Source organism: Adiantum capillus-veneris, chromosome 2, assembly GCF_014529385.1.
Source record: "Adiantum capillus-veneris isolate H3 chromosome 2, ASM1452938v2, whole genome shotgun sequence".
Classification (NCBI taxonomy): Eukaryota; Viridiplantae; Streptophyta; class Polypodiopsida; order Polypodiales; family Pteridaceae; genus Adiantum; species Adiantum capillus-veneris.
The window spans coordinates 81711605-81843519 of record NC_140932.1 but is presented as its reverse complement, the minus strand read 5'-3'; the positions used below and the strand labels follow the sequence as shown (position 1 = coordinate 81843519).

Genomic DNA, 131915 nt, shown 5'->3' with positions numbered 1-131915 from the left:
GTCCTTACCTGCATCCATCCAAACAAGACAATAGATATGTTAGCCTTGGATGTGTTTTACAGGTATCAATGGACTATACCAATTGTTATCCATGTCCATCTTACAACTTTTTTAACTTAAAACCACTGTCCAAAGTGCTCATGTATTCCAAATTTTATGTTAAAACGTTTTATTATCCCAAAGATTATATTTCTAATTATCCTCATCATCATAATAGCATACATATTATTCTGATCCGAAGGCCATTACCCTTTCTGATCCAAGCGTCTTAACCCCTATAACAATTCATCAGTCATTTGTATTACTTTGCCAGATTAGTCAAGCTCCACTTCCTCTTGCTTTTTAAGTATATGAAGCCAGAAAGTAGCCCAAAAAAAACTATAGATATCTAAAAAATTCCATTAATAGTTAAAGAGTATCAAACTCGTCTCTATTATTAGGACAAATTTTGAATAATATATGCCCATTAGGGTTTATGGAATCCAACCTACCTTAGCTTGTATGCCAAATGGGAAGAAAAAATACACTAATTTCATTCCTCTTAGTTTCAAAAAATTATTGTGCCTTATTGATTAGCATACAAAGTGGCAACCCCCTTAATATAAACACGGTATCAGCCAGATCGACAGTCGAACCATGAAGTATAAAGAACAGTCGCCCTTTGGGGCTAGTCTCATAGACTATACCCTAACTTGTGAATGCCAAAAGGTGTAGTGTAACACCCCATCAAAACAACGTATACAGGCAGTGTAGATATTTATTGGCAAAGTCCTATCAGAAACATAGTAATAACAAGCATCATAATGCGCCATAGTTGCCGACATAAAGCAGGGTTTATCAAAAAATTGTTAACGCATGGGTCCTTAATATATTACACCAAGGAGTAATACATTTTTACCACCATGACTTATTAGCCATAAAAACTTCGTGATATGGCACTCAATTTTGGGAGACCAAGTTTAACACGCCTCTACGCGACATGTACCATGTCAGAGGAAACAACACTATGTAGACAACTAGTGCCATCAAAAAAATCCAAAACAGTATGCTTTCGGGGCAAAACACCCCATCCCCCATTTTTTTTAATGAACAGTATACGTTTGCGGCAGGACATCTCATCACTTTATGAATCCCCAGAGAAATGTTTTAACAAGCCAGGCGGCATCCTTTGTAAAGCAAACCATTCAACAAATATCCTATACCCCCAATACCTAAGGTGCCACCTCATTTTTAAAAAAAACTGTGAACTATTTAAGCAAATCTCTCATAACTAAAAATAGTAGCGGGATCAATAAACCATAGCCTAACCATACCAAGTGTTATACCATTCAACCATTTAATGGCACACGTTGTCAAGCTTAGCCACACACACAATGGGCCTTACCAGGCTAAGCCACAAGGTATACCTACCTGTAAGCACGGGTGCTTATATCACCTTTAGACCAATATGTACAAAGAAGAGAAACCAAAGTATCAAGCCCAGTAAACAGTAGCCGACATGTGTAGGAGGTTGTGTTGCAAGCTCCATAATCGGCACAACAGAGAGTGAATACACACAGTCCACACTTTTAGGTTTACGCAAATAAAGCACGCACAAGGCGAAGTGAGAGGCGGATGCACCCTCACCTCTTTAAATAGAAGAAGGTAAATCACGATCACCCATGGCGTGTAGCGAGCAGTATCCACATCATACCAAGCATTGATCAGGCAAGGTTCCATTCCTACTCGAGAAACAAAACGCAGCCACCTCTGATGAGGTTCGATTTCGTAGAGCAGAGCAGCCCGCGTGCCATTAGTATGGCGGGGTAAGTCAGGCACAGGTGTAGAGTAAAAGTTAAGCCAAGTTAATAGCTGCCATCTAAAAAACTGCCCACGTTTGTGGTTTTGCCATCATAACGCATTAGGAGTTCTATCCCACCCATTGTAGCCCCAAAATAGGGATTATTTTTAAGATATAGCTTAAGTAGAAATAAATAGCAAAGCAGTAAGGGGTAGTATACTTGTTTTAGGAAGTAAACAGAAAGATAAGTACTAGAGTGTGTGTGTGTGTGTGTGTGTGTGTGTGTGTGTGTGTGTGTGTGTGTGAGAGAGAGAGAGAGAGAGAGAGAGAGAGAGAGAGAGAGAGAGAGAGAGAGAGAGAGAGAGAAGCAAAGGTGGAGGAGAATGTACTACAAGGGGGCTCGATGTTGAAGGGAAGTTGGTAGGGAACAGTACGGCAATTGATAAACATGACTGTGTGGGGATAGAGATAGATAGATAGATAGATAGTTCTATTATCATCCTCGGATGTCAAATATGACCTATGGGGCCAAATGAACATGTCACATAGTGTGAGTGGAGGTCATAAGTGACTCTCGATGCTCAAAAATGGCTGAAATGAGAGTCGCAATAGAGATTCCACATAGTGGTTGGGAGAGGAAGGTATGTAGGGAGAGTTCATGGCTGAATATATGGGGAAAAGAGGACCTAATGTGGTCAAAAGCTGAGCACTCAAGTAGTTTGTGGTATTCACTCTCTCGCACTTGAGGGCATAACGTGCAAAGTCAATGAGACTCCTCGCCAGTGCCCCAACATCCTGTATTGTAGCGTAGAGAATGGGAGCTAAGACGAATGGAGGCAACGATGCGGATCCCACTCAATGGGATGGGCTCAATGGTGCGGATCCCACTCAATGGGATGGGCTTAAGGATGTAGGGATGGGTTCGGTTACCTCGTTTGAAGAAGAAGAGATATTTGTAGTTTGGGGCAACGTTTGTGGTGTAATGGCTGAAGCGAGAACCTCCAGATTTCTCTCAAGTCGTGATACATTGGCGTTGTAAGAATGCCTCATTAACTTGGGAGTCGATTGACGCATCCTTGACCAAGTGACATGCATCCCATCTTCCAAACCATTTCTTGATGTCAAGCATCCACCCCGAACTTAATATTTTGCTCTTGCATGTCTTTTGGACCTTTTGACTTGCTTCATAAGCAATTCTAGGAAGTCGATACAAAGGGCTATGTTGTGTCTTAAGCATGTCCTCCACAACCCTTTGCATGCTCAAGACCTCAATGGGAAGTGATTCGGACTCAAGAAGTAAGAGCATGTAGGGTGTTTGTGTCTTGACTTGGAGAAAGTTGGTGAGAATACGCTTTTGGACATTCTCAAACTCTTTCCAAGTAGACTTTTCGATGCTACCACCCCACACCTCCACTCCATAAAGAAGCATTGGTGTCACCAATGTGTCAAAGAGGTACTTTTTGAGAGACCCAACACTTGATCTCTCCAGAATTTCAGCTGTTCTCAAATGCATAATAAGCCCTCTGTCCGGCTTCCAAGTGACGCATTGTGCAATCCTTCCATTTATGATTGGATGGAACCTCGAGGCCGAGAGAGAGAGAGAGAGAGAGAGAGAGAGAGAGAGAGAGAGAGAGAGAGAGAGAGAGAGAGAGAGAGAGGGATGGTGGAGTGAGCAACAACAATGGTGGAGTGAGCAGCAATGTTGACCACGTCGAGTTGCAATGACCACGCCAAGATGCATTTTGTGTGGGCACGTGGCGGTTAGGGGACACGCAATAGGCAGTTTACTGGCGGGGGTTAACCCGTGCGAAATGTCATAATATTTTGGCGGGGGTAGGGACCTTGGGACAATGGGGGTCAATAAATAATAAACTGCAACCTCAACCCTTTAGGTCATCTAGTTTGAAAGAGCTTATGGCTATGGAGGTTAGCAAGAATAGCAGATAATTAAAGTCTCAAGTGTTGGAAATACAGTTGTAAGAATGCACGAGAAGATGGAGCAGATGAAGAAAACGACAAAGAGCACACAACACAAATTGTGAATACAAATAGAGCCCACCAAATTATGATGCAATGGAATTGTCCCAGTTTATTTTTATGTAATTGTATATTATCCACAAGAATTATTTAGTATTCGTGTGTATAACACAGTTCTATGAACTCTTTGTACATGCACTGAAGTGGGCAGGGATATTTTGTAATCTCGTAATCCAAATCAACATTCGTCAAGTGCATTGAGTTTGTCTTCTTTTCCTCCATGTCTTGAGTAAAGGATCATGACTATATTGTGCAAATCTTAATCTGTTGTTTGGTGATATATTCAAAGTTAAGCTAATCTTTTGATAAGAGGCTTGTCCTTATCCTTATGGGAAGGTTTAACTATTTTGGTGCATCTTTTAATGACCTGTAGAATGAAGGATCACAATTTGTGGTACCTTCAAATTAGGTTTTTTTGCTCAAAGTTTGTTTTGACAATCTTAGCCTATCATTTCCATGAGTTTTGAAGCATTCACAGCTCATATGATTAGTTGGTGTGACGGTTGACTATATGCTTAACGATTGATTGTTGATTTGTGATTTCTCTTGTGTGTCTTCCTGTGTAAGTTCACTCCACTGTGATTAACACTCTAAAGCTTTTTCATGCCCTAATTGGGTCAACTCGCTTAGTATTGACGTTGTATGTGTTAGTGCTGCCTGATTCCTATATTATAGAAGTTCTCTAACATTGATATCATTGTCGGGGATTCGATCTTGTGATGGTTGAGTGGCCTTATAACCGTACTTGTATTGATCTACACTTTTGAAAACCATTCCATTTTACTAGTAGTGCTCCACTAACAGTGGCACCGTTGTCGGGGATTTGATTATACGATGGTCGATTGACCTAATAGTCATACTTGTGTTGATCTACACTTTTAAAACCATTCCATTTCACTAGCAACATAGTAGCAAAACAGGGTTTTGTCACTTCATAGAGTTTAAGAGTCAAGAATTGGCTAGATCTCTCATTTGGTAGCGAAGGGTGCTTGTGATAGCTGAAGGTGAATTCAAAGCATTTCAATTATCAAGTTGCTCATTGCTTTCCAAGTGTTGTTTGATTCCACCATCATTAATTGTAAATTCCATTTTTGCTCATTTTAATGTAATATTTTTGTCATAATATCTAATATCTAACCAACCCAAATGATTTTCTCATATTAAAGTGATCATTCAATGTGGGAGAATAAACGGAACAAGGGTTAGAATATAGACATGTGCTTATGGATATGTCTCAACACGGGGCCAAGGTTAAAGGGGTCCAAATGAGAGATGGTTTGTTAAAGAGAAATTCTACCTAATGGAGCTTAACGACCTTAGTGTTAGCTTCATTGAAGACCTCCAAAAGTTAGTGTTAAAAAGTCATTTGACCTTAGGCAAGCTAGGGTTGACCTTGAGGTGGGAATCCTACCTAAGCATGAGGTGCTTGTCGTGCTTGCTAACTAAGGTGCTTAAGGTGTTTGTAAAAACCTTGCTCAAGCTTGAGGTGCTTCTCATGTTTAAATGACTTAGGTTCTTGAAGTGTTCAATTCAAACATGATCTCTCAAGAGGCATAGACAATTTTCATGCTTAAATGACTAAGGTGCTTGAAGTGTTCAATTCAAACATGATATCTTAAGAAGCATAAAAAACACATGCCAAGAACCTCCCCATTTGGCCCTCACACTACAACATAACCCAAAGTTATCGACGCCCTATATATCGACGCCCGTACCTTTCCACGTCCATAGCGATGTTCTTACACTCCGTCGATATGCGCATCGATAAGTGCGTCAATATGGAGGTGGAAATACGCGTAGAAAGGTAAAATTTTCCGTGCGTATATCGACGCGCTTCTCGACGCTAAAAATTGGGGGGGGGGGGAAGGCGAACCCGCGTGCAGGGGCCATTTTCGCCCTCAACGCGCGCGCTCAGATCTTGGCCGAAACCTGCGCAGCAGGTATTATGGCACTCTCCCCCCCCCCCCCCAACCCCTCTCTCTCTCTCTCTCTCTCTCTCTCCACATCGTGTGTGTGTGTGTGTGTGTAGGAAAGAGATAGAGAGAGAGAGAGAGAGCGGTGTGTGTGTATATGTGTATGTAGGAGAGAGAGAGAGAGAGAGAGAGAGAGAGAGAGAGAGAGAGAGAGCGGTGTGTGTGTGTGTGTGTATGTAGGAAAAAGAGAGAGAGAGAGAGAGAGCGGTGTGTGTGTGTGTGTAGGAAAGAGAGAGAGAGAGAGAGAGAGAGAGAGAGAGAGAGAAGTGTGTGTGTGTGTGTGTGTAGGAAAGAGAGAGAGAGAGAGAGAGAGAGAGAAAGAGAGAAGTGTGTGTGCGTGTAGGAAATTAAAGAGAGAGATAGAGAGAGAAAAATGTGCGTAGGAAATTAAAACTAGAGAGAGAGAGAATTATGGTTTGCGTAAAAGATTAAAATTAAAAAAAGAAATGAAATGAAATGTTAAATTAACTCTTCAAAAGGCCAAAGTGATCTATGAGACCAGAAAGTTACAATGTGGTAGATCTGATACAAAGTCAGAATAACAAGATGACAAAATGACAAAATAAATTTCTTTAATGGAATCCTAAACTGTTGGGTGTGGACTAAGCAGCTAAAACAGCTAGCTGGGATAGGTAGATCATAGGAGATACAGCATCTGTCTCGCTGGCGGACCTCATCAATCTCCTCCATGGTCAGTAGTCTGACCGGGCGTTGTGCATGTCGAGCCAACGTGACCTGGATCGTCTGATGCAGCCTTTGTCGATGTTGTGTAGTCTGGCCTCCGCAGTCGTGGGCGTCTGGATCTCCCTAGCTCAGTCGCTCATTCGATCAGTACGTAGAGAGATAGGGAAGTAGAGAGAGAGAGAGAGAGAGAGAGAGAGAGAGAGAGAGAGAGAGCGAGAAATGAAATGTTATATTAACGTCTTCAAAAGGCCATAATGACCTATGAGACCCGAAAGTTACAAAGTGGTGGATTTGATACAAAGTCAGAATAACAAAATAACCTAACAACAGTACAAAACAAGGATATATACTATGGGGTCCTAAGTTGATCGATGTGAACGAAGCAAAAGACCAAGCAAAAAATGGGTGGCTTGTTGGGATAGCTGAATCACAAGAGATCTAGCATCGGTCGTTGGCGAATCTCATCAATTTCCTCCATGGTTAGTAGTCTGACCGGGCGTCGTGCATGTCTGGCCAGCGTGCTCCGAATTTTCTATCGTAGCCTCCGTCGATGTTGTGTAGTTCTTCGCAGTCGTGGGCGCCTGGATTTCCCCAGTTCAATCGCTCGGTCAATAAGTGTGCCTCTGGTATGAGACGAGGGGGAGCTCTGCTGTGGGAGTGGCTCTTGCGGCTGTCCCGTGTCTACTCTGAAGAAGTCTGTGATCCGTCTTTGAGACTGGCTAGCCTCGCCATTCATCAGGCTATCTCTGTGTCTGCACAGCTCGAGCAAGAACAAACCCAGACATCTCTGATCTTCGTATCCCATGAATCTTGAGAGTGGTCCAAAACCTTCTCTCAACAAGCAATGGAAGCGGCCTCGTATCTCGTAGTAGACGGGGCAGCGACATGTACAGTGTAGCTCTCTCTCAAGTTCCATGTTACACAAGGGACATGTCCTGTCCTCTACTGGTACTCCGGTGTATCTCCCCGTCTCAATCCGCAACTGGTGAGAAGATGTGCGTAACTGGCCAATAGCACATCGTATCCCATGAGACAAGTGGGTATCCATGTATCTGGCTCTAGTAAGTCTGGTTTCTGCTGCTCTTCTGAGTGAAAATGTAGGTCCGCTAAAAACCATTCCAAGGTAAGTGTAAGCGTCTGTGTACTCCACAGTCTCCTGGCCGTATGTGAGAGTGGGTGCTGACCTCCTAATCCTTTGTGGGGTGGTATTAAACACCATAACCTTGGTTTTACCCAGGTTGACAGACAAACCACTTTCGTGGGCAAACGTATGCAGAGCATCCAATTGACGTTACATTCCCTCTCGGGATTCGGAGATCAACACTATGTCATCAGCATATAACAAAAGTGGAATCCATGTCCCAGCCAACTGAGCACCTTTATCCCCATCGCTGTCAATGTAGTCAGAAATCTCATCCACATACGTACCGAAAAGAGTGGGAGAGAGCGGGCAGCCCTGCTTCACCCCAATAGTGGAGTGAACCGGTGTAGAAAGTCCCTCACGGGTGCGTGCATGCCCTACTACTGATCTGTACAATGCCATGATCCTCCAAATGAGTTCTCTGGGTACTTCCATTTCCCTTAATGTGCGCATCAGTCTAGCTTTGGGTACCGTTTCGAAAGCTTTGCGGAAGTCCACAAAGCTACAATAGATCCGTCTCCCATGAGATTTGCCTTCCTCGATGATGGCCCTGAGTGTTAGGATATGGTCAAGAGTAGAGAAGACTCTCCTGAATCTTGCCTGCCCAGTTGCACGTATTCCTTCCCTCTTTGCCCATCTACTCAGTTGTTGCTCAAGAATGGATGCATACAACCGTGCCAGTGTGTGCCCAATCATAATAGTGCGATAATTCCCAGGCTCCATGGGGTCTCCTGATTTGAAGATAGGTACGATTGTAGATAGGCTCCAAGTGTCCGACAGGCCCTCACACATGGCACGGTTAAACATAACTGCTAGAAGCTCTGCTAGTAGGTCTTTGGCATGCATGAAATGCTCAGCTACTAGGCCCTCATGATCATATGCTCTCCCAGTCTTCATCCTGTCAATGGATTTCTTCACCATCTTAGCAGTGAAAAAGACACATGTATGTGGGCATAGGTCGGGGGGGTTGGGGAGGGGCAGCTGTCCAAGTACTGTGTACAAAGATGATGCGTACTGACCCCAGGTCTTTGTGGAGGAAATAGCAGGGGGGGGGGGGGGGGGGGGGGGGGGACTGCTCATGAAAGAGCCACCACGCCTCACGCGAGTCTTGACTCAAGAATAGCTGATATAGATCCTGCTCGAGTCTAGCCAAAAAAGCCCTCTTCTTCCGCCGCACCAGGCGTCGGAAGTCCATCTGTGACTGTCTGTGAGTGACATCCCCCAACAGCACCTCCCTCTGAAGTCGGGCTCTAGTCTGAGGGCACTCCTCATCGTACCAGCTTTTCTGAGGCATGCTCCCGAATCGACGGCTCTACTCAGGCTAGGTGTGTGGGTATGCTTTAGCTGCTTCCTCATGTAATGTCTGTGTCAGTATAGTAGTTAGCTCCTCCAGAGGTCGCCGCGGGTCCTCAGTGCATACGCGTCTCTAGATTCCATCCATGTATACAGAGTCCGTCTCCCTTGTGAATGTGTAGCGAGTAGGGACTGCTACTCGTGGCCTGTGTGCTGCGCTGAAATGGAAGGAGATGGTCATATACACCAGAGCATGATCCACTGCCACTCCGACCAGTCTGGCCCAACTGTGAGATCCTCGATACTAGAGATGAGATTCGGTTGTGCCATGACATAGTCCACCGTGCTGGCTCCATGTCTGTGTGGGAAGCATGTAAAGCCTCTCGCAGCAGGAAATCTCTGTAGGCCGTTCAAGATGGCAATCCATGTGCAGTGCCCATGTCTATCAGGTGTCGCCCATACTCAATATATTCCATATCGTGTGATAGTCTGGAAAGGCCCGTCTCTGCCACATCTATCTTTCTTAGCATCTCCTGTGAAGTATCATAAAACAGTGCCTGGTGATGGGCAGTCCTAGCATTGAATTCCCCGAGGATGATAATGTCACCGTCCCTAGAGGACTCCCATATGTCATCATCCAAAATAGAGAAAGGGGACTGTCCTTTAGGTGGTGCATACACTGATGTACTCGGGGGAAAGTAACAAATAGCTAGATAGAGGTATCTGCCTGTCTCTGCTTTCAGTCTCACCCACATGTACCTAGCCTGCTCGTCCCTGCGGGCTATATGTATCAGTGGCTGCAGATCCTCTCTAAATAACATTGCCACTCCTCCCGATCCCCGCCCTCTGTGCTCTGAGCGTGTCTCTTGTCTGTAGGCTGTCTCCCACCTATATCCACTGGTGTGAGGCATGGATTGCCCAGGGGCCTGGTGTGTCTCAAAGTAGAGAGAGAGAGAGAGAGAGAGTGATATATATATATATATATATATATATATATATATATATATATATATATATATATATATATATATATATATATATATATATATAGAGAGAGAGAGAGAGAGAGAGAGAGAGAGAGAGAAAGAGAGATTGCGAGAGTGAGATCAAGAGAGAGAGAGAGAAAGGGAGATAGCGAGAGCGAGATCGAGAGAGAAAGAATGAGAGATAGGGTACGTAGAGAGAGAGAGAGAGAGAGAGAGAGAGAGAGAGAGAGAGAGAGATAAAGAGATAGAGAGTGATATATATATATATATATATATATAGAGAGAGAGAGAGAGAGAGAGAGAGAGAGAGAGAGAGAGAGAGAGAGAGAGAGAATTAACTAGAGATAGCTACAAAGATAGAGAGAAAGAGAGATAGATAGTAGATAGAGAAAGAGAGAGAGAAAGAGTTAGGTTGGCTGACCAATTGCATGTGTGAAAAGGACAGAAACTCTCTCTATCTCTCTATCTCTCTCCCTATAGAAGAAACTATGGAACTAAAAGAGGCAAAGGGGTTTTTCCCGCTACATGCATTGCCATGTACACCTGGGAGTGCACGTATGTGTCTACCCATATAGGATTGATCAATACAGACGAGATTTTGACCCGGTGGTCCTGATCTCTGTACACCTCTGGACCGAGGTGTATGGAGATTGGGCAAGACTAGAGAATGCGAGGTAGTTTACATTGTGAGGAGTATATATATTAAAACAACATTCATAATCATTGTAGATGGCAACATCATCAACTAACATGGAGGAAAAGATTGCATGCTCGTGCACGCTCTGCAAGTATCAAATCCTACGCAAGCGTAAGATATGTAATGAGCATGTGCACAAGTACGGAGAGTTTGCTAAAGAAACCGTACAGAATCTACGATACGACTCCTATTGAGAGAGAGAGAGAGAGAGAGAGAGAGAGAGAGAGAGAGAGAGAGAGAGAGAGAGAGAGAGAGAGGGGGGGGGTGAACCAAGCATCAGAGGGGGTATACTCTCCCACACACTCACACACACACTCTCTCTCATTGTGGGAACTGCACTCCTTCTCCAAGCTTATTGAGAAGTTAAGAGCCTACACCAACACTCTTGGCTATGGAATGCAAATCCAACCAAGAGCCATGCTTCGATGCTTAAGCTTGCCATCTTCTTCATCTTCATTACTCTGCTATTTTGCTATGCTAAGCAAGAAGAGTGATGATAGTGAGGAACTATTTCTTTCTCCTATGAATGATTCTTCTTCCTCTTCCACACCCTCATTCCTTGCTAGCTCTCTCCACCTTCGAAGGTGTTTGAGGCCTTGGGACTGAGGCTTGGGATAGTTAACGCTTTTTGCAAAGTTTATGTTATGTTCGTGATGCATGAAGCTTTCCATCTTCATTGCATCACCTAGGTCACAAGGAACACAAAGATTGTATTGTACCAATTCTCTCTTGATAGGAGAATCTATAATACAAACGTCTTTTGGAGGGGGGACCGGCTCCAAGTAAATCCATTCCTCAACTATTGTCATGTTCTCTAATACTCTCTTCTACAAAAGTATTGTTCATGCCAAGTTAATTAAGTACTATGTTTATGTTGCTACCATCAATTAAGTTCACCCTCTATGTTCTCAAAGTAAACTCAAAACAATGCTCACTTTAGTTCTCTTAATTCTTCTATTCTCAAAGTTCATAGGCCATTTCCATTTCAATTTCATAGAAGTAGAGTCAATAGGCCCAAACACCATCCAATTTAGCTACAAAAGTCATAGAAAATCGGGTTTTAAAAATTATAAACTTTGAAATTGACAAAAAGTGATGGAAAACAAGAAAATTTGAAACCAAATCACACAAAATGAGGGGAACAGTGTCCACATATCCAGTAGAGCAACTCTCACAAGTTTGACAACAAACTTGCAAAAATGACGGATCTTGAATACACAACACTTACAAAGTATAATTTTCCTCAATTAGAGTGCAAAAAGAGTTGTGAAACCACACCAAAATAAAAAGTGTAATTTTCCTCAATTAGAGTGCAAAAAGAGTTGTGAAACCACACCAAAATAAAAAATATGGTAAAATCCTCAAATTCAAATCTATCGAACCAAACTACAAGGGAATCTTGAGGTTTTGAACTCCAAAAAAAAGAATGGCAATGATGGATTCCAATCCATCATCCTTGGAATGATTTTTGGTCAGAAAATTACTCATCACATAGGACCGGCAGTAAGAAATATAACAAAAAATTTGGGTCATGCTCCATTGGCATGCATTTCAATTCCACTTTTTTGCACTCACTAATTTATGGAATCAACCTCTGATTAGTCCAATTTTGGCTAATTAACACTTACATGACCATCTTTTCCACTAGTTTTGTGCAATCTTGACTTGATTCTTTGCAAAATTCAAAAACCCTATTTTTTGTATCAAAATGTGTACACAAATCTCTCTATTTATGACTTTCATTTGATTCCTCAATCACCTAATTTGGAGAAGATTAGGGCCACCAAATACCACATTAACCATGTGTGTGTGTGTGTGTGTTTTCACAACAAGGAGTGGAAGCCACCTCTTAAAGGGGAGAAAAGAAGCCAACCAACCTCTACAATTAGTTCACCCTCGGTCACAAAAGGGAGAAACCATCGGACTTCAAAGTCCTTAAAAATCAAGCTCGTTCAAATTTCGAGTCCCCTGATTGGACTTGACTAGCCAGCAGTTGCGATCGGCCATCAATGCTTTCACCCCCTATCTCCATCTGATTTGCCTCCCGACCACTTGATGCCCATTGCCCACCCATCTGCCCTGGCTTTCTCAAAAACCTTCCCGACCTGACCCTTTTCAACCTAATCTCATTTAAAAAGGCCCCATTGCCTCCCATTGGTCACATTAGACACAAAGCCATGTTCTCATCGATAGCAGCAGATCATCAAGCATACAAAAGTCGATCATCAAACCCATCAAGCATTTGAATAACCATGTTCAAAGGCTTTTTAAAACTTGGTATCAAGGGTAAAGTACATTCAAAGCCTCAAGGTTGCATTGTTATTAATTTGTCTCCTTGGTTGTAGCCAAAAACCCCAATTTGTATGCCCTATTTGAGCTAGTAAGCTCCGCCATTTCACACTCCAAAGTTGTGAAAGACTTCAGACACTACCAAAATCATTTGGCAAGACCGCCCTACATACAATGTCCACCAAAAAAGTTGCCAAGTTCAATGACATTGGGTTTCACACCTAGCAAACAAAAGTGAAGGGAGTACTCATGAAAAATAATATTTAAAGCATTGTAAAACCGTAATCTTGTTTGGGGGAAGTCTCGACACAAACCTTGAATATTCAACAACAAGCCAAAGATGAGCAAGCACTTGGAATCATCATCATGACATTCTAGAACATCTGTTTGGTGCTTGAGGTAAGCACTCCATGAAGAGCCTCAAAATTCAACTTTATGGTCTCACTATGCAAGATGATTTTGCTATCCTTGTCAACAAATTTAAGAGCATCTCAACCAAAACTTGTTTATGCCAAGGTACAAGTTTCAGTCGAGGATAAAATAGTCATCCTTCTTAAAGCCCTACCGAGTAGCTTTGATAACATAGTAACCGTGCTCAAGGAGAAAGATCCCATCTTTGCACTGGAAGGTGTAATCAATTCAATTCTAGAGAAAGAGAAAAGAATTGGCACTTACACTTACACAAGGTTTCAAAATAATGCAACGGTTGTAAAAGGTAAAGGTTGGTCACATCATGATAAAAGCGACTATAAATCACAAGATTGCTTCCATATTAAGGTGTATCCTCATTGCAACAAGAAGAAACATGCACAATATGTGTTTCTTCTAAGAGATTGATACTAAAAACCAAAAAGGCATAGAGATTCCTAAGCAAATTACATGTAGAAGATGAAGAAGAAGAAAGGGACATCAACATTGTCATTATGAGGATGTACTGTTATGGGTTTAAACATTGTTCCCAACCCAAGGTTTGGTGGTGAGACCTACTCTCTTGCATTAGATTCATCTTATGAGCCATATGTAATTACCCAATGTAACCCATATTAAACTCCTTGATTAGAATCCATGCTTTCTCATATAAGCTTCAGCTTGTGGGGGTGTCTCTTGGAGTAAGTCTTTCACTTACACTATGTATGACAAGCAATTCAAACTAGGTGGAACACCATCGTCAATGTTATGGAGCAAACAATGGAGGCTCAAGCCACCATTCAAAGCTTTGATATGGCTCATCTCCAACAATAGTTAAAACAGTAGAGAATCAATGCAAACAATTATAAAAATGTTCTCAAACTCAAAGAAATTCTAATTGAAGAGGAATTTGAAAGAGAATAGGTAGTTCATAGCTCATCTCCAAACACTTGAAGCAGTTTCACCTCAAGATGATCATGGTAGTTCATAGCCTTCCAATGCTATGCCATCCTTAGCTTCCACTGTTTGTTGTTACCAAGAGGATGGCATAGCACTGGAAGGCTATGAACTACCATGATCATCAAGTATGTCAATTGTCTCCATATCCCATTGTAGTCCAAGCACTCCAATACCTGAGTATATACTCACACAAGATGACACTACAATGAATCCTCAAACATAGAAGCTTATAACGACAAATGTAAAAAGTTTGAGAATTCAATTGGAAGTGTTACTGAGCAATAAACCAGCCTACAAATGCATGTAGGACATTAGGAATGAGGTCAAAGGGGTGCTCCTAAAGTTACAAACTATTAGAAGAATCTAGACCACCGAGTAGATGCACACTTGTGGAGGCGGCTTACCAGAATGACCACCAAAGTATAAGAGCAAGCTTTGAGTATTTTATTCCATTTAATCAAATTTCTCAAAAAAATGATGCAACGAGAGAATTAGATAGTACTAGTCTATATTGAATCTATGTCAAACCCCCAATCCTTATGTATACACTACAAAAGAAAGAGGATGAACTACCCAAATTCTATCCAACTTTATACCTGGTCTACAACAAACCCACAGATCGAGATACATCCGGATACTAGACCAGATCAAAGAATGGTAGAAACACAACAAGGCATTATGGATGCCATGAAAGTCTGTACTCATTGACTATGAACAAAAAAGTACAAATGTAGAGCTCAATTTAGAGGAATGATGGGTCATCTTGCTTGGTAAACCTCCGAGATGGGGGACACCAATCTATCTTGCTGAAGCACTCTACATTTTCTATGTATTGCAACATTTTCTTTGCACAACCTTCCTATCTCACCTTTCTTTCATTTCGAATGGTAAATCAAAGCTTGACTGTAAAATATTGAGAAAGGTAGTGGCAAAGTCCCTTACCATAGAGTTACGATTATGTACACTTTAAAGTGAAAGAGGGTGCACTATTACCCCTCCAAGGTCATTTCCAACCCCTCAAATTGAGTAGGAAAATGATAAATGTTCTTTGATCTTACTACTAGTTTGAAGGTTGCTCGCTGGTCTTATTGATCCCTAGATCAAGTTATTTCTTCGGCCATTTGTAAACATCCATAGCTATACCTTCCTTGAGTGCTCATTATTTGCTTTACTACCAAGGGACAGATACATTTCTTCTTTCAAAAAAGAAATTAATTTCACCTATTTTGCCCCTTGATTTGCTATTCAGCCACCGTTCTTTAACCTATTGGATTTTGCCCATAATTTACTACTGTTGTCAGATGAATTAGTTAATGACCCACAAATGTGCCTAAATAGAATATGTGAAAATTGCTCGACATAATGTTTAAAAAATGCTTGGAAAATTTCAAAGAAAAAATCACCCTTCAGGCTTGTGTGAATCCGATCCACATGCACATGCATAAATATTTTTCAAAATGCTCAAAACTTGGCGAAAAAGATAGTCTTTCAAATCAGCTCATTGATACCGCACATAAAAAAAAATTTACAGAATAGATAAATAGTTAGTACGATACTTACATGTTACTGAAACACACATTAATTAACAAGTAATTATGGTAAAGATTACTCAAAATTCTACATAATCAAGCACAAGCTACAACCATAAAATCTACATAGAGGGGACAGAAGTGCAAGACGAGCACATTTAGTATTTACATGGTCACTTTGTCAAAAACAGAGCAATTAGCCCATCTCCGAATACCTGCAGACATTTCTCCTTAGAGCCTTGCTTGTTACTATGAATACAAGACCTTGTTGTAGTACTAGTATGAACATACAGTGTTGAAGCTGAACACAAAATGAGAACCAAATAACCCATGCTGAAGGTTAGACACTTCGAAAGAATCGCGAGGGTATATCATCTTCTCTCTGCTCCTTGACCGACCATCACTTAATGTTAATGCCAGGTAAACAGATGTAAAATTCAAACAGCACACCCCAAACAAAATTCAAAAGCAATTAAAAGAGGCATAACGATGTTAATGCCAGGTAAACAGATGTAAAAGAACCAGAAGAGAAACAGAAAGACATGGATTCTTGTCCATACGCCTGCATGTGATGCATAAATGCCCCATGTCATATCTGATGGTATACCAAGGGACGGTATGCATTGGGAAATCCTGTCCCAAAGCATTGTACATCCACAAAGCAGCAATCATGCTTTTGTCTCTACATCAGTGAGGTCTCCATGGACACTAAGTTACAAATGAATCCAATAATCATCCTCTTGCTGAGGACAAGGAACAATCAATGCTGTCCCGCTAAGCAACAATGTATATGAAGTCGTTCATAACAAATGGCAGAGGAGGGCGGCTGATCAAGAGGACTGATGAAAGGGATTGCTCTCGGCACAGACAGGGTTCTCATCAAAATTGGTGATGGCATAAGAGGCAGAGGCGGGACCAACCTTGAAGACTAGGTTTTCATCACTCACAGTAATGGAGGAGATGCTCCACCAGATGAAGAAGACCTTGACGGTGATACCGCTGAGGCTAGAGATTTTACCAGAGGTGATGGATCCGGCGATGGTGGACTTGTACTTGATGGGGTACAAATTGGGTATGTTGACAGTGCAGGCAGATTCGAGATAGAGCGTGAAAGCGCCGTCGTCCTCGTCGAGTTCGTAGCTCGACACCGTTGAGGGAAGCAGGCCTGCAGGAAACCCATTCTCTTCCAGGATCTCGTATGCCGTGGTGCTGTTGCTGTCTCTCACATGCAGACGCTTGGAATGGAATGGTAAAATCAGCAAGCAAGAGATGGCAACTAGCGACAAGAGCAGAGAATGCGCAGAAAACGTAGAGAACATCATCCCCCCCCCGGCCGTCTCTCTCTCTTTCTCTCTCACAGATCAGAACACGGCTTCCGTGTTGCTTTCGTGCTCTAAGTTAGCGCAGTGACATGCAACCCACGCCCTCCGGCATTTATTATTTTTTCCTCGAAGGATGAAACTCAGCCAACTGATGGACATCCCACCCTCGTGATTAATTGACACCCCCTCTGTCAGGTGAGATCTACGGTCCCTACTGATTGGGGGCGGAGGGGATCAGTTTTGCACTGTCTGATGGCAAAAATTGGAATAATCTCCAAGTGATCGCTATGTGATCACAATTAAAGTGAACTCCACCTAGACTTGATGTGAACATCAAGTGATCGTCAAGTGATTCCCGTGTGAATCCCAATCAAGATGTGATCACCTTGTGAACCCACTTATTTCAAAGTGTGACCTAAAGCATCCCAAAGTGATCTACGAGTGAACACCATGTGTTCTTCACTCCTTCATTTTTGTTATATGACCGAACGTTCTCACCTTCATTTCAAGTAGCAGGTGATAGCTTAGTGGAAGAGCATTGGAATCTGGCGTGGTAAGTGGTGGGTTCAAGTCGTGGGAGCTCAACCGATTGAAATCATTTTATTCCTAAGAATAAAAGGACGATCAAGATCGTTCGAAGATCTTGGACCGTTGATCCCACCCGACGAGGGGGTATCAAATAGTCCTTAGAACACCCCACCTCAGCTTTAAGTGCCACGGGGTCCCAACTATGGGATCAATGGCTCTTGTGCAAAATCAAGGGCGCTCGTAGATCACAATCGTTGATGCGTCAAAACTAAATTCGGCATCCCGAGTTTAGTTTTTATGTCGAGATCTATTGTTTTAACTTTAAGTTTATGGAAAAACACATCTATTTCAAAAAAGCGCACACGGGCATGATGGTTAAGGCTCCGGACTCTCAAGCTAGTGGTGAGGGTTTAAATCCCGACTGGGGAAGGCAAGGCATGCCGAGATTAGGGCCCCCCGTAGGCGATAAAAACTAAACTAAGGATCCCGAGTTTAGTTTCAGTAGATCGATGGTCCATATCAATCTTTCACTTGGGACCATTGATCCCATGGTTGGGACCCCATGGCACTTAAAGAGGGGACACCCCATGGGTGGTCAAGTAGCTTTAGGTCTCGACTCTCAACATTATTTGCCACGTGGAATCAATGGTCCCCAATGAAGATACTCCCGAGTCTCGGCGCTCCATCGGCATTGTCGATCAAGGTCCCTGGTGAAGGGTCTCAAAGTCACATTGGCATCATAAAATGATAACACAAAAACTAGCGGTGCCAAATAGGACACGTCGGGTCCTCACCGAAGGCGATAAATAGTCAATATAGTCGACAAATAGTCCTCACAAGGAAATCAAGGTGAAAGTTCGCTATGGCCTACATATAATGTTATTCAGAGGAATTCAATAATAAGAGGGTTTTTTGTGAGAGGAAAAAGTGAGAAAGTGACACTGACATTTAATTTATTTATTTTTTAAATAGAGTATTGCACTTTTTGAAAACAAGTTTAGCAATTATTTATTTAGATTACAATATATTCAAAAGCATAAAAAATAATGATTAAACAAATATTCAATGGCCTTCTTTAAAGAGAGAGGTACAAAAATGTCAACACCCCTCACAAAGACCTAAAAGAAAAATGATAAAAGAAAGTTTTTTGCAATGTGGCACTAATATGTAAGCTTTATTCAATGGTCTACAATTGCACCAAAAATTAAACGCTTTACTAAGGACTCCTTATATACTCCAAAAAGTGGACTCATCCTTACGATACAAGTCTCATCATTTTCCCAAGCTCCATATTAAAATAGTAGAAAAGAAGTCAAAAATATTTAAGGCTCTAAACTACTACTTAAGGGACCATTTGAAAAATTAAAGTCAAGGTGAATGTTCACATTGGCATTCTAAAAGAATAATATGAGAAAGAAATAAAGTCATCCAAAGCACTGAAAGATTAAAAAACCCATTGACAAACTAAACAAAAGAAGAATTAAAATTGTTCACATAAAAAGCATGTCCAACAATATTAATAATAAACATTCAAATGTACTCCTAACTCTCCTCTTCAAAGGCTTCTTTTAAGATGCCATTAAATGAAGATTTCAATGCTTTGTATATAAGGCGTGTAGAAGTTAACTTGATAGTACAACAATGCCCACCATTTTGCAACCATTTCAGCATAGTTGCAATCATAACCGGCTTGAGCATTAAATAGAGAGAGCAAAGCCAAAATCCACATGTGTTGCAAAAGCTATGTGGCTCACATAAATAGGGTCATTCAATAGCATCATGGGCACCCCTCTATTTGCAAACTGTAGAGCTTGCTCGAAGTGGGTCCCTATTGTGATCGCAAGTGTTATCTCCCTTCCACAATTAGCAACGATTCGAGCGATAATGCACTCGCATAACCACTCGTACACCTCAATTACATGCATTAAATTATGAACGGCTCAGTTGGGCTTATTAGAACAGATACCTATGCTACATGTGATTACATCCTTATTCTTTTCAATGAAACTATTGAGTAAAGATCAATCAAAGACTTCGGATGGAGAATTCGTCAATCCACACAAGCATACATTTCCACACTCGTCTACATCTTCCAAAATTTCATCCATGTAACATTGCACTGCTGAAAAGAGAGTGACTGTAAAAAACAAGAGCATATTTGTGTTTCCAAATGGCATCCCACGAAACAAATCTAAAGTCCGAAAAGCTTCGAGCAACTAAGAATGACTACTCCAAATGTCAACGGAAAGCACCATAAATTTCCATTTTTTGCCACAAAAATGAGCGAAAGACTATCGTAATATTTGTTTCTAAAAAGAAACTAACTCGCAATAAAAGAAGAAGAAAAATGTGGAAGTGTCTCTATTCCTAACTTACATCTGTCCCAGATACCATAAGTAATATTTTTGAGGAACAACGTCTGACCAAACAAAAGAGCACCTGCAAAGCATCTTCACACAAACACATTTGCATAAAAAGGTAATTCTTTAGCCCAAATCAAACAAGCAACCACATTCCAAGATTCTTGTGACCACTGACAATTCCATAGCTTATTGAACCAATTAGCATTGGTGGGCTAGCCCCAAGGAGAGGCACGAAGGAAAAGAGTGTACATTTTCTATCATGGTGTCTCCTTGAACATATGCAAGCATGTGTTAATGCACATAGGCCAAAGACCATATCAAAAATCATACATTAATTGTGGTTGCTTCAAGGATCTTTCCTCCTTCTAAGAAAAATACTCAAGTTTTTTTATAAGGGAGAAAAGTCCACCTTGGATTCTAAGGGCAAGAACCAAAACAAAAATAACACTAAGGCGAAGGAGAAAGGAGCCTACAAAGGTAACAACTAGCTCTCTCCCATGAAACTTGAGAGACACAGAAAAGAGCAGTTTGACAGTTAGAAAGTAGTCTCTATTATCGGAATATCTCTCAGGTTCTAGTGGTGGATGTCAAATGCACATGGATATGATCTTGGTGATGCAAGTAGCTACATTCCCAATGGTGTTAGTTTGCAAGTCTTTTCTTAACAATTTTTTTATAATTTTAGTTCATGGTCTCATATGTATGAGAAAGACATCCCAAATGATTTTATTATTACTATTATTTAAACTTATGTACATGTCTTAATTTGACGTTATGATTCATATAGATTGGTATAAATGTTAGTGCATATATTACCAAAGATAAATTATTTTGTAAAAATTATACAAGTCTAAAAAGATAAATGAAAAAGTGCTCACATATGTTTATGGTTTTGTTCTTGAGATCTAATAGATGCGAGTTTTTACATAGGTGGTCATTGCTTCATATAACGATATTTGCATCTTGGCCTGAATCTTAAACTCTCTTGTATTCATACTATAAGCTTAACATTGATGATGATATCATACTTTACTATTGTTTTAAAGAATTACTATATGAGGTCGAAATTTTGATATATTCAAAGCTTGTAGTGATCATTTTGCAAAGTTGTACTGATGTTCAAATAAGTTGATATTGATGTTTTGACTAATGACTCTAAGTTCATGCATGAGGTTTCATTAATTTTTTTTTTTCTGTAAGAAAAGGTACTTTGTGGAAGCTTCATAGCTAGTTTTCAAGAAAATAGACCTCACGTAGGTTTAAGAATGCTAGTGATGATGCTTTCAAAAGGACTTGATGTATCATATCGATTGGCATGTTGTCCCCCCCCCCCCCCCCCCCCCCCCCCCCTTTTGCTATATCTTTTAAGAATGTAAAGGTAAAGCTACATATATAATCAGGGTAATTTCAAGAAATGGACCGCAATTGTAAGTCTTTAAATTTTAAAGTTTAAAATGTTTTGTACCTAATGCCTTGCTTAGTTCATTGGTCACATTTTACACCAGTTTGTATATGTAGGCAATGTAGAAATTTTCAAAAAAAGTACAATAAAATTGTGAGTCTTTAAATTGTAAAGTCTATTTAGTAGGAATTGTGTTGTACCTTATGCCTTGCCTAGTCCATTGGTCACATGTACAAATTTGCTTGTTAGATAGTGCACATTTGTATCTTGGTATCAATTCATCGATTTAAGCAACTCCAACTAACATTAAAAATTTATTAGTTTAAGCATTACTAGTGTATATTTGTCAATTTAAACAACACAATATCAATGCAAATTTGTCGATTTAGGAAACACACTCATTTGATGTTGAATCTCCAATTTAAGCAACATGTCCATTTAATGCTGTTTCGTTAGATTAGACAACACTAATTACACAATCATATTGCATGAGATTGGCCACCGCTATTACTAGTCAATTTAGAAAACACAACATCAATGCAGATTCGTCAGTTTAGGCAACACACCCATTTGGTATTGACTTGCCAGTTTAAGAGACATGCCCATTCAGTGTTGTTTCGTCATTTTAGGCAACATGAATTACAAAAGCATATTGCATGAGGTTGGCCACCACTACTATTAGTGTGATTTTGTTAACCCCAATATGTTTATGGAAATGATTTGTATTGGAGTTGGTTATGCTACAATGTATGCTTTGAAAAAGTGGAGATGTTATTTGTATGGAGCTTGTTGGTAATCCATTGCTCAATGCGTGAACCATCCCTAAAGCTCAACAATGCATGCTATGATGCACCGAGTAATGTAAGCACCTTCGTACGTGCTTGTATAAGAGGCCATCTCTTGTACATTCTATAAGCTTTTCTATTCCAATGTGAGTCTATTTCTTTTTCATATTTATTTCCCATTTGTGTCCACACTTTCTCTATTATGAGTGCGTCTAACTTTTACCCACCATGACTCCAACAAGTGGTAACAGAGCCATTAGGACCCTAGGCCTCGGTCACTTTTTTTTTTTTAAAGGATGATCCGTTGAATTCTCTTTCAAAAAAATTATATCTATTGCATAAGGAGCCTTCTTTAGCCCTTAGCTTGTACCTATCTCCTAATTATAATTTTCTAATAAACCCGTAAAGGCTTGTACCTATCTTTTTTCTAATATATCCATGAAGGTTGCTAGACTGTTAGGTGAAAGTCAACAAGTTTGAAAGGATTCTTAGCCAAGCTCTCTCAACCTCTCTCTGCACTTTGAGTTCTTGCACATGGGTTTCTCTTTTCTTGTTGACTTCAACATACAAACTTCAATTCCTGTCGACTTCAAATCTCTTGACAACTTCTTTGCACACACAAACGAGAGTTCTTAGCCTAGGGTGACTTTGTTCACCTTCTTCTTCAAGAGACACCTAGACTTCACTCAAAAACTCTTAAAGTTTATCTCCGTAGGCTCATACGCCCAAACTTCAATTCCTGTCGACTTCAAATCTCTTGACAACTTCTTTGCACACACAAACGAGAGTTCTTAGCCTAGGGTGAATTTGTTCACCTTCTTCTTCAAGAGACACCTAGACTTCACTCAAAAACTCTTAAAGTTTATCTCCGTAGGCTCATACGCCCAAGGGCTTATGTAATTTTCCTCCTTCACCACCATAACTTTGAAAGCCATGTCTCTCTCCCTCTCTTGCTACCTTAGCAGTTCCTCTTTGATATGAAGTTGGTAGCTTCTTTCATATCACCCACTTGCAATTGAAGCGAGCAACCTTGTTCATCCATTGATTGAAATCCAAGATATCCTAAAAGCTCTTCATCCCATAAAACTCATTAGACTCTTAACAAACTCCCTAATCTCAAAAGGTTCTTACCTCCACCATAACCTTCTATGCCATCAATAACGCATCTCTTGGTAGTCCATCTCTTGGCAGCCCTCACTTCCCTTGGTAGACTCATCAGGATGTCTTACATCCTTCTTTTGGCTACCTTGCAAAAGTCAAAAACTTCTTGACGTTTGTAGGAATCAAAGGCATATCTTCAAAACCTCATTGTGAACACAAATTATCACGAGTCTTCTTTGTGCGAGGTTTTTTAGACACTACCCTCAGCTAAAAAATGCTCGAGGAGTAAGACCACCTTGAGCACATTATCAAGCTCTATTGCTTGACATTTCAATCAGGCTCTTTTTCACCTTACAACCATCATCACATTGATTTCACTATACCTTTGCCTCGGTGAAAACACTTTATTGTTGTGTACTTCAAGGGGAAGCTCTCTAAGTAGGACTCTTGTGACATTACCAAGCTCTATTTATCTTGCAACACTCTCAGTCGGCTCTCTTACCTTGCAATTTTTATTCAGCTCTTTTTAGTTGACAACCCTATCACCAAGATCTTCTCTCCTAGTAACACCAAGGTCTCTTTCCTTGGCATTTTAACTAGGATCTCTTTCGTAGTACTTAACTTTCTCATCACTCTCATAAGCTCGCCCTTGCCTACCCACTCACTCACACTTTAACCCCCTTTACAATGGCCTTGCTCGCGTGCCCTCTCTATCGCTTTGGCTATCTATTGATGCAAGTGAAGAGGAAGGGGTGTAAATCACACATGCCATGTACAAAGTGTTGGAGTAAAGCCCCATGTGGCCGGTTAGGCCAGGTGCCCGCCCACTATACTTATTCATTATGTACATAATAGAATAAGGGGGCTCACATGTAGAGAGTGAGTTTTAGCCCTTGCAAACACAAGGTCTCCTCTTCTCTTCTTCTTCTCTCTTCTCTATTGCTGCACACACAACTTAGGGATTGGGAGCACCATTGGAGCTCAACGAGGAAGCAGGTGGAGAAGCAGCAAAAACTGCAGCTCATTTTTGCAGATCTGTTTTGGCCTGCCAAAACGTCTTCATTCAAGCCAATTCCCTCGATGCCTGACCGGTTCTTTGTCCTTTGTAGAAGAAAAAATCTTCACCAATTTTGAGACACGTCACTCAGACTGCCTGCACGTCTAGGATACACAGCTACAAATTTTTATAGATCTGTTTTGACCTATAAAAACTGCACATTTCAGGTCCATTCCTGTGTTTCCCAATGGTTTTTGCGTGGTCTACACTTTGTAGAAGGAAGTTTCTGCAAATTATGAGCGGTTTGGGAGATATGGGCTGACCGGCTGTAGGGTATTCGGAAAGTTGAAGATTATGTATGCATATTGTGGTGATTTGCTACATTCGGAGAGCTCGGATTGAGCTTTGTCATTCTCTTGTTTTGCACATTGATGTTTTTGCTCTCAGTGAAGAGAGTGTGGGTTGAGATTTTCAACACATTCATGTGCATACGTTGAGAACACTTTGTGGATGTATGCATTCTTGTGGACTCTCCAGATTTGAAAGTGGATTCATCACAGGTTATGTGCATTGACTTGTGCGATTGAGCAGATTTCGAAGAGTGTGGTGCATGGATTTGCAGAGAGATTTGCAAGCATTTTTAGCATAAATGTGAGCTGAATTTCCAGCTGATTTGAATGCTCATTTGCTATACATTTGGTACATGCTTGATGCTCGTTTATATTCCCATGTGGATGCACATGATGTGCGCTTTTCGGCGGATGGTATTCTTCGCCTTGGAATGGCATATGTGGGCTGATTTTCAGCTGTTTTGAGCATCAATTTGTGTCATATTTTGATTGGTTTGCATCCAATTTTATGCTAGTATATGCCTCGCTTATAGAGTGCGGTTGATGCACTTTGTGTTTCGGATTACATGATTTTTTTCCAAGTTCAGGGAGTTGAGACTTTGGGAAAATATATGCTTTGCTTGAGTGCGGATTTTGCGTATGATTTGCTCATGGTTTTGCGCATGTTTATGGCATGTATGGTTAATTTATGGTTAGATAGCCAAATACTCACGAAACTCTGCCGGATTTTTCTTGCGAGTTTATTTGTTTATACGCATGGTTTGCAATTGTTTTGATTGCATGTGGCACTCAGTGGTTGCTTTGCCATAGTGTTTTGGCATTGCATTGTGAGAGTGTTTGGTCACCAAATTACGTCATTTGACATATGTGTGGTAATCTCTTCACGAGGGAGATTGTTGATGATAGTTTTATCGATTACCACATAGTGCGCTTGGATTAGAGCAGTTTTTTTTGGCATCATTTGAGCGGTTTGCTCATTTTGTTTCGTTACATTGATCGCCATATTTGTTGACACTTCTCTCAAACAGCTTATGCCATCTTATGTTGTATTTTGACAGTATTTGGTGTATGAGTTAGCCAAGCTTTGGCTATTGTCAGTTGATCAATTTGTGCTTGGTCTCGTACACATTATCGCCATGGATTTGGCATGTACATCATTGTTAGGATTTGTGCTTTTCCATACAAAGTTTGATGGTTCAAACTTTGAGCATTGGAAAGCAGGTATGCATGATGCATTGACTCAGTTGGACCAAGTGTTGCCACTACAGGGCATGGATGCTAGGCCAAAGTCTATGACTGACAATGAGTGGGAGGACTTGGATTAGCTTGCACGTTCAACGATCATGTTACACCTTGGTGAGTCTGTCTATCGCATTGGTTTAGATGCATGTACATCTAGAGATTTATGGCAAAGATTATGTAATGCTTTTGGCACAAATGAGTCTAGAGAGATGCCTATAGTTAAACGACAATCTTGCAGACATAGAGATGTTGTGTGTTGGCATTGTGGTCATACAAGGCATGTAAGTAGGCATTGTTTTTTATGGATGAGGTAGCGCAGGAGACAGCACAAGAGGGATGCTATCCCTTTGGATGATGTGGGAGCAGATGTAGCGTATGTGGCTACACATGACAGAGATGTCACCTTTGCTTCCATGTTTACTCTTGACTTTCTTATGTTCGTATTTTACGACACATTACCTTCGCATTGGATACTAAATGTGAGTGCTAGATTTCATGTCACGCCGAGTCGTGAGTGGTTTAGCACATATGCTAGTGGTATGCTTGGACATGTGTGTCTAGCTGATGGTTCAGTGCATGACATAGTTGGTGCAGGAGATGTCAGGCTATTGTTGGCGAGTGGTGCATCATACGTGTTGCGAGATGTATGCCATGTGCCAGGTTTGATGCAGAGCTTGATCTTTGTGAGTTAGTTACGAGATAGTGGATGCCAGATAGTGCTGGATGAGCACAGTTGTAGATTGCATCGTGGATAGCTAGTCATAGCTAGAGGTGCTAGTGTTGGCTCGATTCATGTGATGCAAGTACTCATGTGCGAGACGGCACAGTCTTCGTGAGTACATAGCCATGCAGAGAGACGAGGCATATCTCCTTTGCGGATAGGTTGTATGATGCTCCGGTTTGTGAGCATGTTGAGCCAATTTTGCAGACAGTTGTGCAGCACGGCATGTCATTCGTGGATATGATGACGGATATGGATGGCTTGTGTGTTGAGGATTCAGCCGTGATTCAGCCATTCATGGATATGCTTAGGACAGAGGTTGATGCATGTGAGTTAGAGCTAGGCATTGCTCTTACCACACAGGGTTCAAAACAGATAGATGCTCTTGGTGCGCATGTGACATGCGATGGACACAAGGATGGATTCCAAGGATCGGAGTTCAGATGTCAAGGTGATTTCCATGAGTGGAGTTTTGAGCCAGATTTGACTGAGATGGTCAGATTGGCAGATATTGCTAGGATTGCATCAGCATTTGGGAGTCTCATGTATGAGATACTAATCTTGAGACCTGAGATTGCATTTGGAGTAGGTGCATTTGCAGTGGGAGCAGTTAGTTGTGCAGTGAACTGACGTTGGCCTTGAGCATAGGGGCACTTTGTAGCATATGGTGAGATACCTCAAGGATGTGTGCGGCTTTGGTGAGGAGTATGGTGTCGATCGCTCTATACTTTCTCTACAATTAGAGTTGGATGCACACAGATTCAAGGAGCTAGTGGGGGCGTTGGCTGAGGTCATTTGGCTGAGGTCATACTTGTGATGGACTTGTACATGTTTTGTACGGTTTTCTTTTCTCTCTCACGGCCACATTGGCCTTTACGTGGGAGGTTGTTGGGGTAAAGCCCCATATAGCCGGTTAGGCCAGGTGCCCTCTCACCACTATATGTATTCATTATGTACATAATAGAATAAGGGGGATCACATGTAGAGAGTGAGTTTTAGCCCCTGCAAACACAAGGTCTCCTCTTCTTCTCTCTTTTCTATTGTTGCACACACTCACACACACTCCCGCTCGTGCACTTCACAAAGCAATCACATCATATCAAAGGGGGGGGGGGGGGGGGGGGGGGGGGGGCTCTCAGAGAGCCAAAGACAACTATATGGATGTCATGTCTATCCATGAGGGATCTCATTTAGAAAAATGAATCATATAAGCATCCTTGTATGGTTGGAAACTCACCTATTTTCACTCAATGAAGTTCTAAACTTTGGTTCCATCCCTAATGCCTTGATAAACATCTTGTCATAAAATCTAATATTTACATATCCCCAATGATTTTCTCATATCAAACTCATCCTTTAATGTGAGAAAATGAATGGGAACAAGAGTTAGGATATAGATATGTGCTTTTAGACCTATCTCAGAACGGGACCAAAGGGAGAGAAGGCTACATCTCATTGAGGGTGCAAAAAGGAGATGGTCTACCAAAGAGCAATGAGTAGATAATGGAGCTTAAAAGACCTTTAGGGCTAGCTTCATTAAAGACCTTCAGAGGTTAGTGCTAAAAGTCCTTAGACCTAGGACCTTTAGGTACTTTAGACCTTAGGGTACTTGAGGTGCTTGAGTTGACTAAGGTGCTTGAGGTACTAATGACTAAGGTGCTTGAGGTGGTTGATGACCAAGGTGCTTGAGGTGTTCAAGTCAAACATGAGCCCTACATAGGTGGGGGCAAGCCCCAAAGGTAGGGGATGAATGAGAACACACACACACACACACACTCAAGGCATGCCCAAGACACAAGAGGCATAAGGGACACATGTCAAGCCCCGAACCATGTTTCCCTCATAGTGTGCCTGAATCCTATTGGATGGTCTTTAGGGAGGTCCAATGAGAATTTAGATCCAATTAAATAATTAACTAAGCTCTTTCTATCTCTCTCAAAGCGGGAAAGAGGGACACTTGTACAAATGCTACCTTTATGGTTAGTTATGACCAAAGCCTGTGATTGGCAAGGCCTTGGCATGGGACAATGGGGTGCAAGCTAGTGCTAGGAGAGAGGGGGTCGACCAAGGCAAGGGAAAGCTCTCACTGTTGGAAATACTCTCACACATTCTCTCATGTGTTGAGCAAGAACTCCATCTCCTTCTCCAAGCTTGAGAAGTAGGGAGCCAACACCAACGCCTCTTGGCTATGGAATGCATATCCGACCAAGAGTCAAGCTTCAAAGCAATTCTTATCATCTTCTTCATCTCCATTACTATGCTATGCTATGCTCTAAGAGTAGTGATATGTGAGGAGACTACTTCTTTCTCATAAGAATACATCTTCTTCTCTTCCCTTTCTCTCACTCCCTGCTAACTCTCTCCACCTTTGAAGGTACTCGAGGCCTTGGGATTGAGGCCGGGGACAAGTTCATGATATTGCAAGTTAATTACGCGCATAATATTGGTGCATGAAGCTTACCATCTTCATAGCATCAACAAGGTATCAAGAAACACAAAGAAGGTATTGTACCAAGTCTCTCTGTATGGGAGAATCTATAATACAAAAGCCTTTTGGAGGGGGGGACCGGATCCAAGTAAATCCGGTCCTCAATTGTTGTCAATTTCTCTAATTCTCTCTCTCTTTTCCAAGTATTTGTTCATGCCAAGCTAACTAGGTAAAATGTTTATTTTGCCTTCTCTTAAGGAAATGCTCACTACTGTCACTTTAATTTCGATACAATAAATGTTATTAGCCATATTCCATTACAAATCTTTAACACCTTATCTCAACATTGTACTCACATCGTGCTTCATAAAAACCTAGATTATACTAGATCCAAGGAACTGTTAGACTTATGGAGTTCTTATCTTAATAGGACGTTTCCTTTTGTTGTCTCAAGTCTTTGTAAGTTTGTTGGAGATTCCATGTTTAAAGAAAAAACTTACCTAAATTTCTTTGGAGGTTTTTGCCTTCAATAGAGCCTCTGTTGTACTCGCAATGACTCTTAGAGAGCCAAAGAAACTATATCCATGACATGTCTCTCCTTGAGGGATCTCATGTAGAAATGTGAATCATATAAGCATTGTTGTATGGTTGTAAACTCACCTTTTGTCATTCGATGAAGTTTTCAAATTTTGTTCCTATCTGAATGCCTTGATATAAATTTGTAGCACCTCAGCTCTACTTCGTGCTCTATAAAAATCTAGAATATATACACTCACTATTGTGAGTTTGGAAAAAAATAAAATCTAGAATAGACTAGATACAAGAAACTATTAGACTTGTGGAGTTCTTTTCCTTATAGGAATTTCTCTTCTATTGTCTCGTGGGGATTCCAAATCTTTGTAAACCCTTGGGGATTCTATATTTAAAAACATTATTAAACAAACATTCTATATACGAGACGTTTAGTTATATCTCTAATTGCTCATAAAATGGGTAGAACCTACTGGTAACTTCTAACTTTTATTCAATAATCACTAAGATTCCTTAGCTCCCAACCTTTCCTCTTCGCAGATTCCCCACATCAATCACCTCCAGTTAAGCAAAAGCGAATTTGAACTTTGGTGGCTGGGTGGGGAGAGGAGATGCGGCTCTAACCATCGAGTCAGGCCACCGTCGGTGCTGGAACTTACACCATATCAATAATAAAAAAAACAACAACCATGTCTCTTCTTGTGAAAACAAGCAGGGCATGTCCGCAATAGAGGCATGTGCACTCTACAACTGTGGTGCCTCTCCTCCTAGCCTTGCACTTGCTATCTGCCCATGCATGTGCACTCCCTAGATGCCACGTCCTCACTCTTGCCACCTGCACCCATCCTGCTATTCAATCGCATCTTTCGTGATTCGGCTTAATAACTCTTTTTTAAAATGTGTGCAACATACTTGCTCATAGAGAAACATAGATGATGAAGACTTTTGGTCTAGCTTATTTGAATCATCTACCAAGGTGACACCACTTTTTTCAACAACATGATGGCTAATGTTAAAGCCATAAGGAGCCTTTTAAATGGTGCAATCATGGAATCTCTTCCATTACGTTAGTATATCCCTTCTGGTGACATGTCTGCTATAAATCTACATGCCCTTGCTCAAGGGCAGAGCCATGATCCTCAATTGGAAGGACTACTATGCCACACCACAGAAATACAATCCTTATGGGGATAATAAACTCACTATACGATTGTTCTCAATTTAGATTTAACAGCCCCTTTACTAATGTCTTCTCACACTTAGCCCACCAATATATATATATATATATATATATATAAATTGTTTCTCAACAAAATTTATATGGGTAAAAAGTCTAGTAGAGCATTAAATACAGATGAATCATAATTAAAATAACCAAAAACCCATTTCAAATACCTTGAAGCAACTCTTTGAGTTGACAACTTCAATTGTCATAGTTCTTATCACCAGCTTTAACAATGAATGGTATAGCCACTAAATTTCTTAGTCTTGATCAATCCATCACCCCCATCGTGCTCCAAAAGGACTCTATGGGGGATGAAGCTAATAGCTTACCTTCATCCCCATTACTCTCATAAAATCTAATATCTAGCTATACCCAAAATGATTTTCTCATATTAAACTAATCATTTAATATGGGAACGTAAAAGGGGAAACAAGAGCTAGAACATGGATATGTGTTGTTAGACCTAACTTAGCACATGGTGCCAAAAAGGAGATTGCTACATCTTGACAGGGCTCAAAAGGAGATGGTCTACTGAAGAACAATGTGCAAATAATGGAGCTTAAAAGACCTTAGGGTTAGCTTCATTAAAGTCCTCCAAAGGCTAGTGTTAAAAGTCCTTAGACCTTAGGGTTAGCTTCATTAAAGTCCTCCAAAGGTTAGTGTTAAAAGTCCTTAGACCTTAGGGTAAGCTAAGCCTATGCTTGAGGTGCTTGTCGTGCTTGAGCTGAGTAACACACACACACACACACTCATGCAAGCCCCTTTACACAAAGGGCATAGTGAACACATGTCAGCTCCCTAGCCCAATTGCCCAAAAGGTGCATTAATCTAGTTTAATTAATTTAAAAACACTTAATAAAAGAACAAATAAGAATTAAGGTCTCTAAAAGACTATTGGACAGTCTCCCAAGGGGTCCAGCAGCCCAATGGCTTGCCTGCTTTCTATTGGCCAGAAGACAAAGGGGTCCAATGAGAGTTTAATTGCATTATTTAATTACCTAAAGCTCTCACAAAAGGGGAAAGGGGGACACATGTCACAATGCTATCACTTATGCTTCTCAATTATAATTGGCTAAGCTTTGCAGGGTCCAATGGGGTGCCAACATGAGTAAATTGCAAGAGGGGTCGACCAAGAGAGAGAAAGGGCTGATGTTGGCAAGGCATTATCACACACACACACTCACATAATCTCATGTGTGAAGCATGAGTAAATTGCAAGAGGGGTCGACCAAGAGAGAGAAAGAGCTGATTTTGGCAAGGCATTATCACACACACACTCACACAATCTCATGTGTGAAGCAAGAAGACTCTCTCTCTCCTTCTCAAGCTTTAATGTAAAGCTCATCATCTACTCCAAGCTTGTGAGAAGGGAAGCCTACACCAACAACTCTTGGCTTTGTGATGCAAATCCAACCAAGAGCCAAGCTTCAATGCATGCTCATCTCCTCTACCATGCTAATTACTAATGTAAGGACATGGGTCCTATGGGCAAGGCCACCGGCATGGCCGGACGGTGTGTACGCTAGGGGGAGGCTATAAGATAGCACGGTTGGGTGGAGACTAGCACACGCATTACCACTGCCCTTTCACTGGTATCCGAGCTATTTTGGGAGGAGGCTAAAAGCAGCTTGCATGTGGGGGCGACGCTCTGCTTCTCTCTCACGTTCCGCAGACAACGATGTCTCTACTGACAACCGACCTCGACCGCCCCACGACTAAGGCGAGCGAACAAGGCAAACTCGACCTGCAACTAACGGCACCGAGGCTCCGAAGGCTTCCGTTGGCACCGTTGGCTGCGCGCGTAGGAAGGCCTGCTTAACCCTTGCATGAAGGAGGATTGAACCCACCCCACGAGGGTAAGAGGCCAACACTTTACCATCAAGCTATTGACCCTTGTTGTGTATAACAAGGAAAGATAGGCTACTTTTGTTGAAAGGAAAACTAGAAGGAAAGAGAAAGCTTCAAACTTCAAGGAAGTAGCTTCACCCTTCTTTTCACTTCTCGGAGGAAGGCAAGTTTTCCTCCAAAAATTCTTTTTTTCTCAAGGAGGTAGCTTCAAAGTGAACAAAAGCCTTCACAAAAATGACGGGTTTTTGTGAAGAATCAACAAAGGTGTTCTTACAACGAACGACAAGTGAAGCGCTCAAATTCCCGCAAGGCGAGGTTCGCATGCAACGCAAATCGCGGAGCATACAAAACACAAAGACTTCAATTTCTCAAGGTACAAGTTGTCGTTTTTTTCTCTCTCTTTGCATTATTGTGTGTTTACCATGGCCAGTGAGATATCCCATCTACACACACGTTTGATTTTGAGCACGTAGATCAAAATCAGGGCACCACGGGTGCTGCTGACACTAATATGCATGATGATGATGATCTAGGATCATGGGCTTGTGGATGTGGCTTCTTTCAAGAGTTTGGAACATCACCAGAGCATACTTGAAAGCAACCTCTCTGCACTCAATGCAAATGTTACCAATCTTACGGAGTTACTTAAGGGAACCAAGCTCGCACGACTCAAGGATTCCAGGAGACAAGTGTTGCAGAAGATGCAGAAGGTAGCAATGCATTACTTAAGAATATCACCATTCCTGAGTTTCACGGGGAAGAGTGTGATCACAACAAGGATACGGTCGATACATTCTTACACAAATGGAGTGATATTCATCGATTGAGACACACCGCGGATATAAGACGGTTGTGGAAACAAGTCTATCTCTTGAGGGTAAGGCCTATAAGTGGTGGATGACATTTCCAATAGATGCTCGTCCTCCGTCTTGGGCTCCGTTTCAAGCTTCTTTCTCCAAAGAGTTTTTGGACTCCAATGAAGAAGATAAGAATTGGTTAGCATGGGATGCATGGCACATGTTTGGCCTCTCCCTCACACAGTACCTTTCGAAGTATCGGAAAATCATATTAAAACAAAAAGGTCTAGATGAAATCCAAAAGATACAGGGTTTTAATAGGGTTCTTTACAAAGACTATTGTCTTCATGTCAAGACCCAACATCCAAAAACTTTGGAAGAAGCCATCAGTCATGCGCAAAGATATGATGATGAACAAGAGAGGAAAGAAAATGTTCCCTACTCTAAGAATACTTTTGCTAAGAGCAATGTGGCTAAGAGCCAATGGCGAGGTAGATCTCCTACACGTTCCAAGAGGAATAAGAGACAATCTACCTCTCCACGCCCACAAGAGGCTAAGAAGCCTAAGCACTCACGAGATACTCCACGTGGGTCTCTCAGCATGGCCGATTTTCAGCGTGCGAAGAAACACAATTTGTGTTTTAGATGTCTTTCGGACCAACATAACAACAAAGATTGTCCTCTATTGCAAGGCAAAGAAAAGGCCATGCACATGGTGCAACGCCCCACATTAGATTCATCTCCTAAATATTGTGCTGTAGAGGTTCTTCATATGGAAGAAAAGCACGTGTTGTGTGCCTGCTTCAATGTGGCAACCCACCTTTGCCCCCATGATTTGATTCGCATGCATGGCACTATTAACGGACAACGTGTTCATATTTTAGTGGATGATGGTTCAAATCATAACTTCTTGAACTATAAGCTAGTCAAGAAATTGAAGCTTACACAGACTCCCTGGTCTCACAAGTATGTGGTGGAGCAGATGTATGGGAATGATAAAGAAGTATGGGACACGGTAGTTCAAGGGGTTGAACGTATTGTTCAAGATCATACGATGACCCTTGACTTCCAAGTTATGAACATGGACCGTGCTGATGTATGTTTAGGACGGGAGTGGCTGAATGGTTTAGGAAACACATTGCACACTGGTTATGACCACAACTCCTTATCCTTTATGGCCAATGGTAAACATGTGCTTTTGCTTGGTGAGAAAAATATACCATCTACACCTCTTATATGTACAGCCGAGCTTTCTATTTCGAAGAAAGCAGATTTAATAGATGAAGTCTTTTTGTGTTACTGCTTGTCTCCAAGTTTTGTGAATTCTCAAGAGCAAAGTGCAATGAATTCTATTGATAAACAAAGTGTTAACAAATCTAATGAGAAAAGTGCTCTTAATTTTAATTCTATAGAGCAACGTGCAACTGTTGTAAAACAAACATTACAGGAATTACAAGATTCTCCATCCCAGCATAACTCTAGTTTACTTTCTCCTTTTGCACGGAAAAAGCTAACTCACTTACTCACGGAGTATAGTGATGTGTTCTCAAGTGATTTACCATCGGGTTTACCCCATACACGTGATGTGTAGCATGGCATAGATGTCTTGCCAGGCACTAAACCGATGAGTAAACCACCTTATTGTATGAGTGCTAAAGAAGCCAAGGAGGTTGAGAGATAGTTGCCTGACTACCTCTCGTGGTTTCATTAGACCTAGCACTTAGCCTTGGGCATCACCAATTCTATTGGTAAAAAAGAAAGATGGTACTATGCGCATGTGCATAGATTATCACGGATTAAATGCGATAACCATCAAGAACAGGTGTCCTCTGCCTCGAGTGGATGAGTTGTTTGATCAACTCCATGCGGCAAGATACTATACAAAGATAGATCTTTGTTCAGGATACCACCATGTACGTATCCTACTACAAGATATCTCCAAAACTGCCTTTAGAACACGGTTCAGGCATTTTGAATTTTTGGTTATGCCTTTGGGTCTAACCAATGCTCGAACTACATTTATGACACTCATGGATAGTGTCTTACATTCCTATCTTGGATTTTTTTTGTGGTTTTCCTTGATGACATTCTCATTTATAGTAAGACTGAAGATGAACACATAGAACACTTACGATTAGTGTTCGAACAGCTACGAGCTCACGCGTTGTATGCTAAGCAAAGCAAGTGTAATTTCTTTAAAATAGAGATACATTACCTCGGTCATGTGATCTCTTATTCTGGCATCAAGATGGACACTGACAAGGTCGCTGCCGTTCTTCGATGGCCACATCCCAACACGGTTGAGGAGCTTCAAATATTTTTAGGCATGGCTGGATTTCATCGACAGTATATCCGTGACTATGCCAAAATCAATGTTCCTATGACGGATCAATTTAAAGCAAAAGGTAAGACCTTTTCTTGTGAAGAAGCCCAAAAATGCAGTTTCGAACAGCTCAAGGCAGCTATAGCCGCTGCTCTCATCCTAGCAATCGTCGACCCACTTAAGCCGTTTGTGGTAGAGACTGATGCTAGTGATAAAGCCATTGGTGTGGTACTTCTCCAGGAGGGAAGACCTATAGCTTTTGAAAGTAAAAAGTTAGATAGAGCTCAACATAATTATTATGTTTATGAGCAAGAGCTCTATGCCATAATTCACGCTTTACGAAAGTGGCGACACTATTTATATGGTGCCGAATTTGAAGTAGTTTTTGACCATGAGAGTATCAAATGGTTTACTACTCAAACAGGCTTGAAGGGCTGTAAAGCTAAATGGGCAGAAATCCTTCAAGATTATGATTGTAAGCTACGATATCGCAAGGGGCGATATAATGTAGTAGCGGATGCACTAAGTCGGATGCCTCAGATTAATTCGCTTGCTTTCACGGAACTAAAGAGTGGATTTTTGGAGTCATTATGTGGCAAGTGTGTTGGGGTTAAGGCCTATGTGCCTTGACCGGTCGCCCAGGTCATGGGCGCCCGCCCACTGTTACCCTATACTTATAGTGAGTATACTGTATAGGGGGAGCTGCCACTCTTTGAGTCTCCCCACCCACATCGTGTGTGTGTGTCTCCTTCTCTCTTTGTCACTCTCCGTCTGTGGTGCTCCCCGATCCCCTTCAATTGGTATCAGAGCTATGGTGACCACGGAGAGCACGACGGCTTTGAGAGCTTCGAGGCGATAGCTCGCTCGCTCTCGACGGTAGAGAGATTAAGAAAGCTTGAAAGCTTTGTGAGAATGCAATGGGAGCTTGTGAGCTCAGTTGAGAGTGATGTATGCTCTTGTGGAAGCTCATAAAGAAGTGTGGAAGACTGTGTGTAAGTGAAGGTGCTGCCCTAAAAATTGTGTGCGTAGCAGCACTGCTTTCAGATTCGTTTTTCTCCTTGTAGAATGCAGATATGAGAATCGTGTCTAGGTGCTCATCCGTTTCGACGTGGTCTACAACTTTGCAGAAGAAACTTTTTGCAAACTCCTCACCGTTTTGCTAATATTTAGCTCAGACTGACTGTATACAGAAATTCCAGATTTTCTGTTTGTCGCATTGTGTGCGAGTTTGATGCACTTTTGGAAGCACGGGAGATGCTTGATGTTGAGTGCATAAATTCTGAGCTGAAGATGCAATTGGAGCTTGTGTTAATCTTGTGGTTTGAGGGTTTTTTGGTAGACTTGGGCAACGAAGTACGGAGGCGTTTACACACCACCGAGGCGGTCTCTTGAGAGACGCAGTTTTTTGGAGCACACGGGTGGAGCTTCTTTCACTCTTTTTCACACGATACTTTGGCAATGATTTTGTGCTTGGATTCATGGTCTTTGCGGATGGTTTGCATATGGTTATGGCGCATGGTTGATGCCCATTATACATGCATTTTGGCGAGCACTTTCAAGTGCCGGTGAGCTCTCTTGAGAGCATTGTTTTCGCATTGATCAAGTTTCTGGATTGCAAATCTTTTGGTGCTGCTTATGCGATGTCACTCCGTTGATGTACGTTGAGTGCGGATTTCCATTGTATGTGAAAATGTGGAGCCATTTTGGCATTTCTACTCATTGCCATTGAGTAGTGTTATGGTTTATGGTAGAGATTGTACTTGAGTTTTTTGCTCAATTTTCAGGGGAAATTCTGTCGGATTTTTCCCAGATTCTCGCCATAGTTTGTGATCGAGTGTTTACTCTCACTTTGACAGGTTTTGTCCGTTTGGACACAGTTTTGTGTTTTTGTATCCACTCTTGCAAGAGTGAGGAGTTGTGTATCTTTCTTTGCTTGAGACAGTGGTTTGCTCTTGGGTGGGAGAGTCTTGTGATCTAGAGCATTGTTTGCCATAGTTTTGCAGAGCTTATGCATGTATGTTGAGTGTAGTTTGATGCGCATTGATTGCTCATTGTATTGAGCTTGCAGGACAATGGTTATTTTGTGTTGATAGCCATTGTGCATCGAAACTCTGGCGAAATTTTCCCAGGAGTTTTATGCGTATCATTTATGCAATCTAGGTACAGATTGCGGGTTGCACTCAGCATTTGCGTGCGGTGTTCTCTGCAGGTGGGAGATTTGTGCATGTGTATGCATCGATACCGCATAGTGTGGGCTTGGTGATTAGCTCACAGATTGCAGTGTGATACTAGAGCAGGCGAGGCTTGTATTGACATTGCGGGAGCTCTATTTTGGAGTGTGTCTCACAAGTTTTACATTGTGTTTCTGGCCATATTTGTAGACAATTTCTAGGTGTTATTGGTGAGGTGGTTTTGCTATCTAGCTTGCTACTTGTGCTCATGGAAAAGACAGGTGATCGCTCAGATTATGATCTCTCCGAAATGTGCATGTTTGATGGGTCAGACTTTGCGGCATGGAGAGATTGTATGCTTGATGCACTGACACAGCGAGGGTTGCATCGACCATTGAGTGGTGATGCAGGTAGACCTTCAAACATGTCTGACGATCAGTGGCAGGAGCTAGAGGAGATGGCACTATCTACACTCTCTTTGCACCTTGAAGAATCTGTATATGCTCTTGTTATGTATGAGACTACTTCGAGAGCACTTTGGCGCAGATTACATGATATGTATGATAGATCTGAGTCATCATGGACTCATGTGAGACATGTACATTCAAGAGCACGCCGACAGGTGACATGTTGGTATTGTGGTCATTCTGGACACGTTAGACGGCACTGTTTTCGTCGTATGCGACATCGTAGGAGACATGGCAGTCTTAGAGATGTATGTAGTGATGCCATGGACTCAGTTGCTTTGATAGTTGAGGCACATGTAGTGTCAGAGTATACTAGTGACAGGGATGTCACTTTTACCTCAAGCTATGCACGAGATGCTATACATGTGGATAGTGCACTCCCTTCGCAGTGGTTGCTAGACGCAGATGCTATGTTTCATGTCACGCCGCATCCTGAATGGTTTTGTAGCTATTCTAGCGGGATGCTTGGCACTGTACGTTTGATCGATGGATCGGTGCATGCGATAGCAGGTGCAGGAGATGTGAGACTGTCATTACCGAGTGGTGCATCTTACTTGTTACGACATGTGCGCTATGTACCAGATTTGACAGTGAGTTTGATCTCGATTGGTCAGCTTAGAGATTGTGGATGTTTGATTTCGCTACGAGAGCGAGATTTTGTGATGCATTTGGGTTCGCTAGTGATTGCGAGAGGTGCCAAGAGTGGTACAGGTTACCCATTGCATGTGGATCATGGGAGAGACGGTGTTGTCTCTTTGATCATGCAGCCAGGTAGAGAGTGAGAGAGCAGGCGAGTCTCTTTTGCTTGTGGGTTGCAGGATGCTTTGCATGGAGTGCAGAGCAGTGACCTTGTTGTGCAGCTTGCATCTATAGATGCACAGGTAGAGCGGGACAGCTCTAGTGAGTCATAGCAGGATGAGTCATCAGAGGTGATGACAGAGATGACTCACATGGATGCTGAGATGTCGGCTATTGTGGAGTCATTTCTTGATATGCTTATGCCAGAGCTTGATGCAGATTCAGGACAGATGGATACTCTTGGTACACATGTGATATGTGGTGGGCATGAGAAGTCACTCCAGAGCTCGGAGTCAGAGTGCCATGGTCTCTATGATAGGGGACAGGATTGCCATGAGTTGAGTTCTGAGTTGGAGGTGGCAGAGGTTGCAAGGGTTGCATCAACGTTCGGTGTCCTCATGTACGAGATGCTGATCTCGAGGCCCGACATAGAAGCTGCAATGGGAGCATTTGCAGCAGGGTTGATTAGTTGTTCGATGACTGATTTCGGCATAGAGCATAGGGGAGGTTTGCGGGTATTGGACCGATACTTGCAGGAGTGCATGAGCTCTTGTAGACTCTTTGCAAAGCTTGGAGCTAGCTCTGCGTGGCTTCCGCAGAGCGGGATGTTTGTCTATCAGTAGAGCCGAATGCACTAGCTCATTAAGAGTCAGTGGGCATAGGTTGAGAGAATATCTCACCTTCTATTAGTTGTACACTAGTAGATCTTGCTTAAAGGCACATTGGCCTTTACGTGGGAGGTTGTTGGGGTTAAGGCCTATGTGCCTTGACCGGTCGCCCAAGTCATGGGCGCCTGCCCACTGTTACCCTATACTTATAGTGAGTATACTGTATAGGGGGAGCTGCCACTCTTTGAGTCTCCCCACCCACGTCGTGTGTGTGTGTGTGTGTCTCCTTCTCTCTCTCTCACTCTTCGTATGTGGTGCTCCCTGATCCCCTTCAAAGTGTGCACAAGATCAATCATATGCTAAAGTGTGGAGTGCAGTTTTAAAAAGGGATCCCTCACACTCACATGTCTCTGAACAGCCAAATCAACATGTCTTTGCACGCGCAGATAGAAACTCCAACAAACAGAGCTCCACCCTACTCAAGAAGAGCTTAAGCGATGGAAGAATTTTTCCATTGATGATGGCTACTTACTCCACAAAGGTAGAGTATGTGTGCCAAAGGACACAGACACTAGACGCCAAATCTTATTTGAGTGTCACGATAGTCCAAGTGCTGGTCATCCAGGTATTCGTAAGACGTATGCCTTAGTTCGACGACAATTTTATTGGCCGGGCTTACATCACAATGTTCAAGAGTACATACTAAACTGCCAACAATGCCAAGTTAATTAGGCAGACCGCCTCAAGGTAGGTGGCCTTTTACATCCTTTAGAGATTCCACAAGGTAAGTGGGAGAGTATCTCTATGGATTTTGTAGTAGGACTACCTACTACAAATCGTGGCCATGATGCCATTTGGGTAATTGTAGACTGTCTCACAAAGATGGGTCGATTCATTCCCACTAAGACTACGGTTAAGACACCGAAATTAGCAAGGCTATTTGTAGAGCATATATATGAACTCTACGGTCTTCCAGCTAGTATCATTAGTGACAGAGATAGACAGTTCGATAATCACTTCTGGAGAGCTGTGTTCCAAAAGTTGGAAACTAAACTTAATATAAGTACGACCGATCATCTAGAAATGGATGGTCAAACAGAAAGAGTTAATCAAGTGCTAGAGGATATACTACGAGCGTACGTTAGCAAGAAGCAAACCAACTGGGAAGACTACTTACATATATTGGAATTTGCTTATAATAGTTCAAAGCATGTCCATTTATGCTTTTGTATAGATTTCAACCTAGATCAACCGTTACGGTGGGGTTGGCTAAGGAGAAGATACAACAAGCGAAGGATTTTCTCCAAGGTCATTTTGACATGCTTAAAGTTGCTTGACAGAATGTTAAGCAAGCTCAAGATCGATATAAGAAGTACGCAGATGAGCATCGTCGTCTTGCTACTTTCGAAGAAGGAGACAAGGTTTTCCTCAAAGTTTTGGAGCATTCAGAAAGTCTAAAGACGGAAAAAGTTGCTAAACTTTCACCATGCTATTGTGGACCGTTTACCATTCTCAAACGTATAGGTCAAGTGGCCTATAAGTTAGCTCTTCCAGAGCACTCACGAGTTCATCCTGTTTTTCATGTTAGCCGTTTACGAAAACAGCTAGGATAGAATGATAACGTGATTCACACATGTGTGCTAGTTGACCTTATCGAACCGCCAAGCATTCCTCATGAGCCTGAAAAGATTTTGGATTCTCATGAGCTTCGCACCAGACATCATGTCAGAGGACAGGTGTTGGTCAAATGGCTAGATAGACCTGAAGAAGGTTCTACATGGGAGAATGTCTCCACACTTAAGAAACGTTTTCCTACGTTCGTTTTCGAGGACGAAAATGATTCTCCAAGGGGGGGGGTAATGTAAGGACATGGGTCCTATGGGCAAGGCCACCGGCACGACCGGACAGTGTGTACGCTAGGGGGGCTATAGGATAGCATGGTTGGGTGGAGACTACCACACATAGTACCACTGCCCTTTCAACTAAGCTATGCTAAGCTATTATGAGTGATTATGTGAGGAGATATACTTCTTTCTCGTAAGACTACTCCTTCTTCCTCTCAATCTACTTTCATACACTGCTAGCTCTCACCATCTTCAAAGGTGTGTGAGGTCTTGGGTCTGAGACCGTGAGGGAATTGATGTTGTGTTTTATAAGTGTGTGCATGGTGCTTGAAGCTTCCATCTTGATTGCACCGGTAAGTTATTGAAGGAACACAAAGTATTGTATTGTAAAATGTCTCCCTTGATAAGGGAAACCTATAATACAAAGCCTTTTGGAGGGGGGACCGGCTCCATGTAAATTGTTGTCAATAGCTTAATTTCTCTCTCTTTTGAAGTATTGTTCATGCCTATCTAACTAGGAGTTATGCTTTTTGTTGCTCTCTCCATCCAAGCACTCTTGCTATGCTCATTAGGAATCTATTCTAATGAAATGCTCACTATGTTCATGTTATTTTCCGCTACACACAAGTTACTAGGCCATTAAATGTTACAGATTGGGTGCCAGTCTTTGCAGGACGACAAGACCAACTTGCCAAGTGGTGATGGTGCACGGTGGTCGCAAGATGACAATATGATGACTTCAGTAATTTGACCCACTCGGAGAGCAATAGGCAATGCGGGACCTTGCTTGTAGAGGGGGGTGCGGAGTTGTAGAAAATAAGCAGTTCAATGGCAAGCCGGCAAGGGTGGGCACTAGGCACGCAAGAGAGGCATGCGAAGATGGAATGGTACCGAGCTGGAGCTCATGGGTTACCAGTTGCGAGGCTCGGAATCGCTTGTGCTACTTGGCAAGAGCATCATAAAAAAAATTTCGAGCTCGAGATGCGTAGGAGCCGATGTCAAAGGTGAGGCAAGAAGGTGCACTAGCGCAAGGGGTAGGTAGTCGAGGTGCATGGTGATGAGCACGCACAACAGCAGCACCGCATGTAGCGGCCCAGGGGCTTTGAAGGCCGTTGTCCAGTTTGTCGACGTGAGCAAGGACCGTGTGCTGAGTCACGAGTAGGAGGCGGGGCAACCCGAGCGTGCGCCTTTAGGAGTTGACCTTTTGTTTTATAAGAATGTGGTTCCCACGAATAAAGTACACACACATATAGAGACTCTATTTCTCTTACACATACCTAGAAATAGGGGGACAATTTAATGGTCTTGATTTCCAGAATTGAGCAGTCTGTAGAAGGCTGAAAACAAAGGAAGTTTGAGAGCCTAATAGGATAGCCAAACGTGGTGTGATTGAAGCATGCGAGAGCTCTATGTGGCGGTGTCGACGATGAGCACTTTCCACACATAAATTCCAATCACTGATGGCTCTAATGAGAGAAATTTTGCAATGAAGTAAGCTAAAAACAAGCACAAAAAAAAGAAAAAAGATATTAATCCTCTCCCTAATCAAGCCTATCTAGCCATGGAGGGTAGTGGCCTCTTGGGTGTGCCAAGGACATGCCCACACATAGCTAGATTAGGTCTTAATTAGTGAGAGATGCAGCTAGTTATGGAGAATGCCAATGGACCGTAACAATAATTTAGAAATGCTAATCCCTCTAATGGATATTCTAATCACTAACATACAAATGCATGATAACAAACCTAGCTAGTAAACCATGGTGCTCTGATACCACTTGATGGGAATGGGATTGTGCTAGCTAGGGTGGATGAAAGAGAAACATCGTGCACAAAAGTGAGTGTGTGTTGGCTAGATTATCACTCAAGCGAATTAGGTTCCAAGATCAATTAACTTGGATTCATAAACACGATCTTGAGTATTTGTTAAGCCATTACAAGCTCACCATAAACAAGGGAGATGTAATGCAAAATAGACTTGTGTTTATTCATTCATGAAATGAACTTTAAGTAGCTCTACAATCTTGCACCACTGCATGTGGGATAAATTCACCTTTCCTCTCCTTGACTCATACTCTAGGACACTAGGACAAAGCTCACACTTTACATCTCTCTCTCTCTCTCTCTCTCTCTCTCTCTCTCTCTCTCTCTCTCTCTCTCTCTTGTGTGGTAGATTGGTGATCCCAAGTTGCTGCTTGAGTAATAGGTCTTGAGTGTAAGACTCATTGGATAGAACTTTGAGGTGCATTGGATTGTTCCTACGATTTTAAAAGTTCTCTTGTCTTGAGTGTGTGTGTGTGTGTCGTTCTATCGCTCTTGTCTGAATAGGTCTTTAAGGTCTATGGGGATCTCTTCGCTCTCTTTTTGTTTTTATAGAGAGTAAACGATCTTTCTACCCCGAATTAGGCTCAGTTAATAAAACCACTTGGTGTAGTACTATCTGGTTCATTGGTCTCCCCCCCCCCCCCCCCCCACCCACACACACACACACACACACACATGCACACACTCATACACACTCCTCCTCCTAGTTAAATCATTGGATGGCTTTCAAATTTGTTGTATTCCTCCTTACACTCTCACTATGACTCACTTTTGTTTTGCAAAAACAATCCATTATTATCGATTGATGTCATGAGGCTTGACTTGGTCCCTTGTGGCCTCATGGTTACAATGCTCCTCCATTTTCCCTCCCTCCATGCCCATGCTTACTATGCAAGAAAGCCTCATAACTTTTTTTTTCCTACTGCAAACATTGGCATTTTTTATTGTTTTTACCTATTTGCAAGAAAGATTCAAGGTGATAATCGTTAAGCAATTATAAGTTATGACATCCATATATAGTGCTTTGGCTCTAAATCACACAAAGTGAGGCCTTATAAGGGGTTTTGTCGCAACCACACAAATGACTAGAAAAGTATAGCTGGGTATTGAAAGGTCTCTCTCTCTCTCTCTCTCTCATCTCAGGTCTTGAGTTCAAGATTTGTTGGATAAATATTTGAGGTCCCTTGAGATTGTTCCTACAATGTTAAAATCTCTATTCTTCTTCTGTCACTCTCTTTCAAGTGTGATAGATTGGTAAATCGAGTTCATTCTCACGCAATAGGACTTGAGTTGAGGACTCATTGGATATCTATTTGAGTTTTCTCTCGAGTAACAAGTCTTGAGTTGAGATATACCTTTGAGGCCTCTTGGGATTCTTCTTACCATGTTAAAGGTTCTCTTCCCTTCTTCTTCTCTCTCTCTCTCTCTTCTTGATAGATCTTTGAGCCTTGAGGTCTATTGGAATCTCTATCTCTCTCTCTTCTTCTTCTCCCTCCCCACATGCACGCGCTCATATACAGTAAGCGTTAGGAAGGTCACTCCATCTCGTTTTTGACACGTGGCACACATGTCGACTCTTCACAAAAGCGAAATGTGATTTTAATCCAGGGTTAGAGGTTTGGGGTCGTGTGCTGCTGCAGCGTCTTTTTATATGTCGTTTTGCTGAGTTGTGCTGCATGCTTCACCGTTGTCATCCTCCTCCTCATAATTTGTGTCATCTTCTTCTTGTTCTGGCTTCCTGATCGTTCAATTCGCCATAGCGCACGGAAGGTCAAGCGACGCAATCACAATCAAGGTTCCCATCGGATACAGTTCAGTAGAATTTGGAGTTTGCAATTCGTTAGCTTCGATCAAAGGTACAACGTAGCCCTCCTTTCCGTCTAGTTGAACTATGTCGCTGAAAATTCTGTTAGCTGATCTTCCTTCATCTGCTACTTTACGTCTCGGGAAGCTCCTGTTCTAACCGGTAATTTTTACTCGATGAGCTAAGTAGTCCACGATGCAATCGTTTCACATTTTTACAAACATTTGGAACTGTTTGACACATTTGCAAAGCAATCTTAGTAGTGTTCTATACCAGGCTGGAGAGTCAATTCAAACTGTCAGCTAGATTACTGTGTTCCTGTATTTAGGGTTTTACATTCTAAAATTACAGTAATTTTTGTTAGAGCTTTGAAATTGAATATACATTTTCTGATGCATTTTGCCTTGCTTGTTGTAAGAAAAGCTTACTATAGCTTCAAATTTACCACAATCAAAACATGTATTTTGTAAGTTGCCATGGTATTTATGTGTGTTTGATAGACGTAGACACAGATAGATATGTAGTATTTGTAAACTGTGGTAAACTTAATCGAAGATTTGTTGAGGTCCTTGTAGGTTAGATTGCATAATACTTTTGGATTGAGAAGCAAAATTTCAAATTTCGCGAGCATGAAAATTACAGTGATATTGGATGAAAATCTGGAAGCCCAAGAAAAGTTGGTTATCTTTGGTCTGTAGTAAAGCACTCTTTTCTTCTTATGCGAATGGAGCTGTGGGTTCCATGTAGTTACTACAAATTGCTTTAATCTTCTTTTTGATTCCCTAGTAGATCTCTAGGCTCTCAACATAGTCTTCTATTTTCTTGTCCTCTTAAGGTCATAGAGAAAGGCATCACTACTTTTATTGCAAATATCGAGGAGTCTTCATGCATGTTTTCGCATTGGAAGTTTGAAGTTCTTTAGGAGGATTCCCTTACATCAGCTTCTTGCTCTTTCTCGTGGAAGTAAAACCTTATTTTCACATTCTTCAAAAATTACATGGCGACTCTGTTATATCTTATAAGCTGTCAATGAGGAAGGTGATCAGCCCTTTCCTATTTGGACAAGCTGTGAAGTTAAGGTTGCATGTTGTCAAGCTTTCAAGGTTGTGTTCTGATTAGGGTTGCAAGTTTTTATGTTGAATTCATTTTAGTCTATAGTTTATATGAGGATCGAAAAATTTGGTGCTGTACAAGTTTGAAGTTTAGAAATTGAGCCTTTGCTCTGCCATGTCCTTGATGTGAATGGCTTAAAAGTGTTGTTTTTGTTCAGCTTTCATTTGCTAATTTTCTCTCATTATTTTTCCATTTCTGGGGTCGAGTGATTTTTGAGTTAATTGTTTTTTTGGTTTAACATATAAACGAGTAAAAAAGGTATATGCAGTTATTCTTACTTTATTATATTCAGTTATAAACGAGTAAAAAGGTGTATGCAGTTATTCTTACTTTATTATATTCAGTTTGCATAATTTTTTGTGTATCTGAACTGTTTTGTGCAAGTGCTTTAGTCCGCTATCTTCATGGTGCATAGGTTTTTCAACTTTTTGTGTATCTCGACTGTTTTGTGCAAGTGTGTTAGTCCGCTAATAATTGTAAGTTCATAATTTTCTGTAATATGAAGGAGGTAAAATATATTTATTGGTGCGTTTGGCTGAGACATCGCTGCATACATAGGTTGTGTGTCTCATCCTGCTCCTTTCAGCTAAGGCTTACAGTTATTTTTATTGTTATTCACTGTTCAGATGATAATTGCCAAGATGCAGATCGGCAGTGAAGTGGTTAACAACATAGGTTGCTAGAATTTCATTTAGACTTGTGCAACGGATGCTACGATTCTATCACACCAGTTAGAGCTTGAATAAGCATAGTGTTAACCTAAAGGCAATTGACCAACCATTGATAATTAAGAGGATATTGCAAGTCATTATAAGTGTGGAAAACAAGTTAAACTTTTCGCACAGCTGACTTATGGGCTTCGTTTGAAATCTGTTACTTGAATGTGTTACTTTCAGGATTTATTTGTAGTCAAAGGAGCATCATGCTTGCTTCTGATTTTAGTAGATGGAAGCTGAAGCTGTTGCATTTTGCCATGTAGTGGAGGTGGGTCCATGGAGCTTTAACAAGGATTCATCTTGTTCCTTGTTCAAGGATTCTTGGATGCAAGAAGACAGCTTCTCTGTTTGTTATATATGCGGGTCTCAATTCAACATATTCAATTGTTGTTGTCATTGTCACATCTGTGGGGACATTGAAATCTCTCAGAGTAAAATTTCCACTACAAATGGACGTTCCAGGTTGCAAACAGTCAATCACATCAGTGTACACAGAGCTTTTTTCAACCAAGGATGCAAAGATTTTGCGGGTAGACAAATATTACAGCAGAGCCTTTTATCTCCTTCATTCTACAGTGATTTAACGGTTGCCACATTCGACACCTGTCTGAAGGGATCGCTTGAGAATTTTGAGCCAGGCAGTTTTGAATTACTTTTAGAAGGAAATGTTATGGATTTTAAATCAGCGCAGAAAATTTCTCGGAAGTTGACCCCTGTCAGGACAGATTTTAGGATATTTTCTTCAGAGGGTGGGGAAGATTCTCCAAGTCCTTACGATTTTTGCAATGATAGCAGGTGAGACTTCCTTCAAATAATCATTGACTTTAATGATTTTGTTTGAGAACTCTGTTGTAAACAGTAGTGATAAGCTGGTGTCATTTTGTGTGCGTGTAGAAGTGATGATGTTGACGAGGAGGGCTCCAGAGGCTTGGTGTTGCACAGTCAGACGTTTAAAAAAGACTTTCAGGAGGATGCAACGGGAGGAAATACCAGTGAATCTGTAAATATTTTCAGATTGGATGGCAGTAAAGTTAGCCCCGAGAAAAATGAACTGGGCTCACAATGTTTTGAACAAGAATCTGAACTGTCAGCTGGTTATGCTGAAGAGCCAGAGGAAGCCTTCGCTGAAAACAGTTTCTATGCTTCCTTGTATAAGGAACCGAATGACAAAGACTTGCTGCTTGACATTGAAAACAATGCCGCATTGTGGGTTGCCCCACCTGCTGAAGATGATGAGGATGAGTTTGGTAGCAGTGACGAGGATCATGACAATGAATTGGACTCTTGGGGTTTGTCGAATTCACTGGGGACCTTAGCTAGCACCAAGTTCAGGAGCAAAGATACCCCGGCATTTGAGCAGCGGAAAGCTGTGGTTGGGCACTTTAGGCTGGTGGTTGGTCAGCTCTTAAGTAGGGAGGGTATTCAGGTTGATGACAGTGGTCCAGGAAGTTGGCTAGAGGTTGTGACCTCTCTTTCATTACAAGCTGCGGGTGTTGTGAAGCCAGATACAAGTTTGGATGGAGGGATGGATCCTGGTCGCTATGTCAAAGTCAAGTGTGTGGCCACCGGGCGGCCAGCTGAAAGGTCAGTTACTTGAAGTTCTATTATTCTCAATGTTTTGAGAGAATTCACATGAGCTCCCATAGAATCTTTTATGGTGTGCATGAAAGTTTCGTTATGTTTGTGGCAGTCAAGTAGTGAGGGGAGTCGTTTGCAAGAAGAATATAGCACACCGGCGAATGATAGCCAGATTCAAAGCTCCAAGGTTACTTCTTCTAGCCGGGTCTCTCGAGTTTCAAATGGTTTCCAATCACCTGTCTTCTTTGCAGACTCTCTTAAAGCAGGTGAGATATACAATTGAACATGCCCAACCTCTCATTTTACTAGTGTTTTTATAATGTGTAGGTTTTTACTTGCTTACTGGATGATTTTTAAAATCTTAATGGTTGTTGATCGTCGTTTCTGAACTATCTTTGTATGTGGTCATGTGAGGGGCACAAAACGATAAGTCTGCGCATGGTGGTGGTTAGAGCATTTACTGTGGTGAAGGATGTGTATCTACTAAATGGCTAGCAACATGCTGCGAAGTTCATTATGCCATATGAGAATTTTGTAATCTGAGAAGGGTCATCAACGAGCCTGTAGTATGTGTGTAGTCCCAATTAGTTGTTGCTGTTGCAATCTAATAACCCTTTGTCGGCAACTTTCATGAAATTGAGTGGTTTAGTTGCAAATCTTTCAGCAGCAAGGCTTATTGAAATAAGTGCCTTTCAAACACATAAATTAGAGAGGGGTCTTCTGAAAGAGATTCGGCGGAATTGCTTCAAGCAAAAGTCTCATACCGTGTTGTGGTTGATTATTGGGCAAGGAAGGCAACTTGAAGAATGAGAAAGAGAGAGCAATCATCCTCAATGTATAATTAGAGGGTGAATTTATCCCACTTGTATTGGCTTCGGCCATTTCTAAATGAATGAAATCCAATCTTTTTTGTTACTTGATCTTTTTGAGAGATTTGGACGAACGTAACAAGTCAAATTTATGAGAGTTAGAACAAGAATGACAAGAATTTTTGCAAGCTGAAGTGTGAAAAGAATTTTTGTGAGCTCAAGCCGATTGTTTCTTTGAGGGTTTGCTTGCTAATCTCTTGAGAGATGTGAAGATCATATGATTGATTTGATACCCGGTAGTATGCCACTGAACCTATAGAGTGAGCAAAGCCTAGGAGGAGAACCAAGTAAAGAACTTTTTGAAAAGGGTCTAATTCAACCTAGTACATTGCCTTTTTTTCACCAATGCTTCTAGTTTTGAAGAAAGAAAGATCTTTTGAGAGATTTGGACGAACATAAGAAGTCAAATTTGTGAGAGTTAGAACAAGAATGAGAAGAATTTTTGCGTGCTCAAGTGGATTGTTTCTCTTGAGGGTTTGCTTGGCAGCTAACCTCATGAGAGACCTGAAGATCATACGATTGATTTGATACCCGACAACAAAGCGGCCACCTTACAGAGTGAGCAAAGCCCAGAAGGAGGAAATAATGAACCAAGTAAAGAACTTCTTGAAAAGGGTTTAATTCAACCTAGTACATTGCCGTTTTGTTCACTACTGCTTCTAGTTTTGAAGAAAGATAGATCTTGAAGAATGTGCATTGACTATAGAGCTCTCAACAAAATCGCTATCAAGAACAGGTTCCAATACCCAGGATCGATGATATACATGACAAACTTCAAAAATCTTGGAATCGATATGAAAAGCGACTATCATTAGATCCGGATGGCTCTTGAAGATGTATACAAGACCGCATTCAGAACATCCTTCGGATTGTACGAGTATTTGGTGATGCCCTTCGGTCTCCTGCAACGAATGAAGAGGATTACAGGAAACATCTCTTACAAGTTTTGAGGCATTGTGGTGACACAAAATGGTGATCAACGGGAAAAAGCGCGAGTTTTTCTTGCTAGAGAGACACTTTTTGGGACACATCGTTTAAGCAAGTGTACAAACAGACCCGGCCAAGATAGAGACCATTCGGAATTGGCTAGAACTAAAGAATGTGCATGAAGGTCAAAGCTTTTGGGGTTTGTGCTCGTATTTTAGGCAAGTCATTAGAAAGTTTGCGGAGATTGGTTCGCCATTGCATATAGGGACCCTCAAAAATTGCAGCATTCAATAGATAGACTCAAGGACAAGTTGACAACTAATCCTGTTTTGATTTATTAAATCTAAAGAAACAGTGTGAGGTTTATTGTGATGCTTGTGGTAGTAATTTGGGTGCGGTCATAGCTTACAAGAGTGGAGTGTTCTCTAGACCTGAGAGGATCTACGAGGAACTGTTAACAATGACACGCTCTGTCTCACTGGGAACATCACTTGCTTGGAGCAAATCTCACATTTGTGTACAGATCATCAGAGATTGCGCTACTTCTTGTCCTAGAAGCAGCTTGTAGACAAGTAAAAGAGATGGGCTAACCTTTTGTCCTAGTTCCATTTCCAGGTTGTTCACATTACGGGAAAGAACTCTCAGAAGCCACATGTATTGGCCATCTCAATGATACATCAACAATAGTTTGAAGATATGCTTGATCAATGACATGCCTTTTCCGATAGTACAAGCCATGTATTTGCAAACCAGATAGGCTTGCATGAGGCAAGGGGTCTTGCCGCAAGACCTCTGTCCTTAGGGTTTCCCGGGGTTAGAGTCTCGGTTACTGCAGTTTCCCTTGGTTATGTTCGGATGGGGACTGTATTTGGTTCTCTAGACTAGTTTATTACCATTTTTAGATGATGTGGCATTTTTCCAAGGCACCCCCTTTTTGCAGGGTCGAGAAGTATTTTTGTGAGTCGGGCAAGTAACTCTTATAAGGTCCTATAAAAGCAAACCCACACTCCCTCTCAGTCACCCATATGTGCCAACGCTAGTAGCAAGAGTCCACCGCGGGAATCTGCAAGTGATTGAGAGGCCGATACTCGGAATTTGCTTTCACGTACTCGGAGCGACAGGTACTAATTGTGACTCGTTGTTTCTTGTTTGTGCTTTTGCAAGTACTCCATCATGGAGAAGGAGCAAGGAGGCCTCAACCTATGGTTAGAGCTTCCGGGAGCGGTCTGTAGAGCTTTACGCTTTGGGAATAGACGGAAACCAAACTGAGAGCTGGCCTCTCGGGAGTTTCGCGCAAGGGAAGGAATTAATCATAGTCTGACGAGCTAGAACGAAGGGGTCACTCCGTTTCTTGTGCTTGTAAAAAGATTCTCCCTAATAAAGATTCTCTTTAAGGGGGGGGGGGGGAAACCAACCCATCTTTTGGTTTCAAATACTGTGTCGATCTTCTCCCTCATCTCTCTTGAGTTGAAAGATTATTTATTTCAGCTTGTTGATTATTCGTGTGCGCTTCCGTTTGTGAGCGTAGGTTGAATCTGCGGACTGCACAAGAGAGGAGTTACTCCGCTTCTTTGTCACACATGCTACCCCGATGGAATAAAGTCACTGATTTCTTTTGAGATTTCAAGGATACTGATGGGTTGACAGTATTGTGTTGAATGACTTTATGTAATGAAATGGGAATTCCTAAAATGAATCTGTTACATGTGTGCAGTGTCCGAGTGCATGTTTGAAAGACGAACTGAATGCAACATTTCTGTATTGTTGACCTGAGGGGTGATGTGGATATGATAGCAACGAGATTTAATAGATCAAGGCATCCGTAAAAGATCAATGTAGTGTGGATGTGATTGCTAAATAAGTTACAATGACCATGATTCTCAGCTAAGATCTCGATGGGGAATGTGATTGTGAATGTTTAGTGACTGTGATCTTCGTGCAAGTGTAGGATATATGTGGTCTACTACGCCAATACTCAAGAGTTTGTGTCTGCTCAACTAGTTTTTCTCCTATGTCTGTTTTACACGATCACAATTCTTTCAAGAGGGGGGTATGTCACAAAGTGATGACGTGGCATGGCCTAAAGGATAGAGCCCGGACAAAAGAGGGCCTGAACCTTGCGGGAAAATTTAGAAGAAATCTTTTTGGCACGTACTCAAAAATACACACATGAGAGAGCACATTAACAAGTTCATTTTGGGAATTCCCATTGCAATGTGCGTCTGCCCATAGTGTCATTCGGCAGAATACTGTCAGCCTATTAGTATCCCTAAAATCTCATGGAGAATTTAGCGACTTTATTCCATTCTAGGCAACAACCTGTGACAAGGGAGTGGAGTGGCTCCCCTCTTGTGCAATCCTCACGGCTTCAACTTTCTGACTCAAAAGACCACATCTCGGCTCCCCACAATCTCCTTCCTCTTTGGATCATAAAGTCGATATCCCTTGGAAAGAGTATTTGTTGCCGACAAAAATCATCCTTTTGGTCTTGGAATCAAACTTCCCGTTGATGTCGAGGGTGCTGATGACGATGTCAGAAATGGGCCGAAATTTGAAAACGATGGCTGATCTGAAATGCTTGGGCTGAAAATTGCTGACGCTAGTGTTCTAGGCTAAATCTGCAACTTTTGGCGATGAGGGCTGAAATCTGCTACTTTTGAGGTGCTTCTAAACGCTAGGGTATTTGCTACATGGGGCTGACGTGCTGATGGAGAAACTCCAGGCTGGATTTGTGATGCTGATGAAAAACGCTATGATGCTGGTACTAATGGGCTGGCTGCCCATCGGGTACTGATTTCTGATGATCTAAATGCTAACCCTGGGGTCACTTATATAGCAAGCTAGGCTGGGTCTAGCAGTGCTGATAAAAACCCCACGACTTGATATTATGCTGGCTAGATGTCACTATTATTAGTGTAAGGCATCATTAATAAAGGTGCGTCATTTGCAGTTACTACCCAGGCTTGGTACTAATGATACTATATGGGAACACTCCCCATTGGTTACACCTAGCAGATACTGGCTGTGCTTATGTGCAATGAGAGGATATGCAACCATGCTAAAGTCCCTGGGCATGCAGGTCCTGCGTACAAGGGTGCCAAAACACTTTCTAGGTTGTCCTAAACCCTAGAAGTAGGAGATAGCTTGTCCACATGCACATAGGGTTAGATGTGCACATGAGATTGCTTCTTCCCCCCATTGAACCGACTCTTGATGGTCCAATGCCATTGGGACTATCTCCTCTTCAGTTATGTTGTTCAATTGGCCACTCGTAATCAAAAAAAATTTAAATTTTGGTATAACGAGGAGGCAACTTAGCCAAAGCTGAATATCCATGTTCCGAACCGATTCGCTTGCCCATATGACGTATCTCATGTTGGCATCCAAGGTCCATAATTGTACCTCCAAAGCAATTCATTTTATCGGAGACACTCGATCATATAAAGAGGCAAGTCAATCCTACATCATCTTTGCGTCCATCATCGATCGGATGTGACTGACGACAAATGGTGTACTGTTGACGATTATAAATGAATGAATCTGAGCACTGACATGCTCCCAAAGTTTTGTTCCGACTGAATCCTTTGGCTTTTGAAAGTAGCTATTGACGAAAGCCTTCAAGCTCATATGCTTTTTGGTGTCTCCCAAGATTTTTCTCTTTGAGTGTTCAAGAGATTACCCATTTCCTCATCAAAGTCCATGCCAAGTGATTTCCACATGTCATCGTGTTCTTGGATCTCTGACAAATCCATTGAGCTCAATGTTATATCTTTTTTGGAGTCTTGGTTGAACTTCTTCCTGATTTCCTTTTGAAATCTTTCTTCTTCAGCTTCCTTACTGCCCTCTGCCTGACTTGTGGAAATCAATGAAGTTTTGCTTGGTTCTTGGTTGTGCATCTCTGGTTTGAAATTTGGGGTTGTTGCTTTAGGAGTACTCATCTCCATGGCATGATATTGAAGAGCAGTCAAAGAAGCTGAAAAATCTTGGTTGTCTTGCCTTTTCGTTTCTTCTTCTGGTTGATTCCAGTATACATTCTCTGAAACAAAAAAATAGTCCATCCAATCTTCAAGCTTGAATGAGTCGAAGACCCTTGCCATAGTCCCTCTCCAAATGGCATAGTTCTTGCCATTCAGTTGCCCATCAGTAGTAAGGGTGGGAAGGGTAGGGATTTTGATTGGTTGATCACTGCGCTGGAGTAGAACTGTGACCATTCTCCCCACTCCTCGAGCATTCGTTGCTCCTTCATAAGCAACCTCTTCTTGTACTTCTTCATCATGGACCGAGCTTATATCAAACTCACACAGATCACCGACCCCACTCAAGAGCACACCTTGGCTGTGATACCATGTCGAAGGTGTGCGGAAAAGGTGAATCGGATGAGGATCAAGTCTGCAGCTGCAAGCAAGCCTCCTCTCAAACACAAGCAGCCATCAGATCTCAGATCTACTGTGACAAAACTCCAAGGTATAAGCCTTTGAACAAGGGCAGTCCACCGTTCAGGCAATGGGCAACACACACCTACAATACCTCTGCACAAAGCACTTGCAATAGGAGGCTAGAGTGATTTCAATGTGTAAAGAGAGAGAGATCCTGTTAGGAATTTCTAGAGAGAGAGAGCACTAGGTGATGGAAATCGCTAAAGAGAGGGAGAGTAGGAGAAAAATACTAGAGAGTGGAATCCCCAAAACATTGGCTAATTTGCAAGCATTGAACAGTATGTGTACAAGGATGGGGAGCATGGGTCCCTTGATAGGGACCTCGGGGACCTTATAAAAGTTACTTGCCGAACCCACAAGAATACCCCATGACCTTGACAAAAGGGGGGCACCTTGGAAAAATGCTACGCCACCTAAAAATGGTAATAAACTGGTCTAGGGGACCAAATCTGGTCCCCAGACGTACATAACCAAGGGAAATTGCAGAAACTGAGACGTTGACTCCGGAAAACCCTAGGAACGAAGAACCTGCCTCATGCTAGTCTATCGGGGTGGGCAAATACATGGCTTGTATCGCCGGAAAAAGTACGTCTACCTCAAACACGGCCAGGCATAGCCATAAAACTTCCCTCTCTCCCTAACTTGTTCCTGGAATATACTGGAACCACCATGTGACAGAAGATGAAACTCTTTTAACACTTTTGGTCTCCAATACTGCTTCAATGTGTTCATCCTTATGCACACTACATGTTTTTGTCCTAAAAAGTATTGTAATGCTCGTGTTCTGTGACAGTAAGAGGCAATGCTTCAATGGGCACTTGGTTGGGGAATGATGGGCTTTAGGGATTCCATTGATTGTATTGACCTATTGAGTACAGTTGCATGTGGTTATAAAAAGAGCAGATGATAGGGTAACTTGATGCTGACTGTGTATTGCACTCTATTATTCATTAGATATATGCTGAGAAATGGAAAAGAGCATGGCTTGAGGATTTTGCTTATGATATTCACTCTTGAGATTGTCGAAGCTTGATCATTGTTATGAAATATATTGGAGTTTCTGCTTACCATTTTGGATTTTTTTTTTTTTTGGCCCCGACTCTCTTGTAATCTTCAAACAGTAAACTGGTGACAAAAGAGAGATTAGGAGTTGATGTCTATAGTCGCTGTATCTGTGTGTTTCCAATAAACGCTTTCGCAGCTAGTAATGCTCTGGACTTCCTTAGTTACAGTGATAATTTGAATTAGAACTAGATAAACCAACAGCTGTACATCTGAAAGCCTTTTTCCTATTGAGCTGAGCTCAACTTCAAGGGAAACTTTGTGGTGAGGTTGTAAATTCACATTTAATTTCTTAGTGTTTGATTTCAGGAAACAGACCACATAAGCATGGCTATATCAAGGATAGAGGCACACCATCCAAGCGTGCTGGTGGTGGAAAGAGCCGTCTCTCGACAGGCACAAGAGCGGCTCCTAGAGAAAGGAATCTCTTTGGTTCTAAATGTCAAGAAGTCTCTGTTGGAGCGGATAGGTAGATGCACTGGAGCAACTATTGCATCCAATGTTGAGAATTTGAGTTCCGCCAGAGTTGGTCATTGTGAGCAATTTTATGTGGAAAAGTATCGTGAGGAACATGGTGATGCAGCTCAAGGCACCAAGGCCTTGACAAAGACACTGATGTTCTTTGAAGATTGCCCAAAGCCTTTTGGATGCTCGGTTAGTATTCTTTTACGTTCAGTCATGCAGTTTGTGATCTCATGTTTTGATATTCTTGAAGTCATGCTGCTATGGATGATTGTATTTCATTTACTATTCTTTCAAAATTTTTTCAATTTTGTGATGCATATGATTGTACTTAGTTATGTGTGTGCTAAAAACCCACAAAACAAAAAACCGAGGTTTCACCTCTTCTGTTCAGATCATTCCCCTCCCTTCTCCCTCATGTTTCCTGCTTCAGGCTCTACTTCAGCACCTGCAATGCTTGCCTACCATGCTTGATGACCTTTGTTGCCTGTACTCACACCCACCTATTGCCCTTTGTTGCCTGTACATATATTTGATACCCTTCGTTCCCTGTACTCACACCCATGCCCTATTGTCACTGAGCATTGCCCAGTGTTGATTCTGTGCATGGTAAATGTAATTACTGACTAGGATGCTCGCGAATATTCCTCCCTCCTTTCCACGTCAGAAACTAACGTAAGAGAGAGAGAGAGAGAGAGAGAGAGAGAGAGAGAGAGAGAGAGAGAGAGAGAGAGAGAGAGAGAGAGAGAGAGAGAGAGAGAGAGAGAGAGATGAAAATGAAATGTTATATTAACGTCTTCAAAAGGCCATAGTGACCTATGAGACCAGAAAGTTACAAGGTGGTGGATCTGATACAAAGTCAGAGTAACAAAATAACCTAATCAACAGTACAAAACAAAGATATATATTATGGGATTCTAGATAGGTCGATGTGAGCTAAGCCGAAAAACTAAGCAAGAATGGGCGGCTAGTTGGGATAGCTGAATCACAAAAGATCTAGCATCGGTCGTTGGCGGATCTCATCAATTTCCTCCATGGTTAGTAGTCTGACCGGGAGTTGTGCATGCCTGGCCAGCGTGCTCTGAATCTTTTGACGTAGCCTCCGTCGATGCTGTGTAGTCCTGCGCAGTCGTGGGCGCCTGGATTTCCCCAGTTCAATCGCTCGGTCAATCAATGTGCCTCTGGTGTGAGATGGGGGGGGGGGGAGCTCTGCTGTGGGAGTGGCTCTTGCGGCTGTCCCGTGTCTGCTCTGAAGAAGTCTGTAACCCGTCTTTGAGACTGGTTAGCCTCGCCATTCATCAGGCTCTCTCTGTGTCTGCGTAGCGCGAGCAAGAACAAACCCAGGCATCTTTGATCTTCGTATCCCATTACTCTTGAGAGTGGTCCAAAACCCTCTCTGAACAAGCAATGGAAGCGGCCTCGTATTTCGTAGTAGACGGGGCAGCGGCATGTATAATGCAGCTCTGTCTCAGGTTCCATGTCACACAAGGGGCATGTCTTGGCCTCTGCTGGTACTCCGCTATATCTCCCGGTTTCAATCCGCAGCTGGTGAGACGATGTGCGTAACTGGCCAATAGCACACCGCATCCCATGAGACAGGTGGGTATCCATGTATCTGGCTCTCATCACAAAACCATCTTCCGTAAGCTGGAGAAGGTGGTCTCTGTAGAAAGCCATCTTCGTGCCCAGTTCTTGTGCTGGCTGTATCCATGTCCTCCTGGTGTCTAGCTGGGTCAGGTCTTGGCGAATGAGCTTGGTGATCTCAGACTGTGTAAGAATGAGAGATGGTGCATCCAATGCATACTGGAATGGTGGCAGCCTGTCTATGCTGAACCCATGCGCCTGAAACCATGATGTCATCTCCCCATACTAGCATGTTGTATCTCCTTGTATGGCTAACTGTCGGGAGGACTCAAGTGCCATGTGAGCATATCCGTCTCTGGGAAGTTCCCATGTGCGGTTTATGAAGGAGACTGATCTGGTGAGCGCCTCTACCACTAGTGGGGGGGCCGCCAGCTCTGCACGAATAATGGCCCGTGGTACTGATGCCTTGGCTCTAATGAGCCGCGAGATCATAGAGACGAGAGGCTTCTCCATGTTCCCCCATCCGTCTGTGCGACCCGTCCTCCCGTGGTGATCCAATGAAGGTCCCCATATCTCAGCCCCATAGAGCAATGCTGAGGCCACCAAGGTGTCAAAGAGCCAGAGCTTCGTCCGGGGTTCTTGAAACTGAACCTGCGAACACATCCTCTCCAATCTACCCAATGCTGCGTGGGCTCTAGTCAGTCTGGTCTCTGCTACTCTTCTGAGTGAGAATGTGGGTCCAATAAAAACCACTCCAAGGTAAGTGTAAGCGTCTGTGTACTCCACAGTCTCCTGGCCGTATGTGAATGTAGGTGCTAGTCTCCTGATCCATTGTGGGGTGGTATTAAACACCATAACCTTGGTTTTACCAAGGTTGACAGTCAAACCACTTTCGTGGGCAAACGTATGCAGAGCATCCAGTTGGCGTTGCATTCCCTCTGGGGATTCAGAGATCAGCACAATATCGTCCGCATATAACAAAAGTGGAATCCATGTCCCTGCCAACTGTGCACCTTTATCCCCGTCCTTGTCAATGTAGTCAGAAACCTCATCCACATACATACCGAAAAGAGTAGGAGAGAGTGGGCAACCCTGCTTCACCCCAATAGTGGAGTGAACCTGTATTGAGAGTCCCTCCGGGGTGCGTACATGCCCTACTACTGATCTGTATAATGCCATGATTCCCCAAATGAGCTCTGTGGGTACTCCCATTTCCTGTAATCTGTGCATCAGTCTAGCTCTGGGTACCGTGTCGAAAGCTTTGCGGAAGTCCACAAAGCTACAATAGATCCGTCTCCCATGAGATCTGCCTTCCTCGATGATGGCCCTGAGTGTTAGGATATGGTCAAGAGTAGAGAAGCCTCTCTTGAATCCTGCCTGCCCAGTTGCACGCATTCCTTCCCTCTCTGCCCATCTACTCAGCTGTTGCTCAAGAATGGATGCATACAAACGTGCCAGTGTGTGCCCGATCATAATAGTGCGATAATTCCGAGGCTCCATGGGGTCTCCTGATTTGAAGATAGGTACTATCGTAGATAGGCTCCAGGTGTCCGGTAGGCCCTCACACATGGCACGGTTAAACATAACTGCTAGAAGCTCTGCTAGTAGGTCTTTGGCATGTATGAAATGCTCAGCTAATAGGCCCTCATGATCATATGCTCTCCCAGTCTTCATCCTGTCAATAGCTTTCTTCACCATCTCAATGGTGAAAAAGACACATGTATGTGGGCATGGGTCGGGGGGGTTGGGGAGGGACAGCTGTTCAGGTACTGTGTACAAAGATGATGTGTACTGACCCCAGGTCTCTGTGGAGGAAATAGCAGAGGGGGGGGGGGGGATTGCTCATGAAAGAGCCGCCACGCCTCACGCGAGTCTTGACTCATGAATAGCTGATATAGATCCTGCTCGAGTCGGGCCAAAAAAGCCCTCTTCTTCCACCACACCAGGCGTGGAAAGTCCATTTGTGACTGTCTGTGAGTGACGTCCCCCAACAGCACCTCCCTCTGAAGTCTGGCTCTAGTCTGGCGGCACTCCTCATTGTACCAGCTGTTCTGAGGCATGCTCCCAGATCGGCGGCTCTGCTCAGGCTGGGTGTGTGGGTATGCTTCTGCTGCTGCCTCATGTAATGTCTGTGTCAGTATAGTAGTTAGCTCCTCTAGAGGTCGCCGCGAGTCCTCAGTGCATAGGCGTCTGTAGATTCCGTCCATGTATACAGAGTCCGTCTCCCTTGTGAATGTGTAGCGAGTAGGGGCTGCTACTCGTGGCCTGTGTGCTACACTGAACTGGAAGGAGATGGTCATCGACACCAAAGCATGATCCACTGCCACCCCGATCGGTCTGGGCTCAATTGTGAGATCCTGGATTCTGGAGATGAGATTCGGCTGTGCCATGACATAGTCCACTGTGCTGGCTCCATGTCTGTGTGGGAAGCATGTAAAACCTCCCGAAGTAGGAAATCTCTGTAGGCCGTTCAAGATGGCCAATCCATGTGCAGTGCCCATGTCTATCAGGTGTCGCCCATACTCAGTACATTCTACATCATGTGATAGTCTGGAAAGGCCCGTCTCTACAACATCTAGTTCTCTTAGCATCTCCTCTGAAGTATCATAAAACACTGCCTGGTGATGGGCAGTCCTAGCATTGAAGTCCCCTAGGATGATGATGTCACCGTCCCTAGAGAACTCCCATATGTCATCATCCAGAATAGAGAAAGGGGACTGTCCTTTGGGTAATGCATAAACGGATGTACTCGGGGGAAAGTAGCAAATAGCTAGATAGAGGTATCTGCTTGTCTCTGCTTTCAGTCTCACCCACATGTACCTAGCCTGCTCGTCCCTGCGGGCTATATGTATCAGTGGCTGCAGATCCTCTCTAAATAACATTGCCACTCCCCCCGAGCCCTGCCCTCTGTGCTCTGAGCGTGTCTCCTGTCTGTAGGCCGTCTCCCACCTGTATCCACTGATGTGAGGCATGGATTGCCCTGGGGCCTGGTGTGTCTCAGAGTAAAAGATGATGTCTCTTCCAGTAAAGCTATCGTCAAAGGCACCCACATCAAGACGCATAGATCCATTGCAGTTCCAGGCAGCTACTTTGAGTGTGGTCCCATAAGTCTCGCACCGTCATGTGGAGCGTCGTTCTAGTATTACCACTTTTCCGTCTCGGTAAAAAGCGATCTTGCCTTTGTCCCTTGCCGCTCTAATCTCCAGCATTTCTTCCTGCATATGAGCGATCTGCGAGAGGGTGAGATCATCCCCGAGAAAGATGCCAGTCTCTTTAAGAGTTGGTCTTTTCTTCAAGAATGTTTTCTTTGCTTCCATGGATGGAAAAAGGATGATGAGTGCTCTTTCTTTTGAGGTTTCTCCACTGCTTCCATTTTTCTTTATGTTGCCCACTCTCCATGCCCTTGTGTGCGTCGGCTCATGAATTCCCATCAAGGCTGTGAGTTCTTTTACTTCTTCGTCCACATTGCCTTTGTCTTTAAGACCGCAAATTCTTACACGTAAAGCGCGCACCCTTCTCCTTTGCTACTCCTCTAGTGTCTGATTAATGATGTTGTTGGGTGTGGGCGTGGGCGTTATCTCTTTGCCTTTTCCTTTCTTGGCCACCTTGATCCATTTCTCGGCTTCGTCCGCCTTCTGTTGAGTTTTGGTAAGAACATCCACCCAAGAAGTCGTCATTTCTTTATGCTGCTCCTCTCCTTCTTTGATGGCCCGTACTTGCTCCTTGATCGTGTTGATTTCTTCGATTACTGAGGGTTGCAGTTCGTCCTCTTCTAGTGTGTTTCTTGATCGTGCTTCGACGAGCTCTTTCTTGAGTGACGCGATCTCTTCCTCTTGGGTCGTCACTCGGTCTTCTAGCGTGCTTATCTTGCTCTCTTGGATCAACACGCGTCCTTCGAGTATGTTTATTGTGCCCCAGAGGTTGCGGTTCAGCTTGGTCATGATCTCCGTCATCTCCTCTTTGCATTTTTGAATGGCATCCTCTAGGGGGTCGGCTTTATCGTTCATCTTCCTCATGTTTGATTGCTGTCCGCAAGGGAGGCAAGGGAGTTAGGTGTACATCCACCCTAGCAACGGACGCGGCGGCTGGGAGTCACTGGATGTACACCCACTGGCGGCGATCGCGACGAGTGGTGGAGCGCGAGGCGGTGTGGCCAGGTGCCCTCAATATGCTCAGCTCTGTGTGTGTGTGTCTCGAAAACAAAAGTGAAGGAGGGGAGGGAGGGAGTGGGGAGGGGGGGTAATGTATGTTAGAGATGAAATGAAATGTTATATTAAAGTCTTCAAAAGGGGCATAATGACCTATGAGGCCCGGAAGCTGCAAAGTGGTGGGGGCGGGGCCAAACGGGAAAAAAAAAATAAAGAAAAAAAATAAAATTAATTAATTAATTTTTTTTTTTAAAAAAAAAACCTCCTACGCGTAGAAGAAGGGACGCGTTTAACGAAAAGAACTTTTACCTCCTACGCGTAGGAAACCTTGGGGGACATGCTACGCGTAGGGAAACTTGGGAGACATGAAACGCGTAGAAGATAGGCAGTCGAGGGGGGGGAGGCGGCAGCGCAAGAGCAGTGTGCGGGCGTGCGCGGGTTTGCTAAGGTGCAACAGCGCGTGGGAGGTGCCGGGGGCAGCAGCGTAGGGGAAGCACGAGAGAAGCAGGGGAGCGTGGGAGTAGCAGGGCGGCAGGGGGGAGCGGGGGTGCGACAGAGAGAGAGAGAGAGCGCAGGGGCGACAGAGAGAGAGAGAGCGCAGGGGCAGGGGGGGGTGCAGGTGCGCAGGGACAGCAGCGCAGGGGCAGAGAGAGAGAGAGAGAGAGAGAGAGAGAGAGAGAGAGAGAGAGAGAGAGAGAGAGAGAGAGAGAGAGAGAGAGAGAGATACACTAAGCTTTGGGGGCCGAAGAGGGGACTGGAAGGAGAGGGGGCGGAAGAGGGGGCCGAAGATAAGTATAAATGCTACTTATGGCTGAAAATCGGCCCACCAAATGGTCAAGTCATGTTTATGGCTGGTTGCTACATTCCTCACTATGACTCCAACTTTTATGCTCGCTTGGATATGGATAGAGATCAGCCCTTTGCTGAACTAGAGGAAGACATTGCTCATTACAAGGATCAAAGTGAAGTCATTGTTTTTGGAGACACGAATGCTTGCACAAATACGTTACAACACGACACACAACAAGTCGACATGCCGCATGTCTCAAGAAGAATGGATGACTCATACATGTATAATCGAAGTTCTAATGATGCAAAAGAACTGGATCACTATGGAAAGTCACTTCTACATATGTGCAATAGTACCGGAATGCTCATTGCAAATGGTGTATCTCTATGGCAAGGCACCAATGACTTCACATGTAGAAAGCACAATGGTGATAGCGTGATTGACTATATGTTGTTCTCGGAAGCCACTCTAGAATGCATACAAAGCTTTACACTTGGTGAATGGAATCCGGAATCGGATCATAGGATGTTATGTATTGATCTCAAGTGTGATAAACGGCCCGAGCATGTAGCCGCCAATCATGATGTGAATCATTTGTACCTACATCTAGATCTCAAACGAGAACTTATATATGCTCATATGGTGGACCAAATGTTAAGCATTATAGAGCATCAAGAGAGCCCAACATTAGAATGCAAGTGGAAAGTTTTCAAAGAAGTAATTTTCCCTTGTGCGAAGGAATGTTTTTTGGTGAAACACATGTCTTGCAAAAGGTCTAAGAAGGGTAGCACCAAGAAGAAATGGTTTGACATGGAATGTAGTCAAGCCTGAAAACACTTGCTAAGATTGGATGCAAGCAAAAACAAGGAAGTTACTTGGAATGTTCACACACATACAAAGCACTTCTTCAAAAGAAGAGGAGAAGGTGGGAAGTCAAAAAACAACTTCTTTTGACGTAAGAGAAAGCACATGCATGTGGCAAGTTTTGGCAAAATCTAAAAGGCAAGCGCGTTGAAAGCTTTGGTGACTTGGCTCGCGCGCTTGAGAAACTTGCTACTCGCAAGGCAAGGGACCCTCAAGGTGTCAAGGCTGAAATGATTAAATGGACAAGCAAGAAAACACGATATTGGATATGCGACATGTTTAACCTTGCACTTCAGCATGGCATGCCTCATGATTGGAGTGCAAATTGGATCAAACCTTTGCACAAAGGAGGAGATGTAAACAATGTGAACAACTATTGCACTATAATGGTTGGTTCTTTGATGGCAAAGTTATTTGGATGTATCATGGAGATGAAGATAAGTGAATGGGTTGAAAAGAATGGCAAACGTGTTCTTAGCCAAGCAGGTTTTTGAAAGCATCATAGCACTATTGATCACCTTGTCACTCTTCGAGTTCTTATGGAAGCATCTCGATTGAAAGGATTTGTATTGTTGCTTTGTGGATTTTAAGAAAGCTTTTGACATGGTACTGCGAGGAAATCTTTGGAGACGTATGCAAAGCCTTCAAGTGCTGAGAGAATTTATGCATGCAGTCTTTCGCATCTACCAAAAAGTGATATGTCGATTACGTATGAAAGATGAAATTTCAGAATTTTTTGCAAGCGTCATTGGTGTCAAACAAGGATGCCCACTTTCCTCAACCCTCTTTGGGCTACTCGTTGATGAATTGGAATGCATGGTTCTTGATTTATGCAGCAAGAAGGCATAGAAGAGGTTAAGATCGGAAATGCGGTGATCATGCTTTTGCTTTATGCCGATGATCTAGTGCTCTTGGCACATACCTTAGAAGATGCACTAAAGCTTATGAGTGTCTTGGAACGCTTTTGCCTACATAGCGGGCTGATCGTGAATGGATCCAAAACGAAGGTTATGCTTGTAAAGACCCTCAATGACGAAAATCCATGCATTGTATACAACAATGAGCAACTTGAAGTGGTAGGTCACTTCAAGTACCTTGGCCTTGAGGTTCCATCCAATCATAAATGGAAGGATTGTGCAATGCGTCGCTTGGAAGCTGGAAAGAGGGCTTATTATGCATTTGAGAACATGTACAATGCTGGAGAGATCAAGAGTTGGGCTCTCAAAAAGTACCTCTTTGACACATTGGTGACACCGATGCTTCTTTATGGAGTGGAGGTGTGGGGTGGAAGCATTGGGAAGTCCGGATCACTTCCCATTGAGGTCTTGGGCATGCAAAGGGTTGTGGAGTACATGCTTAAGACACAACGTAGCCATTTGCATCGACTTCCTAGAATCGCATATGAAGCAAGTCAAAAGGTTCAAAAGACATGCAAGAGCAAAATACTAAGTTCGGGTAAATGCTTGACATCAAGAAATGGTTTGGAAGATGGGATGCATGTCACTTGGTCAAGGATGCGTCGATCGACTCCCAAGTTAATGAGGCCTTCTTACAATGCCAATGTATCACGGCTTGGGAGAAATCTTGAGGTTCTCGCTTCAGCCATTACACCACACGTGTTGCCCCAAACTACAAATCTCTCTTCTTCTCTGAACGAGGTAACCGAACCCATCCCTACATCCTTGAGCCCATCCCGTTGAGTGCGATCCGCACCATTGCCTCCATTCGTCTTAGCTCCCATTCTCTACGCTGCGAGACAGGACGTTGGGGCACTGGCGAGGAGTCTCATCGACTTTGCACCTTATGCCCTCGTCAAGTGCGAGAGAGTGAGTACCACACACTACTTGAGTGCTCAGATTTTGACCACATTAGGTCCTCTTTTCCCCGTATATTCACCCATGAGCTCTCCCTACATACCTTCCTCTCCCAACCATGATGGAGACTCTCTATTGCGACGCTCGTTTCAGCCATTTTTGAGCATCGAGTCACTTATGACCTCCACTCACACTACATGACATGTTCATTTGGTCCCATAGGTCATATTTGACCTCCGAGGATGATAATAGAACTCTCTCTCTCTCTCTCTTTCCCCCCCCTACACTAGCGCTTCTGCCCTACCCTAGCCTGCACTAGCAAATCCACTTCTGCTTCTCCTCGCCAGGCTGCAGGGGCAGCGCCTGGATGGGGAGTTAAACCAAGCCCTACCTCTCCCATTAAGACTCAGACGTCTTACAACCCTCCCGAGCTCAAGACCCCACCCCTCAACCCACCCACTGTGTCACAAAGTGATGACGTGGCTACCGACAACAGAAACCCTAATTTTTGCCAAAAACCCTAAAAACCCTACAAACCCTAATTTCTGCCGAAAACCCTAATTTTGCAAAAAACACTAATTTTTGCCAAAAACCCTAATTTTGCAAAAACCCTAATTTCTAGAAACCCTAACCCTAACCGCTGGCTGAAACCCTAAGTGGCTGGAAATCCTAAAGTTTGGCGCCAGTGCCACGTGGCAGCAGTTACGGAAATCCCGAAAATTATGGAAGCTGAAAAAAAAAGCAACAGGCGACGTAAATTGAAGCTTTTGGACTTTTTTTAGCTACGCTTTGAGAGAAAGAGAGAGAAAGAGAACTTGCTTTATTTTTGCTCTCATGGAGAGAGAGACAGAAACTGCTTTTTGATTTTAAGCTTTTGGGGCTTTGCTTTGGGCATCCCTTGTAATCTTTACATGCACGGTTTAGGGCTCACTTCTCAGAGCATTTGGAAGCAGAGTCTGAGAGTGAAACCCTAATCGCTGTTTGTACTTTGACAATTGATTTAATACATAAAGAAATACCGAAAGGGGCGCTAGTCTTTGGGGCCAATATCTCTAGGCACTGAACTCCGCCGGGCCAGTGCAAATCTATTGTGATGTGTGAATTGTTTTGAAGTGGTTATTTGGTGTTGTCGCGATTGATTCTTGACTTGGAGTGTCCAAGTCTGTTACAGTGGTATCAGAGCACGGCCGATTTCTCTTCTACGGGAAATCCGATCCCTTGGGAAATCTGATCCCCAATTTTTTTTTCCACGGCACCTATGGCTTCACGCAAGAATCAGTCGACTCCCTCTGCATCTGGAGATGCGGGCAGGGATCACAACGAAGCTTTCGGCAGAGAGTATGGCCCGCCTCGGCCATACTTAGGCGGAGTAAAGAGAGATGAAGCGTCGTCAATTGATCGGCGATGCAACAAAGATGATGCTGAGTTTTGCGAAGGATCCGAAATCGGCAAAGTATATGAGCGAGACTTCTTTTCAGGAAGTGCATGCGCAGTGGCAGAAAACCACTACACCACCCTTGAAACCCGCTCTCAAGAAACCTTCTGATCACAAACAGAATTCAGAGAAGGAATTACAAGAGGTGGTTGATGCACGGATTGCTAAGCTTTTTGACGCGCAAAAGAAAGCCAAAAAGCACGGCAAAGAGCAAAAGAAAAGCATTGACTTCTCGGGATATTTGGGTCGTCAGTGTACTTTTGACAAGGCAAAGAAACAGAAGAAGCGTGCTCGATTTGAAGGAGTACCCAGTTCTTCTTCTTTTTCTTCTTCTTCTTCTGACAGTTCTTCTAGTTCTTTAGATTCGAGCGAAGAAGACAGAAAAGGTAAAAAGCGAAGCAAGAAACAAAGCTTCGGAAAGGGCAAAGAAGGCTAAATCTCGCCCCGAGACTGACAATTCTACTGAGGACTCGTCTACAGACAACTCAGATTCCGATGACGGAAACTTTTATGCGAACAAGAAGAATTTTTACAAAGCCAACCAGTATGACTTTCTCGAAGATAAAAGCAAGAAAGTCCGAGAGTTTAAGGAAGGTGGCCCCTCGATCAAGTTTGATACTTTTTCAGGATACTCAGATGCTTCGAAGGCTTTGTCTTTTATACAGCAGTTTGACATCGCTTTCGCGGGAGGACCCTATTCAGAGCACTCCAAGATTCGGAGAGCTGCCTCTTACTCTAAGGGGAATGCTCGTACTAGGTGGTCCACACTTCTTTTAAACAAGACTGTGCCAGTTAAATGGCTAAAATGAAAAAAGCGTTTTATTTCTTCTTGGTTGACGCAAGAATATGAACGAGATATACGAGCTGCTTGGAACCATCTTCGGATGACCAAGAAAGATACAATCAATGCTTATTGTGAGAGATTCTGGAGCTCTTTTCTACCCGCCCCTTCATTCAAGAAGATCTCGTTCAAAGAACAGATTGAGCGGTTCACCTTGGGTCTACCTACAGAGATCCGAGATCACTACTTGGAGTAGAAGTCAGCTTCTGTGCAGGAGTTTATGAGTCATGCAAAGCGGGGCTTTGCCATTCACTCTGGTAGTCTGACTTGCCCCATAGATGAGAACATGACACAACGAGCCGAACAGACTTCTGGGAGTGAAAGTAGAAAGAAAAAGAGCAACTGAGAGAAAAAGGATGTACGACCCAAGCTTACTCCTCCGGAGCGAGCTCGATTCATCAAGGAGGGGAAGTGCTTTGGATGCGGGGAACATGGACACATCTCCGCCAAGTGCCCTAAAAAGGCACAGAAAGTACAGAATGATAAGGACGACGACAGGCCTGAGAGTTCGAGAGCAGTTGAGGAACGTGGACGAAAAGGCAAGATGAAAACAAGACTGGTTCTAGATTGTGTGGGTACCGATCCCGACACCATGGATGAGAGTACAGAACTTTGTCGAGCTTTGGGTAAAGTGAAAGATCAAGAGGCCCTTATTTTCTTTGATGGAGGAGCCAAGGCCAACTTCATTTCACCGGAATTGGCGGCGGAGCTCGAGATTACTCCCGAACGGATGGGACCACTTGCGGAGGCAGTTCTAGTGGCACCTGGCAGGGACGTAGCCATTACACCTGTCATTGGCAAACTTCGGTTGCATTGTCAGGGGTATTTGGGGCATGAGGACATCTTCATAATGCCTTTGGAGGGTTGTGATGTTCTCTTAGGTATTCCCTGGTACCACAAGAACAATGCCGTGGTCGATTATCGGGCGAGAAAAGCGACTTTGACTATAGAGAAGGGCAGAACAATTGTACTTGATATTAAATTGAAGGGCGAGTCTGTCCCTATTGTATCGGCTTCGGTCATTTCTAAATTAATGAAATCTAGTCTGTTTGTTTACTCAATCTTTATGAAATAATTGAGCGATAAGGATAGGACAAATATGTCTAAACTTGATAAAGAACGCCAAGATTTTCTCCACTCTCACGTCGATTGCTTCTCAGAGGGCCTACCAGGAGAGTTACCACCTCCTCGTCCTGAAGATCATACCATTGATCTGATACCTGGAAGCACACCACCGAACCGGCCACCTTATCGTGTGAGCCGAGCTCAGAATGAAGAGATTATGAACCAAGTGAAAGACCTCTTGGAAAAGGGTCTTGTCTAGCTTAGTACTTCACTGTATTGCTCTCCAGTGTTGTTGGTTTTGAAGAAAGACGGATCTTGGAGGATGTGCATCGATTCTAGAGCTCTCAACAAAATCACCATCAAGAACAAATTGCCGATTCCTAGGATCGATGATATACTCGACAGGCTAGAGGGATCCTCGTGCTTTGGTAGGATTGACTTGAAGAGTGGATATCCTCAGATCCGAATCGCGTCGGGAGACGTCTACAAGACAGCCTTTCGGACTACTTTTGGGTTATTTTAGTTTTTGCTAATGCCTTTTGGCTTAACTAATGCTCCTGCGACATTTAACCGGATGATGGATAGGATTTTTTGAGAGTACGGGCTATTTGTTGGCACTTTCTTTGACGATATCATTGTTTTCTCCAAGAATGAGGCAGAACACAGAGATCATCTGCTTTAGGTCTTTCAGGCATTACGAGATCACAAGTTAGTGATTAATGCAAAGAAAAGTGAGTTTTTCCTACCAGAGAAACACTTTTTGGGACACATTGTCTCAGCAGCTGGAGTGCAAATGGACCCGGCCAAGATAGAGACTATCCGTGATTGACCCGATTTGAAGAATGTCCATGAAGTGAGAAGCTTCTTGGGACTGTGTTTGTACTACAGGCGGTTCATACGAAAGTTTGCAGAGGTTGCTTCCCCTTTGCATGTCTTGACACAGAAAGGAGTCCCTTTCTCGTGGGGATCCACAGAGGTGACTGCCTTTCGGACATTGAAAGAGAAATTTACTACGGGACCAATGTTGACTTTGCCGGACTTGCAGAAGTCATTTGAAGTATATTGTGATGCTTGCGGTCATAGTCTGGGTGCGGTCTTGATGCAAGAAGGCCATGTCATTGCTTATGAGAGCCGATTGTTCTCTAGGCCGGAGATGACAACACAGATATATGAGAAAGAGCTTTTGGCGGTTATCCATGCTCTTACTCAGTGGCGGCATTACCTACTCGGAGCGGATTTTACTGTCTTTACTGACAGTATTCTGCTGTATGATTTCAATAGTCCTGATTATGATACTGATTTGTTCTTGAATTCTTTTAAGTGCAGGAACTGATAGACGAAATGACTGCAGCATTTTGGTTTGATTGATCTCAAATAGATATGGTTGCAATAGGGGTTAGTCAATCGGACATCGATGATGTCCCGATTGGACCTAGATGCCGAAATGACTGCAGCATTTTGGTTTGATTGATCTCGAATAGACATGGTTGCAATAGGGGTTAGTCAATCGGACATCGATGAGGTCCCGATTGGACCTAGATGCGATTGCTAGCTACATTGCCAATAAATCATGGTCTAAGATTGGAATGAATGTTGAATGTCATGTGATGTCTAGTGATGTCCTGTGATGTCATGTGATGTGACTGTCGACTTGGTACATGTGCTAGATGTGTGTTCCTAGTACGTAGGTACTAATAGTCAGTGTCTGCTAAGATGGTTTATGGATTCTGTCGGTTTTGCATGCATAATCGCGGTGGATTACAATGCTTTCAAGAGGGGGGTATGTCACAAAGTGATGCCGTGGCTACCGACAGCAGAAACCCTAATTTCTTCCAAAAACCCTAAAAATCCTGCAAAGCCTAATTTCTGCCAAAAACCCCAATTTCTGCCAGAAACCCTAATTTTGCAGAAACCCTAATTTTTGGAAGCCCTAACCGTAAGTGCTGGCTGAAACCCTAAGTGGTTGAAAACCCTAAAGTCTGGCGCCAGTGCGACGTGGTAGCAGATACGGAAATCTCGGAAATTACGGAAGCTGAAAAAAGAAGCGACAGGCGACGCAAATTGAAGCTTTTGGGCTTTTTTTTGGCTACGCCTTGAGAGAAAGAGAGAGAAAGAGAGAAGTTGCTTTATTTTTGCTCTCATGGAGAGAGAGAGAGAAACTGCTTTTTGATTTTAAGCTTTTGGGGCTCTGCTTTGGGCATCCCTTGTAATCTTCATATGCACGGTTTAGGGCTCACTTCTTAGAGCATCTGGACGCAGAGTCTGAGAGTGAAACCCTAATCGCTGTTTGTTCTTTGACGATTGATTTAATACATAAAGAAATACCGAAAGGGGCGCCAGTCTTTGGGGCCAATATCTCTAGGCACGGAACTCCGCCGGGCCAGTGCAAATCTATTGTGATGTGTGAATTGTTTTGAAGTGGTTATTTGGTGGTGTCGCGATTGATTCTTGACTTGGAGTGTCCAAGTCTGTTACACGCTGTGTCTGATATCATGTTTGAATACGGAAATTACAAAGAACTAACACTGAAATACTAAGGAAAAAGGAAATGAATCTGAAGCTGATTCGGAATGGAGACGAGATATGGGGGGGGGGGGGGGTGTTTGGTGGGTTCAAATGAAATCTCTCATCGGTCGCTGTCGAATCTCATCAACCTCCTCCATGGTCAATACTCTGGTTGGGCGTCTTCCATGTCGAGCTAGAGTGATCTGTATCTTCTGTTGCAGCCTTCGTCGATGGTGGGAGACCCCCCAAGGTCGCGGGTGTCTGGATCTGCCTAGCTCAGTGGCTTGTGATCTGCTGTGATGCATGACTGCTCCTCTGGCTGGTGTAAAGAAATCTGTGATTTGTCTCTAAGGCTGTCTTTCCCCTGATGTCCTCAGCAAGCTCTCCCTAAGTCTGCGTAGCTCTAGCAAGAACAATCCAAGACATCTTTGATCCTCGTATCTCATGACTCTAGAAAATGGTCCGAAACCTTCTCTGAACAGGCAGTGGAAGCGGCCGCGTATCTCATAGTACGCCGGGCAATGACATGTGTAGTGCAGCCCTGTCTCTAGCTCTAAGTTACATAGGTGACATATCTTGGCCCCTGCTGGCACCCCCTCGAAATCGGCCAGTCTCGATCTGGAGCTGATGTGAGGATGTGCGTATCTGCCCAATAGCGCATTGTATCCCATGAGATAAATGTGTATCCATGTATGCAAGCCTAGTCACAAAACCGTCCTCCGTGGACCATGTCAAACATTCCCTCAGTAGTGCGTACCGCCCCATCATTGTCCTGTATAAAGCAAGAATACCCCATATCCTGGCACACCTGACAAATCCTGGACTCAGCGGGTACTCTAAATCTGCCTGTCTCGATCTCTAGCTGATGTGAGGATGTGCGTATCTGACCAATAGCACATCGTATCCCGTGGGATAGATGAGTATCATGTATCCTGGTTTGATCACAAAACCATCCTCCGTGAGTTGGAGAAGATGCTCTCTATAGAAAGTCATCTTCGTACCTAGCTCATGTGTAGGTTGTATCCATGTCCTCTTTGTATCCAACTGAATCAAGTCCTGTCTGATGAGCTTGGTAATCTCTGCCCTTGTGAGGGGGATGGAGGGTGCATCCAAAGGGAACTGAAATGGGGATAGCCGGTCCATACTAAAGCCATGTAATTGAAACCAAGATGCCATCTATGCATACCAACATGATCTATCTCCCTGTGTAAGGTGCAGCGGAAGTGAATGTTGAACTTTGCTCAAGATGAGTGCTCCGAACTGTGCTCAAGGTTCCTTTTACTTACGGAAGGGAGAGCCTTCCGTTCCTTTAGTGAGAGAGTGCAATGGACACAAACAAAGTGGATGAACACTGCTAATGAAGGTACTGAGATTGAGAGAAGAGAATACAACACTGGAATGTTGTCAAACCCTCCTCCAAGGGCCCCACTCTCTATGGCGAGAGCGGTCTACTTATGATTGCACAAATCTCTACAATGCTTGGACTTGCCAACTATGTCGACGAGGATGAGGACGACCACGAGACGGGCTGAAATCTGAGAATGCTAATGGCTGAAATCTGCAAATCTTTATTTGCTGAATTCTGACTCTATGTCGGTGACGATGTCGATGACGATGATGCGACGACGACGTGCTGAAAATGCAGATGCTGAAATCTGTGTTTTCCGGGCTGAAACTGTAAACCTTGCGGAAACTGACCGTGCGGCGAGGAACTGCTGCAGCCAGGTGAGATCTGCGAGGTTCGGGGGTTCTTCTGCGAGTGCCAAGGGCTGAAAACTGAAAACGCTGGTACTTAAAGAGGTTCCGTCGTGAAGATCTGCAAAAACGTTGGCTTGTCTGGCAGATCCAAAAGTGCTAGGGCTGATCTTTGTGCTGATGCAAAAACGGTGGGGTTCTGCGGTGGGAATCTGCTAACGCTAGGGCTGATCTTGGTCTTGATGTCGCCGGTGGTTCTGCAAATGCAAAACGCTAGGCGGATCTGCTGTGTTGTGATGACGTCAGGGCTGATCTGCTGTGCACAAAACGCCAAGGCTGATCTGATGCAAAAACGCTAGGTCCTCAGATGGCTAAAAACGCTAGGGCTACTGCGGGTGTTGGTCTTGCTGAGAAGTTGCCTGTTGAGCAAGGTGCTCCTGTTGCCTCTTCTGCCAGAAAGTGCTAGCGCTAGGTTTTTATTTATACAAACTTAGCAAAATTGCCCTACCTACTTTCCAACAAAAGTCTTTGAAAAATAATAAGTGAAAAATGTCAAAAATAGGGAAAATAGGCTAAATGCACTGGAAATTTCCCATGAAGGATCTTGATGGATTCTGATGGGAATGCTTATGATCATGCTGTGTGCAACCAAAGGATATGTATGTACACTAAGTGCCTGGGTATGCACGGTTTGCGAACAGACTCACAAAAGTGCCAGAACACTTGCTAATCTAGACTGATTGACTGACGGAACCCTTGTTATGAAGTAGCTTGTCCACGGACTCATAGGGTTGGATGTGTCACGTGACACCCTGCAATGCCAACTGTCGCGAAGACTCTAGTGCTAATCGAGCATATCTGTCTCTAGGGAGAGCCCAAGTGCTATGCATAAATAAAACTGATCAAGTGAGTGCCTCCACTACCAATGGAGGAGCAGCGAGCTCCGCCCTAACAATGTCATGTGATACTGAGGCCTTGGCCCTAATCATCCGAGAAAACATAGACACCAATGGCTTCTCCATACATCTCCATCCATTAGTATTGCTAGCTTTGCTATGATGATCAACTGAGGGCCCCCATATCGCCACTCCGTACAGCATGGCCGAAGTGACCAAAGTGTCAAAGAGCCAAAGCTTTGCTGGAACCGAACTTGCGAACATATCCTCTCAAGTCTCCCCAATGCTGCATAGGCTCCGGTCAATCGCGTATCTGCTGCATGCCTTAGGGAAAATACTGGACCATTGAAAACCGCCCCAAGATAAGTGTATGTATCTGCATACTCCACAGTCTCTCGACTATATGTAAAAGTGGGGGCGGGGACCTCCTTACCCACTGCGCCGTGGTGCTAAACACCATTACCTTGGTCTTACCAAGGTTCATAGACAATCCACTGTCATGTGCAAATACATGCAATGCATCCAAATGACGCTGCATCCCTTCTGGAGAATCGGAGATCAACACAATATGGTCAGCATAAATAGCAACGGAATCCATGTCCTAGCAAGCTGAGCACCTCTATCACCCTTTGTATGTACATAATCTGGAAACTCATCTACATATATCCCTAAGAGAGTCGGAGATAGGTGACAACCCTGCTTTACCCCAATGGTGGAGTGAACCATGTCAGACATGCCCCGAGTAGTGCGTACCTGTCCTACCACTGTCCTGTATAAAGCTAAGATCCCCCAGATCAGCTCTGTGGGCACCCCCATGTCTTGCAATCTGCGTATGAGTCTGGCTCATGGCACTGTATCAAAGGCTTTGCGGAAATCGTCAAAGCTACAATATATCCTCCTGCCATGGTGTCTACCCTCCTCAATAATGGCTATGAGTGTCAAAATCTGGTCAAGTGTGGAGAAACCTCTCCTGAACCCTGCCTGTCCTGTTGCCCGTATGCCATCTCTCTCTGCCCATCCACTTAACTCACGCTCAAGAATTGATGCATATAGCCTAGCCAGAGTGTGACCAACCATGATGGTTCGGCAATTCCCGGGAAGCATAGCCTATAGGATCTCCCGACTTGAAGATAGGCACAATAGTGGACATACTCCAAATCTTAGGGAAACCCTCATACATGGCTTTATTAAACATCATAGCAAGAGGCTCTGCAAGCATATCTCTCGCATGGATAAAGTGCTTTGCTACCAGACCATCATGATTCTGTGCTCTTCTTGTCTTCATCTTGTCAATGGCTTTCCTTACCCTCTCAGCAGTAAAGAAAGTACATGTTTCCGGGCATGCCTCTGGAGGGTCAGGCAAAGGTGGCTGCCCCGATGCTGTATAGAGAGATGTAGCATATTCCTCCCATGTCTCTGTGGAAGTGAGGCTGGCAGTGGAGAGTGCTCATTGAAAAGCCTCCACGTCTCACTAGAGTCCTGACTTATAAACAGCTGATAGAGATCACGCTCTACCTCTCTCACACTCTAATTGAGATAGGTAAGCCCTCTTCTTTCGTCGCACTAGGCGGCAGAAGATAATACGTGACTGTCTATGATGAGCACCTCTCTCTGTAATCTGATCCTCGTCTCTCTACACTCCTCATCATACCAACTGTTCTGAGGCATGCTCCCAGATCGTTTGCGTGTAGGCTGGCTGTGGGGATATGCCTTTGATGCTGCATGATGCAGCATCTCTGTCAGAATTTGGGTGAGCTCATCCAGTGGTCGTCCTGGCTCCTAAGTGCATAGCTGCCTGTATATCCCATCAGTGTGTAGGTGATCCGTCTCCCTCGTGAAGGTAAACCGAGTATGTGTGGAGACCTCTCCCAATGGAGCTGTGTTGAACTGGAACGATAGAGTGAAAGACAAGATAGCATGATCGACTGCTACCCCAACCGGTCTAGTTCCCACCACGAAATCCTGAAAGGAAGGAATGAGTCCTGGCGAGCCATAACTTAATCCACTGTACTAGCGCCATGCCGATGTGGAAAGCATGTAAAGCCACCAGCTGTGCAGGGAATCTCTGTAGGCCATTCAAAATGGCCAATCCATATGCAGTCCCCATATCAATCAAGTATCTGCCATACTAAGTGTGCTCCTCATCCCGTGATAATCTAGACAGGCCCATTTCTGTAATATCAAGCTCCGGTATCAACTCCTTTGAGGTATCATAGAATACTGTCTGGTGGTGGGCAGTCATAGCATTGAAATCCCCCAAGATAATAATGTCACCGTCTCTGGAAAACTCCCATATATCATCATCTAAAATAGAGAAGGGGGACTATCCTCTAGGTGATGCATATACTGACGTACTAGGAGGAAAATAGCAAATAGCGATGCAGAGATATCTGCCTGTCTCTGCCTTCAGTCTCACCCACATGTACCGCGCATGCTTATCCCTTCGAGCTACATGTATTAGAGACTGTAGCTCCTTCTTGAATAAGACTGCCACTCCTCCTGAACCTTGTCCTCTTGCGCTCTGATCGAGTCTCCTGTTTGCAACTTGTCTCCCATCTGTATCCGCTCACATGGGGCATGGACTGCCCCGGGGCTTGATGTGTCTAAGAGTAGAAAATGATGTCTCTCCCTGTGAAACTATCCTCAAAGGCCCCTACATCAAGGCGCAAAGATCCATTACAATTCCATGTAGCCACTCTGAGTGTGGTCCCATAGGTCTCGCGCTGTCATGCGGGGCGCTTCTCCAGAATAACCACTTGTCCATCTTTAGAAGGCCACTTTCCCCTTCTCTCGAGCTGTCATTATCTCGGGCATAACTTCTTTCACATGAGCAAGCTGTGTGAGTGTGAGGTCATCTCCGAGGAATATGCCCGTTTTCTTTAGTGTAGGATGCTTCTTGAAGAAGTCCTTCTTTGCCTCCATGGATGGGAAGCGCATGATTAGAGCTCTTTCTTTTGATTTCCTTGTGTCTTCTTCCCTACCCTCCATGCCTTTGTATGAGTAGCCGCACTACCCATCATGCGGAGAAGTTCTTTGACTTCCCCTTCCACATCATCTCGGTCTTTTAGACCGGTTATTCGTATGTGCAAAGCTCTAGTCTTCCTTCATTGCTCTTCTTCTAAAGTAATATTGATGATTGTAGGAGAGAGAGAGAGAGAGAGAGAGAGAGAGAGAGAGAGAGAGAGAGAGAGAGAGAGAGAGAGAGAGAGAGAGAGAGAGAGAGAGAGAGAGAATGAAATGAAATGTAATATTAACGTCTTCATAAGTACAAAGAGAGAGATCCAAGCATCTCGGAGAGATTCTTCTCCTCCCAAGTTTTTCAAAATTGACCAGACATACTTGCATAATGCAGACTGTAAAAATGCTAACTGAGCATATACCAAACCATTACAGACATGTATGAGACACTGAGCATTCAAGATCATCTCAGTACATGAATACAACCTTGAAGAAGATGACTTAAGATAAGAAGTGTGATGGCCGTAAATTTGTTGACTAAGAGGAGTCGTGCTTCTTTAGGAGATTGCAGAGGTTGTGCAGGTTATGTGTCCACAAGACAATGAAAGCTGTAGAAGGGAAGGAATGTGAGGAATTTCTTTCGGATATGGTAGACCCATGGCCATGAAAAAACGTGTAAAGGAGATAGCAAGGACAATCAAGGTGGAGGTAGTTTAGGGTTAGAGGGGATGAGGCAACAAAGAGGGTCTGGGTGAGGAGGAAGAGGAAGGGGTAATGATCAGTGATAAGCCCAACTTCACCTTTAAAGGGAAGTGTAAGGTATAGACTCATGGTATATATAAGTTGACATCACGAATGCCACCATCACTACCAAGGAGATGTGGATATAAACACAAGGCAGTCCTTTAGAAATCTTGACAAACGTCCAAGAAACTCTTTAAACAAATGTATCTCTTGAATCAAATTGCAGGACTATGTGTTGATCAAACATAAGTTAGCACTCTGATGTTTTTTTGTGAGTGGTCCTTTTATCTGAGTGTTAGGCTTGGAATAATGGACGAGGTTCTTTCCCAGTATGATTAGTTGAACAAAGTGCGATGGGATGGGTTGGGAAAGGCATCTGTGCCCAAAGGTCTCTCTCTACTTACGCCTGTTCACAGAGGAGCCGTGCCGACCTCTAGAGGAGCTCACTTATATATTGACAGAGACATTGCAGGATGCAGCAACATAGGCATACCCACATACTACGCCTGGGTAGAGACGACTTACAGGGATCCTCGTTCTTAAGCAGGATTGATTTGAAGAGTGGATATCACAGATCAGAATCGCGTCGGGAGACGTCTACAAGAAGCATTTCGGACGACTTTTGGCTTATTTGAGTTTTTGGTGATACCTTTTGGCTTAACCAATGCTCCTGCGACATTTAACCGGATGATGGACAGGATTTTTCGAGAGTACAAGCTGTTTGTTGGCACTTTCTTTGATGATATCTGTAAGGATTCTAGGTACTAATCCTTTATTAAGTGCTTAAACTCATGATTAAGACTTAAGAAACTTGAACTGAACTCCAAAACAAGAGTCATAATACTTTGTGTTGATTGATTGAATGTGTGATACAAGGGCTCCTTATGTAGGAGACGAAGAGACACAAATGGAAAGACACATCTCTTGGTGAAGAGACATGACTTTAGATGTAAAGAGATCCTTTCGGCGAAGAGCTGCAACCATTGGGTGAAGAGTCGCACGCGTAGAGCGAAGGGGTGTCACCAGTCGTCGAAGGAGTGTGGCTTTTGGCGAAGAGGCACGTCTCTTGAGCGAAGGGTCGTGAACATCCAAGCGTAGGGGTCCTCCTTGGCATGGCACTTCGCGTATCTGCAACTAGGAGTAGATGTATTGCTGTTAACATAGTCACAATCGTGACATTCCCTCCCCTTAAAATAAAACCCAGGGTAGTTGTAGAAACTCCGGAAGAAGCAAATGTATTGTTGTTGTGCTTCTGCATCCAAAGCTCTTTCTGTTAAGTCCCATGTCATGGCACTGTTATTGACATTTTTGCCAAACTGAAAACTGATCATATCTGCAACTTGATAAGTGCCTTTGTCAAAGTCATTTTTAACTTCGAGCTTTGTTCAATAAAAGATTGAATCTGTATCTGCTTCGAGTGAAATTATTGGTAAATTGACTTGAGTTTTCTGTTGAGTGATGACCACTGGTTGGAAATCTGTAAGGTATTCCATTGGTTTATCCGGAACAGTAAAATCCTCCTGAAGGGATGTCGTAGTCTGAGACAGAGTAGTGTTTGAAGGTATATCCATTTGTAAAGGTTTATCTGTGGAACAAGTTATGTCCAAAGATTCAATTGGAGCGATTGAAGTCGTGCTACAAGAGTGTGTATCTGCTTTATCCTTTGCACCGTTGAAGGCAAGAATTGGAATCTTCAAGTTTGAAAAATTATCATTCACCATTGCATTTGGTATTTGTTAAAAAACAAAGACTGTATTCTGCAAAGGCGATGACGAGGCGAATTTTCCTGCCTGGATCACGACCAAAGAAGGGGTTATGTGCTTGTCCGTTGTCACATAAGAATTGAAATCTTCTGAACCTTCAGCTTTCTCAGCGTGTATTAAGGCTTCCAATTGAGAAGGGGGAGGTCGAGGGAGCTGTTGCCCTTAGACCTCTGAAGGATCCTCTTGCACAAGGAAAGGATCAATAAATCTTCAACTTTACCACCATCAGACAAGAAAGACTTAAATGTAGGGCATGGCTAGCGAGGGAGAACTTGTCTAGCATCGCGGCATTGACGACCGAGTACTCGACTATGGTCGGATATATGTGCCACTAAATAAGCCCATCTTGATATGGTTGATTTCTTTTTAAGATGAGATCCGTTGGAAGCTTCATGTTGCTGCTTTTGCTGATGATAATTCCAAGTAGTAGTTGTTTTAAAATGTTGCCCAAACGAAGGTAATTTATGTTTGGTTATCTCTGTAGAACCATCCTTTGGGTGAGTTAACGTCTTTTGGAGAGACTTTCTGAAGCTTGTCGATATCAATGGTCGACAAAGACTCTCTGGTTGTTGAGAAGTAGCATCACATACAAGACGAGGATGACTACGTGTTGCAGGGGTCTTGATCAACAGGATCGACAACACTCAGGTCATTGGAAATGTCTCGGGTGTCTAAGGTGCATATTCACTATAGGTTGTCATCCAGGTTCAAAAGGGCAAGCTCTATTTGCAGCCAAGGTCCATGTGTTGGCTCTTGTTTTATTCCCTACGTTGGTTGGAAAAACAGCAGGGTAACCTGTGGCAACACCAAATTTGGGTTCTAGTGTCTCCAACAATGGACAATGGCTGCAGTTTTTTTGTATGCTGGCTGTTTTAATTATTGTTCGTAGAGCATATGCTGAGGTGGCAACATTTTCGCTGATGTCGCATTCAATATCACAAGGCTGCCCAATTCTCAGCGTAAAATAACCTCAGTAGCGTAAGTTTCTTTTAAGCGATTAACACCAGCGAAGAGACTCAGCGAAAGGACTCTTATAGGGATGTGGCTCTTCGAGGCACCTCTGGCGTGAAGGGGCTGGATGCGTAAAGGGTTACCAGCAATGTGGTTCTCCCCATTGTACCTCTTGCATGAAGGGTCTGCTATGAAGGATTAGGCTGTGAGGGTGTGACCTTTAGCAAACAGTCACATGGAAGAGCTGTTTGATGAGCACAGAAAGGCATGAATGGGCATGGCGAGTGAGCCACGTGATAAATCAGACCTTGTTTGCACATACACTCTTTTAGAGCCCTCCAATCACACAAATACACGCACACAACCACTTTATTGTCCTCTTACTTAATACGCTAGAGAACACATCTTGCAAAGTGTAATTGAATTCGGAACATGTTTACAAAAAGGAGAGAGAACGAATGCACCTAAGACCATCAAGCTGATTGGATAAAGGCGACGCCAACGCTCTCTCTGCATGTCTGAATGTGGGTGGCTTGGTTGGGATGAGAAAGAGGTCACATTAACCGCTTACGAACTGGCTGTTTCGACCATCTCTCCGCAGCTTCCATACAATTCCAGGAAGGGAAGAGGGTGAAGAAGGTAGCGGCAAGGGTGAGAGGCTCACAACGTTTGGGTCTCGGGAAAAATTTTACTCCGATACCACTGTGAGGATTCTAGGTACTAATCCTTTAGCAAGTACTTAAAACTCATGATTAAGACTTAAGAAACTTGAACTGAACTCGGAAACAAGACTCAAAATACTCTGTGTTGCTTGATTGAATGTGTGATACAAGGGCTCCTTATATAGGAGACGAAGAGACACAAATGGAAAGACACATCTCTTGGTGAAGAGACATGACTTTAGATGTAAAGACACATCCTTTCGGCGAAGAGCTGCAACCATTGGGCGAAGAGTCGCACTTGTAGAGCGAAGGGGTGTCACCAGTCGTCGAAAAAGTGTGGCTTTTGGCGAAGAGGCATGTCTCTTGAGCGAAGGGTCGTGACCATCCAAGCGTAGGGGTCCTCCTTGGCATGGCACTTGGCGTATCTGCAACTAGGAGTAGATGTACTGCTGTTAACATAGTCACAATCGTGACAATATCATTGTTTTCTCCAAGAATGAGGCAGAACATAGAGATCGTGTACTTCAGGCCTTTCAGGCATTACGAGATCACGAGTTAGTGATTAATGCAAAGAAAAGTGAATTTTTCCTACCAAAGAGACATTTTTTGGGACACATTGTGTCAACAGCAGGAGTGCAAATGGATCCGGCCAAGATAGAGACTATCCGTGATTGGCCGATTTGACGAATGTCCATGAAGTCAGAAGCTTCTTGAGACTGTGTTCGTACTACAGGCGGTTCATTCGAAAGTTTGCAGAGGTGTCTTCCCCTTTGCATATCTTGACACAGAAAGGAGTCCCTTTCTTGTGGGGACCCACAGAGGTGACTGCGTTTTAGACATTGAAAGAGAAATTGACTACGGGACCAATTTTGACTTTGCCGGACTTGCAAAAGTCATTTGACGTATATTGTGATGCTTGTGGTCGTAGTCTCGGTGCGGTCTTAATGCAAGAAGGCCATGTCATTGCTTACGAGAGCCGATTGTTCTCAAGGCCGGAAATGAGAGCACAGATTTATGAGAAAGAGCTTTTGGCAGTTATTCATACTCTTACTCAGTGGCGGCATTGCCTACTTGGAGCGGATTTTACTGTCTTTACAGACCATCAGAGTGTACGCTACTTCTTGTCACAGAAGCAGCTATCGGAACGGTGGGCAAACATCTTGTCACAATTTCACTTCCAGATTGTCCATGTTCAGGGACAGAAGAATGTGGTGGTAGATGCTTTGTCTCGAAAGCCGTTGGTTCTCGCTATTTCCGCGATACATCATAGGAGCTTCGAGGATATGGTCGACCAATATGCCACAGACACAGATTTTGCAGATGTTTTCACACGGATACGGGATGGGGAGACAGTAGCGGGATATTCCATTCGGGATGGCTACTTGATGCGAAAAACCATACTGTGCGTTACACAGCCGTTGAGGGAAAAGGTTATGACTGAATGCCACTGTCCACCTTTTACGGGTCACCCTGGCATCGCTACCACCATGAATGGGGTAGAGAGATACTTCTTTTGGCAGAGACTCAAGAAGGATGTGGAAGAGTTTGTGCGCAGTTGCTTAGTATGCCAGAAGGTCAAGTTTGACAGGCATACCCACCCGCCCCTGGGAAAGTATTGCAATGGATTTCATTTTTGATCTCCCGAGAACACAGAGTGGTCACGATGGTATCTGGACTGTTATTGACAGATTTAGCAAGCAGACTCATTTCATCCCAGTGAAGAAAACAGTCAAGCCGGATCACTTAGCGAGACTGTTTGTGGCCCAGATCTTCAGATTACATGGCATGCTTGAGACGATTGTCTCCAACAGGGACCCGTGATTTACGAGTTTGTTTTGGAAGGCAATTTGGGAGAACATTGGCACGCGGTTGTAGTTCTCGTCATTGTTCCATCCGCAGACTGACGGGCAATCTGAGATTGCCAATTCAGTGGTTTTAGATTTATTCTCAGATTGCCAATTCAGTGGTTTTAGATTTAGTGAAGTCTTATATCTCGGATTAGAAGACTCAATGGGAAAAGTATCTACCTTTGGTGGAATTTGCCTACAATAACACGATACACTCTTCGACGGGGAAGGCGCCATTTGAGATTGTTGAAGGTGCTGCAAAGGTTCCACCCTTCCTAAGCACGGAAGATAAGATTTTTGAACTGGATGAGTATACGCGCGACTTAGACACGGCTTTTGCCAAGGTCCACGAGGCTTTGCAGAAATCTCAAGAACGACAGAAAAAGGCAGCGGATCGCCATCGTCGCGATTTGAAATTGAAGGAGGATCTGACGTTTTGAAAAGGCACGCCTGAGAAAGAAGAAGGGAAAGGAGAGGCTTTTTCCAAAGCTTAGTATGCGATACTACGGCCCTTTCCATATCTCTGAAAAGATCAATGATGTCTCCTTCCGACTGAAACTGCATGACACTTTGAGGATTCACAATGCATTCCATGTGAGTCTCTTGAAACCTTTTAAAGGTGATGTGCCTGATGGGGAGCCTGATGAGCAACCCGAAGTGGAAGAAAACGAGGAGATCCTTGTTTCTGAACAGATTTTGGCACATAAGGACACAAAGAATAAAGGTAAAGTCCGAAGGCGGTTCTTGGTTAAATTCAAGAACTATCCTGCATTGGATGCGAAGTGGATGGAGGAGGAGGACCTAGCAGATACTCCTCAGATTGTGAAACTTTACCTCGAAGCTTTTGGTTTAGCATAGTCTATTCCAAATGGAACCCAGAATTCAGCTTGGCCGGAGATCTCGTGCAGTGGGATGCACAAGAGGGGAGTTACTCCACTCCTTTGTCAACAGATGCCTCGGTTTTGATACTAGAGTCACAGATGTCTCTTTGAGCTTCAAGGATACTGAGAGTTGACAGTATTCTACTGCATGACTTTATGAAATGGAATTCCTGAATATGAAACTGATTTGTACTTGACTTGTTTTTAAGTGCGGGAACTGATAGACAAAATGACTGCAACATTTTGGTTTGATTGATCTCGAATAAACATGGTTGCAATAGGGGTTAGTCAATCGGGAATCGATGAGGTCCCCGATTGGATCTAGATGTGATTGCTAGCTGCATTGCCGATAAATCCTGGTCTAAGATCTGAATGAATGTTGAATGTCATGTGATGTCCTGTGGTGTCGAGTGATGTCCTTTGATGTTGTGTGATGTGATTGTCGATTGGTACATGTGCTAGATGTGTGTTGCTAGTGCGTAGCTACTAATAGTCAATGTCTGCTAAGACAGTTTATGGCCTCTGTCTGTTTTGCAGGCGTAATCGAGGGCGATTACAATGCTTTCAAGAGGGGGGTATGTCACAAAGTGATGACGTGGCTGCCCGAAACTCTAATTGCTGAAACCCTAATTCTACTGCCAGAAATCCTAATTGCTGAAACCCTAATTCTGTCAGAAATCCTAACCCTAATTTTGGCATGACACGTGGCACCATTAGGGACGTCCGGAATCTGCACTGGAATTTGCGGCGGCTGTTTAAGGCAGCTTTTTGACATGCTTTTTCTACGCTAATTGAAAGAGAGAGAATGAGAACCTTTTTGCTTTATGTTTACAAGCAAGAGAAAGAAAAGCTTTTTTTGCTTTATTTGCCTCTCAAGAGAGAGAGATCATCAGAGACAGAGAAAGCTTTTGCTTTATCTTTCGATTTTCAGTTTTTGGAAAGCTTTTGGCAACCCTTGTACTTTAAATAAGCGGGCAGTCCTCTCATAACTCAGAGCATCTGGACGCAGAGTCTGAGTGTGAGCGCTTGCCCGCACTCTTGTACTTTGAACTCAGATTAATACAAAAAGAAATACTGAAAGGGGCGCCAGTCTTTGGGGCCAATATCTCTAGGCACGGAACTCCGCCAGGCCAGTGTTGAATCAATTGTGAACTGTGGACGGTTTTGAAGTGGTTATTTGGTGCTGTCGCGGTAGATTCTTGACTCGGAGTGTCTAAGTTTGTTACACCAGCATCTAGCACCCCTTGCGTTTTGGCTTGACTTCCGCTGCACCTGACAGCGTAAGAAAGAAGGTCCGAAAAAAACCCTGGGGGACTACTCTGACCCAACCAGCTGTGGGAGAGTTGCACCTCTAGACCTCCATAGGCACCAAAGATAGGCGGAGCAGTGACGGTAGTAGCAACAAGCCTTGTATTGGACAGCGACTGCAAGAGCAGAGGTATATTAGTTGTCGGCTATGTCGACCATGGTAGCGGGCCACTCATCTAGCGACACCAACGAATGATGGGCTGGTCGTAACAAGTAATAGACGATGGGAAAGGGCTACTAGAGGGCACCGACTGGCAGTGAATGGGGCAGACTGTTGCGTATTAGCAGAAGGTTGACATGAATGAGCAGTGTCCCCCGCCCCCCGCCGCCCCCCTTCATTTCTTTATTTTTGTAGCAGTTTATATTCAGCATTTTTGTCCTTTTTTTTTCGGAGATCCAGAGATCCAAAGGACGTACACATATACATGGTTCCAAAAGGTCGTTTTCAGAGGCACTTGGTGGAGGCTAGTCAAGTTGGGGAGCCGACTCAACGGACAGAGAACTATGGTGAACAAAAGGGCCCATTCCACCCTCAAGTTTAATTGGTCACATCAGTGAGCCGGGAATGTGGATCCACATGTTGCCATTTCCCCAGTCATGCAGTGCTTTAGTAGCCGAGGACTACCAATGAGCAAGGGAAACCCTCCCTCCACTTCTGGCTGGTCTATTGCACAGGCAGGAATGGACATCAAAAATAGAATTTTCATAAACGTTGGCTGATCTGCCTGAAATCTGAAAACACTAGTACTGATTGCTGGATCTGCAACGGTGCGGTGAGGTTAAGGCTGAAAACTGAAAACGCTGGTCCTGATGGGCTGATATGGTGCAAAAATGCCAGAGATGCTGAGGTATTGCGGGCACTTCATGCTGGTACTGAGGGTACTGACTTATGCTGGAGAAGTGACCCCTAGGGTCACTTATATATGATATTATAAAGTTGGGTTGGACAAACTCATAAAAAATTGATTTCTAAAATGTCACTTAGTAATGAGTTAATAAAGAGGTGCTTCACATGCAGATAAATACCTAGGCTGGGTACTAATGCAACTGTATGGGCACACTCCCTAGTGCCTATGCCTAGCAGACACTGGCTGTGCTCATGTGCAATCAGAGGGTATGCAACTACTTTAAAGTGTCTCGGCATGTAGGTCTTGAGTACAGCTCACAAGGGTGCCAGAAGACTTCCTAGGCTGTCCTTGCTTTGGATAGCGCCTCAAATCTTTTTAGTTCAGGTCTTAGATATCTCAAATCTGCTCGGATAGTGCCTCAAATCTTTTTAATTCAGGCTCCCTTTTGAAGTTGGTAATTATTTTAAGTGATTCTCTTGTGTGTCGATTCTCGACTTGGGGTGCCCAAGACTGTGACAGTGGTATCAGAGCAACAGGAGTGTGCTTTTCTGAAAGCATACTGGTCCTACAAAAGAGCAGACAGAGCAAACCGACGCTTCCAAAGGCTAATGGAATTTTATTTGAAGAATCTTCGTGCTCCGACCCCGGACTTATTAGCCACTCCCACCCTTCATAAGCCATAAAGAACCCAAGACATGGCATTTATGGATTCAACAAAATATTTGCAGTTTCTTTTCGATGAGCTTCGCGACATCCTTAGCAGAATCTTTTGATGGTGCAAAGTTTTCAACAATTTCTGAATTACATGTTACCCCCTCTGATGCCCCAGGTGGTACCTCCTCCTCCGACACAAGAAAGTACGAGAGCTTCCAATCGGCAACCTTCCTAGCCGTCTGTTCCGATCGGGGGAGTCTTCAGGAATATGGTGCAACCATCTAATTCTGATCTAGTGCAACCGCCTTTGCCATTGCTGTTGCCCCCACCTCCCCCACCACCACCGCCGCCAGGCTACAATGGTTGGAGCCCATATGGATACCCTTATTATCCATAGCCGGGATATGCGCCTAACCAACCCAAAGATTTCAAGGATGGCGGTACGATAGTCAAATTTTTCACTTTTAGGGTGAGAGATCGGAAAGCATTGCAGTTCCTACAACAATTCGACAACATCTGTGCTTTGGGGAACTATACAGAAGAATCCAAGATTTCTCGAGCAACAGGATTTCTTAAAGGCAATGCTATGCAGTGGTGGAGTTCAATCGCGACACAACCGCATGCTCCAAGGACCTCGCAAGCTTTCAAGCCAGTATTTGCACGCAATTATATGACTTCTATGTTTGAAGTCCGGATCTTGGCAGAATGGGGCAATTTCAAAATGCTTGCCACAGAGACCATGGACGACTATAACCAAAGGTTTCTCGACGTATACCTTCCGGTATCCTTCTTTAGGTTCGTTCTCTTGGAGGCCCAATGCGAGCGATACACCATTGGACTACCATCACCATAGTAGGAATATATCTCTCCAAGCAAGTCTCGACCATGCAAGAGCTTATGGACCATGCCGCAGTCGGCTACAAACCGATGAAAGGAAAGGTAGAGTTTACCTCCGGCCGGGTTTCACGAGACTCCGGAGAATTTGTTCGTTGTTGCGAAGAGTTGTGGTTAGTCCTTGTCTGACACATCGTCAACGAGAAACTCTTTTACAAGAAGCCCGATGCTTCGAATGTTTTCAAACAAGACATACATTCACTACATGTCTTGAGCGAGCCTTGACGTCTACATAGCAACGTTGTGCTCACACGACAAAACGATCTCCAGCTAAGAGAGCTAGACCTGCTATTGGACTAGTCCCTGATATTCATGGCATACGCCTTGAAAGTACAAATGATTTGTGTCGAGCATATGGCAAAGTCAACGGCTTGAAAGCCCTTATTTTCTTTGACCTCGGAGCTACAGAGAACTTCATCCATCCAAATTTTTTGAAGCAGATGCACTTTGATTATGATGTAGAGGGTGGAGAAATTGAAGCTGATCTAGCCATTGGGTAAACTCAGTGGTACCGCTCATTGGTGCTCTTCCAGTGACTATCCAAGATTATCATGGAGAAGCCGGTTTCCACACTATGAAGTTGGGCAATTGCGACGTTCTCTTGGGCATGCCGTGGCACGACAAGAATGATGCAACTCTCCACATCTGGAACCGAACCATTACCTTGATGCAGAAGGACAAGCCTGTCGTCCTCAAAGTTCGGCTGTCCAAACAAAAACCTGAATGAATTTTCTAGTTGTTTTGGAGTTAGATACTTTTGAACTTTGTTTGAGAAAGTATTGTTTGGAATTTGTTTGAAATGGATGGTATTTGTTTTAAACCTGTCTTGGTGCCGATTTGAATTGTTTGACTCTGGTTTTAATATTGGTTTCATTGATTGGCGATTTTACTCCCGGGTGGAGCAATGAGAAATGTTGTTTTGGTATTGTCTGAACCTCCGAACGACGCAAACGGGATGTTTGGGGAGCGTTTTGTTGTATGCTGAAAAACCTCCAAACGACGCAGACGGGATGTCTGGAGAGAGTTTGGTTGTATGCTTGAACCTCCAAGCGACGTACGGTGCAGTCTGGGGAGCGTTTGGTTGTACCAGTCCTCTGAACTCATGGCCCATACCTTTTTAGGTTATTTGCGGGGGGGAGTGTATCCAGGTAGTCATTGAGTAGCTTCATACCGCAGATCGTCTTTCTCGGGGGAGTGCTCAGCGGCGCTGTTCGTTGTGTCTTGTAACATGCATATGTGAGCATTTTTGTTGCATTGTGATGTGCCAACCACTGAATATTCCTTATTGGATGAGATACTTTGGAAAGTCAACGACCCAGGATATCAAGAGTTCTGATCTGGAACGAGACTCCTTATTGGATGAGATTCTTCTGGGAAGCCAACGACCCAGAAAATCAAGAGCTTTGATTTGGAATGAGAAAACTGATTGTCCCTCGGAAAGACCCTCCGAAATTTTTAAGCTAACTTGAGTTGTTTTGCAGATATGCTATAATCGCGGATGATTACTTTCTTTCAAGAAGGGGGGATGTCAGAAATTGCTGACATGTCTTGCCGATTTACAAAGTCTTGCCGAGTGGCCTATTTTTAAAGAAGAGTTCCCACCAACTTATGGGATCCCGTTCGATGGGGCCCAAGTGACCTAAAGGCATTAAAATAAGGATAGACACTCTCACACACACAAAAATAGCATAAAAACTGATGACTTGGCAGCTAGTACGGACGTCTGCGTTTTACGTTGATTACGTGGCAACCTGTACGGATTCGCAGAATTTGCGCTGACAAATGATGACGTGGCAGGTGTACGGATTTTCCTGCTTTTGCACTGGCAGCTTTTGGACCAGATGCTTTTGAGTTTACTGCTTTTTATGTAACTGCTTTTGAGGCCAAGGACCTTTAAATATGTGCAAAGGGCTCAGTCTGTGGCACTCTTCTAGGTGAAGGTGCAGAGCGCGAGTACCGGCATTGTACTGAGTTCAAGTAATATAAAGAAATACCGAAGGGGCGCCAAGGTTTGGGGCCAATACTCTCTGGGGTGGAATTCCGCCACTCTGTGTCGCGTGTGCTCTCTCTCTCTCTCTCTCTCTCTCTCTCTCTCTCTCTCTCTCTCTCTCTCTCTCTCAATTCATTTGTTATTGAAGTGCTTAAAGTCCGTTTAGTTTGTTCTTTTCCGTTGGCACGTGATGCGCGTCTCGTGACAAAATCCTCATGCGTAGGTGACTTTCCCGACGCATACGAATACCTTCCCAAACCTGGCGAGAATCTGCAGCATACTGAATTCTCTGTTTTCTGCCCTGAAAATGCACCAGATCACCTGTACAGTGATCCCATTACTTCCCCGAAGCTCTTGGGGTATTAGGGATCAATTAGGGTCAAAACCCTAAATCTGCAAAAATACACAGCAGGCTGTAATTCACTGTTTCGGGCTCCGTTTCGTATGCCAGTCGCATCCGTAGCAAGCCCTTGAGCTCACGGGGCTACGTGCCTTGTGACTCAAACGAGATTTCTCCCGTGAAATCTCTCCGAATTCACCTGTACCTGCGGGGGATTAGCAACTAGCTAATCCAGTACCTGTGCAAGAGACTCTTGCCTCGGCAATCGCGCATGAACCCACACAATTGTACATACAGATGAAAAGCCCTCGAGCGGGGCATCACGTTTCTGTATTCAAAAGGGGAGAGAGATGCACGAGAGCGAAATTATCGTGCTACATAGAGCAAGGGAGAAGGCAAGCTTTCCATTAAAGCTGTGATCACGTGCACCCACTACACACACACACACACACACACACACACACACACACACACAGTGTAGTCACTTAGAAGCAAAAATCAGCCCCCACTCTCAAAATGGGCGCCCCCTCTTCATACAGACTTGGCAAATCAGCTTGGAGCCGCCAAGAGCGTGCCCACTTTGCCTCTTTTGAGTTAAATTCCTAGTACCCACTGACTTATAACGTGTAGCTACTAGCGAGGGGCCCAAATGACTTTGAACGGAGCCTAGAATATCTTTTACTGCTTGGATTCTAGTGCGACTGGCCCGACCATCTCGACCTGCCTTCCCGATTGCGGGTGAAACTCTCGGCCGTTGGCTGTTTCACACTGGCCACACAATGTCCGGTCATTTGTGACTTCAAAAAGAGGGTCCCAAAAATTAAATAAAAATCAAGGGAAAGAAACCAACAACTAAGGTTAGTGGTTGCCACAGCCTCGTGATAGTGGCCGCCCAGACACGGTGGAAAGACGACCCGGTGGGAGGAGGCAGACTCGCCCTAGATTGGCTAGAAAACTGCGATTTAACGCCCATTCTCAAGTGCAAAGGTTGAAAAACTTTTAAACTCAGTGGCCAGCTAGTTTGAACGCGGCCAAGAGTAATAAACATTAAAAAACTTAGCTATAGCGTGAGAAATCTGCAAGACTAGCGTGGAAATTTTTACAATCTCTCTCTCTCTCTCTCTCTCAACCCCCCCCCCCCCCCCCCCCCCCCATGCAGTGCCAGATGGCCAATTTCCTTGCAGGACTATAAGAAAGACCTAGCACTACCTTGTGGTGGTGCTCTGCTCAAACCTGCCCATGGGGCGGTAGACGTTAGCTTTCACCCGAATCTTTAACACTCGACTTTACGACACAAATCAATGACTTAAAAGGAACCTGTAATTGAGAGTGGAATTACACTTCAAAACAAAATCACGGCCAGGAAGCTAGAATGCTCCCAAGCAGATAGCGACACCTGTACGCCCCAAAGGTTGGCGCCCCTTATTTCTTTATTCTTTAACAGAGGGAATAAAACCTGTGATCTCCTACAAGCTGTCCCGCATAATCTGGGCTGAATTCCATCTGTTCTGGCCTGATTTCGGCAGCATAAATATACTAGGACGCTTCATAGTCAGTATCCCCACGCAATAGATGACTTTCCCCACGCATACAGTCACTTTGCAAAACTTGGCAAGAATCTGCAGCACGCTGAATTCTCTGTTTTCTGCCCTGAAAATGCGCCAGATCACCTCTACAGCGGTCCCTTCGCGTCCCCGAACCTCCTAGGGGTATTAGGATTGTTTAGGGCCGAAACCCTAAACGTGCAAAAATACACAGCAGGTTATAATTCCCTGTTTCGGGCTCCGTTTCGCGTGCCGGTCGCATCCGTAGCAAGTCCTCGAGCTCCCGCACTTGTAGGGCTACTTGCCCTTTGAATCGGACAAGATTTCTCACGTGAAACCTCTCCGAATTCACCTGTACCTGCGGGGGATTAGCCACTAGCTAATCCAATACCTGTGCAAGAGGCTCTTGCCTCGGCAATCGCGCATGAACCCACACAACTAGACATTGGTCAAATGAGAAGCCCACTTGAGGGGCATAACATAATTGCTCGTAGGGGAGAGAGAGAGCAGTGCGTAGCGTGTAGGGCATCACTCCTGGCACCACACTGTACATAAGAGGGAAAGGAAGCACTCCATAGCTCTTGCACCTGTTGCAATCCTCCTGCAGCTGAAAATGGCGCCCCCTTTCTCTTGTAGACTCGCCCAGAGTGGTAGAAGTGCTCGTAGAGAGTGACGCCTCGCCCAATTTTCGACTTTGGCCAACTCGGCTAAAAATATCTCAATTGGTGCGTCAGTTGACTTGGCAGCAGAGCAATAAAATGTTCTCCTTGTCATTCCAGAGCTAATGACGCGAACACATTTTCAAGTCCAAAATAGCAGTTCCCTAAATTTTAGGAGAGGCTTCCATGGCACTCACACTGGTCATCTGACCATCAATCACCACTGGAACCACATCGAAAAATGCAATGTCGGCCAGCTATCAGGTGATTTACACTCGTAGCCCCACTGTGGCTAACCTTAATCCAATTGCCCAACTTCAGTGCTCACTGGCCGTCCGGCTTAGACTCTTACTGTCTGCCTCACACCATGCAACTCGGGCATTGGTATTTCGAGAGGGGTGCTTTAAAACAAGTCAAATAAAATTCCCCCAAAAAGAAATCAACAAGTAAAGTTGCCACAGACTCTTGACATACCCCCTTCTTGAAATCGCGAATGTCCTCGTTTGCATGAATATCAATCTGTTAGTGTGTACAACACTTCATGGACATCGTATCACGGCTGTCAACCTTTTCGTGTGTACACACATGGTCAACATGGTACGAGACATACATGCTCATAGTTAACACTCTTGTGTATTCAACACTTGTTAACTCATGTATAGTCTACCTGTGAGACTGTTCCATTGACATAGTGGATAGCTTTCACACTGTGCCACTGGTTTTAATAGAGTCCATAACTTTTAGTACACTTTGAATCCTTTCAAGCATAATAAACCAGCAGTTTAAAAATGCGTCAACATGTACTCATTAGAAGCAATTATTGTACTCTTGACAACTAACAAGACATACTTACTTCTGTAGCACTGAACAAACTCTTGGACAAAACTTTTATTCCCCAAGGGCAATTGCCAAGGAGGGTACACTTCTATTGCACTAAATCCATAGATACATGAGAACTGCTAGCTCTTGGATTACCCCCCTCTAGCGTAGGTCTCGTTCCTTTTGACCTTTCCTCTACTTGAGTTGGAGAATACGTAGGTGGTAAACCAAAGGCTTCAAGGTAAATCTGCAATACATTTGGTGACTCTAACAGTTCACTCTCTTCTATCCACTTTGCATCCATAGGTGGATAGTTCTTGAACTTCATCAAATATCGCCTTGTAAGCTTGTCTTTGACTTTTATTTCCTTGTGTGCCATGATCTGTTCTGGGACCAAAATTTCATCAAGCTCTTCAACTTATGGCTGCTCTTCAACTGGCATATCCTTTGGTACATCACCAATAAATAGTCTAAGTAGACTCACGTGAAAAGCATTGTGAATCTTCCAGTTCTCAGGCAATTTCAGCCTATAACTGACGTCACTGATTTTCTCTGTTACTTGAAAAGGCCCATAGTAATGCATACTAAGCTTTGTGAAGAGACTTTCTTTACCTTGTCGCTTCTTTAAGCGTGCCTTTTCAAACCACAACAGTACCCAATCACCAAGTGAAAACAACAATTCACGACGGTGGAGATCATCACCTTTCTTTTGCATTGCCTGTGTCCTTTCAAGGGCATGCTTTATCTTTCGGTACATTTCATCCATATTCTGTACATATTGATCTGCTTGAAAGATCTTTTCCTTGGTATGCAAAATGGGAGGAACTTTCACATGACCTTCGACAATTTCAAAAGGTGCTTTGCCTGTTGAAGAATGCACTGTATTATTGTACGCATATTCAACCAACGGAAAATACTGCTCCCACTTCGCCTTGTGCTCTGACACATAACAGTTAAGCAGGTCCAAGATAGTAGAATTTGCCTCTTCTGATTGCCATCTGACTGTGGATGAACGACGATAAGAACTTAAGCGTAGTGCCCATATTCTCAAATATGCCTCTCTAGAATAGACTTGTCATCTGTGGGTCACGGTCACTGACAATCAACTGTGGCATACCATGGTACTTGAAGTTGCATAGTTACCCGGAACGGGAAATCGGAACGGGAACGGGGAACGGCAACATGCATGAAATGCCATTCCTTGTTTCGAATACTCACGTCTGAAACACGAAACGGGAATCCAGAATGGGAAAGTGGGATGGGAACGGGGAACGGAGACCTAAAAATGGCCATTCCCTGTTACTATGACTTGAAGATATTGTACATAAAGAGAAGTGCCATCTGATCTGGTTTTATCTTCTTCCTAACAGGAATAAAATGAGCTTGCTTGCTGAATCTGCAAATAATGGTCCAGTGGTTCAGATTCCATCCTTCCCTGTCTGTGTTCCTGGAAGATCAAAGATAAAATCCATAGCTATGCTTTCCCATGGTTTATCTGGAATCGGCAATGGCTTTAACAGCCCTGGTGCCTTTTGCCTGTCAAACTTGACCTTTTGGCAAATCACGTATGCTCGCACAAAGGTATCCACATCTCTCCTCAAGGTAGGCCAATAAAAGAATGTCTCAACCGCTTTCATTGTAGCATCTATACCACGATGCCCTGCATACGATGGGACATGACTCTCTACCATGACCTTATGTCGCAATGGCTTAGTGACACAGAGTCTGCCATGCATCATCATAAAACCATCTCTGAGGAGGTAGTGCTCATGACGTTGTCCTTCCTGTAACTGTTCAAAGATCCTTGCAAAATCTTCGTCACTCGCATACTGTTCCTTCATGTCATCAAGCTCATGATGATAAGGAATTGACACAACTGAAATTTGTGGCTTTCTTGATAACGCATCAGCCACAACATTCTTCTTGCCTTTCACATGCACAATCTGGAAGTGAAACATGGAGAGAATGTTTGCCCATCGCATATGCTTTTCCGATAGCTTTGATTGTGTCAAAAAGTATCGCAAAGTCTGATGATCTGTTTGGACAACAAAATCAGCACCTAGCAGGTAGCGTTTCCAATTCAAGAGCGCATGAATCACAGCCAGTAACTCTTTTTTATAGACCTACATGGTCATCTCTGGCTCTTGCAAGATTCTGCTCTCATAGGCTACTACCGTGCCATCTTGCATTAGCACTGCACCAATGCTACTGCCACAAGCATCACACTGGACCACAAATGACTTCCTAAGATCTGGCAAAACAATGACTGGATCTGAAGTCATCTTTTCCTTTAAGAGATTAAAGATTGAAATCTCTTTTTCAGTCCTTCTGAAAGTGACCTCTTTCTTTTGCAAAGCATGTAAAGGTGAAGCAATCTCTGCAAAGTTGCGAATGAATCTTCTGTAGTAAGAACATAGCCCTAAGAAGCTACGGGCATCGTGCACAGTCCTTAAAGCTGGCCATGTCTTGATTGCTTCCACCTTCGCAGGATCCATTCGGACACCATCCTTTGACACAATGTGTTCGAGGAAGTGGATCTCTTCCAAGAAGAACTCGCTTTTCTTGCCGTTGATGAGCAATCTGTTCCTGTGCAACTCTTCGAACACAATGGTCAAGTGATGCCTATGCTCCTCTTCATTCTTCGAGTAGACTATCATGTCATCAAAGAATGTACCAACAAAGTTCTGTTATGGATGGAAGATCCTATCCATCATCCTATTGAACGTAGCAGGAGTACTCGTAAGACCAAATGGCATCACTAAGAACTCATAGAGACCAAATGTCGTTCTAAACACAGTCTTGTGCACATCCTCAGGCCTAATTCGAATATGATGGTACCAACTTTTAAGGTCGATCCTGCTGAAAATCGCCGCACCCTCTAGGCGGTGAAGAATATCATCAATCCTTGGAATAGGAAACCTATTCTGGATGGTATTCTTATTCAACGCATGGTAGTCAATACACACACGCCAGGAGCCATCCTTTTTCTGTACTAAGAGCACTGGAGAGCAATAGGGTGATGAGTTAGGTTGAATCAGCCTTTCTCTAAGAGCTCCTCCACTTGGCTCATAATCTCTTTTTGCTGCGCCTCACTAACCCTATACGGTGGCCTATTTGGTAGGCTACAACCTGGCACCAAATCAATCGCATGATCCTCGGGCCTCTCCGGCGGTAGTTGAGACGTTAATGAATCAGAAAAACAGCCATTAAACTTTTGCAAAAATGCTAACCTTTCTTTATCTAACACATATAAATTTGACTGGCAACTATCTGAAACATCACGTGCAAAAACCAAGTACGCAGAAAGATGATTCTTTATTATAGAAGTGATAGCAGAAGCAAATACAATAGGGACTGACTCTCCTTTTAGCTTTTCATCCAAGATGTGAGTTTTGCCCCTATGCTGTACATTGATCTTTTTGTTGTAGGTATCCAAGACTCCATGCACTCGGAACATCCACGAGACCTCCAACAAGGTATCACATCCTTCCAACGGCATGATGTAGAACTCTTCTGTGTCCACATACGACTGAATATGCAGACGCAACTTTCCAATGATGGGAGTAACGCACTTTGAGTGGCCAGGACATGCCAATCTTGCCTCTGGGTATATATACCCCATTTCTTTAGCTCTGATGCCCAGCTTCATAGCTAATTCTGGCGTGATAAGGTTTGCTTTGGCACTTGGATCAAAGAAGATGAGTGCCATCTGGTCTCTAACTTTACCCCATGCTTTGCATAACTCACTGGCATCTGTACTAGCGCCCAACATGTCTGGCACTAAACCTGTTGAGGGCATAGGCTTCTTTCCTTTCCTGTCCTCTTTGTCATCTGAGTCAGCTCGCCTTCTCTTTTGTGGACAGTTGGTTGCAAAATGACCAGTCTGCTCGCATATAAAGCACTTGTTTTCAGCCATCAAGAACTTCTTTTCCTTGGGCGTCTTACGCATAAAAGGCTTCCTTTTCTGCTTCATTGCCTGCGCTCTAGAAGTCTCGGCTGAACCTTTGCCTTTATTGAACCTCGCTGGCCCCTGGGACGCTTGAGGAGCCGCTCTCGTAAAGGGCTGCTTTGCTGAATTTTTCTTTTGCTGCCCTCCTTTCTGATAAGGAACTTGAGTTGTCCCCAGACCAGGCTATAGATCAACCACCAAAAGCAGAAAAGCAAGAGAAGGATCATAGGAAGAATAAGAAGAAAAGCAAGAGAAGGATCATAGGAAGAATCGGCACATAATTTCGGTGGACAAGGATTTCAAAGCCATCTCAAAGAAGCGGTCCCGACACCACAAGAAAAAGAAGAAGACGTTCAAAGCGGGAGATAAAGATGTTAAATTCGAATATTATAATGGAAAGAGGATTGATACGAAGGCTCTCACTTTTATTCGACAATTTGAGGTGGTCTTTGCAGAAATTATTTGAAAAACACAAACCCAAAGACTGGGAGGAGTTCAAAAAGGAGTTCTACGCTCAGTTTCTTTCCCTTGACTTTACCGACGATGTAAAGAAAGAATGGGTTTGGCTCTCCCAAAGAGCGAATGAAGTTGTGTTCGACTACGTTGACAAATTATAGGAGGTCCTCAAAGTTTTCCCTTTATGAAGTTTCTGATGAAGAGAAGGTGGGCAAGTTTGAAGCTTGACTCCCGCCAGTACTTCATAAAAGTATGAAGCTCTACCCTTGAAACACTCTTCAAATTATGATGCGGTCTGCCTTGATAGTCAGTAACTTGCATTCGAAAGGAACTCCTCGCAAGTAGGAGTTTAGTACCTTTCATGCAAAGCAGAAGGCTCTCACCATTGAGGTAGAAACCTCGACACGAAAGCGGCCTTCAGATTAGCAGAAAGGCCCAGAAAAGAAGCCAGAGGGAGCAAAGAAAAGTAAATTCCTCACTCCCTCTCAGTTGAAGGCCTACATGGAAGAGGGCAAATGTTTCTATTGTGGCGAGAAAGGTCAAAGGAAACCAGATTGTTCACAGCTTAGGAAAAATTCTCCTCTTCCTGCATCAAATTCAGTACCTGACATACAAGCCAACACTAGGAAGGAGAAAGGAAAAAGGCAACTACTCAAAAGATGGGGCAGCCTGAATAGACAGAGAGTATCGATTTTGTTTGATCCAGGCTCCATCGACAATTTCATTTTATTGGATACCTCAAAATCTCTCGGACTTACTCTCGAGAGATTGGGAACTCCAATTAGTTCAGGATCAACCTTTGAAGGGTTGATTACGAATTCCACTCCAGTGCAAGGGCATTTGAATGTGAAGATTGGGAAGTACTCTGATCGAGAGTCTTTTCTAGCTGCTCCAATACAAGGCTGCAATGTTATTTTGCGAATGCCTTTGCATTATAGAATTCATCCTCTCCCAAATTATGTAAATAAGAAACTGTCCTTTACTTTCAAATGCTAGCAATATGATGTGGATGCAAGTGCTAGTGATTGGCCTATGCCCATGGTTAGTCACATCATTGTTAAAAAAGAAATAAAGAAGTGGCTTTTTGCTTGCTTTGGTTGATTTTTGTCAAAGACAGGGAAATAAGTGCTCTTGTTGAATCTAGATAAAGATCGGCTTACTTTTCTTAATTAGTATAAGGATTGTTTTACTGACACTCTTCCAGATGACTTACCTCCTGAAAGACCGGAAGATCATTGTATCGATCTAATTCCGGGCAGTTCACCCCCAGATCAGCCACCTTACCGAGTTAGTCCTTTATAACAACAAGAAATCCTTAAATAAGTAAATGAACTTCTCCAGAAGGGTCTTGGACGACCTAGCACTTCTCCTTATTGTTCACCACTCTTGCTTGTTTAGAAGAAAGACGGCACGATTTGAATGTGCATCGACTATCGTTCTTTAAATAAGATTACGATTAAGAATAGATTTCCGATTCCTTGAATCGATGATATCTTAGACAAGCTGAAACCTGCCCGTAGGGCGGTAGACGTAGGCTTTCACACAAAACTTTACTCTAAGCTTTAACACATAGAAAAACCTTGCAGAAGGAACCTGTAACGGGAATTAGCACTTTAAAGCGCACACAGCTCGGAAGCTAGAATGCTCCGAGCAGACGCCGACAACATGTAGGCCCCAAAAACTGGCGTCCCTTTCGGTATTTCTTTATTCCTTTAGAGAGTAAAGTGACACAACTAGAGTCCTGGGGATCTTCACCTGTATCCAACTAGATCACACCTGTTCTGGCAAAATTTTAGTAGCATAACGGCCCCAAAACTCGCCCTGAACAAATCCCCCTGCTAGAACTCGCTTCCATTGTTTGTTTTCAGCCCAGAAACAGCATTTACAGCTCCTTGTATTTACTGGTTTTTACCTTGTTTTCAGCCCTAAACAGTCTCGGAACTGTCCTCTAATAGTGGGGCAGTGTTCCCAATGCTTCTGGCATCCATACGGCTGCAAAACAGTCCAAAAACAGCGCATAACCAGCGCTGAAATTGCACCTATAAGGTGAGGTTATCACCCTCACCAGTGCTTGCTTTTGGAGTAGCAGTTAGCTACTCCTGTTCCTGTTCAAAGAGGCTCTTGCCTCGGCACATAAGCATATGACTACACAATTGTACATAGGTCAAATGAAGAGCTCTCTTGTGGGGCATCACATAACTGCACGGAGGGAAGAGAGAGAGAGAGAGCCGTGAATGCTGTGCAAGGCTTCAGGTCTTGCACTTCACTGTACATAGAGGGTAAGCAAGCACACAGTAGCTTTGGTACCTGCAACAATCCACCTTACGGCTGAAAATGCAGCCCAGAGTTTAATTTTAACGCTTCTCTCTCTCTTAAGTTGGAAAATGCCCAAAAATGTGCCAAGTGGCACTCATGCATGATTTTCCCGTTTTGTACCTTCCGGTCAAAAATTATCTTAACCGGTTACCCAGTTGACTTAGCGGCAGAGTAATAAAATGTTCCTCTTGTCATTCTGAAGCTAATGACTCGAACAGATTTCATGGCCCAAAATAGCAATTTCCTAAATTTTAGGAGATACTTCCATTGGACTCTCACTAGTCATCTAACCATCTTTCACCATTGGGACCACGTCTAAAAATGCAATGTAGCCCCAGTTCTCGGGTGATTTTCTCTTGGTGACCCCACCTTGACATTGTGCCTTTATTGAGTTAATTTCCTAGTATCCACAACTTGTTAAGTGCGGCGAGGAGACCTAAATGACTTTGAACTGAGCCTAGACACCCTTTTATTACTTGGATTCCAGCGCCGACCAACTTCCCGTCTACGGGTGAAACTACCATTTCACGCTAGCCATACAATGTCCGATCATTTGCAACTTCAAAAAGAGGGTCTCAAAAAATAAACAAAAATCATCAGAAAGAAACCAACAACTAAGGTTAGCAGTTGCCACGTCCTCGTGACATACCCCCCTCTGGAAATCGCAAACGTCCTCGATTGCATACCATAAATATATGCCATTGATGATCTTGTGTTGTTAGCACCCTTCTATCATCGCATGTATCCGCAAGAAAGATTATAACACATAGATACAAATGACTTAATGAGACCTTCATACTTTTGTCATTTCCATCTATGATAGAAGTGAACATTGTACATTTAACACTTAAAGAGCGGTGGACACTTCTATTACACTGAATCCATATGTACATTTGATGTTGATGTGCTAGCTATATCATTACCCCTCCTTTGCATACGTATTGGGACATAGGTAGGCTGTAACCCAAAGGCCTCAAGTAAAGCTGCAATAGATTTGGTGAACTTCTTGCTGGTCCTCATCTGGCATATCTTCTGGCACATCAGCCACGAAGGGTCGTAGAAGACTCATGCGAAACGCATTATGAATCTTCCAAGTGTCAGGTAATTTCAGCCTGTAAGCAACATCGCCGATCTTATCAAGCACTTGAAAAGGCCCATAGTAACGCATACTGAGCTTAGGAAATAAGCGCTCCTTGCCCCTCACTTTCTTTAACCTTGCCTTTTCAAAACGCAATAAATCTAATCACCAGGTGAAAACAACAATTCACGACGGTGATGATCGACGACTCTTTTTTGTTTTGCCCGAGTCTTATCCAGGGCAACTTTGATTTTCTTATACATTTCATCCATGTTTTCAACATATCGATCTGCCTCAAAAATCTTGTCCTTTGTATGCAAAATGGGAGGAACTTTTTGACCGCCTTCAACAATCTCAAAAGGTTGCCTTGCCAGTTGACGAATGCACCGTATTGTTGTACGCATATTCAAGCATAGGCAAATACTGTTCCCACTTGCCTTTGTTATCTGACACATAACATTTCAGGAGATCCAAGACGGTAGAATTAGCCTCTTTTGACTGTCCATCAGTTTGTGGGTGAAACGAAGACGAGAACTTGAGCATAGTGCTCATGTTCTCAAACAATCCTCTCCAAAACAAACTTGTCATGCGAGGATCATACTTGAACACATTATACATGAATAAACGTGCCTTCTAGGCAGATTTTATCTTCTTCCTCACAAGGATAAAATGGGTCTACTTGCTGAACCTGCAATTAATGGTCCATATACCATCATTCCCTGTTGGCGTTCTTGGAAGATCAAAGATAAAGTCCATAGCAATGCTTTCCCATGGCTTATTGGGAATCGACAGTGGCTGTAACAACCCTGGTGCCTTTTGCCTGTCAAATTTGACCTTTTGGCAAATCACGCATGCTCGCACAAAGGCATCTACGTCTCTCCTCAAAGTAGGCCAATAAAAGAATGTCTGTACGGCTTTAACTGTCGCATCAATACCACGATGCCCTGCATACGGCGGGACATGACTTTCTACCATGACCTTATGTCGCAATGGCCTAGTGACACAAAGTCTCCCATGCATCATCATAAAACCGTCTTTGAGGAGGTAGTGCTTGTAACAAATTGCTGACGTGTCAAAGCCTAAAGAATGGAGCCAACTTACAGATGTGGCCGAGGGGCCTAAACTGTCACAAAGTGATGACGTGGCTGCCTGAGAGCAGAAACCCTAACCCTAATTTCTGCCAAAAACCCTAACTATTGAAACCCTAATTTTGAAAACTCAACCCTAAAACCTGCAAACCCTAATTGTGTTGCCAAAAACCCTAAAACTGCAGACTAACCCTAACCCTAACCCTAAGGGCAGCAGGGAGATTTCCGCGTTTTGCGTTGGTTGATGACGTGGCAGGTTGTGCGGATTTTCATGATTTCGCTGACAGCTTTTTGGCTTTGCTTTTGGACCAGAAGCTTTTGAGTTTGGAAGGCTTTTCATTGTAATTGCTTTTTAGGCCAAGGGCCTTTAAATATGAGGTTAGGGCTCATTCTCTGGCATGCTTCCTGGAGAAGGTGCAGAGTCTAGAGTACCGGCTTGTACCGTGTTGATTCAATATAAAGAAATACCGAAAGGGGCGCCAAGGTTTGGGGCAAATACTCTCTAAGGTGGAATTCCGCCACTCCGTGTTGCGTGTCGTCTCTCTCTATTTCAGTTCAGTTGTTGTTGAAGTGCTAAAAGTCTGTTCAGTCTGTTCTTTTCTATTGGCACGTGGTGCCCGTTTTGTGACAGTGGTATCAGAGCATCAGGCGTGTGCTTTTCTCAAAGCATACCGGTCCTACAAAAGAGCAGACAGAGCTATTGGAATTTTATTTGAGGGATCTTGGCCCGCCAACCCGGACTTACCAACCACTCCCACCCTTACTTCATCGCGCTCTCGTCTTCACCGCTCATGTCTTACAGGGCATAAGCCATTAAGATCACTTGCAAAGAAGGATCCGATATCTGTTTCAAGTCACTGTTTTTCTCAGAGGCAGTGCCATGCAGACGTTGATGTCTACAACTAGTAAGCAACACACTTCCAAGGACTTGGCAAGCTTTCAAGAAAAATTTTACCCGAAGTTATATGGTTTCTGACATCTTCCTTCGGAGTGAAACTTCTAGCAAAGTGGGGTATCCTGAAATGCTTGCCATGGAAACCCTAGCGGTTTATAACTTGAAATTTCTTGACATCTCTCAGTAGATATCTCTTCACGAGCAGATGACCTTGGAGGTTCGGTGTGATTGCTATCTCTTGGGACTACCATTGCCGCCAAAGAAACACTATTTGTCCAAGAGCTGATGGACCATGCTGTGCACGGCTATGACCTTATGGAAGAAACCTAACCCTAATTTTTGGTGTAGGTTTCAAGATAAAAAGTTAGTCGACTTTTCGGGCTCGATTGATGTCGAGATTGCTTTTTAAGTTTGAGTTCTGTTTGATCTTGTTTGGTGATCCTGTTTGGAATTTGTTTGAAATGGATGGTATCTGTTTTGAACCTGTTTTGGTGCCGATTTGAATTGTTTGACTCTGCTTTTAATACTGGTTTCAATGATTGGTGATTTTACTTCTGGGTGGAGTAGTGAGAAATTATGTTTGAGAATGCTTGTTCATACTCATGGCCCGGACCCTCGTGGTTATTTGCGGGGGAGTATTGAATGATTGAAAAGTGCCGTTTTTTTCTCATGGCCCGGACCCTTGTGGTTATTTACGGGGGGGGGGAGGGGGGGAGTATTGTTGTTGTTACTTATGGCCCGGACCTGGATGGTTATGCGGGAGGAGTATTTAGAAGTCTTAGCAGTGGTTACTCTCAGCACCTCCAAAAGACGCAGGCTGCGGTCTAGGGGGCGTTTGGTTGTAAAAGGCCTCTATATCTCATGGCCCGGACCTTTTTAGGTTATTTGCGGGAGGAGTGATGAGGGAGTCGTTGAACAGCTCATGGCCCGGACCTGGATGGTTATTTGCGGGGGGAGTGTTCATCGGCGACTTTATGTTTCTATGTCTTGTAACATGCATATGTGAGCATTTGTGTTGCATTGTGATGTGCCAACCACTGAATATTCCTAATTGGATGAGATCACCTGGGTATGTAATTTTTTAGTGCATCAAGACACCCGTGGAAGATCAGTACGGTCTGGGTGTGATGGCTAATTTTACTACACCGGAATATCAAGAGTTCCGATCTGGACGAGAGGAGAAGCTAACTCCTTGATCAAAAGAGTAGAAAGGAGAAGCTAACTCCTTGATCAAAACAGCCGAAAGGAGAAGCTAACTCCTTGATCAAAGGAGCAGAAAGGAGAAGCTAACTCCTTAATAAAAAGAGCAAACTGATTGTCCTTCGGAATGTCCCTCGGAACGACCCTTGGAAATTTTTGAGCTAACTTGAGTTGTTTTGCAGATATGCTGTAATTGCGAACGATTACTCTCTTTCAAGAAGGGGAGATGTAACAAACTACTAACGTGTTAAAGCCTAAAGAATGGAGCCAACTTATAGATGTGGCCGAGGGGCCTAAACTGTCACAAAGTGATGACGTGGCTGCCCGAGAGCAGAAACCCTAACCCTAATTTCTGCCCAAAACCCTAATTGCTGAAACCCTAGCCCTAAAACCTTCAAACCCTAATTCTGCTGCCAAAAACCCTAAAACTGTAGAAACCCTAACCCTAACCCTAAGGGCAGCAGGGAGATTTCCGCGTTTTGTGTTGGTTGATGACGTGGCAGGCTGTACGGATTTCCGTGGTTTACGGTGGCAGCTTTTTGGCTTTGCTTTTGGACCAGAAGCTTTTGAGTTTCGAAGGCTTTTAATTGTAATTGCTTTTTAGGCCAAGGGCCTTTGAATATGAGGTTAGGGCTCATTCTCTGGCATGCTTCCTGGAGAAGGTGCAGAGTCTGGAGTAGCGGCTTGTACTGTGTTGATGCAATATAAAGAAATACCGAAAGGGGCGCCAAGGTTTGGGGCCAATACTCTCTAGGGTGGAATTCCGCCGCTTCGTGTCGCGTGTCATCTCTCTCTATTTCAGTTCAGTTGTTATTGAAGTGCTAAAAGTCTATTCAGTCTGTTCTTTTCTATTGGCACGTGGTGCCCATCTTGTGACAGTGCTCATGATGTTGCCCCTCTGGAAACTGTTCAAAGATCCTTGCGAAGTCTTCATCAGTAGCGTAAAGGTTCCTTCATGTCATCAAGCTCATGATGATAAGGAATTGACACAACTGAAATTTGTGGCTTTCTTGATAACGCATCAGCCACAACATTCTTCTTGCCTTCCAAATGCAGTGACCTCTTTCTTTTGCAAAGCATGAAGGGGTGAAGCTATCTCTGCAAAATTCCTGATAAACCTTCTATAGTATGAGCACAATCCCAAGAAGCTTCGGACATCATGCACAGTCTTTAAGTCTGGCTGTCTTAATAGCTTCAAGCTTTGTGGGATCCATTTGGACACCATCCTTTGACACTATGTGGCCAAGAAAGTGGATCTCTTCCAGGAAGAATTCTCTTTTCTTAGGATTGACAAGTAACTTGTGATTGTGCAGCTTTTCGAACACAATGGTCAAGTGACGCCTATGCTCCTCTTCATTCTTCAAGTAGACTATCATGTCGTCAAAGAATGTGCCAACAAACTTCTGATGCGAGCGGATTATCCGGTCCATCATTCTATTGAACGTGGCAGGAGCATTTGTAAGACCAAATGGCATCACTAAGAACTCATAAAGACCAAACGTCGTTCTAAACACAGTCTTGTGCACATCCTGTGGCCTTACACGAATCTGATGGTACCCACTCTTGAGGTCTATCCTGCTGAAAATTGCAGCACCCTCTAAACGGTCACGAATATCATCACTACTTGGGATAGGAAACCTGTTCTTGATGGTATTCTTATTCAACGCCCGGTAGTCAATACACATGCGCCAAGAGCCATCCTTCTTCTGCACTAAAAGCACTGGGGAGCAGAAAGGTGAAGAACTAGGCTGAATCAGCCCCTTCTCTAAAAGCTCCTCTACCTGGCCCATAATCTCTTTCTGCTGCACCGCCCTAACCTTGTAGGGAGGTCTGTTCGGTAGGCTACACCCTGGCACCAAATCTATCGCATGGTCCTTAGGCCTCTCCGGCTGCAATTGCGACGGTAATGAATCAGAAAATCAGTCATTAAACTCTCGCAAAAAAGATCACGTGATGTTTCAGATAATTGTTAGTCAAATTTATCTATGTTAGATAAAGAAAGGTCAAGTACACAGAAAGATGATTTTTAATTACAGAAGTGATAGCTGAAGCAGATACAATAGGGACATGCTCCCCTTTAAGCTTTACATTTGAAACACGAGTTTTGCCCTAATGTTGAAGGGTGATCGTCTTGTCGCAGACATCCAGCACGCCATGTGTTCGGAACATCCACGGAATTCCCAGTAGCGCATCGCACCCTTCCAGTGGCATGATATAAAATTCTTCTGTGTCCACATACGACTGAATATGCAGACGCAACTTTCCAATGATGGGAGTAGCACACTCTGAGTAGCCAGGATATGCCAGCGCTGCCTTTGCCGTGTATCCCATCTCTTCAGCTCTGATGCCCAGCTTCATATCTAACTCTGGTGGGATTAAGTTTGCTTTGGCACTTGGATGAAAGAAGATGAGTGCCGTTTGATCTCCGACTTTACCCCATGCTCTGCAGAACTCGTTGGCATCTCTGCTTGGCCTGTCACCCACCATATCTGGCACCAAACCTGCCGTGGGCTTAGGCTTCTTATCTTCTTTATCATCCGAATCAGCTGGCCTTTTCCTTTGTGGACAATCTGCAGCAAAGTGACCAGGCTGCTCACATATAAAGCATTTATTTTCAGCCATCAAGGCCTTCTTTTCCTCGAGCGACTTGCGCACAGAAGGTTTTCTTTTTGGCTACTTTGCATGTGCTCCAAAAGTCCCGGCTGAGTCCTTATCCTTGTTGTCCTTTTTTGACCCTTGCGGTGCTTCAAGAGCCGTTTTCACAAAGGGCTTCTTTGCTGAAATTTTCTCTTGCTGTCCCCCTTTCGCGTTGCCCAGGAATTCACTGTCCTCTCCCTTCAACAAGGCAAGACCAGTGTTGGCAACTTTCATAAGCTGAGTGAGGGTAACCACTGTTCTTTGTACAGTAATCCCGAAGCCCTTTAGGTAGCCCACAACAATACTTCTCAATCTACTCTGTCAGTGGTACAAACCTATCGGAGGTTACTGAGAGCAATGATTTGCAAAACTTCCCAACTCTTCTAGGCTCTTGCAAGTAGTCTCAGTGAGTTGGTGCCAATCCGTCATGACATTGGCTTCAAATTCATTTGACAGCCACGCAGATGCAAACATTTGCTTGAAGTATACCCATGTGGCGGGTGCCTGTCCTTGCATCAAGAGGGTTGTCCACCATATAAGCACATTACCTTTCAAGAAGGTGGCAACTTTCCTGACCTTAGAGGCCTCTGTAAAATTTCCCCCTGCATAAGGTGTATCAAATTGCTGGAGGAAAGTGTGAGCCTCCGTGTTATCCTCAAAGCCTCTGAAAGTTTCAAACTTTACAGTTGCACCACCTTTGTATGCTTTTGGTTTCTCCAGTACCCCCAAATTGTCATAGGGAATTGCCTCAACATGGGCAGTGTGATAGGAATCACCGGCGTGCCTTGGTCATTGATATTTTGCATCATAAATGCCATATCTGGTTGCTGTCCAGAAAAACCAGCCATGCCAAAATTGCCATGTGGCACCCCAAAGTGTCCCTGGCTGCTCTGAAAGCCTTGCTGCATGCCGATGCTACCATACATGGGGTTTGGCATCATGCCTTGCATACCCCCAAACACTGTTCCTAGCATATAATGCTGGTTTCTAGGCCCATAACCAGCCATATTTTGGAACACAGATCCACCCCCGAAATACCCAGGATGTATCGTGGGTGGTGGAAAAACCTGATGCATTGCCTGGAAACTGGTTCCGTGTCCTTGTAACACAACATGCAGGCTTGGAAAGGTGGCGGGCTGAACTGGCAAAGCCTGTAGAATAGGCGTCCTAACCACCTGTTCATGGACGGAAGGAACCTGTTTTGGAGCTCCTGACTCCGCAACATGTGAGTGCTCCCTATCCTGTTGGGATGCATGAAGTACTTGGGCTTGAGCCTCAACAGGCTCCACAGGCTGTGCTAGCTACCTTGTTTGCTGTGGCACTTGTGGCGCTTGCAAAAACTCCATAAACCTAGGGTTCTGCACTGGTCGAGAAAACACGTTCACAGCGGCAACTAATGGAGTCTTGAACGTATCATCTTCAAGTTGCCCAATCATAAAATCCTGCACTAGAGGAGCATTCACATCGGTAGGAGGTACAAATAGACGTGGCCATGAACTCTCGCCAACCTCAAACACTGTAGGAATTGCCTAGGTGTCCTGTGAAGAGGAACCCTCCTCTATAATGCCTTTCCCTTTGTCCGCCATAGTGTAATCCCGCGTTCCTGTACTCCGTGTCTTCACCAAAAACCAACCGAGGCTCACTTCTTGAGAAAAAAGCGATTCTGTCCCGGCGACGGAACCATGAATCCGGCCCATAGGGCGGTAGACGTAGGTTTTTAATGGAAATTTTACTTTAAGCTTTAACACACAGAGAAACCTTGCAGAAGGAACCTGTAACGGGAATTAACACCTTAAAGCACACATGGCCCAGAAGGTAGAATGCTCCGAGCAGACGTCGACAACCTGGAGGCCCCAAAAATTGGCGCCCCTTTCGGTATTTCTTTATTCCTTTAGAGGGTAGAGTTACAGAACTAGAGTCCTGGGGATCTTCACTTGTATCCAACCAGATCACACGTGTTCTGGCAAAATTTCGGCAGCATAACGGCCCCAAAACTCGCCCTGAACAAATCCCTCTGCTGGAACTTGCTCCCAATGACATAAACCCTCTGTTTTAAGCCAAAAAACAGCATTTACAGCTCGCTGTATTTACTGGTTTTTACCCTGTTTTCAGCCCTAAACAGTCTCGGAACTGTCCTCTAACAGTGGGGCTCTGTTCCCAATGCTTTTGGCATCCATACGGCGCCAAAAACAGCGCATAACCAGCACTGAAATTGCACTTGTAACGTGAGGTTATCACCCTCACCGGTGCCTGCTTTTGGAGTAGCAGTTAGCTACTTCTGTTCTTGTTCAGAGAGGCTCTTGCCTCGTCACAGAAGCATATGACCACACAACTGTACATAGGTCAAATGAAGAGTCCTCTTGTGGGGCATCACATAACTGTAGGGAGGGGGGAGAGAGAGAGAGAGTAGTGAATTGTGCAAGGCTTCAGTTCTTGCAGTTCATTGGACATAGAGGGTAAGCAAGCACACATAGCTTTGGTACCTACAACGATCCACCATACGGTTGAAAATGTAGCCCAATGTTTAATTTTAACGCTTCTCTCTCGCTTAAGTTGGAAAATGCCCAAAAATGTGCCAAGTGGCATTGATGCATGGTTTTCCCGTTTTGTACCTTTTGGTCTAAAAATATCTCAACCGGTTGCTCAGTTGACTTAGCGGCTGAGTAATAAAATGTTTCTCTTGTCATTCTGGAGCTAATGACGTGAATAGATTTCAATTTTCATGGCCCAAAATAGCAGTTCCCTAAATTTTAGGAGATACTTCCATTGGACTCTCACTGGTCATCTGACCATCTTTCACCACTCAGACCACATCCAAAAATGCAATGTAGCCCAGTTCTCGAGTGATTTTTTCTTGGTGACCCCACCTTGGCATTGTGCCTTTATTGAGTTAATTTCCTAGTATCCACCAACTGATTAAGTGTGGCGAGGGGACCTAAATGACTTTGAACTGAGCCTAGACACTCTCTTATTACTCGGATTTCAGTGCCGACCAACCTCCAGTTTGCAAGTGAAACTATCGTTTCACACTGGCCATACAATGTCCTCCATTTGCAACTTCAAAAAGAGGTCTCAAAAATTAAATAAAAGTCATTGGAAAAAACCAACAACTAAGGTTAGTAGTTGCCACGTCCTCGTGACACAAGCTACAATGGGCACGAATTTTCAGCCGCATAGATCTCAAGAGCGGCTACAACCAGATTCATCTTACTACTGAAGACATACATAAGACTGCACTCTGAACAACTTTTGGATTGTATGAGTTTTTAGTAATGCCTTTCGGCCTTACTAACGCTCCAGCAACTTTCAATCGAATGATGGACCGAATTTTTTGTCCTCGCCCCACAACCTGCTTCGGTTCATGATGTCCAAAGTTTCCTTGGCCTCTGTTTGTACTACAAACGCTTTATTCGCCATTTCGCTCATGTAGCTGCACCTCTCCATGATCTCACAAAGAAAAAGACATCTTTTGTATGGGGCTAAACAGAAGGAAGCTTTTGAAAAGTTTAAGTACCTTCTCACCCATGGACCCATCCTTATTGTGCTCGATCTTCGAAAACCATTTGAAGTGCATTTTGATGCTTTAGGTGAATGCATTGGCTTTGTTCTTAATCAAGAAGGCCATGCAATAGCTTATGAAAGTACACGACTTTGTGATGAGGAGCTTCATGCTTCCATCTATGGGAAGGATCTCATGGCAATCATTCATGCTCTCTTAGTTTGGAAACACTACCTTTGGGAGCAGATTTTTTGATAATAAATTCTACACACTTCTGGAAGTAAGTATGTGGTGGCTGATGCTGTCTCTCGATGGCTCCAAGTAAATGCCATGACAAGTATACATCATCAAGAGTTGGAAACTCTACCCCAGATGTACCTCGACGACCCCGATTTCGGTTAAATCCGGCAACAGCTACAAATTGGTACTGAAAATTTTCCCTACTCTATTATAATAAAGATACCTTTATTTTCATTAGGCTCTTTGTGTGGCGCGCCAACTTAGAACAAAGGTAATAGGTGAAGCACATGCTTCTCCTTATGTAGGACACATAGGCATAATGTCCACGACACAAGCCTTAACAAAATATTTTTATTGGCCAAAAGTACGAGCTGACATAGAAAAATATATTAGAGAATGTGTACCATTCCAAAAAGCTAATATGATTGCCATAAGACTCTTGGCTTGCTTCAACCCCTACCAGTTTCTCAGGTTTCATGGGAAAACATTGCCATGGATTTTATAATGGATTTACCAAGAACTCCGAATGGAAATGATGCAATATGGACTATTATAGACAGATTCAGTAAGCAAGTTGATTTCAATCCGGTAAGAAAAACCATTAAAGCTGATTACATGGCCAAGATCTTTTGGCCCATATTTTTGAGCATCAAGCCCAAAACGATTATCAGTGATCGCGACCCACAAATGACCAGTAACTTCTGGCGAGCACTTTTTATGAACTTAAGAACTAAGCTGAATTTTCCTTCGGCTTATCATCCTCAGACAGATGGACAAAGCGAAATCGCTAACTCTACAATCCTAGACATTTGAAAGTGCTATATCTCACATAACCAACAAGAATGGGAGATGTCACAGACTTGGGTACCCCAAGTAGAGAATCCGACACGACACACGAGATAATCACTTCAAATACTTCACAGCTTTAAAATCACGGTTCAATTTGAGACGGCATGGCTCGGCGTAGTTCCGTGCCCAGAGGTATTGGCCCCAAAGATTGGAGCCCCTTTCGGTATTTCTTTTATATTAATGCTTGATCAAAGTTACAACTCCCGTAGGTCCTCGGCTCTCAGACTCTACGTCCAGATGCTCTGCAGAGTGAGGCCCTTGGGTTTCTTTTATTCTTACAAAGGGTTGCCAAAAGCAGTGTCCCAAAAGCAGTTAAACTCAAAAGCAAACTCTCCCAAAAGCAACTAGTTCTCAAAAACTGGCAAAAAGCAGCCAGCACTAATTACGGAATTCCGTACAGCTACCACGTCAGCATGTCAACGCGAATTGCAGGTGTCCGTATAGCTGCATTGTCATCAGCCAGTCATCGCAATTTCCGGACAGTCCGTACAGTCTGCCACGTCGTCTGTTGTTGTGTGTGTATGTCTAGGCAGTACTGCCACGTCATCATTTTGTGACAAGAGAAATATCTACATCTCTTAGCATTTGGCTATAATAACACTTTACATTGCTCTACAGGAAAAGCTCCTTTTGAGGTTATTTATGGCAAACCAAATTTTCCCCAATCCTTCTCACCAACGATAAGATATTCGCAGCAGCTGATGAATTTATTAGAGATCTAGATATCGCTTACACACTCAAGTGAAGCGTGCTATCCTTAGATCTCAAGAAAAAGCATAAGAAAGCAGCAGATAAACATCATCGTGATCTCGAGCTAACTAAAGGACAATTTGTTCTTTCCAAGTTTGATAAAGCGCAACTTAAGAAACATGCCAATCAGAAAGAAAAAGTTGTAAAACTTTCCAATAGATATTATGGCCCGTTTAAGATTACAGAACTGATAAATGACGTAGCATTTAGATTGGATTTTCTAGAGACTTGGAAAATCCATAATGCTTTTCACGTGAGCCTTCTACGACCTTCTGTTGGCGAACCTCCTACATATCAGTTATTATAGAAGATCCCCCTGAGGTAGATGAAACTGAAGAAATATTTCTTCTAGAACAGATCATTCACCTTGAGAAGCGCCAACTAAAGTCTGGAAGAACTCATCGTAAGTACTTAGTAAAGTTAAAGAATTACTATCCTCTAGATGCTCAATTATGACGGAATTAGAATTGCAAGATTTCCAAGACATCCTGCATTAGTATCATGAAGCCCTACAGTTAAGAATAACTGTTCAGAAGCCAGAGGGATGTAATATTTTTATCTACGGTTGCAGATCAATGAAAATGATTTTTGTGCACACATAATGAATTTATGAATTTATTGGTACCATCTATGAACGGGTAAATTTTTTGGTGCAATGTGCCATCTGGAAATTTATCCGTGTCTGGATAGTATGATAAGTAGAACAGGAACCGGACGCAGCGCAGAATAGCAGAACAAGCACACGAATAAGATGGTGTCCTCAGTTCGCTCAAAAAAGCTATAATTTAATAGTTTTTGCAGTGGCCGCCCACGAAGTTGTCAGTCGGACATAGTAGAAATACGATCCGCCGCTCAGCTACAACGTGAGAAATCTGCAAGACTAGCATGGAAATTTTTACGATCTCTCTCTCTCTCCCCTCATGCAGCGCCAAATGGCCAATTTTCCTACAAGACTATAAGAAAGGCCTAGCGCTACCTCCTGGTGGTGCTCTGCACCAGTTTCACTCACACAGAGAGTTTCCTCTCTCATCTCTCAGTTCAGCCCATTCTCTCTTTCTTCACGATTTTCTTACTCTGTAGTCCGTGAAGGCCGTGTAGGGGCTGTGAAGCCCGTGACCGAGGCAGAGTGCAGCCATAGGAGCTTGTGTGCCCCCTGTGGGGAATAGTTGCACTCAGACAAGCGCACTACTGGCGGGCCACAAAAATTTCAGCATCATGACTGTCCAGAAGCATATTTCAGCCAAGGAGAACTCGTGTCGCATCTCCCTTCTCAGGTAGTATATCTGAAGGGAAAGAAGAATGTAGTCGCAAATGTATCCTCTCACAAGACACAGAAGTCTGTTGTCAGTTCGGTTCATCATTGTGACTTCGATGTGAAGTAGAAGCAACATGCTATAGGCTCTGATTTTGGTGAGATCTTCAACAAGGTAGAGAGTGGGAAGAGAGTTTCTGCATCTTCTATGAAAGAAGGTTTTTTGTTGTGAAGACTATGTTGTGTGTTACTCGTAGTCTTAGACAAAAGGGATCGATGTAGTGTCACAATCTCCTTTTGGGCAAAGAGGTAGGGTGTTGACAGATACTTCTATTGGCCAATTTGTGCGTACTTGTATGGTATGTCAAAGTGAAGTACGAGCGGCAGAAAGTGATAGGGTTCCTCAAACATTAACGGATTCCGAATCACCCTTGGGAGAGTATTGCAATGGATTTTGTTTTGGATCTTCCAAAGACTCAGAGCTATAGTGGATAGATTCATCAAGCAGACTCATTTTGTACCAGTGTGAAGGTTGATCACTTCACAAACCTGTTTGTCTCACACATCTTTGGTTGTATGGGATGTCTACATCTATTGTTCCGGATAGAGATTCATAGCCCACGAGTTTGTTTTAGAGGGCAGTATGTGCGAATGTAGGCACTATGCTCAAATTCTAGTTATAGTTTCATCCACAGATCGATGGGCAATCAAAGATTATTAATTTAGTAGTGTTGAACTTGTCACAAAGTGATGATGTGGCGGACAACAGAAACCCTAATTTTTGCCAGAAACCCTAATTTCCAAAAATCGCGGAGGCATTTGTAAATTTCTTTATATATGATGAGCGACGCGAATTTTGCTTCAAAAAAAAAAAGAGAGAAAAGACTCTCTAAGAGAGAGAGAGAACTGATGCTTTTTATTTTAAAAAGCTTTTGGGGCTCTGCTTTTGGGCATCCCTTGTATCTTTAAATAAGTGGTGAGGGCTTCACTTCTGAGGGCATCTGGACGCAGAGTCTGAGAGTGAAACCCTAGCCACTCTCTTGTACTTTGATCTGACTAATATAAAAAGAAATACCGAAAGGGGCGCCAGTCTTTGGGGCCAATATCTCTAGGCACGGAACTCCGCCGGGCCAGTGCAAATCTATTGTGATCTGTGAATTGTTTTGAAGTGGTTATTTGGTGCTGTCGCGGTTGGAGTGTCCAAGTCTGTTACAGTGGTATCAGAGCACGGCCGATTTCTCTTCTACGGGAAATCCGATCTCCGAAATTTTTTTTCCGCGGCACCTATGGCTTCAGGCAATGATCAGTCGACTCCCTCTGCATCTGGAGATGCGGGCTGGGATCACAACGAAGATTCGGACAGAGAGTATGGCCCGCCTCGGCCTACTCAGGCGGAGCGAAGAAAGATGGAGCGTTGTCAATTAATTGGCGATGCAACAAAGATGATGCTCAATTTTGCCAAGGACCCGAAGATGGAAAAATATATGAACCAGACCTCTTTGGAAGAGGTACAGATGGAGTGGCAAAGAACCACACCACCACTCCTGAAACCCGCTCTCAAGAAACCTTCTGCCTCCAAGAAATATACGGAGAAGGAATTGGAGAACGTGGTTGATGCATGGATTGCTCAGCTTTTCGACATGCAAAAGAAAGACAAAAAGCACGGCAAAAAGTAGAAGAAAGGCACTGACTTCCCGGGATATTTGGGTCCTTGGTCGACATTTGACAAGGCAAAGAAATAGAAGAAGCGTGTTCGATTTGAAGAAGTACCCAGTTCTTCTTCTTCTTCTTTTTCTGACAGTTCTTCTAGCTCCTCGGATTCGAGCGAAGAAGACAGAAAAGGTAAAAAGCGAAGCAAGAAGCAACGCTTCGGAAAGGGCAAGAGAAAGGCAAAGAAGGCTTAAGCTCGCCCAGAGATTGATAGTTCTACTGAGGACTCGTCTACAGACAACTCAGATTCTGATGATTGAAAATTTTATGCGAACAAGAAGAATTTTTATAAAGCCAACCAGTATGACTTTCTCGAAGATAAAAGCAAGAAAGTTCGAGAGTTTAAGGAAGATGGCCACTCGATCAAGTTTGATACTTTCTCAGGATACTCAGATGCTTCGAAGGCTTTGTCTTTTATACAATAGTTTGACATCGCTTTCACGGGAGGACGCATTTCAGAGCACTCCAAGATTCGGAGAGCTACCTCTTACTTTAAGGGGAATGCTCGTACCTGGTGGTCCACTCTTCTCTTAAACAAGACTGCGCCAGTTAAATGGTTGAAATTTAAGAAGCTTTTTATTTCTTCTTCGTTGACACAAGAATATGAAGGAGATATACGAGCTGCTTGGAACCATCTTCGGATGACCAAGAAAGACACAAGCAATGCTTATTGTGAAAGATTCTGGAGCTCTTTTCTACCCGCCTCTTCATTCAAGAAGATCTCGCTCAGAGAACAGATTGAGCGGTTTACCTTGCGTCTACCTACAGAGATCCGAGATCACTGCTTGGAGTCATGCGAAGCGGGGCTTTGCCATTCACTCTGGTAGTTTGACCTACCCCACAGATAAGGCCATGACTCAACGAGCTGAACAGACTTCTGGGAATGGAAGTAGAAAGAAAAAGAGCAACCCAGAGAAAAAGGATGCATGACCCAAGCTTACTCTTGAGGAGAGAGCTCGCTTCATCAGAGAGGGGAAGTGGTTTGGATGCGGGGAACATGGACATATCTCCGCGAAGTGCCCTAAAAAGGTGCAGAAAGAAGGCACGCCTACGAAAGAAAAAGGGAAAGGAGAGGCTTTTTCCAAAGCTTAGTATGCGATACTACGGACCTTTCCAAATCACTGACAAGATAAATGATGTCTGCTTCCGATTGAAAGTGCCAGATACTTGGAGGATTCACAATGCATTGCATGTGAGTCTCTTGAAACCTGTTAAGGGTGATGTGCCTGATGATGGGGAGCCTGATGAGCAACTCCGTGTTCCTGAATAGATTTTGGCACATAACTATACGAAGAAAGGTAAAGTCCGAAGGCGGTTCTTGGTTAAGTTCAAGAACTTTCTTGCATTTGATGCGAAGTGGATGGAGGAGGAGGACCTAGCAGATACTCCTCGGATTGTGAAACTTTACCTCGATGTTTTGGTTTAGCATAGTCTACTCCAAACGGAACCCAGAATTCAGCTTGGCCAGAGGTCTGGTGCAATGGGATGCACAAGAGGGGAGTCACTCCGCTCCTTTGTCAATAGATGCCTCGATTTTGATACTAAAGTCACTGATGTCTCTTTGAGCTTCAGGGATATTGATAGCTGACAGTATTCTGCTGGATGACTTTATGAAATGGAATTCTTGATAATGATACTGATTTGTTCTTGACTTCTTGTGAGTGCAGGAACTGATAGACAAAATGACTGCAGCATTTTGGTTTGATTGATCTCGAATAGACATGGTTCTAATAGGGGCTAGTCAATCGGATATCGATGAGGTTCCAATTGGACCTAGATGTGATGGCTAGCTACATTGCCGATAAATCATGGTCTAAGATCCGAATGAATGTTGAATGTCATGTGATGTCTGGTGATGTCCTGTGATGTCGTGTGATGTGACTGTGAATTTTGTACATGTGCTAGATGTGTGTTCCTAGTACGTAGGTACTAACAGTCAGTGTCTGCTAAGACGGTTTATGGCTTTTGTCGGTTCTGCAGGCGTAATCGCGGTCGATTACAATGCTTTCAAGAGGGGGGTATGTTACAAAGTGATGTCGTGGCGGACAGCAGAAACCCTAAAATTCCTACAAACCCTAATTTTTGCCAGAAACCCTAATTTCCGGAAATCGCGGAGGCTGAAATATATATATATATATGAATATAAATGATGAGCGACGCGAATTTTGCTTTTTTTTTTTTTAAAGAAAAGAGAAAAGACTCTCTAAGAGAGAGAGAGAACTGATGCTTTTTATTTTAAAAAGCTTTTGGGGGTCTGCTTTTGGGCATCCCTTGTATTTTTAAATAAGTGGTGAGGGCTTCACTTCTTAGGGCATCTGGACGCAGAGTCTGAGAGTGAAACCCTAGCCACTCTCTTGTACTTTGATCTGATTAATATAAAAAGAAATATCGAAAAAAAGAAATACCGAAAGGGGCGCCAGTCTTTGGGGCCAATATCTCTAGGCACAGAACTCCGCCGGGCGAGTGCAAATCTATTGTGATCTGTGAATTGTTTTGAAGTGGTTTTTTGGTGCTGTCGCGGTTGATTCTTGACTTGGAGTGTCCAAGTCTGCTACAAAACTTGCTAAAGTGTTATATTTGTAAACATGAGTCTTAATGGGAGCGGTATTTACCATTGGAGCAAGGTGCATATAACAACACTTCAGACTTCGACGGGGAAGACACCATTTGAAATTGCCGAGGATGGTTCCATCCATTTTGTGCATCAAGGACAAGTTTTTTTGGCAGATCACTTTGTTCAAGATCTAGAGACCGTCTGTATTAAGGCAAAGGAGGCTTTGCAGAAGTCTCTAAGAACGGTGCAACAAGAGAGCAAACAAGCATAGCTGTGACTTGAAGTTTAAGGAAGGGGATTGGGTTTCTTTGGTTTGAGAAGGCACGCCTTAAGAAAATGAAGGGTAAGGAGAAGGTATTCCCAAAGCTAAGTATGAGATACTATGTTCCCTTTAAGCTTTTGAAAAGAGCAACGATGTATCCTATGGTTCGGAGATGCTGGATACTTGGAAGATTCACAATGCATCCGTCACAAGACGGGCACCACGTGCCAATAGAAAAGAACAAACTGAACAGACTTTTAGCACTTCAATAACAATTCAACTCAAAGAAAGAGACGACACGTGACACGGAGTGGCGGAATTCCACCCCAGAGAGTATTGGCCCCAAATCTTGGCACCCCTTTCGGTATTTCTTTATATTGCATCAACACTGTACAAGCCGACACTCCTGACCTGCACGTTCTTCAAGAAGCATGCTAGAAAATGAGCCCTAACCTCATATTTAAAGGCCCTTGGCATGAAAAGCAATTATAGTAAAAAGCCTTTAAAACTCAAAAGCTTTGGTTCAAAAGCAATGCCAAAAAGTTGCCAGCGCAATTTACGGAAATCCGTACAGTCCTGCCACGTCAGCACCGCCAGCGTGAAAAGCGGAAATCTGTACAGTTCTGCCACGTCAGCAGTCAGCGGAATTTCCAGAAATCTCTGTACAGCTGCCACGTAAAACTGTCAGTGTGTGTGTGGGTCCTGTTTTATTTTAATCCTTTATGTCACTTGGGGCCCCATCGGACGGGGTCCCCATAATTTGGTAGGACTTCTTCTGCTACTTATTCTTCTTAGGGTTTAGGCCCCTTGGCCGACATTTGCAAGTTGGCTCCCTTCTTCAGGGCTTTGACACATCAGCAATTTGTGACAGCATCTCATGTGAGTTTGTTGAGACCTTTCAAGGGAGAATTGCCGGAGGACAGGGATCCAAAGGAGCAGCCCGAGGTAGAAGAAACTAAGGAGATTCTTATCCGTGAGCAAGTCTTAGCACACAAGCAAAGTTAAGGGTAAGCTAGTCATTAGGTATTTGGTGAAGTACAGGAATCATCTGGCTCTTGATGCAAAGTGGATGGAGGAGGAGGACCTAGGAGATACTCCTCAGACATTAGAGCTTTACATTGAGGCTTCTGGTTTAGCTCCAATTGTTCCAAGAATGCAAGTGGTGTCACAAACTGCCTACGTGGCAAACCCGGAAGATCAAACCAGCCTACAGAAGATGGCGGAGGGGCGTAAACCCGAACAAAATAAGAAGACAACGACCCTACCAACTTACTGAAGATGGCCGAGGGGTCTAAAACCCAAAGAGGGAATCCTAACCCTACCCAACTTACCGGAACTGGCCGAGGGGCCTAAAACTTTAAAAACAGCCAGTAGAAGACAAATCGCATGAGCATGATGACATGGCAGGATTGTACGGACCAGCCTGCAATTCAGCTCATGACGTGGCACTTTGTACGGACCAGCCCAATGGGTGCTTGCTTTTGGACCGTAGAGCACTTGCTTTTCATGTACCTGCTTTTGGATAGGCCGAGGGCCTTTAACTAAGTTCTGTGGGCTTTCTCTCTGGCAGTCTACTGTGTGAAGAGCTGTGTGGGCTCTCTGAATCTCTCTCTGGAAGTCTACCGTGTATAGAGTTCCCAAAGCTTGTACCTTGTTAAAGTAATATAAATAAATAATGGAAGGGGCGCCAGGGTTTGGGGCCAGTGCCGGTTGGTAGTGGAACTCCACCACTCTGTGTCTTGTGTGGATTTTCTCTCTTTCGGTTTAGTTGTCTTGAAGTGCTAAAAGTCTGTTCCAGTCTATTCTTTTTTGGTTGGCACATGGTGCCTTTCTGTTTCACGTCGAATCAAAATGGGTTGAATCTGGTGCGGTGCGTGCTGCACGAGAGGGGAGCCACTCCACTCCTATGTCAGAGATTGCCCATTGCTCACATGAGGACAGTCTCAACCAACTTCTCTTTGAGATTTTGGGGGTGCTGATAGGCTAACATTATTCTGCTTTTCGTAGAAATTTGCCATAAGTTGTGGGCTTGTGGTTAGGAATTTCTTGAGGATTGAATGAAACATGTACTCTTTTCATTTGTTGTTTTGGCATGTGTATGTGCTGAAGATGAAATGACTGCAGCATTTTATCTGGTTGCCGGAGTGACGAGATTTAGTGCATCAAGAGATCTGTGAAGGATCAGTTCTGTCTGGATGTGGTGGCTAAACAAGTCATAATGATTACGGTTCATATCTAAGATCCTGACAGGGATAGTGATGTGAATGTGATTATGATTGTTCAGTGACTTGTGTCTTTGTGCTAGTGGATGGTATGAAGTAGTCAAATGCTTGTCTGTATAGCATTGATGTCTACTAAGCTATTCTCTGTCTACTGTATGTTTTGCAGGTGTAATTGAGGGCAATTACTCTTCTTTTTTTTCTTTTCGGGGGGGGGGGGGGGGGGGGGGGGGGGGGGGGGGGGGGTTGTTCTGTAAATTGCGCTGGAAATTCTACTGCAAATCGTGCTGCGATTTGTGAGTGGTGACTATTCATAGCTTTTGGGGCGCCTAGCTTTTGGGCCGCAATGCTTTTCATTAGAACCTTTAAATATGAGCCTTGGGGTCGTCTCTAGCAGATTAGTGTGTGGTCACAAAGAACAGAGTGACTCCCCGACAGTTGTACTCTGTTCTTATCTTTATAAAAGGAAGTTTCCAAAGGGGCACCAAACTTTGGGATCTGGAAGCACAATTTCGCTGCTTCATGCCTCGACTACTTTGAGTTTTGAAGCGCAAGTGTTAGTTTTTGTTCTTTTCGTGTGGTGTTGAGAGATTACCGTCTTGTCAGTACCAAGCCGGTTACATGTTTAGCTTTGATTTTGGGAGGGTGCTTACGAGCCTGGAAAGAAAGAAGGGGGGTGTGGGGGTCGTTCTTGCTCAAGTGGGTGAATAAGGGCTGGTGAAGAGACTTGCGAAAGTTTAGGTCTGTAAAGTTTAATGCGTGATGGGGCTCATTACAAATTAGACTACTGCACAGATGAGGAGATTGCAGATATGAAAGCAGCTTTCAAAACCTTCTGGAGATTCTAAGTGTTAGTACATGTAGTAAGAGTACATGGCAGCAATTTACAAATGATTATCTGAGGATGGGTTTTTGATTGGTTGTGAAGTGTGCAGCACCTATGGCACTCCCAAATTGTCTTGTGACTTTGAGTCAAGTTGAAGAGAAAATTTCTGAGTGTAATGCACGGCCAGTGCAAGTCTCTGAACTGTTTGCTGACATGGTTATTGGATTCCAGATTTTGCTCAAGGGTGGAAATTCTGGTGAATTGAAGAAGGTGAAACGTGCCATCAAACTTGCAGTCTTTGCAGCTTATCATTTGGCATTAGAAACTTCTTTTCTTGTTGATGAAGGTGTTGATTTACCTGAACTCTGTCTCAAATCGCCATTGAGCGTATCTCTCCCAGATAGAAAATCTAAGTCAGACTTGTCTATTTCTACTGTCTCTGGTTCTGGAGGCCCAAGTCATAGTAACCTATCACCAGGAAAGTCAGTTTCACAATCTAATACCTCTTGTTTAATTTCTTCAAGAGCCGATTCTCCTGTAAGCAGTCCTCTCAGGTTGAACACTGGTGAGCCTTTTACCTCCAGCAGAAGTCCAGGACAACAGGAAGTAATCAGAGCAGAAGCTATAGCACTTGATGTAAGCAAAAATGTACTTGGACCCACAGTTTCTGTAAGGAAGGCTTTGTCTGCAGAAAATGTGTGTGAGGTATCACCAGCATCCAAGCACTCTGGTCACAAGGAAGTTGGTGCAGATTCTTGTACATCCTTTTTGGAAGAGGAGGAAAATCAAGCGTCATCTGCACGTGAAGAAGGAATAGGTGGATCATTACAAATGAGGAAAGAAGATTATTTCCAAGATCCAAGTCACGAAGAGTTTCCACCTTCCCCCTCAAATCATCAAAGTATTTTGGTCTCGTTTTCTAGCAGTTGTCTGAGAAAACGCACTGTTTGTGAACGAGGGCATCTCTTCAGGATAAAATACTACGGTACTTTTGACAAGCCACTTGGAAAATTCTTGCAAGATTTGTTTAACCAGGTACGTGTTTTTTAATTAGATCCTTTTGTGAAAAGATGGACATTGTAGCTCTGTGTAAGTTTGTAAGACGATACCAACAAAATTCGAGACACGTTATCTTTTACAGCTTCAAAACGACTTCATCTCTATTAGGGTTGTCTTTACATAAACATATCTTTGTTTCTACAAGCTTCCAATTTTTCATGCTTTGTACAGACTCACAGATGTCTCGCCTGTGGAGAGCTGAAAAATGCTCATGTCGATTGTTACACACACAGGCAAGGCAGCCTAACAATCCATGTACGCAAGGAGGATGAGTCTCTCCCTGGTGAGAGAAAAGAGAAAATCTGGTTGTGGCTCCGATGTTTGAAATGTGCTCGGGTTAATGATGTTCCACCAGCAACTCGTCGGGTAGCAATGTCGGGTGCTGCTTGGGGTTTGTCTTTCGGCAAATTCTTGGAGCTAAGTTTTTCAAATCATGCTGCTGCAAGTAGAGTGGCTTCATGTGGGCATTCTTTGCACCGTGACTGTCTTAGATTTTATGGGTAAGCTCGCATGTGGTGTTTAGTTTATGTTGAGGATGGTGGTTGATAGGTTAAAAAACCTCTGTAATTTCAAGGAGTGTGCTAAAACATTTGTTGATTATGGCAGCTCTGGATGTATGAAAGCTTGTATCCGGTACACACCTGTCCATGTATATTCCGTCTACCTGCCTCCATCTAAGCTGGATTTTCATAGTTATGAGCATCAGGAGTGGCTTCAGCAAGAAATTAGAGAGGTAGGTCCTCTGTCCGCATAGGTGTTCTCGCTTATGGAAGTTTGTGGCAAAAGTCACTCTTAATCATGAACATGAACGTCATTGCTTGATGTCAATGTGTTTCTGGAAAGAGCCTATGAAATTAGACCCTATTTTGCAATTGGAAACAAATACCGAGTACAAGGATGGATATCACTGCGATATGTGGAGTACATGCTTATGAATGCTTAACAAAGGGGATGGATGTCATTGATTACTGTTACAGTGTACTAGTCAAGAGGAATCCTCCTCATCCTCTCTGGTGCCTTGCAGATTACAGAAAAGGGGGACCACCTCTTCAAAGACATATTCTGTCGTCTTCAGAATGTCAATGACAAGTTACTTAGTGTGGATGAGAAGTCTCAGGAGGCTAAGTCTCACATTCTAGAGCTGAACGATATTCTTGGAAAGCAAAAAGATAGTTTCCAAGTAATCCATCTTTTAAGTACAGAAGTTATTGACGGTTGTCAATTTTTGAGCTCTTTGGCTACCTGCAAAATACTTTTTTCAACGAAGTTATTGACATCTGTCCTTCATGTTGCAGAGAGCTTTGAATGATGCAGCATCATGTCGCGGTGCTAATCAGCCACATGCTGATATCTTGCGACTCAACTTCATACGCCGCAGCCTTTCTAACTGCTCGGCTCTTTGGGAGAAACGAATACAAAGCCTGTCATCTTCTTTGAAATCACCAAGGTCATTCCCAGGTTTCGACTCGGGACTGATTGGAGATTCATTGATTTCTTTCCTGAAGGAAATCAGTTTTGGTAGTGCCAGAAATCGCTCTCCTTTTGTAAGTAGAGAGCCTTCTGTCACAGGAAGTCCAAAGTCAGAAGTTCAGGGTTCTGGTCATTTTCCTTCAGAGAAGAGCAAGTCGTTAGATGGATTTTTATCCTTCAATAATGCAGATGCTAGTACTGGAGGCCTGGAGTCAGTTGCTGTGTCATCGTCAGCACTCTCGTCAGCAGAGGAACCTTTGGTCTTACCAAAATCACCTGGTAAGACAGCTGAAATTACGAATCCAGTTGCAGCAATGGGGGAAAGGCTTCATTCTTTCAGCAATTTTTTGGAGGGAAGTAACTCTCAGACAGGGACTGTGACAAACAATGCCACTGTATTGGGAGGAGGGAGTGGGGTGCATAGATCGCTATCAGAGGGCCACTTTTCTGCTTTTAGAGATGTTTCAGCAACATTTGATGCCGCCTGGACTGGTGAAAGCCAGACTCAAGGTGAGTTTGAGTTTGATTTATCATCTGTCGAAAAGGATAAAGCCAATGCAGAGTTGGATGTTTCTTCATCTGAAGGGAGCAAGTCAAGTTCAGATACCTCTGATGAAGGTTCTTTGGAACTTTGCATTCAGAATCTCAGTCAGCCTGACGACGTATTCCTGACGAGTACACTTACGTCACCTGCCAAGTCAGGGCTACCGTCTGACATTGAAAGCTGGGTGGGAACACCATATTTGAGCTTACCAACACCTTACAGTGACAATGTGGGTAATGCTTTGTCAGCGACATCTCCTGAAGCAGAGGCACAGCTGGCCAATTCGCCTACACTTTCGACTGCAGAGCAAGGACAAGCACAGGAAGGGGTCACAGCATCGCTTTTTCCAGATATTGATGAGCCAGTAGTTTCTGTGTATGATGATGAACCGACCAGTGTTATTGCTTATGCAATTACTTCGCATGAGCATCAGACTCATTTGTTTGGAAAAGCAGATAAACAACGAGAGAAGGACAAGGATTCTAAAGATAATAGAGAGTCGGAAAACATATTGTCAGTTTTGAGCAGTGGGATCTCCCATTCATTTCAACGTTCAGAGGGAAGGTTGGAGCATGTGAGTACAAAACAGGGCAATGTTTCAAGCTCCTCCTTTGAATCATTGCCAGATGATCCACTTTTGGACTCCAGAGCCTCTCATGTAAAAGTTAATTTTACTGATGATACTACACAAGGCAGAATCAAGTATGCTGTCACGTGTTATTATGCAAAGCAGTTTGATGGTCTAAGAAAGAGATGTTGTAAAAATGAGTTGGACTTCATTAGATCTCTTTGTCGTTGTAAGAAATGGGGGGCACAAGGTGGAAAAAGCAATGTGTTTTTTGCCAAAACTGCAGATGACAGGTTTGTTGTCAAACAAGTCACTAGAACGGAGCTCGATTCATTCTTAACATTTGCTCCAGCATATTTCAAGTACATTTCTGATGCACTTGGCACAGGGAGTCCTACATGCCTTGCAAAAATACTTGGGATATACCAGGTTAGTTACTTGCCATATCGACCCTTTGTATGGTTACCCTTCCTGGAAGCTCTGCCTCATGCCTAGGCACCTCATTGCAAAATCTGGTGTTACCTTTTATGTGACAGGTGACAGTAAAGCATGCCAAAGGCGGCAAAGAGTTACGCATGGACTTGATGATAATGGAAAACTTGCTGTATGGACGACAAGTTACCAGAGTCTATGACCTGAAAGGCTCCTTAAGGTCTCGCTACAATGCGGATGCCACTGCGAAGGATGCTGTGCTTCTTGATCAAAACTTGCTAGAATCCTTGCAATCTAGTCCTATATACATTAGCAATAAGGCCAAAAGACTCTTAGAGAGGGCGGTTTGGAATGACACAGCTTTCCTGGCGGTGAGTTCTTAGGTCGAAATCTCTGCTATTGCTTTTAGCCACAGGCTTATTGATTCTTCTGTTCCTGGTGTTCTTGCAGTCAGTAGATGTTATGGATTATTCTCTGCTTGTTGGATTGGATGAAGGCAGGCAAGAGCTGGTCCTTGGAATCATCGACTTTATGAGACAGTATACATGGGATAAACACCTTGAGACCTGGGTAAAAACTTCTGGTATCCTTGGTGGCCCGAAGAATGCTCAACCGACGGTGATATCTCCAAATCTGTACAAGAAGAGATTTCGGAAGGCAATGAGCACGTATTTCTTGATGGTTCCAGATCAATGGTCACCAGTCAATGTTATTGCAAGTTTACCAAGTATTGATGATGTTGATGATAGCTATTTAGCTCCTTCTGGAGATCATTTCTAATTGTTTCTGATACTGCAACGGATGTAAATATGTGAAAGGTTAATGTCAGGGATGACATGTTGACTGATACATTCTTTTTGTACACTAGCAATCACCTCTCAGGGAATGGAAGCTTAAGATGAAGCACTGTTGCTTCAGAGAGATTCCTTGGTGTGTACATCATTTTGTACTCTGCAATGTTATACGATCCCTTTGACACTGTACATGATATTAGGGCAAAGGGCAAATATTTCCTGGTATGTAACTTCACCTTTGGTTGGTTGTCAAAAGTGTTACAGAGCTTTTCCTTGTGGGTTGGTTTTGTTCTGTCGATAATCGTGACATGCTCTGACACGAGTATTTTCAGTTGTTCGCTTGAGTTATCCTTCCGTGCAGAATTCCGTTAGATGGTTTTGAATGGCACACATTTCTCAGCTAGGGTACTTGGTGGAGATATAAAGTAATGATTGCATCCTCCAGAATGGTCACATCACTGCGTTGTTTCCAAGGATCGATGCTGATGATCCCTGCATCTACGACTTGCAAGGGTTTTAGGAGCAGATAAGTATTAACTCAGCTTTGAACATTTCATTGAATAGTGTTTTTTCATGTATGCTGACAGGCTGGGCTTTAGTATTTGATTAGAAGCAGGCCTGATCAAACTCAGCAGTGCAAAATGCGCAAACAGCCAAGCGTTCTTGTCTCAAGGGCAGTGTAGTACCAGAGCAGTGTAGGTACTATACTGCAGTGAGCTTCAACTATCTGCCGAGCTCTCTCATCCGAATTGTCAGGGTATGTGAGGCGCCACGCTCTGCAGCAAGTAGAGCTACATGAAGTAACGGTAAATACTCTTTACTTGCTCTCACTCCAGAGGAATGTGCCATCCATGTCGAAAAATTCAAGGGAATTCACTTTTCTCAGATACAGGAGTGATTGTAGTCATCAATATGGGATGATTGAAATATGAAGGATAATAGTAGCCATTATTGCTTGTAATGATCATTGGATTCAGGAAAACATTTCTAGATAGAAATTGATTCAAAGCACATTTTCTTTGCTGCGAAGTTTTTTTTTGTTCTGTAGTGCAAGGAGGGAAGCTTTCATTTATAGCATCGTGCAGCCCCAAGCCATGTCTTTCTGTTTTATTTTAGTAGTAGAAGTCTGTTGATAATGTGGGCAATCGTGCAAAGTAGCTGTTTCAGATCTAAGGGTTGTCCACTCTTTGGTTCGTGAGTGCCAATGCTCTGATTCTATAGTTTAAATGGTAACAGATGCAGCGCTCTTAACCAGCAGAGGATGCAGGTGTTGAGATTTTGGCCTCGTCAAAGCTTAGACAGTTGTGAAGCATCGTTGCAAGGCCGTCTACGTTGTCCTTTGTAAGTCGTTGTGGCTTGGTTCTCAGGATAGAATGCATTTGTGCTGCATGGCTCTCTCCGGGCCCCAGGGTTTATTTTTGTGCTTAAAGTTGTTGTCAAATGCTGGCATTGCACTACGCTTGTTTTGCAGTACTCATGTGAATATTGTTGAAGTACACAGGAAGCCGGCATCATTGGTGGATTTCATTATTTTCATGTTCGTCCACAAGGAGTGGTATGGACTTCAAAGGTTCAAGAGCTTTTAGGGGTGGAACTCTAATGGATTTTTATTGTTTTCAATTGGGGATGACGCAAAAGATTAGTTGAACTTGGCTTTAGATTGCCGTGAGATTGGGTTGAACACAGGGGCCTCCACTATTAGAAACCCCTCTTATATCACATGCGTGCGAAAAAGTATCATTTAAACAACCCCTCTTCACATACATATTTTCATGAATGGAATGACCCCTCTTCTTTTAAGATCTATTTATTTGTTTCCAAAGTTTTTTGTCGATGCAACCCCCCGGAGGTTGAATGAGTTTGTAAGTTTGAAATTTGATTTGACGTGGTCTCATGTCTAATCTCTTGCATTCGTACTTAATTCATTTTCCTCTCATTCATTTCAATTCATGGTATTGAAAGTTACCCTATTCTTAGTTTTGAAATATTGCAATGGGATGGAAGGTGGCTTGATTTCTGCCTAAACAGCTTCTGTAAAGAGAGGATTTATAAAAGAAGAAATTCTCATGTTTTGGGAGGGTAGAATGGGGTATGGTGCTATGTTTGTTGTACACTGGTAAAAGTTTTTATGGTGAACATACAACAATGCATATTTATAGCGATGCATCTCTATGGTTATGTTTCTTCTAGGTTAAAGAAAGTATCTTAACGAAAAAAGTTTCAGAATGTTGATTATCTAGAACTTTGGGAGCTTTGATTGAGCACTTCGCATGTGTGGGTGCATGCGCGAGCCGATCTATCCAATTATGAAGTATATGTGGATTTTTTGCATGTACATATCTATGCATGTGAACATCCACAACAATATAGTGTATGAATGTAAATAACCATTTTACTTGGGTACCATTTTAGTGACTCACAATGGAAATGCTTAATGAACACAAGTACAATGTGCTTAGTATGTTATAAATGAGGTCAATGATGATGAGTAGATGGTGAATTTGGTATGTTAGGATGGTACGCGCTCCGCTGCGACCTTTGATAGAGGTTTCTAGGTATGATGCTAGTGGTGCACTATGTCCTTGTAGGCCTTCAAATTTAGGGCTTCCTTGACCTTTACCTATCTTCGATCACTTAGAAACAATGATAAAGAGGTGAAGTACCTCTCCACACACTCCTTTGAGGTCTCAACTAACCCTCATCAAGCAGCAAGAAAGAAATGCTCAAGTTTTTGCCCGAGATTGGCAAGATCATCAACTCTTGTAACTTACACATCTCTTTAACCTCCTCAAAGCTAGCCCCGTATCACCAAAACTGTCCTTTCCAACCTGTGCGCAATTCTTACAAGTGGTAAATGAATAGACATTTGCAACTAGAATCTCCTTCAAATAGAGTAAGTCGTGATTGGAAGCTACGAGTGTCGTATCCATGGTCCTTAAGAGTGCCAATACATTTCAACATTTTAGGGTGCTACTTCAAGATAAAATAGTTAGCTACTTTCTAGAAGGTAAATGGTAAACTATGTTCACTAGAGAAGTAGTGCATTGCATATTTCCCCACAATTGCAATGCATTCTTGCATAAGGGAGCATGTACCAGCTTGCATAGGAGTCTTAAGCGTTTGTACAATAAATGTTAATATTATGTTGCACGGGAGTCTTGAGCACAAGAAATGACATGTAGCAAACGCTTGTAAACATGTTTGTCAAGTAGGGTCATGGCGCTCTCCTGTAGTTTTCTCTTTACATGATTACAAAAGAAGAAAATTTTAAGAACCACACCTTGTGAGGTGAGGATCTTTCAAAGAGTAATCAATGTACTTTTTCATTTTCACACACTTAGCAAAAGAAGGAAGGGAGCAACCTTTTAACAAGCTATCAATTGCAACAATAACACTCATCAAGCCAAGGAATAATAGATCCAAAGCTCTTGCCAAGGGTATCATTGAAATCTTAGCCAAGTTCTCCATCAAGGTAGTTTTTTCATAAAGGACCATGGATGATTAGAGTCAAAGAGTTATTGTCTTTAGATGTCTTGTGTGCTATATTTGATTCTTGAAGTATCTATGGTCCATTTTTGTAGCACATGCATTTTTAAGAAAATTGTGTATGCATACAGAGTGTTCCTAATTGGCACTTGCATTAAAAATTCTTCTTTTGTTTCTCCCAAGTACTCGCCTTGCATGAATAGGTACTTAAATGCTAAGTTCTCAACTCAAATACGAGCATATACCAAAGACACTTTTTTTCTATCGTTTTTCTTTTCTTTGCTTTTAGACCCTATATAGAAACACTCACCACCAACCTCTTGTGTATATTCCTTGTATATAGTGCAATAGTGATAAAGAGGCTTATTACAAGTGTTCAAAGGCGAAATGGTTCGACTAGGAGCATACACGCTTATGCTATGCTTTGTCGAGAGTAGATCATGGCTTCAAGGTGAGCATCGATGCTCTATCAAGGAGAATGGGAATTAAATGAATAGCTACAAGGTAAGTTAGAGAAGGACTTAAAGACACACTAAAGTGTTGGAATTAGGGTTGCAGAGAAACGCGCACAGCTTGGAGAAGACGAAGGAAGCTCAAGGCACACAATAGAGTGTGTTACTTAGTGTGCAATGGAAAGATAGATAGCCCTAGAGTGATGGGCGTATATACAATGCTCGGGGGAAAAAACCTCCTAAAGAGGGTAAAAATGCCCCGGCGGTCCTAGTGTGTTCACACACATCACTACCACATGTATATGGTAACAAATCCCCCCTGGAGTGATGCGGTGAACGAGAGATGGCACATGAGTAAAGGGAAGTGCCATGCCTTAAGGACATGATCAGTCCACAAAGGGGAGGAAGCCCAAAGCTTTGCGGAAAGTTGCAAGCTTCTCACGAGACAATGCCTTTGTGAAAAGATCTGCAAGGTTGTCCTGTGTTGGCACATAAGCCAAGTTCATCTCTCCTACTGAGAGCCTCTCCTTGACATAGTGGTAATGCACCTCAATGTGCTTTGTGCGAGCATGAAAAACTGGGTTCCTCGCAACTGCCAATGCGCTCTGACTGTCAGTGTAGATAGTGTTGGCAGTGTCGTGTCGAACACCCAAATCAGCCATAAGGCGTCTGAGCCATACACACTCAATCGTAGCTGTGAAGAGTGCTTTGTACTCAGCCTCACAACTTGAAGTGGCCACAGTAGGTTGCTTCTTGCTCAACCAAGATATACATGAAGTGCCAAGCATGAAACAAAGACCACTTGTGGACACTCACGCGTCAAAACAACCAGCCCAATCTGAGTTCGAAAAAGCATGTAAGTCTGGCGGCAATGATCCCCCCTTGAAATAAAACAAGCCAAGATGTAAAGTGCCACTAAGGTAGCGGAAAATCCTCTTGACAACCTGCCAATGCTTAGACCCTAGGCTATGCATAAATCTGTTGACTTGTGACACTGCAAACTGAATATCCGGGCTCGTGTTACATACATAAATTAGGTAGCCAACAACAGTTTGGTAAAGAGTGACATCACCAAGATCGCCAGCATCATGTAGACTCAACTTCAAACCTGTTTCCATGGGAGTGGCAATAGGTTTGCAATCCTCAAGTCCAAACTTACATAGCAAGGTCTCTATGTAACTTTTTTGACACAAGGCAATACCACCATCACACTGCTTAAACTGTATGCCCAAGTAATGATGCAACAGTCCCAAATCTTTCATCTTGAAAGTAGCATTCAAATCAGCCTTAAATTCAGCAATATGTCTCTCATTCGGTCCAGTGATCAGCAAATCATCGACATAAAGAACCACAATGAGAAGTACATCACCCTCACACTTTACATACAATGTGCTTTCTGTTGGACTGTTACGAAAGCCTCGTTTGACCAAATGAGTGTCAGCTTTCTCGTACCAGGCACGAGGAGATTGCTTCAACCCATACAAAGCCTTCTTACATCTGCACACTTTGTCCTCTTGTCCTTTTATGACAAAACCGCGAGGCTGTGTTACATAAACTTCCTCCAATATGTCACCATTCAAGAAAGCAGTAACAATGTCTGATTGATGTACATCCCAACCAAAATGAGTTGCCAATGCACATAGAAAACGCACAGAAGTCATACGACAAGTGGGAGCAAAGGTCTCTTCATAATCTATGCCTTTTTTTTTTGCATAACCCTTTGCAACAAATCGAGCCTTATGGCGATCGATTCTCGCCATCCGGCTTGCGTTTCAACTTGTAAACCCACTTCGTACCAATGGCCTTTTTAGCCAGGAGGCAAATCACATAAAGTCCATGTGTCATTTTCTATCAGTGCATCATATTCTGATTGCATGGAAGCCATCCAATTTTTTGAATTATGTGCTTCATCAAAAGAATGAGGCTCCTCAACATCATGTAAGCTAGACACAGCCAAAGCATAACAATCTGATGCATAAGATGCATGGCGAGAGCCTGAACGAGTACGACTAGACAAAGGTGCATCCAATTACTGTCACGCAAAGTGTGCACCAACCATTTTGGCATATCTCTAGCCTGCTCATTTTCAGCCCTTTCCTCATCAAGTACATCATGTACATCTGCATCAGTAGTAGGCTCATCTGTAACATTTTTAGAAATCCCCATAGGCTGTACATTTGCCTCATTGGAAATTACATTCGTATTTCCACCACTGAAAAGAGGCAATAAAGTGTCATAAATGTCTTGTGAGCCTACATTACTGTCTCTAGTACATGAGAGCAAGGACTGAACAAAATCTTCCACAAATACTACATCCCGTGAAACCAGAATACGCTTTGTTTGCAGATGATATAACTTGTAATCTTTGCTTTCAGCACTATAACCAACAAAAATACATTTGACAGCCTTATCATT

General features: G+C 43.4%; 3 protein-coding genes across 5 annotated transcripts; 2 read left to right on the top strand and 1 right to left on the bottom strand.

Annotated features, from left to right (window-relative positions):
- Positions 1-16235: 16235 nt before the first annotated feature.
- Positions 16236-17138, bottom strand: LOC147463075 (uncharacterized protein At5g01610-like; the record flags this gene model as incomplete). Its single annotated transcript, XM_086495385.1, has 1 exon — positions 16236-17138. A coding segment is annotated over one exon (531 nt), but the record flags the coding sequence as incomplete, so codon positions are not given.
- A 27922-nt stretch (positions 17139-45060) lies between these two features.
- LOC147463074 (1-phosphatidylinositol-3-phosphate 5-kinase FAB1B-like) lies at positions 45061-125838 on the top strand. 3 transcript variants are annotated; one of them, XM_086487102.1, is made up of 12 exons: positions 45061-45305; positions 47346-47877; positions 47977-48666; positions 48773-48926; positions 56264-56608; positions 120927-121730; positions 121926-122254; positions 122361-122487; positions 122779-122934; positions 123050-124765; positions 124873-125139; positions 125219-125838. In XM_086487102.1, the coding sequence occupies exons 2-12, from the start codon at positions 47408-47410 to the stop codon at positions 125546-125548; spliced, it is 5388 nt and encodes a 1795-aa protein (XP_086343228.1). In that variant the 5' UTR covers positions 45061-45305; positions 47346-47407; the 3' UTR covers positions 125549-125838. The 3 variants fall into 3 exon arrangements, with proteins under 3 accessions (XP_086343228.1, XP_086343212.1, XP_086343221.1); XM_086487086.1 differs by having other exon boundaries at positions 47263-47877; XM_086487095.1 differs by having other exon boundaries at positions 45061-45415; positions 47263-47877.
- Positions 125753-127463, top strand: LOC147463073 (uncharacterized). The gene is made up of 7 exons (XM_086487114.1): positions 125753-125784; positions 125895-125929; positions 126173-126257; positions 126364-126368; positions 126799-126829; positions 126885-126903; positions 127064-127463. The coding sequence occupies exons 1-7, from the start codon at positions 125753-125755 to the stop codon at positions 127160-127162; spliced, it is 306 nt and encodes a 101-aa protein (XP_086343240.1). The 3' UTR covers positions 127163-127463.
- Positions 127464-131915: the final 4452 nt, after the last annotated feature.

Bases quoted from the DNA above. Each gene is read 5' to 3' on its own strand.
- LOC147463073 (XM_086487114.1), top strand. From the start codon at position 125,753: ATGATATTAGGGCAAAGGGCAAATATTTCCTG. The intron at 125,785-125,894 runs GTATGTAACTTC...GAGTATTTTCAG, and splicing joins CAAAGGGCAAATATTTCCTG to TTGTTCGCTTGAGTTATCCT. The intron at 125,930-126,172 runs GTTAGATGGTTT...GTATTTGATTAG, and splicing joins ATCCTTCCGTGCAGAATTCC to AAGCAGGCCTGATCAAACTC.
- LOC147463074 (XM_086487086.1), top strand. From the start codon at position 47,312: ATGGAAGCTGAAGCTGTTGCATTTTGCCATGTAGTGGAGGTGGGTCCA. The intron at 56,609-120,926 runs GTTAGTATTCTT...ATTGGATTCCAG, and splicing joins CAAAGCCTTTTGGATGCTCG to ATTTTGCTCAAGGGTGGAAA. The intron at 121,731-121,925 runs GTACGTGTTTTT...TGCTTTGTACAG, and splicing joins TGCAAGATTTGTTTAACCAG to ACTCACAGATGTCTCGCCTG.